General features: G+C 39.2%; 2 protein-coding genes across 3 annotated transcripts; both read left to right on the plus strand.

Annotated features, from left to right (window-relative positions):
* Positions 1-1,127: 1,127 nt before the first annotated feature.
* Positions 1,128-70,105, plus strand: TUT7 (terminal uridylyl transferase 7). 2 transcript variants are annotated; one of them, XM_065878439.1, is made up of 27 exons: positions 1,128-1,170; positions 2,228-2,778; positions 7,062-7,243; positions 7,609-7,725; positions 8,226-8,403; positions 10,140-10,228; positions 12,220-12,271; positions 13,234-13,303; positions 14,051-14,177; positions 16,487-16,606; positions 30,086-30,238; positions 33,125-33,305; positions 34,722-35,821; positions 36,234-36,384; positions 37,505-37,591; positions 38,204-38,304; positions 39,992-40,049; positions 46,582-46,685; positions 47,351-47,440; positions 48,281-48,394; positions 48,561-48,638; positions 49,265-49,442; positions 53,488-53,535; positions 53,622-53,713; positions 55,051-55,166; positions 56,297-56,622; positions 70,038-70,105. In XM_065878439.1, exons 2-27 carry the CDS (start codon positions 2,259-2,261, stop codon positions 70,103-70,105), a joined length of 4,500 nt encoding a protein of 1,499 aa, XP_065734511.1. In that variant the 5' UTR covers positions 1,128-1,170; positions 2,228-2,258. The 2 variants fall into 2 exon arrangements, with proteins under 2 accessions (XP_065734511.1, XP_065734512.1); XM_065878440.1 differs by lacking the exons at positions 1,128-1,170; positions 12,220-12,271; positions 13,234-13,303; ... (3 more) ...; positions 37,505-37,591; positions 38,204-38,304 and having other exon boundaries at positions 2,259-2,778.
* A 5,561-nt stretch (positions 70,106-75,666) lies between these two features.
* On the plus strand, positions 75,667-87,259 carry ISCA1 (iron-sulfur cluster assembly 1). The gene is made up of 4 exons (XM_065879645.1): positions 75,667-75,819; positions 82,632-82,685; positions 85,400-85,505; positions 86,963-87,259. The coding sequence occupies exons 1-4, from the start codon at positions 75,739-75,741 to the stop codon at positions 87,109-87,111; spliced, it is 390 nt and encodes a 129-aa protein (XP_065735717.1). The 5' UTR covers positions 75,667-75,738; the 3' UTR covers positions 87,112-87,259.
* Positions 87,260-120,153: the final 32,894 nt, after the last annotated feature.

The raw sequence follows: 120,153 nt of genomic DNA on the forward strand, positions 1-120,153 counted from the left end.
CCTTTAGTATAGACAGTGGTTAAAAACAGACTCTGCCTCATTAGGGTTTGGATTCCAGCGGTTCCATTTACTTCACAATAAACGCTATTTCGCCCACCATCTTTAAAACGGGGATAATGCTATTCTCCTAGTGGGACTGTTGTGAGGATTAAATGAGTAATTATTTGCAAAGCCCTCAGAACAGTGCCTGGCAACAGCCAGTACTAATGTGTTCATTTTAAGACCATTATCCCCACAGAATCTCATGGCTTTATATTTAAATACCCTTAAAGAGAAATCAAAACTGTTGCATTTTCTCAAAGCTCCCTAATTTTATTAGTTGCTCGAGGCTTTCCAAGCATTTAGAACACTGCAGATAGCAAGGAAGGTAAAGTCAATGGAAAAGAGAGAGAGAAAAAAGGAACCCACTTGTTTGCTAGTTCCATTAAAATATTCTCCGTTTGAAAATTCGAGTATGAATGCCCTCCTTGGTCATCCTTTGCATTTACACATTTTCTGCGAAACCAGATTTTGTTTTTAAGAGAAACAAATCCGTACACAATCCAAGAAAAAAGCACAGCATTTCTTTCTCTGAGCCATACTGTGATCCGGATGAACAGCGGAGGCTTAAAAGCTAGGGTCGGCCATTAAGACCTCACTGAGACGTTCAATCACTCGAATCATCAGAAAAACAGCACGAGCGCCACGAGGCCTCGGACCCACGCTGAACTTGCCCTGGAGTGGAGCATCCAGGGGCAAAGCGAGTCTCCGACCCGACCCGGGCACACGGCTACGCCTCACCGCGGGCTTCGCTTCTCTCGCAGAGAACCAGAGGCTTCCTCCGCACGCCTCCCCGGTGCTTTTAAAGCCCACGAGAGAGAGGAGCCCAGGCGGGGACAGCCCCGAGCGAGCAGCAGCGAAGAGCCTACACTCCGACCCCGACCCAACTCCCGACTACCGACTGCCGGAAAATGCACCCCCGCGGCGGCGGCGGCGGCGGCGGCGGCGGAAACGGGAGCGGCGGGGTGGTGGGAGTTTCCGGCGTGCGCGGCGGAGCGCTCGGACTTGGGCACGGCCGGCTTCTAATAGCGCACAATGAGACAGCGCTGAGCGCCGGAAGTGGGGCTGGAGGAAAACACGGAGAGGGAGCCCGGCCGGGACAGGAAGAGGCGGGGGGCCGCGGCGGAGGTGGTGAGTGCTCACGGGCACCGTTTCCCCCCGTGTCCCTGTCAGACTCGCGTCCGGGGAGGGTCTTGGGTGGGTTCTCCGGTCTGCACAGTCGAGGGTGGGCCCGGCCTAGGACATACGTTGGCTGCATCCTCCGCCGGCCTCCTCTCCCCGGTTGCGAGGTCCAGGGAACCCCCGAGCCGGTGGGGACTGAGCTGTCGGGCTCGAGTCCGCGTCTTCACTTTGTGTCAGACCCTGCGGGGGCTGGAGAAGAAGGGATCTGGGTGGAGGCACTCGGCCCCAGCCCCTTGTCCGGCCGGGGAGACCCCGGAACCCTATCGAGGAGGCAGGTCACTTCCTGCTTCCTGGTCCCCGCGGTGGCTTCTTGGCCAGGACTGCGGAGACGCCTCCTGTTTCTCCGCCTCCGACCCAAAGGGTGGAAAACGAGGCAGATCGGGGGTGGGGCGGTCCCATGGGGATCGAAGAGGGAGAATTGCTGTTCGTGACAAAACCAAACTTGTTTGGGGTGGGAGGATGAGGACTGGGGGGATTAGCTTGAGTTGTCCCTTGGTCAGAATGCCAGCCCCACTGACCAGAGCGGAGCCTTGGTCGGGAGCCCTCCGTAGCCTAAGAGATCGAAGCCTGTCGTTCTGAATAGTCTCAAGCGGAGCCGAGGTGCCGGGGTACGTAGAAGGGACTGAAAAGTGGAGTTGAGAGATGTACTGCGTTTACAAAGTTTCGGTTAGTTTGTAGTAACACTTAAAAGTAATTGCCAGCTTGTTTTTAAAAGACTGGGGAATTCTCTAAAGTATAGGCTTGGGGTGAGGTATTTGGTTTTGGGAGGCTTTGGGGGATTCTGAAGAAAAGAGCTTTTGTTATATCTATATAATATCTATGAAGAATATTATAGAATTAAGCCTCCTAACTTCTAGTATAACGCACTAATTATTGGAACGTGATGGAAATTAGGAAAAGAAGGGTTTCTTACAAGCTTTTGAGCATCTGTGCAATAAATGTGTGGTACTTTGTGAACTTAGTATGATACCTTGTTATAGTTGGTCTCCAAAATGCCTTCTTCCAGGTGAAGAGTAAGAAAATTGAAGTCAAAGATCATGGGAGATGCCACAAAACCTTATTTTGTGAGGCGTGCTAAAGAGCGAGGGACTACAGATGATGAGGATTTCAGAAGGGGTCACCCCCAACAAGATTATTTAATAATGGATGATTATGCTAAAGGCCATGGCAGTAAAATGGAAAAAGGCCTTCCAAAAAAAAAAGGAACACCAGGGAACTATGGGAATACCCCCAGAAAAGGACCATATGCTGTTTCTAGCAATCCATATGCATTTAAGAACCCAATTTACAGTCAACCCGCTTGGATAAATGACAACCACAAAGATCAGAGTAAAAGATGGCTATCTGATGAACTTGCTGGTAATTCAGACAGTTGGAGAGAATTCAAACCTGGACCTAGAATTCCTGTTACAAACCGACCAAGAAGAGACTCTTTTCAAGAAAGTGAAGATGGGTATAGGTGGCAAGATGGAAGAGGGTGCAGAACTGTAAGACGACTATTTCATAAAGACCTGACAAGCCTCGAAACTATGTCAGAAATGGAAGCAGGAAGCCCTGGTAATGTTTCCAACTTGTCAAGTTACAACCCTGACGTCAGCAATGTCTTTTATTTTTCATTCAAATGAGTTTTATTATTTTCTGCAATGCAGTTCCAGTTTTTCATAGTTTCTGCTTATTTAATGTGATTATTTTAAGGATTGTAATCATGTTTTTTGGGCAACTTCAATATGTTGCATTTATTTCCCTTTAAAAGTTTACTTTGCCACAAGGCTTATTTTACTTTAGTAAAACTATATTTCCCATTGGTACTTTTTACAGAAGAGGGTGATGATATCCCCCTGGGGATATATCGTAATTTCTGAGGGGTATGTATGTGTTTTCTAAATTATGTATTTTAATTTTGTACTTGAATAATGAATGTATCTGTAATATAAACAACAGAATATAAAGCTTAAAAAAAAACTTATTCTATGTAAAAACACGATGTAGACTGCATATATCTCCTGCTACAGAGGGATATGTGTCTTTTGTGTGGATCTCAATCTCTAGAGAAGGACAGTGCAAGATTTTTTTTCTCAAAAGTGAACGTGGTAAACAGGTTGAAAAACATTGTTTAGAAAGTCAGAAATTCAGATAAGATAAAAGCTTGTCCTTTTAGTTTCAGTAAAACCAAAAGCCTTCTAAGCACCCTATGTGCTTGATAATAATTGCCCCAGAGTTATTATTTATACCTTTTTCTAAAAGGTGAATAGATTTTGTCCATGTAGCAGGAGAAAAGAAGAATCAACCAGCCTCGTAAATCTTTAAGCTAAAAAGTACTTGAACGAATTGCAGTGCTCTGTCATGGTGTATCAAAGGTAGAATCACAATTTTATTCAATACAAAGCAGGTATCTGTGTCTCTGGAGAGGTTAAATTTATCCAGACTTGTTTATGCAGAGTGGTAGATGAGGAAGTGGAACTGAAATCAAGTACTGTGCTGCTCTGGCCATGAACTCGGCCTGGAATCTGACAGAGGGAACTGAACACGTATTCATAGTTTCTGGCCTTTCGATTCTAAAAGTTTGTGTATATTTAAGTAGTTCTTTATTACAGTGTCCAGGTGAGACATGGACATTCTAATTTAGTTACCAATTGTTGGTCTTTCAGAAAAGAAAAAGTTGATCTTAAGCAGCATTACCAAAAGAAAGATTTATAGGTCAAAAGTTTGCAACCAGATAGATAATAAAAGAGACTGTTTACAGACCAAAAACCTCTTATTCTGTATTCTATATTCTATATTCTTATTCTATATTCTGCCTAGTCTTAAAAGCAAAGCTTAAGTGATTTTGAATAGGACCTGCATTTTTACTATCTTTTTGTTGAAGTCAATTCAAAAGTCCTGTGTTTGCGATATATGAAATTATATGTGTGTGCTTTCAGTTTCCAAATGAAGGACTGTTCAGTTTCTATCCCTTGAAAAATCTTCATGAAGAAAATATTAAGCTTTGGCATAACATTGCTTACTGTAGTGAGAAATTCAGTTTAAAATATAAACTTTACACTGTACTCAGAGGATCCTAAAAAGGATCTCACTAAAGGGACTGAAATTTTCCTTAAATCAAACTTATATCTTAATACGGAAGGAAGATATTAAGTTTGATTCCTTAAATCAAACTTAATATCTTAATATTCCTTAAATCAAACATATCTTAATCATCTTATTAAATGATGCAAGAAGATATAATGAAAATTATCTTAGAGTTGCTTTGTTTTTTAATGCTAACTTTCTATTTTTCAGTTCTACTTTACTGCCCCTACTTCATTCCTCATATATCCTAGATTGCCAATTTAATGTATTTGGGACAATGCCATTAATGATCTTAGCTGGAAAATATCTGCTCAAATGCACTTGTCCTTTGTGAATGGAGTAATGGACCATATGCAAATGAAATATGAGAAACTTGGAGTACTGTATACAGAGAATTCATATTACTACAGAAAGCCTGGGATGAGCCAGGTAGTCGTCCTTTAAGTAATTATGGGAATTTTTTTTAGCAATACCCAGCTTTGCCTTTCTAGATTCCCTTCAATGAGATTTTAACTGTTTTTACCATGCAGGTCTATGAAACTCAGTTCAGAAGTTTGTATTGCCTTGTCAGTTCCTGCCTTTTTTTTTTTTTTTTTTTTTTAACAAACTAAGTGGTAGGGAGTTCTGGTCTATTTTAGATGTGAATGGGTTTGCTACAAGAAGGGATTTTTCTTATACTGTTAGATAGAAAGATGAATTTCAGAATTCCATCCATGCTCTAATCTCTGTTTTAAATCCCTTTATTGGATTTAGTCATGTGTCCCTGGACAAGTTACTTATTTTCTTGGACCAGCATGTTCCCTATCTGTATAATGGGGATAATATTAGCATCCATGACAGGATCACTGTAGGGATTAATCTGAGGCAGTGCACATAAAGTGCTTACATTGCATCTGTCACATGATAAAATACTCAGTATTGGTAGCTGCAGTTATTGTCATCATCAGACAATTTGTGCAGCCATCCACTTCTGTGTATAAAGTAAGGCGTTAACTGTGCTCTTTGGAGGGAAATTAAAGTCACTCTTTCTAGAAAAATGATAGCAAATATAGTAAGAAGCCTTTGTGATCAAGAGAGAGGAGATGAAAAAAGGAATTTGGTTTCATATCAGTTTTTGTTTTGTGAACTAACAATGGACTTCTCTGATGATGTTGCACATGTTAGTGTAAACCTTTAATGAGTGTTTGCCTAAGAAACTTTGCCCTGAAAACTGAAGTCAGATGCAGTTATTTAGAGTTTTTAATGATAAGCAAATTAAATGAGAATAGACACACCTCTAAGTTAAAAGAATTGCTTATCTCAAAGGTTTATGCGGATCAGGAGTACTGTCCTTAAAAGACTGTGATAATTTAATTGGGCATAGGGGGAGTGTTAAAAACCAATAGACCGTTTTTGACTACTTACCTTTTAGTATTCTATTTGTCCCATTTTGATTGCTTTAAAAAAAAAAAAAAGACAACTGTATTTGTCCTAATACTTGTTTAATTTTTCTGATTGCTGCTGTATTTGCAGAATTTCATTATATTCATCTCAGGGTAGCTTGAGTACAGTGCTTGCTGCTTTTCCTTTAGAGCTGTTGGCGATAGCTGTTTTTAAAATTAGAGGTCCTACACGTCCCTTTCCTGACATTTCTTTTCAGTCGACTGATTCATTGTACTTGCTATACAAATAATGAGTTCCACTGAAAACTTGACATGGCAGTTGCCTCAGGCAGAGCACTTCAGTAGGTTTATATTTTCAGAGAGTAAATTTTGGTAAGCCATTTAAAAACTATTCAGTCCACTTATCACAGTTTTCATTGCGGAAATGAATTTCATTCGACTCTTATGTGGTACTAGTAGCTTCATTTTCAGAACTTGATAGAAATTACCAAAGCTATTAAAAACAATTTTTTGTAGATCAGTCCCACAAGCATCTTCAGTTTTACTGAAGTTGAAAAGTTATAAGTTTAAAAAAGGAATAGATGCATTTATTAGTTATAAGGAGTGTAGAACTAGCAGCAGGGTTTATAAACAAATGAATTAGTCTGTACTTGTAGAAAACTTTTATTTCAACTGCTAATTGTTTTTTTCCTTTGAAATATGCTCAGTGTGCAGGCCGTTCAAAGAAGCTAAAATGAAAGTAAAGATAAAATGGGTAATAGTTATCCTCGGTAAATACAGTTTTGGCTTGGACTTCTTGATATTAATGTGGGGGAGGGCCCAATAATATGAATGCTAAATTTACAATTTAGTGATGGATTTTCACTCCAGATAAGAATGTAGTTGATTTCTGAGTTCTTTGGAGATAGAGTGTCCATCTTTGCTCCATTGAGACTGTTCACTTATAAAAAATGAAAACAGATGTGGATAGTTTTCATTAGAATACCAGGTATACTTACAGGTGTACTAGGAAGCGTTAGATACATGTACATTGTATATTATGATATATTAATTACATTAGAATTACAGGTGTACTTCAAAGGATAATTTTTACTATTGCTTGAGTATGCTCAGCTGTATACCAGGAAGAGATGATAAAATCAAATTTTATGGTTGAAGTAGAATTCTTTTAAGTTTTCCAAAAAGGTGGTTTCTGTGGATTGGTGTATCCAAATGTGAGGAGCTTAAGAGTATTTAAGCATTTTATCCATGGGAGAGGTATACCTTTCCTTTTGCTCTGTGTTCAGATGTCATTCAGATATCACACGATTTCATTAATATGTAAGTTCTGCTTTTTACTCAGAGTGGTGTTATTCAGTATTGCCAATAATATTTTCCCACTAACTTAAGAAAACAAGAAGCAGAGGTCCAGACCTAGGAAGCCACGGAGGACTAGAAATGAGGAAAATGAACAGGATGGAGACTTGGAAGGCCCTGTGATTGATGAATCTGTGCTTTCAACTAAGGAGCTACTGGGCTTACAACAGGCTGAGGAGCGATTGAAAAGAGACTGCATTGACAGGCTGAAAAGGGTAACAGCCTTTTGTTAGTTAAAATTTGTTAGTTAAAATCCTTGTTTTGGTTTAATCTATTAGTAATTGGGAACATGTGCTTTGATGAATTATATATCCTACTTTGATATTTAAGCACTACAAGTCAAAAGTGATACTGTTTGATTTAATAGAATTACTTTTTTTTTAAGAATTATTTTTCAAAAATGATTATTAGCATAGTGATAAAGAGTGATAGTACTATATTAACAGTTTTTAAAGTGAATGAGAAATCATCTCCTGGCCAGTTTTTGTTTACCTGTATTTTGTCTCTGTACATCTTTCTCTCTATATCTCTATAAATATGTGCTTATGTGTATGTCTCTATAAATCTATTCAAATTGTAGCGACCGAGAAACTACCCTACAGCAAAGTACACCTGCAAACTCTGTGATGTTTTAATTGAATCCATTGCATTTGCTCATAAGCATATCAAAGAGAAGAGACACAAGAAAAACATTAAGGTAAGTTTACTATAACCCAAACAAATATGTTTACTTGTCAGTTATTACTTGTCATCTTTATGACTTTCCTTAAGATTATGGTATTAGTAATTTTGCTACTTATATTGCTGAATTTATTTTGACCAAAATATTTTATACTGGTCAGATATGTTTGCTGGGCAGTCTTGTGAATTTCCTTAGGACAGTATCAGGATGAATGAAGCCAATGGTAGGACCTAGATATATGTCCTTAGGTCAGTAATAATAAAGTAAATAATTTGCCATTGCTATTTCTAAAGTTCTTTCTTTACACTTTTTCCTTATTCCTGTCTTCCCTCTATTATCACTTTATGTGCATAAAGAAGTGTGTGCGTGTTTGATAAGATGAAGACTAAAACAGCTAAAGTGAGAAGGAGGGCTAAGAAAAATATTCCAGAATACTGTACAGGGTGTTGTCTCTGTGAATGGTAGAAGGTAAAAACTGTGTGAATCATTTTTAATCTCAACATTGATATTAAAAGGAGAAGCAGGAGGAAGAGTTGCTCACCACGTTACCCCCGCCTACACCCTCCCAGATAAATGCGATTGGTATTGCCATTGACAGAGTGGTACAGGAGTGTGGCTTACACAATGAGAACTTGGAACAGAGACTAGAAATTAAACGTATCATGGAAAATGTGTTCCAACACAAGTTACCAGGTATTTTCTAGATTTGTTTTTCTTTTTAGCTACCTAAAAGTACCCCATTCATTTTTCCTACCAGTAGTAATTTTTGCCTAATAGAAATTGATTTGCCATGTCCTGAAGCTCTCAATTTTATTGTATGTTTTTGTTTCTCCTGGCTTACCCTAAGGTAACAAAGACTTTTACATATGTTGTCATTAACCTGTCTTCATTGTGAGTTTCATTGTGTCTGTCCATTTACATGCCCCGTATTATTAGAGCACCATGGGACTCTTGTATATCTGTTTACCTTTCTATTTATTTATTTACTTTCTATCTCTAAGTTCAGTTTCTTTTTTTTTAATTGAAGTATAATTGACTTACAATATATTAGTTTCAGGTGTACAACATAGTGATACAGTATTTTTTATACATTACAAAATGATCATCATACCTTTCTACCTATTTACATTGACACAATATTTTGAGTTAAAATAAAGAAAAGTATCCTGGAGTCATTTTCAGGTTATCTGTGTCCATAAAAGGTTCTATTTAACCGCACTTAAAAGAATTGCACCATCTAAAATGAGCTTTCAAAACTAATTTGTAAGAGATTTTGTGCAGTGTTGAATTGATTTTTCCAAGTTATGTCTGTGGAGCCATGGAAAACTATTTTTTTTCAAAGCTCCACAAGTGATTCTGATCCACAGCCAGCGTTGAAATCACTATTTGAATTTATCGCCATACCACCCATAAAACTGTTTGTTCTACTGAAAGATCATTCATATAGTATATGATTCATATTAATATATATCTGTTAAAAAAAATAAAGGGCAAGATTCTGCTCATCCCCCTGTATAGGTGTCTCATCCTTTATGTTGTAGACAAGCTCCTGAGAAGTCATTTGTAATTTTGATTTTTGCCATAGATTTTCATTGTAAAATTGAATGTGCTTTGTCATGGAAAACCTGTTAAAACCCAAAGAAGTTGTTTGACTTAACAAACCTGGAAAAAAAAAAATACAAAGTCCCCTGGTGAGAAGGGGTAATTTTTTGGCACAACAATAGTAAAACATTGGGGAAAATGCTGTAAAATAAATATAGGTGGTACACATACACACGTCTTTCTCTGAACTGTGAATCTCTTGCTGCCTAACATTTTAAGTTATATCAGTGATACTATAATTATTTTCTAAACTTTTCCTAAAGGGATTATATTATGTTAAATTAAGCTTTTTTTTCATAATACAATGAGTATTCATATTGAAAAGTAACTTTATGCTGATTTTTGTGATTATTGTTTTACTGAAACATGATCTTTATAGTAAATTATACCTATGTACGCTTTCAAAAAGGTGAAGTGTTTGTATTAACTCTTCAGTATATACATACTATTAGGTTTACAAACGTATGACAAAGTTAGGCATCCCTTTTCGACTTCCACATTTAAAAAATCATTTCAAATAGTATTTTCTGCACAAAACATGAAATAGTAAAGTAAGTTTTAACATGTTTTACAACTGATACGAAAAGAGTGGCTATTAAACTAAACTGCAGTCAATACAGTCTTCCCTTTTAAATAAAATAAAATGAAGACAAGAGCAAAGAGTCACCCATTCTTGTCCTTTGCTTATGCCAGACTTGAACACTGTTTTTCTTTTGTGTGTAGTTCTAATTGATGGTTACATTTCTGAAATAGCAGTGTCTTGTAATAACTTTTGAGAAATTTTAGTTTATTTATGACTTGTATTTATTCAATTTTTTTGGTTTTAGATTGTTCTCTGAGATTATATGGGTCATCCTGTAGCAGATTGGGTTTCAAAAATTCGGATATAAACATTGACATTCAATTTCCAGCCATTGTAAGTACAAAGTGAAATGTTAGAATTTTCACAGAGTGGTACAGAAATTCATTTTTTCCCCAAATGTGAGCTATATATGGATATATTTTAGATACTTGAAGACAGTTTAAGTGTGATGTTTTTTTCCTAAAACTGCATTGTTTTTAAAAGTATAATTTTTTTTCCTAAAATTGCCATTTTTATGTTCTTCTGCATGCCTTCAATTTTAGAACATTTCCTTTTATTCTACAGATCTTTCATACTTTCTTCAGACACTGGTCTTCTAACCATGTGAATCTGATCGGGTAATTTAGGTCTGTTAACTTGAAAGGATTAAATTATCTTGATAAGTCAACTTTCCAATGGCAGGAAAGGGTTTCAGATTTCAAATTGTGTATCTATATAAACATTTATGACCTGCAAGCTTAATTTGTTCCTGAGTTTCCTTACATACACCCACCTTGTAAAAATAATTATGCTTTTGAAGAACTACACCTAGCCTAGATTTCTGGTTTAAACATGGTTCAAAAAGATGTTGATAAGTCAGAACTTTAAAACTGGAAGGCAGGGCTTCCCTGGTGGCGCAGTGGTTGAGAGTCCGCCTGCCGATGCAGGGGACACGGGTTCGTGCCCCGGTCCGGGAAGATCCCACATGCCGCGGAGCGGCTGGGCCCGTGAGCCATGGCCGCTGAGCCTGCGTGTCCGGAGCCTGTGCTCCGCAACGGGAGAGGCCACAACAGTAAGAGGCCCGTGTACCATAAAAAAAAAAAAAAAAAAAAAAAAACTGGAAGGCACTTTGGTAGATTATCCATTTACTTACTGGTGGTTCCTGCAGGCCAGTTTGCAAATGGTTTATGCCCATTTACTTGTGTTGCTACTTAAAAATAAAAATGATTCCTAGTCTCCTCCCCCAGATGTTCTGTTTCACAACTTCTCATTCCTTGCCATCGCTGACTGCTATAGCTACCTGGTCAGCTGACCAATAGATTTTACTGTTCTTTTAACCTTAAATTCTGCTTAATAATTTACCAGCATAGCAGTTATTTTGATTTCATGTCATTCATTCATTTAGCAAATATTCAGTGAGTTTGAGTATATGTCAAGCACCATACTAGGTTCTAGAGGACAAAACAGATACCATTCCTCCCTCCTGGAATTCATACTAGGGAAGGAGATAAGTAAATACATATGTATAATTAATTATAATGAGAGCTATGCAGGGAAACAAGGTTCTGTGAGAGAAAATAAAAGAGTGTAGATATAGCTGTCCTGAAGGCCCCTTTGAAGGGATTACATTTAAACTGAACTCTAAAAGATGAAAATGGGTGGGGACAGTGAAAGGGTAAAAGAGTGTTTCAGCCTGAGGGCACATCATTTGCAAACAGTGAGTTTGGCCTATTCAAGGCATGCTAAAGGGAAAATTGTAAGGGCTGTGGTGAAGGCACCTTGAGAAAGAATAGTTTAAGATTAGGATAGAGGAGTAGTCTGGGGCCCAACGTACAGGAAGCCAGAATTTCATTTTGACCTAAGGGCATTAAGAAGCCAGACTGAGAGTTTTAAGGAGGGTCACAACTAGATCTAATGTATGATTTTAAGTGGTTTTGGTTCCTGTGTGGAGCAAAGATTAATAGAGAAAGGCAAGACTAAAGTGGAGACCCGGGTAAGCAATCTGTTGAAGTAGTCTCACAGAGTGAGAAGTAATATTGTTAACAGTTTGACAACCTCTAGCCACAACTTTGAGATTTGCTGAGAGGCTAATTACCTCGGGAATTAGTGAATCAGGAGTTAACTGCATAGTAGGTCTCTTTTTGCCCACACTCATCCTCTTTTTGCTCATCTCTCTGTGTCTGACTGATGTGTGCACACAGCACAATGATTAATTCCTTTACTCTGGTAGCAAGGTGCTTTCTAATTTGGAAAAGAATTTGGGTAATTTCAAACGACTGTGTATTATCTCAGTGAAGCAAAAGTACTTATGGATTATTTGATATATTCACTGATTTATTTCCTAGATGTCTCAGCCAGATGTTCTCTTACTTGTCCAAGAATGTTTAAAGAACAGTGGTAAGGCCAAATTCTTTCCACATTTTGCTCTTAAATTTTTCTTTTGTCTATAATTTGAATATCTTATTTCTCAAACTTTGAAAATAAGAAGTCATGTTTTTTGATTTACTTATATGGGTAATATCCAAACAAAAAACTAAAGGAAATGCCCATAAATTATTAGCAAGTTAATTAGAGTCTTGTTAGTTGTCCTACTATGCAGAATAATTATTTTGTAAGTAAAGCTTTTAGCTTGGTGATAATGTCATAATTTAGAAAGATTATATTAGCCCTAGGCTGAGAGTAAAAAGAATTAAAATATGTAAAATTTACTCTTGAGGGTAAAAAACTAAAGGGTAATCTTTTTAATTCTATGGTTTAAATTAGTACTTTACAAATAATAAATAGTGTGGCCCAGCCCAGATGAATGAATCAACAAATCATTGTTCCCAGTTAGGTTTATCAGTAGTCCAGAGTAATGTCCAACTGGGGCTTGACGGCTTATGTGCTTTCCGTAGGCCTCATTCAATTGTCTCATCCCTTGAATTAGTCTTTCCCATCCTTTTTGTTTTGATTGAATGAAACATTTAAACATTTCTTCTTACTTCAGTCAGTATGTATTTTGACCCCATGTATTTTAGTAGCTTTTGCAGCAATTTTTTTTAATGTCCTATTCATATTTCTAATTGTTACCCACGTAACATTTAAATGTTCTAATTCAATAATGTAGTCATTTCTAATCAGACATTAGTTTTTCAAAATAAGGATTTTAAATTAATGTGATTACTTGATTCTTGAATATAATACTTTTTTCCTTTTCAAGTCACTTTTATTTCATAATCATCTCTTGAGAACCTTATTTTGTAATGGTCTTTCAAAAGGTCAAACAGATAATTCACAACTGGTACTTGTACTTTATCTAGTTGTGCTTTTAAACAAAGGCTTAGTTAACTAACCTATCTGATATTCTTTTCTTTTTCCAGACTCTTTTATTGATGTTGACGCAGATTTCCACGCTAGGGTGCCAGTGGTGGTGTGCAGAGAAAAGCAAAGGTCTCTGCTTCTTTAAGCTGTTATATTAAGTACCAAAAGCACTTGTACTTTACTCCATCTTAATGTCCAGTTTCTAGAATTATAAGCTCCTATGTGGTTAATTTCACAAGCTTCCTGTTAGCATTCTCCGTCTACTGTTGGTGTTTAACACAAGAGGAAAAAGTGTTTTATTTTTAAAAGAGTAAAATTACTTAAAAAGACAAAATATAGGTAGGAAGCATTTTGACCCATTTCAGTAAAAAACACCTCTGTCAAATAGTTACTTGCTCTAATCACCTTTATTTGCCATCCTTTTTAGAAGCATTTTAAACAGTGCTGAGTAACAGTTCACCCGGCTCTCTCTCCGTCTGGAAGCATTACCATTACCACTGTAAATGGGTAGTTTGTAGGCTGTAATGATTTGCCATTAGGCAGATTCCTCCAGCTAGGGAAAACACTCTTGCCCTTATAAAGATGAATTCATACTCCCATTTGAAAGATTTTACAGTATTCTCCTTACTTGCATTTTCCCCCCAAAATAATTTTAATATATGAAAACATGAAGTTTTAGTTCTTGAAAAATAAAGTTTACTTAGAAGACAGCTGCCCTATCTTTTTTAATACAGTATTGAGATGACCCATAAAGGTTTAGTGAGTTAGAAGTATTTACTATCAGTGTAAATTAGTTGGTGGTGGTGTAAAAGACACCTGATACCTGTATAATACTTTCTCTTTTTCCTTCCCATTCTCACCCTCTACCCCCACCAGTGGTCTTCTTTGTAAAGTGAGTGCAGGAAATGAAAATGCTTGTCTGACAACAAATCATTTAACTGCCCTTGGAAAACTAGAATCAAAGCTGGTTCCTTTGGTGATTGCATTTAGGTACTGGGCAAAGGTAGGTTTGAGTTCTTTAAATGAATGCACATTCTGTGTGTGCATAAGCAGTATGCTTTGATTTTTACATGGTTCATTTAATCTTAAATGTTTGGATGCATATTTATAGACATCAAGGGAGTTGGCATCTGAGTATTAGAACAGAAATTTTAACGTGTACAGAAAGGAAAACTCAATTTCTATTTCACTATGACGTATTGCTCAAAAGATCAAAATGCTTTATGATGCTTATTAAAAATTAGATTTGTGGGGGCTTCCCTGGTGGCACAGTGGTTGAGAGTCTGCCTGCAGATGCAGGGGACACGGGTTTGTGCCCCGGTCTTGGAAGATCCCACATGCCGCGGAGCGGCTGGGCCCGTGAGCCATGGCCGCTGGGCCTGCGCATCCAGAGCCTGTGCTCCACAACGGGAGAGGCCACAACAGTGAGAGGCCCGCATACCGCAAAAAAAAAAAAAAAAAAAAAAAAATTAGATTTGTAAGTCAAATCCCAGAGTTATGGCCCAAATGTTTACATTTTTTTTCTTTTCTTTGTAGTTCTGATCCCTCACCAAACAAAAGTAAAATTTTGATGCTTTAAAAAAATACCTCGAAAGCTATTTCCATATATTTGTTAGTGGAAGCAACCAGCTGGCATTTCAGTGATGTGTCCTAAATCTAACATTACTCTCATCAGCTGGAGGCAAATTCAAAAACACATAGTTTGAATAACAGCAGAAGAGAATTCTGTCAGTCCCTCTCCCGTTTCCCCCTTTCTAGTGGTAGAATGGCATAGCTATTACCCTCAGAAAAATGCAACTCTCCCAGAATCATGTTTTTTTGTACAAGTCTATCTCAAACCATAATTCTTTCCATGTTAATTGTGTAGCAGGGATTTTTATGGATTTCTCAGCTGACATCCTTGGAAGCAAGTTCACTTTATTTCATGAACTTACAAGGTTGTCTGTGCTTGAACAGCTTCACTAGCTAAAACCCCCCATCCCTTAGTCTCAGTTTGGGGCTGGATCTTGTTCACGTTGTCCTGCTCAATTAAGAGAGACAAAATTACGCTGCTTAAAGATTCTTGATGTAGGTTGTCAGGAAAACCTGATAAAAACGTGTGTGGATTAAGGCGCATTACGGCCATCAGTGAAAAGTCAGTTTAGAGTGCAGGACTCCCACAAGTGGGTTAAGAAGTCATTTTCTGCAGATCAAGAAAATATACTCATCACAATATTCCTACCTTTGTACCATATGAATCAAATACACTGTAAATGAACCAGGCCTTTGCTGAGGAAAAGACAATGTCTAAAAGCATTTATAAATAAAGCTGCAGCTTCATAAGATGAATCTCATCAATAGTATGTGACCCACCAACTGTTTACTTTTTAACTAGTTTCCAGAAGTGATTCTCAGGCACAGGAAAGTTTGAAATGAAGCTTCTCATACCATTTCCAATGATATACCCAGAGACTCCCAATAATGAAAGCCACTATCTGATCTTGCTTTACATTTCTACAGTGTTTTAAATATGGTATCCTATTGAAATGCTCAAATAATCATGAGAGCATCTAACACTTCCCCAAAATGTAAGGTCTTATCATGATTATAAAATTGAGATTCTGTGTAGAGAAAAGCCAAAGCTTTACCGATTAGGACATGGCAGTAACAATACGTAGTTCCTGTTGCTTGGGTCCAGGACCCAACAGGGACAGAGGATGTCCCACTCTTAACTGGGTGAATTGATAATCACAATGTGCTGTCTTTTGAAAGCAGCCTCCTACTTCATCACTAAGTAGGCCATGCTTTCTAAGTTTTTATTTCTGCTAGCGCTAATGAGTTTGCCTACATTCTCCCCTAATCACCTTTCTGACCAAAGCATGCATTTTCAAGGTCGTAGCTAAGGGTGAGGGGACCATTAAACTGAGCAAAGCCAATTGGCTTACAGTTGGAATTGAACCATCATTTTGACTCCATTAACAAGTTTTTGAACCAAGTGAATGGAGTTACCATGGATATCAAAAAAATAAAACTAAATATTATTTTTAGGGCCCTTCACAAATGAGTTTAGTTAAAATGAAAAATTTGAAATTGAAACTCACTCAAAACCACAATCTGTGGTTACCCCAAAAGTACAAGGAAGTATTTTGTCACTGTGGAGTTTTATTTGGAGGGGTAAATCGTGACACACGGAAATGAAGTAACGGGTTTTAGACCAAATTACATAAATGACAAGTTTACAAAAGAATGTACTTTTTGACAAGTACAAAAGAATGCTTATCCTCTTTTTGACAAGTACAAAAGAATGCTTATCCTCTTTTCTCTCATTTGTAGCTTTGCAGTATAGATCGCCCTGAAGAAGGAGGTTTGCCACCTTATGTGTTTGCCCTGATGGCCATTTTCTTTCTTCAACAGAGGAAAGAACCCCTTCTGCCTGTTTATCTAGGATCATGGGTATAAAACTTTTTTGCTTATGTATCTGATACTGATTTTATTACAGGGCCACAATCCCTTGTGTATAATTTCAGAGTGTGAAAACCTAACCAGAACTGACATGAATGTATTTATCCTACTATTGTGAATATTCATACCTTTCACTGCTGAAATATTAATGTATTTGACTCAGGATGCTGCCCTGTACTCTGCTTAGGGACACTGTTACTTTTCTAAACTGAAAAAACTCTTGACTTACGGAACACATGATCTTGAGGTTTTCAGACAAGAGAATGTGAATATATTATCATTTGGTACACACTTTCTTTGGGTACAGTTTTATAATTTGATACTTGAATTTATATATCACCTCCAGACAGACTGTAGGAAGCTTTTGGTTCGCTATCACTTACTTTCTATTACTAGTCTTTTGATTCTCTTTATGCCCCGTTCCCTGTGAAACAAAAGAAAATATAAGTGCTGAAATTGCTACCTATAGCACAAGATGCAGAACTTAGCAGTCAGTCACCTCTTGAATAATATTTTGCTATAATCTTTAAGATGAATTAGACTTCAGTGATGTGACTGTTCTTTCTTTCTGGATAAATTAAAGTTGAGCTGGTTTATTCAAATAGTAAGATTTAAGAAGAAGCCACCTCAAAGTCAAAATGAGGTTATTCTCATTCTCTTGGAAACCTCACTGTTAATCCCTAGGTGTTTATCTTGATAAAAATCTTACGTGTACACTTACTTTATAAAAAGGGTCACTGGGTGAGAGCTTACTTTGGTACATCAGTATTTTAACTAGTCTTCTTACCATATGCAGGATTCTTGTCATTTAAGGAGGAGATGTTCTAGAGCAGTAGCCCTTAATTATGGGTCTATAAAAAAATAAGATTTTAAGGAATTTTTTCTTTATACTTAATAAGTTGAGAATTAAGCAGGGACCTTTGTCTGCCAGGCCCTGAGAATAAAGACTAAAGCAGAATAAGTCCTATATAAACTCTGTCTTGGCATTAGCGATTGCAGTCTGCTGTGCTGTGACCCAGTTGCCTAAAGGGAGCTCTCTTTGTGCTTGTGGTACTGAAATGAAAAAATTCAGGGTATCCTTGCTAGTCTGCTCTCCTGGTAGAAAAAAGGGTGAGAGAACAAAGTCAACCCTTAGTTGATAAATAACCCTTTTCATCAGACCCAAATAGGATTCTGTGAAAGTCTTTGAAGTTTTCTTTTCACTTTGATCCAAGAGAAACAGGAGTTTAAGATGGAACCAAACCAGTTGGACTCCTATGCCAAACAAAAAGCCTTAGAAGAGGTTGATGCATTGCCATGCTCACTAATGTCTTAGTGAAATCTGCCTTTTCTTGTGTCCTCATCATCTCTAAAGTAGGCATCTGTCACTGATGTGAGGATGCAGTAAAAAAAAAAAACAAGTGCTTCTATTCTGCTGCTGGGATTCTCCTCAGGATTTGCTTAAGAGAAGCATGAATACCCTTTCCTGTGGCCGGTGTATTATTTCCTCGGGAGTAGTACTGGAAGTCCTCTAAGGTGACACAGAATTTGGTTTTGATTATACCATTTATTTATTTAAGATTTTTTTTCTTCTCTTATTTATTTATTTTTTAACATCTTTATTGGAGTATAATTACTTTACAATGGTGTGTTAGTTTCTGCTTTATAACAAAGTGAATCAGTTATACATATACATATGTTCCCATATCTCTTCCCTCTTGCGTCTCCCTGCCTCCCACCCTCTCTATCCCACTCCTCCAGGCGGTCACAAAGCACCGAGCTGATATCCCTGTGCTATGCAGCTGCTTCCCACTAGCTATCTACCTTACGTTTGGTAGTGTATATATATCCATGCCTCTCTCTCGCTTTGTCACAGCTCACCCTTCCCCCTCCCCATATCCTCAAGTCCGTTGTCCAGTAGGTCTGTGTCTTTATTCCTGTCTTACCTCTAGGTTCTTCATGACATTTTTTTTTTTTAATTCCATATATATGTGTCAGCATACAGTATTTGTCTTTCTCTTTCTGACTTACTTCACTCTGTATGACAGACTCTGGGTCTATCCACCTCATTACAAATAGCTCAATTTCGTTTCTTTTTATGGCTGAGTAATATTCCATTGTATATATGTGCCACATCTTCTTTATACATTCATCCGATGATGGGGACTTAGGTTGTCTCCATCTCCGGGCTATTGTAAATAGAGCTGCAGTGAACATTTTGGTACGTGACTCTTTTTGAATTATGGTTTTCTCAGGGTATATGCCCAGTAGTGGGATTGCTGGGTCATATGGTAGTTCTATTTGTAGTTTTTTAAGGAACCTCCATACTGTTCTCCATAGTGGCTGTACCAATTCACATTCCCACCAGCAGTGCAGGAGTGTTCCCTTTTCTCCACACCCTCTCCAGCATTTATTGTTTCCAGATTTTTTGATGATGGCCATTCTGACTGGTGTGAGATGATATCTCATTATAGTTTTGATTTGCATTTCTCTAATTTTTAATGATGTTGAGCATTCTTTCATGTGTTTGTTGGCAGTCTGTATATCTTGTTTGGAGAAGTGTCTATTTAGGTCTTCTGCCCATTTTTGGATTGGGTTGTTTGTGTTTTTGTTATTGAGCTGCATGAGCTGCTTGTAAATTTTGGAAATTAATCCTTTGTCAGTTGCTTCATTTGCAAATATTTTCTCCCATTCTGAGGGTTGTCTTTTGGTCTTGTTTATGGTTTCCTTTGCTGTGCAAAAGCTTTGAAGTTTCATTAGGTCCCATTTGTTTATTTTTGTTTTTATTTCCATTACTCTAGGAGGTGGGTCAAAAAGGATCTTGCTGTGATTTATGTCATAGAGTGTTCTGCATATGTTTTCCTCTAAGAGTTTGATAGTTTCTGGCCTTGCATTTAGGTCTTTAATCCATTTTGAGCTTATTTTTGTGCATGGTGTTAGGGAGTGATCTAATCTCATACTTTTACATGTACCTGTACAGTCTTCCCAGCACCACTTATTGAAGAGGCTGTCCTTTCTCCACTGTACATTCCTGCCTCCTTTATCAAAGATAAGGTGACCATATGTGCGTGGGTTTATCTCTGGGCTTTCTATCTTGTTCCATTGATATATCTTTCTGTTTTTGTGCCAGTACCATACTGTCTTGATTACTGTAGCTTTGTAGTGTAGTCTGAAGTCAGGGAGCCTGATTCCTCCAGCTCCGTTTTTCGTTCTCAAGATTACTTTGGCTATTTGGGGTCTTTTGTGTTTCCATACAAATTGTGAAATTTTTTGTTCTAGTTCTGTGAAAAATGCCAGTGGTAGTTTGATAGGGATTGCATTGAATCTGTAGATTGCTTTGGGTAGTAGAGTCATGTTCACAGTGTTGATTCTTCCCATCCAAGAACATGGTATATCTCTCCATCTATTTATATCATCATTAATTTCTTTCATCAGTGTCTTATAATTTTCTGCATACAAGTCTTTTGTCTCCTTAGGTAGGTTTATTCCTAGATATTTTATTCTTTTTGTTGCAGTGGTAAATGGGAGTGTTTTCTTGATTTCACTTTCAGATTTTTCATCATTAGTGTATAGGAATGCAAGAGATTTCTGTGCATTAATTTTGTATCCTGCAACTTTACCAAATTCATTGATTAACTCTAGTAGTTTTCTGGTAGCATCTTTAGGATTCTCTATGTATAGTATCATGTCATCTGCAAACAGTGACAGCTTTACTTCTTTTCCGATTTGGATTCCTTTTATTTCCTTTTCTTCTCTGAATGCTGTGGCAAAAACTTCCAAAACTGTATTGAATAAGAGTGGTGAGAGTAGGCAGCCATGTCTTGTTCCTGATCTTAGTGGAAATGATTTCTGTCTTTCACCATTGAGGATGATGTTGGCTGTTGGTTTGTCATATATGGCCTTTATTATGTTGAGGAAAGTTCCCTCTGTGCCTACTTTCTGCAGGGTTTTTATCACAAATGGGTGTTGAATTTTGTCAAAAGCTTTCTCTGCATCTATTGAGATGATCATATGGTTTTTCTCCTTCAGTTTGTTAATATGGTTTATCACATTGATTGATTTGCGTATATTGAAGAATCCTTGCATTCCTGGAATAAGCCCCACTTGATCATGGTGTATGATCCTTTTAATGTGCTGTTGGATTCTGTTTGCTAGTATTTTGTTGAAGATTTTTGCATCTATGTTCATCAGTGATATTGGCCTGTAGTTTTCTTTCTTTGTGACATCTTTTTCTGGTTTTGGTATCAAGGTGATGGTGGCCTCGTACAATGAATTTGGGAGTGTTCCTCCTTCTGCTATATTTTGCAATGGTTTGAGAAGGATAGGTGTTAGGTCTTCTCTAAATGTTTGATAGAATTCGCCTGTGAAGCCATCTGGTCCTGGGCTTTTGTTTGTTGGAAGATTTTTAATCACAGTTTCAATTTCAGTGCTTGTGATTGGTCTGTTCATATTTTCTGTTTCTTCCTGATTCAGTCTTGGCAGGTTGTGCATTTCTAAGAATTTGTCCATTTCTTCCAGGTTGTCCATTTTATTGGCATAGAGTTGCTTGTAGTAATCTCTCATGATCTTTTGTATTTCTGCAGTGTCAGTTATTCTCCTTTTTCATTTCTAATTCTATTGATTTGAGTCTTCTCCCTTTTTTTCTTGATGAGTCTGGCTAATGGTTTATCTACTTTATCTTCTCAAAGAATCAGCTTTTAATTTTATTCATCTTTGCTATTATTTCCTTCATTTCTTTTTCATTTATTTCTGATCTGATTTTTATGATTTCTTTCCTTCTGCTAACTTTGGGGTTTTTTTGTTCTTCTTTCTCTAATTGCTTCAGGTGCAAGGTTAGGTTGTTTATTTCAGATGGTTCCTCTTTCTTAAGGTGGGCTTGTATTGCTATAAACTTCCCTCTTAGAACTGCTTTTGCTGCCTCCCATAGATTTTGGGTCATCTTGTCTCCATTGTCATTTATTTCTACGTATTCTTTTATTTCCTCTTTGATTTCTTCAGTGATCACTTCGTTATTAAGTAGTGTATTGTTTAGCCTCCATGTGTTTGTATTTTTTACGGATCTTTTCCTGTAATTGATATCTGTCTCATGGCGTTGTGGTCGGAAAAGATACTTGATACAATTTCAATTTTCTTAAATTTACCAAGGCTTGATTTGTGACCCAAGATATGATCTATCCTGGAGAATGTTCCATGAGCACTTGAGAAAAACGTATTCTGTTGTTTTTGGACGGAGTGTCCTATAAATATCAATTAAGTCCATCTTGTTTAATGTATCATTTAAAGCTTGTGTTTCCTTATTTATTTTCATTTTGGATGATCTGTCCATTGGTGAAAGTGGGGTGTTGAAGTCCCCTACTATGAATGTGTTACTGTCGATTTCCCCTTTTATGGCTGTTAGTATTTGCCTTATGTATTGAGGTGCTCCTATGTTGGGTGCATAAATATTTACAATTGTTATATCTTCTTTTTGGATTGATCCCTTGATCACTATGTAGTGTCCTTCTTTGTCTCTTCTAATAGTCTTTATTTTAAAGTCTATTTTGTCTGATATGAGAATTGCTACTTCAGCTTTCTTTTGTTTTCCGTTTGCATGGAATATCTTTTTCCATCCCATTACTTTCAGTCTGTATGTGTCTCTAGGTCTGAAGTGGGTCTCTTGTAGACAGCATATATATGGGTCTTGCTTTTGTATCCATTCAGCCAATCTGTGTCTTTTGGTGGGAGCATTTAGTCCATTTACATTTAAGGTAATTATCAATATGTATGTTCCTGTTCCCATTTTCTAAATTGTTTTGGGTTCACTATTGTAGGTCTTTTTCTTCTCTTGTTTTTCTTGCCTAGAGAAGTTCCTGTAGCGGTTGTTGTAGAGCTGTTTTGGTGGTGCTGAACTCTCAGCTTTTGCTTGTCTGTAAAGGTTTTCATTTCTCCATCATATATGAATGAGATCCTTGCTGGGTAGAGTAATCTTGGTTGCAGGTTTTTCTCCTTCATCACTTTCAGTATGTCCTGCCACTCCCTTCTGGCTTGCAGAGTTTCTGCTGAGAGATCAGCTGTTAACCTTATGGGGATTCCCTTGTGTGTTATTTGTTGTTTTTCCCTTGCTGCTTTTAATATGCTTTCTTTGTATTTAATTTCTGACATTTTGTTTAATATATGTCTTGGCGTATTTCTCCTTGGATTTATCCTTTATGGGATTCTCTGTCCTTCTTGGACTTGATTAACTATTTCCTTTCCCATATTAGGGACGTTTTCAACTATAATCTCTTCAAATATTTTCTCAGTCCCTTTCTTTTTCTCTTCTTCTTCTGGAACCCCTATAATTCGAATGTTGGTGTGTTTAATGTTGTCCCAGAGGTCTCTGAGACTGTCCTCAGTTGTTTTCATTCTTTTTTCTTTATTCTGCTCTGCAGTAGTTATTTCCATTATTTTATCTTCCAGGTCATTTATCCGTTCTTCTGCCTCAGTTATTCTGCTATTGATCCCATCTAGAGTATTTTTCATTTCATTTATTGTGTTGTTCATCATTGTTTGTTTTATCTTTAGTTCTTCTAGGTCCTTGTTAAATGTTTCTTGTATTTTGTCTATTCTATTTCCAAGATTTTGGATCATCTTTACTATCATTATTCTGAATTCTTTTTCAGGTAGACTGCCTATTTCTTCTTCATTTGTTAGGTCTGGTGCGTTTTTATCTTGCTCCTTCATCTGCTGTGTGTTTTTCTGTCTTCTCATTTTGCTTATCTTACTGTTTGGGGTCTCCTTTTTGCAGGCTGCAGGTTAGTAGTTCCCATTGTTTTTGGTGTCTGTCCCCAGTGGCTAAGGTTGGTTCAGTGGGTTGTGTAGGCTTCCTGGTGGAGGGGCTGGATCTTGTCTTTCTGGTGGGCAGGTCCACATCCGGTGGTGTGTTTTGGGGTGTCTGTGGACTTATTATGATTTTAGGCAGCCTCTCTGCTAATGGGTGGTGTTGTGTTCCTGTCTTGCTAGTTGTTTGGCATAGGATGTCTAGCACTGTAGCTTGCTGGTCGTTGAGTGAAGCTGGGTGCTGATGTTGAGATGGAGATATCTGGGAGATTTTCACCTTTTGATATTATGTGGAGCTGGGAGGTCTCTTGTGGACCAGTGTCCTGAAGTTGGCTCTCCCACCTCAGAGGCACAGCACTGACTCCTGGCTACAGCACCAAGAGCCTTTCATCCACACGGCTCAGAATAAAAGGGAGAAAAAGTAAAGAGAAAGAATTAGTAGAAGTAGGAAGAAAGAAAGAGAGAAAGAAAGGAAGGAAGGAAGAAAGAAGAAAAGGAAAGAAGGAAAGAAAGAAAGGAGGGAGGGACGGTGGGAGGAAGGAAAAAAGAAAGAAGGTAAAATAAAGTAAAATATAATAAAGTTATTAAATTAAAAAATAATTATTAAGAAAAAAAATTTTTAAACAACAAAAATAAACGGATGGATAGAACCCTAGGACAAATGGTGGAAGCAAAGCTATACAGACAAAATCTCACACAGAAGCATACACATACACACTCACAAAAAGAGGAAAAGGGGAAAAAATCATAAATCTTGCTCTCCAAGTCCACCTCCTCAATTTGGGATGATTCGTTGTCTATTCATGCATTCCACAGATGCAGGGTACATCAAGTTGATTGTGGAGCTTTAATCCGCTGCTTCTGAGGCTGGTGGGAGAGATTTCCCTTTCTCTTCTTTGTTCTCACAGCTCCCAGGGGCTCAGCTTTGGATATGGCCCCGCCTCTGTGTGTAGGTCGCCGGAGGGCGTCTGGTCTTGGCTCAGACAGGACGGGGTTAAAGGAGCCGCTGATTCGGGGGATCTGGCTCACTGGGTCCAGGGGGAGGGAGGGGCACGGAGTGCGAGGCGAGCCTGTGGCAGCAGAGGCCAGCATGACGTTGCACCAGCCTGAGGTACGCCGTGCGTTCTCCCGGGGAAGTTGTCCCTGGATCCAGGGAACCTGGCAGTGGCGGGCTGCACAGGCTCCCCGGAAGGGCGGTGTGGATAGTGACCTGTGCTCGCACACAGGCCCCTTGGTGGCGGCAGCAACAGCCTTAGCGTCTCCCACCAGTCTCTGGGGTCCGTGCTTTTAGCCATGGCTCGCGCCCGTCTCGGGTCCGCGCTTTTAGTCACGGCTCGCGCCCGTCTCTGGGGTCTGCGCTTTTAGCCGCGGCTCGCGCCCGTCTCTGGGGTTCGCGCCTTTAGCCGCGGCTCGTGCCCGTCTCTGGAGCTCCTTTAAGCAGCGCTCTTAATCCCATCTCTTCGCGCGCCAGGAAACAAAGACGGAAGAAAAAGTTTCTTGCCTCTTCGCAGCTCTAGACCTTTTCCCGGACTCCCTCCCGGCAAGCCGTAGTGCACTAACCCCTTCAGGCTGTGTTCCCGCAGCCAACCCCAGTCATCTCCCTGCGCTCAGACCGAAGCCCGAGCCTCCGCCCGCAGCCCCGCCTGCCCCGGAGGGTGAGCAGACAAGCTTTTCGGGCTGGTGAGTGGCGGTCGGCCCTGATCCTCTGTGCGGGAATCTCTCCGCTTTGCCCTCCACACTCCTGTTGCTGTGCTCTCCTCCGCGGCTCCGAAGCTTTCCCCCTCCGCCACCCGCAGTCTCCGCCCGTGAAGGGGTTTCCTAGTGTGTGGAAACGTTTCCTCCTTCACAGCTCCCTCCCACTGGTGCAGGTCCCGTCCCTATCCTTTTGTCTCTGTTTTTTCTTTTTTCTTTTGCCCTACCCAGTTACGTGGGGGGTTTCTTGCCTGCCTTTTGGGAGGTCTGAGGTCTTCTGCCAGTGTTCAGTAAGTGTTCTGTAGTTGTTGTTCCACGTGTAGATGTATTTCTGGTGTATCTGTGCGGAGGCAGGTGATCTCCGCGTCTTACTCTTCTGCCATCTTCCCCTCCCGCCTATTCAAGATTTAATAACGAAAACAAGTATGTGGTGGCCAAATACTAGATTGAATTCTGTGTGTCAAATACGGCAGACTCTGCTGCCTGAACCAAAGTGATCTGTAGCTTTCAGCATTTTAAACTAGTCAAGTATCAGTGTGCTGGCTTCTGCTAGGGTCTTTTGGTCAAAAATGTGAAGCAAGTGAGAGAAAAGAAATTCAGTGCCTTGTTCATGCCAGATATTTTATATCACTCTTTCTGCAGAAATCTATTGAGAACCTCAAAATTATGTGCATGAAAGTATCTAAACTGTTAACTCCTTCAAAATTTTTAAAGCACTCTGTGTTAGTCATTGTACTAGGCCCTGAAGGTAATACACAAATGAATAAGACTAAATTCTCTGTCAAGAAGTTTAGAGTATTGTATCTCTGTGCTCAGATCTGTGTTTTTGAAAATCTTTCAGCCATTCTCTCCCAACCTACTCAGATTTCTTCCATGTTGGAGATTATCTCTGTGACCTTTTACTCCCAATTAAAATTCCCATTTATTATCATTAGATATTGATATGTGAGTTGTGAATGATGAATAGGCTTAACCCTGTGTTCTTAGCATCTTTTATCCCCTACAACAATATTTTACTAGTCTCCTAGTGGGTATTATTTGGAATCTTCCTTATTTTAGATTTTGTAAACGTAACCCTTAGGAAATAGTTATTTACACTTTAAGAATGCCAGATAATATAGTAGAAAGAAGAGTAGTGTTAAAGTTTGCCAGCCCTGAGATTCACCCAGGATTTGCCACTTAAATCCTTGTGACCTTGAACAAGTTATTTAATCTCTGAGCCTTGGTGAAAGACTCATCTGCAAATTTTTGAAATGAGATCAGGAATGTAGAGTTCCTGGAACTCTACAGGTAGGAGAACAGATGTAGTCCTTTCCCCCTTCAATAGAAAGGCAAGTTCCACTTACGGTATGTAGGTGTGAACTCCTAAAACTAGTGATCCTTCTGGAAATAACAGCATAAATTCTCAACAAAATACATAAAACAACAACGTGAAGGCTCTGGAGACTGAACAAATGCAAACAGACTTTGGAGAGAAGTCAAAACCTGTAGCAAGTGACCAACACAGAGTGAGTTTCTGTTTTTCAGTGGCTTTACCCCTGAAGGCAACCCTGGTAGAAAAACCAGTACTCTTTCTGGCCGGAACTAAGGCCACCAGATAATAAGGGGAAGAAAAACCAGAAAGGGAAGATATAGAGAAGTGGAACCTTTAATTCTGTGTGGGAACTCAGTACATCACTGACTGACTTCTGAACCAGTCCAGTGTGCCATATAAGGAGATTGGAAGTCAATACTCTATCCTCGCAAAAAGAAAAAAACTGAACATGCTGAAAATCAACAGCTCTTTTTAGAGCCATTAGAGAATTGAGGTCATGAGGAAAACCACTGCCCCCAAAATTGGAGAGACAGGCAAATATATGAGTTGTCAGAGTATAAGCCCAGAATCCTGCCCATGGAACGGCCACCAGGGTAGGAAAACATGGACTCTGATTCTGGAGGCTCAGTTTGGATAAGGTTGAAAGTGAAAAACAATAAGGGGGCCAGTCTTAGGGGGCTGATTTCATGAGTTTTATCTGCAAACATGCCCACCAGGTTCTCAGGGTAAAGATCTAAGAAAAATCCCCTTTGAGGGAAAAGCTAGCCATTTTGAAATTGCCTGGAGCATTCTGCTGTTAGAAACAAAAACCTGCCCTCAAGGGAAACTGTTTTACCAGAGCCTGACCACCTTGAGTTTTATCAGGGCCTAACTGACCTGGGTAAAGGAAAAATACCAACTCCAACCCTCTGTAGTTTCCTGTCTCACCTCAGGTGGGCAGGACTGAGAAGCACTTTCTGAAGGTCACAGCCCAGGACCACAGTCTCACTAAAAGACTGAGATCTGAACATAGGACTATAGAATGCTTCCCCTCCCCTCACACCTTACTACAGCATCATTAGCCCTCCCGTGTAATAATGGGATTACAACAGACAGACCTCATATAAGAAGAAATCTCTTGGGAAACCCAAAAGCAATACAGGAGACAAAAACAAGGATACCAGCATAAGTTATAGCCCCTTGACATGTACAGCTACAACAAACAGGACATAGCCTGACTCGTAGCCAGGTAAAAGAAAACCTCACACCCCAGGCCTATACTTTACCCAGCTTTCCACAAAAAAATAACAAGGTATACTAAAAGGCAAATAACATAGTATGAAGAAACAGAGCAAACATTGGAATTAGCAGACCAGGAGTTTAAAAAACAAGAATATGCTAAGGGCTCTAAAGGAAAAAAATGGTCAACATGCAAAAACAAATAGGTAATATAAGCTGAGAGATGAAAACTCGAGGAAAGAATCAAACAGAAATACTAAAAATCAAAACTAACAAAAATGAAGAATGCCTTTGATGGGTTCATCAGGAAACTGGACAAAGCTGTGGAAAAAATCAGTGAGCTTTATTCAATGGAAACTTCTCAAACTGAAAAGCAAAAAGGAACAAAAGAATGAAAAAGAAATGGAACAGGATAGCTAAGAACTGTAGGACAATTACTAAGGGTTGTAATGTATGTATAATGGGAATACCTGGAAAAGAAGAAAGAGAAACAGAAGAAACAGTTGAAGTAATAATGACTGAGAATTTTTAAAATAAATGACAGACTTATAAACCATACATGTGAAGCAGACTGAAAACAGTTAAGAGCCAAGGCTTACTAAACTGAGCTGAGGTCGGAGCTGCTGTCTACCAGAGAGGTGACAATCTGCATTTTGTCTAAGCAGTTAATTACCTATAAAACAAAAGTAACTACACGTATTGGAGTAACATAAAGAATCCAGAATTTTCACAATACATTATAGTATCACAATATCCAGAATGCAATCCAAAAATACTCAACAATACAAAGAGCCAAGAAAATGGGACACACTCAAGGGAAAAGAAATCAACAGATGCCAAGCCCAAGATAAGATACCAAAGACTTTAAAAGCAGTTATTATAACTGCTCCATGAGACAAAGGAAATACACTTGCAATAATTTGAAGAGATAGAGAATATCAGCCAGAGAATTAGGAAGTGTAAAGAGAAGCAAATGGAAATTATAGAAGTGAAAGATACATTATTTTAAATTAAAAAAATTTACTGGATGGGCATCATAGCAGAGTGGAGGTGACATAGGAAAGAGTCAATAGATATGAAAATAGATAAGTAGAAACTAATCTAAAGAAGAAAAAAGTTTAAAAATAAATAAATAAACATCAGGGACTTGTGGAACAATTTCAGAAAAATCTAACCTATGGGTAGTTTGAGCCCCAGAAGGAGAGGAGCAAGAGAAGGGGATAGAAAAAAATAAAGTTTCACAAATTTGATAAAAAGACAAACTTACAGTCTCAATAAGCCAAGTAAACCTCAAGTAAGATAAATTCAAAGAGAAGCATGCTTAGCACATCATAGTCAGGCTGCTGTAAACCAAAACTAAAGAGCAAAACTCAAAAGCAGCCAGAGAAACACCTTACATAAGGTGAGAAAGGTAAATAAGTACATATCAAGTGGTGGTCATTCTCTGAGGAAAAATAAACCAGGGTAGGAAGGACAGAGTGAAAGAGGAGGAGTTATTTAGAGTCAAAGATATTTGAGCAGAGCCTGAATGTGTTCCTCACTGCATGGGTTAGCTGATTTAGGGAGAAGAGCCTTCCAAGCAGAGGGAATAGCAGATGTCAGCTCCAAGCCAGGAGGACAGATCGAGAAAATGGGTCAGAGAAGTAGCAAAGGACCAGATTACCTAGGCCCTAGAAAAGACTGAATTTCATCCTGAGTAAGAAAGAAACTGTCATGAGCAGGGGAGTGACATGATGTCTTCTGTTTTAGGATTGCTCTGTCTGCTAAACCAAAGAAGTAGTCCATTTGATGTGGAAATACATTGGGGAACTGGGGCTACCACAGACACACCCCACCCCACAATTCACTATGTACATTAACCTGTCTAAAAGGCTGTGATACATCCCTTTGTACCTACAGTAAAGAAACCTGTTCACATTTGTTCCACATTTCTTAGACCTTTTGAGCCTAGACTTCTTTAGCATCTTAACAATGTCAAAAGAAACACTTTATATTTTTTAAACACTTACTATATGCCATACCCTGTATCTGAATGCTTTGTGTCCATTATTTTATTCCATAACTATCCCATGAAGGAGATTCTGGTGTTATCCCTTTTTACAGGAGCCTGAAACCTAAAGAAAATGAGGACCTTACTGAAGGTCTCACAGCTAGTACATGAAGGAGTGAGATTTGGGCCCAGGTGGTTTTATTCCAGAACCGTGACCTTAGGCCTAGGCCATGTTGCCTTCTCTTAGACTATTTACTAAAGAATTATTTCCAAAAATCACCAATTCTTTTGCAAATCAAAACCTTGATTTTTCCTTTAAATTTACAGATGTCTCAAAGATACTCCTTTTATTAAAAAATACCTTTTATATTTTCAGTGAGCTAAAGTATGTTAGTTTTCATTTCTTCCAGGATTAATATGCTCTGGTTGATATAAAATCCTTTCTGCCTTATAATAGTATGTGTCTAATTTTTCCCAGATTGAAGGATTCTCATTAAACAAACTAGGGAATTTCAACCTTAAAGAAATTCAGAAAGACTCTGTGGCCTGGGAGTACACTGATAATGCTGCAGGGGACGCAGACTCAGCAAAAGAAGAGGCACCAAAAGAAATGCCCGTTAAAAGGGGACAGGTCTGTTCTCCCTTGTTTCTAGTTTTACTGTCTATTTTTAATTTGTTGTTAATTGTGGAGTTTATGGGTTACTCAGTTCTTCCTCTCTTCTTTCCTCAACTATCTTAACTATCTCGTGGCTGTTTAGTTTCCTAGTCTATTCAGTCCTTTGAATAGACAAGTAATGAGAAAAGGTAAAATTCAAATCATTGAATCCACAGTTACGTGGTTTCTTCTGTGTGCAAGGTGCTATGAAAGAGGCTGAGAATTCAGAGATAAATTCCCATCTGTCCTCTAAGAGCTTAGGTCTTAGATAGTATTATGAGGTTGAAATATATGAAAAGTTAACTAACCTCAAATTACGAAAATAACAGTGGATAAGTCTGTGGTCTAGTGTACTTGTCCGTATCCATACTATTAGGGGTGGGCAGGAGAATTTATGCAAAAGGAAAGAATTGCCATTAGAATTTCAAACAAAAATCTGAACAATGTAATTATACTAGTAATAACAATAGGATTCTGACCCAAATTGGTAAATGGTCCTTGACTCCATGAGCTTCCCCATAACCCTTTGGGGTAAAATGACAGTAATACCCACAAAATACTTCTGAGACCTGGATTCTTATCCTAGCTCTTCGCAAACAGGTCATGTCACTCTTTTAGTCCTTATTTACTCATGCCTAAAATGAGGAGATAATGGTGAATCATACGTTCTCCAGGTGTGTTTTCTGGAATCCTTGAGAGTTGAGGGGAAGAGGGTGGGGGTGGCACTCTACCCCTGCTGCCGCCAGAGCACGCTGCTGGTATCAGTTTTCTATTTGGGGTTCCAGGAGTGGCTAAAAGCACAGGCTGTGGAGCCAGAATATTTGAATTTACAAACACAAATGCAGCTCTCCCACTTCCTAGCTGTGTGTCTTTGGGCAGGTGACTTACTCTTTCCGTGCCCCAGTTTCCTCACCTGTGAATGGGGATGATATTGGTACCCTCTCATAGTCACTGATTTATAGAATGCTTCACTCAGTGCCGAGCATGTGGTGAGCACTTAGTAAATGCTAGTTGCTAGTCTTATTTTATTTGAGAAAGAAAGTGTTCTCTACATTAAAAAAGCAGAAACAGTAACAACAGCAACAACAAAAAGTGTAAGTACCGCTAGTCTAGATATGTCAAAGGCCTCTTAAGTTCCATGTTATGATATTATCAAGTCATTTCAGTGAGATGCTTAAAAATCCTTAGTAATGCTGAATATATGGATAAAGAGGTGAGATCTAATGAAGCTTTCCATTTCTGGGGTTTTCTTTGTGTCCTCGACTATAGTGTGTGGGACCTAGACAACTTCCATTTTTAATCAGTTTTGCTTTGTAAGCCCACCTAATAACTTTATCTTATTTCACAGAACCTTTGTGGTTAAGATTTAGTGAATAAGTATGTGGCATTAATAAAATACCATACTACTTGTTTTGAAGCTTGATATAATAAAGTGTGATTGGAAACAAATTTGTATACCCTAGAAGGAAAAGCTATTGCTGAAAGTCCAATTAAATACTTTATCTTTTCATTTGAATGCTAATTGGAGAGATAAATCATGCTGCCACTTCTGAAATTGAGACCTCGACAGTGTCGAAATTGCATGGTGTGGTGAAAGAACACTGGACTGGGATCAGGAGACATTGTCCTCATTTTGCTCCTGACGAGCATTGTTGAGACCTTTGACAAGTCACTCTTTGGACTTCAGTTCCTTCTCTTGTAGCATATGGGAGTTGAACTAGATTACCTCTTAAGAGCATCTTACAGTTGTGACATTGTTTCAATGGTATATGGATTTCTTGTATTTAAAAAGACTATACCTAAATGAAAAAATACAGAGAGCAACCAGTCTGCCAGATGCTTTCCCTTGTTTTCTGATTTAATCCTCATAACTATCCTGTGTTATAGGTGGTATCATCCCTACTCTGCAGATAATGGTAGCGACCATTTTTTGAACATGTGTGCCAGGCACTGTGCTAAGCTCTTAACAGACACTCTCTCACTCAGTCCTCCCAACAACCCTATGAGGTGGGTACTGTGATCCCCATTGTTCAGATGAGGAAACTGAGGCTTAGACAGCTTATATACCTTCACCAGGATCAGACACAGCCAGTAAATGGCAGAGCTGGATTTGAAAGCTAAGCATGTCCCACTCCAAAGCCAGTTCTCTTAGCCTCTGTGCTATACTGCCAATCCAAGAAAGAAGAAGCTAAGTCACAGAGCAGTTAAGATCTGTGAAGTGGCAAAATTGTATTTGGACCCATTTTTTTCTTTTCTAAGTCCTTTGTACTTTCCACTATATTCCATCACAGTATGTCCCAACTTGTCGTGAGTCTGTGAGTGGAAAACTTAGTATTAATTTCTGATATCAAGAGTTATTTATTTGACTTTAAAATCAGTTGCTACTGGCAGATTCAATGAACTTAATGTAGCTTCTCAGAGCAAGTGAGAGGAGTGTTTTTCCTTTTGCTCTGTGCCTCTAGCTGCAGCCCATTTCTGTGTGTAACTGTGTAAAGGCACCCTCCAGAGGCAGGAACAGGGAGAGCTCAGTGCTGAGAGTAGTAGCAATCAGGGCACAGTTCTCTCCACCTGCCCTTAAGACTTCAAAATAAGGAGTGCTGCCTGGTTACATAAAACTGCCTGTCTATTCCTATGATAATGACTAGATTTTAACATACTTTAATCCTGGGAATTCAGTGAAGGAATGCTGTTTTCCCACAATCAAAATAGAATCTAGAATGTGGTTATCTAGATAGGCTGTCAAATTCATATCTTTGCTAAGGTTTTTCAGATTTTTTTTATTTGATGCTTGAATGATCTCTTATTTTTCAGATTGTACTGACATCTGAAATAACCTGTATATTTTCTCTTTGCTGTTAATAGGTATCATTAATATTTGATTTAAAACACCAGCCTTCAGTACCGGTTGGGCAGCTCTGGGTGGAATTGCTTCGATTCTATGCTTTAGAATTTAATTTGGCTGATTTAGTGATAAGTATCCGTGTCAAAGAATCGGTATCTCGTGAATCAAAGGATTGGCCCAAAAAGCGCATTGCCATTGAAGGTACCTCAAAATGTTTATCTTTAATTTCCCCACCCCACCTTTTTTTTAAGGTGTCAAGTCTAACAGCATGCTTTTTATTTCAGTCTTTTTTCAGCTCCTACATGTAAGGTAGGCCTGACCCCAAAAGTGAACTAGATAGCTAGAATCTTGCATGTGTTACAGTGAGTCATTCCAAGGGAACAAATTGTTCATCCTGGGTTTTTTAAGTGCTGCAATAAAACATCTTAATCACTTAAGCAACTAAAAGAATGGCTGGCTGTGTCCTTATTTTCTTTGTAAATTGCTTTAACAACTTGAAATGCTTAAAAAGTCTTTTCCAAGTGATGTGTAAATCCCACTTTCCTCTTTGCTGTTCTCATTTCTGGATTTTTAGATTCACTCCTTTCATGGATTGTTGTTGATGTTTAGTTTTACAAAGGTTGAGGAAAATACCTTTTCTCATGAAAAATAACATTCTTCATTGGATTCCTCTCCATAGAGAAAAAGGATAGTTATTTTTGGAATATTTGCAATAACATTTAGAACTTATTCATGAAAACACCTTTTCTCTTAAAAAAAAAACACTTAAACTCTTAAATGAGTTAAGGTTCATTTAACTGAAACCATTGTATAAAAGACATACTGATGTGCCCTGTAGATTTCATTAAATGTATGAGATCTCAGCTTTACAAAGTCAGGAGGTGGAAACCCCACTAGAAATCTTAATTCTCCTCCTTCAGATAATTTAAAGAACCTCCTAAATGGAATTTTCTTATTTTTGCTTGATTTTTTTCAAGCCTTGTATTGCATAAGAGGGTTTTTTGCATTTTGCATAAATTCTGTGTGCAGTCACGGGGATCTCACATTTTTAAACCCTCCCCTGCAGTTTCTCTGGCTCAGCTCTTCTGGCCAATTGCCTAACCTGCTGGAGTTCTAGGGGAGGAGAAAAGATTGAGAGAAGTGGTGTCTCCTCCTGGTGCCTCCCTCTCGCCCCTGAATTCAGTCCAGCCAGTTCAGTGATGGGGCTTCCCAGGGCAGAAGAGTGGAGGTAAGCTCTACAAACCGCAGGGCCTTGCTGAGTGGGGAGGCTGAGCACTCAGCAGAGCCTGGCGGGAAGACCTCGCTTCCCGAGGGCACAAGAGCCACACTGATGACATCTTTTTTTTTTTTTTTAACCTCCACAGTCACAGAACAGAATAGGGAAGGGGTACTGGTTCTGAACAGAATGGGTTCTCTTCAGAGAGCAGATGTTTAAGAAAGCATTTCTTTTCGTTTTTAAACTGTATCTTCTTACTCCCCATCCCCAGTTTTTTAAAAAGCATATGATACATGATAAATTTTACTGTTGCTTACTTGTTGTCTTTATCTATAGCAGGCTAATTTTTAAAACATGAAATAGAAGTGTATGAAGTAGCAGATTTTTTTTTTTCATTACAGATCCCTACTCTGTTAAAAGAAATGTGGCAAGGACCCTAAATAATCAACCTGTGTTTGAATATATACTTCATTGTTTAAGGACAACGTATAAATATTTTGCTCTTCCACACAAAATTACAAAATCCAGCCTTCCAAAGCCTCTGAGTACTGATACCTGTACTTCCAAACATTCTAAAGAAGTAGCAAAACGTGATCCAGATGTACAAGCGAAAGATGATAAACTCAAAACCTCAGTTTTGGCTCAAGGTCCTGGTGCTGCCAGTTTAACTGTGAGCACCTGCAAGGTACCATCACTTACTCTTAAAGAGACTGCTGAAAGCTTTGAAAGCCCATCAACAGAGGAAATGGGAAACACACACATCAGTGTCCACCTGGAAAACTCAGACTATATCAAGGCAGAGGTCACTTGCGATGACTCTGAGGATGTTAAAGTACATCATCAAGAAACAGGAAGTAAAGATGAGAAAGAAAAATGTGGAATGGAGGGCAAGCATCCTTTGACTGCTGATGATCAAGCTTTAAGTAGTAGCAAACGTGGAGAGCTTGTCATCTGTGGCAGCCCAGGAAATGACGAGACTCATGGCACTCTGCATTTAAAAGGCTTCGAAAATCCTACAGCTAAAGAGTGTGACGAATTTGCTACTTTAGATGACAAGGCTGATGTTGATGAAGAAAGCATTGAAGGTACAGATGAACTTGGAGATGCTCTAAGCCATTTTACCCCTTCAAGACAGGGCCAGGCATCAGGAATCACTCACTCTGATGAAGAAGAGGAGGAGGAAGAGGAGGAAGAGGAAGAACCCAGGCTCTCCATTTCCCGAAGGGAAGATGAGGATGATGTTGCTAATGAAGATGAGTTAGACAACACCTACACTGGATCAGGGGATGAGGATGCCCTGTCTGAAGAGGATGAGGAATTAGGTGGATCTGCCAAGTATGAAGACTTGAAAGAATGTGGAAAACACCAGGTGGATGGAAATCTACTAATGGAACTTAATAAAATCAGTCTTAAAGAAGAAAATGTATGCGAGGAAAATTCAACTGCGGATCAGTCTGATTTCTTCTATGAATTTAGTAAACTCATCTTCACCAAAGGCAAGGTAATCAGTGCCACTCCTAGACATGGCACTAGGAGACTTGAAAGAGTTTTAATGCATGTACTTTTGATTTTTGTGTACTAAAACAGGGCTCTCCCCTCTTGGTAGTGGTTAACAAGTTGCTCTTTCACTCCAGTGCAACCACTAGGTCCACTTCCCTCCTTAATCTCTTAGGAATTTGCAGAGGAGAAAAGTAATGCTGTTGGTAGTAAAAATAACTGCCTTTTTCTCCTGCGTGTACCAAAAGGGTGTCCCCATCTCAGATACTTTGGAGTGGCCACACCATTATATTTTCATTCCTTTGGAGTGTGAGAAGTAGAATGTGTACTTTGGAAAAAAGATTCAAGACCCCTTTATTTGGTAAATAAAGTTTTATCTTAAATCTTTTATTATTTGCTTTGTCATCTTCCTGCAGTCTCCTACAGTAGTATGCAGTTTATGCAAACGAGAGGGTCATCTGAAGAAGGACTGTCCCGAAGACTTCAAAAGAATCCAGCTGGAACCTTTGCCACCATTAACACCCAAATTTTCAAATATCTTAGATCAAGTTTGCATTCAGTGTTATAGTAAGTTATTAACATTTCTTTTGATTTGTCAAAATATTAAATTGGCATTTTCTCAAGGGTTATCTGAATCACTAACCTGTTAGCTTCATTATAGGGGCTAAGTCTGTTCCATTCTCCATTGTATCCACAGTGTTCTGTGTATCCTGTTCCATTTGGGACATGCAATAAGAAATTGTTAAAGAAAGACACGGAGGGAGAATTTTTAAGTCTTAAGACTGGAGTACTATCATTTCCTAACTGGTCTTCCTTGAAATGTTTTTCTAGGTGCCTGCCATTAATCGTATTTCGTCACAAGGAGTATTCCATAGGTCAAGTAGGGAATAACTCTATATCCTGCCCCCTCCCGTAGAGGTTTTTAGGGCATATTAGCATAATAAAGCCTTCTGAGAAATGCTATGGTAAAAAACTTATTTAACTCTTTAGTCTTATGTAACTCTTTTCCAAAATTTGAGCGTAGAGTACTTTTTAATTAATGCTAATTAATAACCTTTATAACAGCCCTTTAAGGAACACCAGCTTGGGGAAGTGTTGGTATACTGAGCTATAAAGCTCTACAAGGAAAAACATTCGATGGAGAGGCATGGCAGCTGCTTAGAGTGAAAGAATGTGATCCATCACATTGCTGTACCTTGAGATGTCTGTCTGTGCCAGAAGACACTTATTCTGAATCAGGGATTTCTTTTTTAAACCTCTTCAGAGAGTATAAGTGATGAAAGAAAACTATTGGTTCTCTTTAGAAAAAATACATACATATGCACATGCTCACAAACTATTGCGTTCACCCTGGCGGGGGCGGGGGGGGGGGGGGGGTGTGGGGGGGGCGGTGCGGGAGTTTGTGTAGTTCCCTGAAGGCTGCCTTCATAGGGCTCTGTGTCTGTGAAACCCAGGAGCAGAACCCTTGTTCAGACTGCTTTACATCTCAGGAGCAGTTCTTGGTGATAGACTCTTTCAAAAGGCATCTTTATTTTACATTGCTTAATGCTGTCTACTGAGAAGACACACAAAATTTAGAGTTTTGTTTATTTTTTTTTTTAAGCCAGTTAGGTTTTATTAAAAAATATAGTTTTTCAGAGAATGTGAACAATCTTTGTTTCTGAATATATCTGTTTATTTTAAACAGAGGATTTTTCTCCAACTATTTTAGAAGATCAAGCACGTGAACATATTCGGCAAAACCTAGAAAGTTTCATAAGACAAGAGTTTCCAGGTAAATAATTTTTTACCTTTAAGAAAAGAACGATAGTGTGACTTTCCTTCAGAATGAGTACATGTGTTACAACAACATTAATTTTGAGACTAAGAAAGCAGTCTTACAGTGATGGTGGGGACAGGGCTTCAGTTGTTCTGTGATATACCTAGGGTGGCTTTTGGTCTTCCCAATCCTAGTTTGCCAATAGGAAAGACAGACGCAGTGTAGTATTTTGCTTAGCAGATACCACAAGTGAACTTCATTTAGTATTAGGTTTAGAGTCAAAGTTCAGACCTGTAAAAAGTGAATTTATTTAGAAAGTAGTAAGCTTACATTATTAAATGTTCTGAGATGATCCACATTTTCCTTGAAATGTCCTTGCATTTAAGAAGAAAGTGGCATTTGATAATCTTGCATGTCTTCTATATAACTTGTATTTATTTATTTATAGTAAATTTTGAGAGAAAATAATTTATAATAAATGACTAGTTAATAAAAGAACATAATTATAATGAGATTGTTATAGGACAGTTAACAACTGGGTATTTTTGATTCATGAGAGCGTTGTTTCGATCAGAAAATTAAATGTACTCAGGTAATTAGGTATGACTTTTCATATATCCCTAACAGGAACTAAACTGAGCTTGTTTGGCTCCTCCAAAAATGGATTTGGGTTCAAACAGAGTGACCTTGACGTCTGTATGACAATTAATGGACTTGAAACTGCTGAGGTACAGTGACCACGTAAAACTTCCATTTGCTGTGGGGTGTGATTTGACAATCTTGACTGACAATAGCATGGTATTTTCCAGATTTATCAGGGTGTATCATACGGAGTATGCCATTTGGCACAATCTGTCTGGTCGGATAACTTAGAAGTTGAGAAGTGAATGTGAGGAGTAGAAAGGCTTCTGCTTGCAACTTGTAGTGCAAACTAGATTTGAAAGCAACATCTGGGAATTCTAGAAAGCTAAACCAGTCTCTCCCGTGTCCCAGTGGCGTAGCCGCTAGGCTGACTCAGGTACATAAATATACCAACGTGAGGTTTTCTGAGAAGTTTTTTAGGAGGCAGGCAATGTGATGCAGTGATGGGAGAGTGCTAAACTGAATTTAAGACAGACTTGGTTCATCAGTCCTTAAACATGTGGTCTTTGGTTGATAACCTCTAATATGGAAGTGAGATCCTCTTGCCTCAGGAGATGGTTGTGCTCATCAGCTTGGATCATGTATGTCAGGAGTCAGCGAACTATGGCTCGCTGCTTGTGTTGTAAATATCAGTTTTTATTGGCATACAGCCACACCCCTTCATTTATGTATTGTCTACATCTGCTTTCACTCTGTAACTTCGCGGTTGAGTCCTTGCAACAGGCCATATGGTCCACAAAGCAGAAAAGGTCTGCCAGCCCTCATGGATATGAAGGCATTTATAAAATGTAAAATACTTCTGAAAAGGTGTAAAGTCTGAGAAGTACTGAATTTTTTATTTATAACAGTCCAAATGCTGTATATCCAAAGGAGTGATGGCTGCTATTGCTCAGGATCTTTTTATGCTTTTTTTGAGTTTCAAGTTTTTATCCTTTGAGGATGTATCTGGCTTGGGAAAATAGTCAAAATTTATCTAGCATGACTATGGTGAATAGGTGGCTAAGCAAGATTGGGTCCAATATCTGGAATGACCTGATTATATCGGGTGGCCAAAAAGTTCGTTCGGGTTTTCCTGTAATGTGGAAAAACCCAAACGAACTTTTTGGCCAACCCAATACATCATCAAGATTGAATTTTTACATGATTAATAAACTAGTCTTGAGGGCATTTTTAAATTAAATTCCAAATATATTCTGGGAAGTATATAGCCATCAGAAGGACTTAATGTTTCAGCCCAAATGTTTTTAAATATTTGAAATATTATTCATATTTCCTGTATGACTTTCTTTTTGTGCATTATATTTTTTACTAGTTCTGTGGAGAAATAATCTGAGCTTAATTACTCTCCACAGCATTTCATCAGCTCTTAATTAAAGTATAATGAAGGTCTACCCAGAATGAATAAGACAGGCCACAGAAGCTCCCTCTTATTAATTCTGTCACATAGAGAGTACTTCTGAGTGACATAATTACATAGCGGGGAAAAATGGTTCAGAGACCTCGCTGGTTCAGAGACTTTTCTGGAGACACTGATTTCAGCCTTCCTTGTGCCTCCAAGAGCAAGCAACCCAATGAGGGTTTCCACATCCTTAGGATATTCCTATGAATGAGGATTAACGCTCACCTAAAAGGGAAAAATGTATGTAGAATAATTTGAAGTTAATTTTGTTATTTCTGGAGAAATGGAAACTATAACAAGGTTAGGAACCTGTCTTCCATTTCTGATTCAGTAGTTTGTGCCTTTTTTGTTTGTTTGTGCCATTTTTCCTGCAGGGGTTGGACTGTGTAAGAACTATTGAAGAATTGGCAAGAGTCCTCAAAAAACATTCAGGTACCTCTGTAATCTTTTTCTAAAAAATATTTTTGTCTTTTTTTATTAGTGTTTTGCATACTTAGAATTTATGAATGCCAACGAAACAGTGTAGTGGCTCATATAACATTTGTGGTATTGGTGTCTTTAAAAAAATCTTATGTGATTAGGTACGAAAAACTGAGGAATTGGTTATAATATGTGTGTGCATGTTTTTGCCTCAGTCAGTTTTATTTCAAGACAGAGTATATACCACGCAAGAAATTTTGGGAATCGCTTTGCCTTATCAGCATTGTGTAAATCAAAGTGTAGGGGCTGCTCGCAGTGATGTGAAGTATAGTGGGACGCACCATGGACTAGGGTGATGGATTGTACTTACAGCTGTTTAGCTGTGTGTGACCCTGAACAAGTATTTACAGCTGTAAAATGTACAGATTCTGTAAATTGTGCACAGAGCTGAAATGCCATTAGCATATTCTCCTGCCTCTCTTTGTCAGAGGCAGCTATGGATGCTGTTAACAGTGAGAGTCTTCTTTTAAACTGTGGTTCATCCAACTTCTGTGCTAAGAGTTGAAAATGAAAGTGAGCAAGATATTGTCGTTGCCTTTGTGGAACTTAAAATCAGTGCATCATCCATGAAAAGCTTTCTTATATCTTAGTCAAGAGTAGACCTAGGGTTTCCCTGGTGGCGCAGTGGTTGAGAGTCCGTCTGCCGATGCAGGGGACACGGGTTCGTGCCCCGGTCTGGGAAGATCCCACATGCCGCGGAGCGGCTGGGCCCGTGAGCCATGGCTGCTGAGCCTGCGCGTCCGGAGCCTGTGCTCAGCAACGGGAGAGGCCACAACAGTGAGAGGCCCGCGTACCGCAAAAAAAAAAAAAAACAGTAGACCTAAATTCACAGCGTGGGCATGCACACATACATACATACGTACACATAAATATGCACCTGGAATGCCCCTTTTTGTTGCATTCTTTTTAAATAAATTTATTTATATTTTATTTATTTATTTTTGGCTGCGTTGGTTCTTCGTAGCTGCACGCAGGGGCTACTCTTTGTTGCGGTGCATGTGCTTCTCATTGTGGTGGCTTCTCGTTGCAGAACACGGGCTGTAGGTGCGTGGGCTTCAGTAGTTGTGGCGCGCGGGCTCAGTAGTTGCGGTGCATGGGCTTAGCTGCTCCGCGGCATTTGGGGTCTTCCCAGACCAGGGCTTGAACCCGTGTACCCTGCATTGGCAGGCAGATACTTAACCACTGTGCCACCAGGGAAGTCCCTGTTGCATTTTTTATTTCCAGGAGTTTAAAGAGGATACTGTGTTATTTAAGTAACAGGGGAAAAAAACTTAATTTTGATTTACTCCTAATGAAAACCTAGCGCATCAGTATTTTTTTAATATGTTTTGATATGATTTTTTTGGTCATTGAAATAAGCATTTTGGGAATTTTACCTCTAAAGATCATATGCTTTTTTATTTTTATTTTTGAAGATTATGCAAAGAAATTAAATTGCTAAGCTTCCGTGACTATTAGTTATTTAGTACTGAGCTAGGTTTTGACTTTTGATTTTGAAATAATTTCAAAGTTAAAGGAAAGCAGCAAAAATTATATAAAGAACTCTGTCTATCCTTCATTCAGATCCACCAGTTGTGAACATTTTACCACATTTGATTGATCATTCTATCTCTTGCTTGCTCACAATTTTTTCTGTACCATATGAGATTACGCTGCAAACATCACGTCCCTTTCCCCTAAATACCTGTGTATATTTCCTAAGAATGAACCATGTTAAAAATAGGTCATTTTTAGACTAGAAATGACTTTTACATACAGATTACAATGTAATGCAGATTGCATGGAACAGAAATGGAATAATAGCTACAGGACTATGCTTGAGAAAGCAGTCTCCCCTTGTATTTTATTGGGTGCCTGTTATGTGCTCAGCACTGTGTTGGGCACTTAGGGATGGTAGAAAAATAAGTCTGTATAGGTCTTTGACAGCTTTCAGATCTCAAAGGTAGGATAATCTCACAGGCTATGTAACAATGTGTGGTAGTATTTATTTATTAAAATGAGTTGTATTAACTTCTGAAGAGAGAGAGATTCTGGGAAGAGTTGGGTAGGGGAGGTTCATGGAAGAGATGGGCTTTTTCTGATCTCAGGTGATGATGAACATGATTTGAAGAGGATAGGAAGAGAAGTCATTTCTAAGATGCATGGATGTGAGTGCGAGAATCACTGTAATATATTTTTTAGGACAGTGAGAAGATTGGTACATTTTGAGAGGAATTTCAAGTGCGAACTATTAGGAGATAAGGTAAAGTCTGTAGATATTTGGAAGCCACTGAACTTTCTTCAGAGGGGAGAAACCCCATAAAAGCAAAACTTAAACTTTTTTAGGGAGCTGATATACTCTTAGGGAAGATATAATCTAAATGACGGGGCAGAAGGACCTTAACCAGATGCCAGTGATCCTAAAAGGAAAAGAATATGAGAGATTCCAAAGGGAAATTTCCTAGAATTGGAACCTACAAGTAGGAAATAAGGGTTCAGGCTGATGTCTGGGTATTTGAGAAATGAGAATGTTTGCAGAGAACACCAGTGTGCCATGAAGCTATAATCTCCGAGAGTTAACAGTACAGCAAGCAGTTAGAAATATGGAGTTGTCAGTTAGGATTGAAGAACAAAATGAAACAGTTTTGTTTTGAAATGCTTGAAAGAAGAAAGAGAGACAGAAGCCAAGAATAAAACAGAATTACATGGGATCATTTGAGAGAAGTTGAGGACCAGGCTTTAATTCTTGAGTGTAGAAATTAGGGAAGGACACTGAAAAAAGAGCTATTGGAATGGTAAAATAGGCACCAGCATGATGTGCTATGAATAAATCCTAGAGAACAGGCTTAGAAGTGGTTAGCAGGGTCAAATTCTAGAATGGGAAGGAGATTGAGAAAAAGGATATCTAATTTAGAGCCAGTATAGCAAAGTAATTAATGGGGCTTCTAGAATCAGACTCTCTAGTTTTAAATCTTGGGTCCCTGCTTTCTGGCTGTGTGATCCCCAAAAGTCACTCAACTTCATTATGAGCACTCAGTTTCTCATCTATAAAGGAGGAACAACAGAAATAGCATTTAAGATTAAGCAAGGCAATACATTAAACTACAGGGCCTGACATAACGCAAAGTGTTCAGTAAGTACGAGCTTCCTTGCCTCTCCTCCCTATCAGTGTGTTAGACTTCTACCTCCCACACAGACCTTTTTTGCTGAAATTTCTTTCATCTGTGTACTTTTTTTCTAAATTCCAGACTGCTAGGTTTCTGCCCTCTAGCCATCACCACTTAACTCTCTCAGAAGGAGTTCAAACCCCAACGTCTCAGGATGAGCTCATCTTTCTCTTTACTGCCTCCCTTCTGCTACAGCCACCACTACCGGCTCGTCCTTCTGAATCCTCTTTCTTTTTTTAAACATCTTTATTGGGATATAATTGCTTTACAATGGTGTGTTAGTTTCTGCTTTTTTTTTTTTTTTTTTTTTTTTTTTTTAAACATCTTTATTGGGGTATAATTGCTTTACAATGGTGTGTTAGTTTCTGCTTTACAACAAAGTGAATCAGCTATACATATACATATGTTCCCATATGTCTTCCCTCTTGCGTCTCCCTCCCTCCCACTCTCCCCATCCCACCCCTCCAGGCTGTCACAAAGCCCCGAGCTAATATCCCTGTGCCTTGCGGCTGCTTCCCCCTAGCTATCTACCTTACTACGTTTGTTAGTGTGTATATGTCCATGACTCTCTCCCGCCCTGTCAAAACTCACCCTTCCCCCTCCCCATATCCTCAAGTCCGTTCTCCAGTAGGTCTGCGTCTTTATTCCTGTCTTACCCCTAGGTTCTTCATGACATTTTTTTTTCTTAAATTCCATATATATGTGTTAGCATACGGTATTTGTCTTTTTCTTTCTGACTTACTTCACTCTGTATGACAGACTCTAGGTCTATCCATCTCATTACAAATAGCTCAATTTCATTTCTTTCTAAGGCTGAGTAATATTCCATTGTGTATATGTGCCACATCTTCTTTATCCATTCATCCGATGATGGGCGCTTAGGTTGTTTCCATCTCTGGGCTATTGTAAATAGAGCTGCAATGAACATTTTGGTACATGACTCTTTTTGAATTTTGGTTTTCTCAGGGTATATGCCCAGTAGTGGGATTGCTGGGTCATATGGTAATTCTATTTGTAGTTTTTTAAGGAACCTCCATACTGTTCTCCATAGTGGCTGAACCAATTCACATTCCCACCAGCAGTGCAAGAGTGTCCCCTTTTCTCCACACCCTCTCCAGCATTTATTGTTTCTAGATTTTTTGATGATGGCCATTCTGACTGGTGTGAGATGATATCTCATTGTAGTTTTGATTTGCATTTCTCTAATGATTAATGATGTTGAGCATTCTTTCATGTGTTTGTTGGCATTCTGTATCTCTTCTTTGGAGAAATGTCTGTTTAGGTCTTCTGCCCATTTTTGGATGGGGTTGTTTGTTTTTTTGTTATTGAGCTGCATGAGCTGCTTGTAAATTTTGGAGATTAATCCTTTGTCAGTTGCTTCATTTGCAAATGTTTTCTCCCATTCTGAGGGTTGTCTTTTGGTCTTGATTATGGTTTCCTTTGCTGTGCAAAAGCTTTGAAGTTTCATTAGGTCCCATTTGTTTATTTTTGTTTTTATTTCCATTACTCTAGGAGGTGGGTCAGAAAGGATCTTGCTGTGATTTATGTCATAGAGTGTTCTTCCTATGTTTTCCTCTAAGAGTTTGATAGTTTCTGACCTTACATTTAGGTCTTTAATCCATTTTGAGCTTATTTTTGTGTATGGTGTTAGGGAGTGATCTAATCTCATACTTTTACATGTACCTGTCCAGTTTTCCCAGCACCATTTATTGAAGAGGCTGTCCTTTCTCCACTGTACATTCCTGCCTCCTTTATCAAAGATAAGGTGTCCATATGTGCGTGGGTTTATCTCTGGGCTTTCTATCCTGTTCCACTGATCTATCTTTCTGTTTTTGTGCCAGTACCATACTGTCTTGATTACTGTAGCTTTGTAGTATAGTCTGAAGTCAGGGAGCCTGATTCCTCCAGCTCCTTTTTTCGTTCTCAAGTGAATCCTCTTTCTTGCTTATTGACATTGGCTTCCTTGGAATCACCAAAATGAATGAGGTGATAATTAGCCTGTCCTAGACTAGGTTCAGTAGATTCAGTCATACCTAGATTTGAATCCCAGCTCCACAGTTCACCAACTGCACATTCCTAAGCACGTTCATTTCTCGGGGTCTCTGTTTCCTCATCTTTTGGGTAAGGGTGAATGGTCTTAGGAGGTAATGTTTGTAAAGGAATCTAGGTACTCAGGAAATGGTCTTACTGTTACAGCCCTCCTTCTTCCTTATCACCCCTACTTCTACTTCCCCAACCCATCCAGTTATGGATGCTCTCACACATGTCTTACTGCTTCTCTGCCAGGTCAGTTTTTTTTTGTTTTTTTTTTGTTTTTTTGGGTTTTTTTGCAGTACGCGGGCCTCTCACTGTTGTGGCCTCTCCCGTTGCGGAGCACAGGCTCCGGACATGCAGGCTCAGCGGCCATGGCTCACGGGCCCAGCCGCTCCGCGGCATGTGGGATCTTCCCGGACCGGGGCACGAACCCGTGTCCCCTACATAGGCAGGCGGACTCTCAACCACTGCACCACCAGGGAAGCCCTGGGTCAGTTTTTATAATGGTCACTTAGTCTCTCTTCTGGGTGCCTCCAGTCTATCCATTGCCAGGGACCTTGTCTAAATAGATGTGGTCAGTGATTCTCCCCAACTTACACCAGTGCATTGGCATTTCTTTGCCTCTAAGGATGTATATGTCCCCTATTTGGACTCCTCCCAGTTTTTACCACATCTCCTATTACTCATTATTTCTTTCCCTCAAGTCCACTCTGTAGCCTGAACGATTCCATGGAAGTTCCCTGAACATGCCGTTCTGCTTCAGGCATCTACCCTTCCCCTGTGCAGTTTTCCTTGCCTGGTAAATCCCGTCAGCCTTCTCTTTTTTTGCCTGTTCTTTTTCAAAGCCTAGCTCAAGCAATTTACTTCTCTGTTGAAGTTGATTCCTTCCTTTTACTGATATAGCTTCTAGCTCCAGGATGAGTAATTTTTGTTTTGAGGATCCTGATGATCACCCCTATGGGCTTTTCTCCATATTATATGTGTAGTCATATGGAGAGAATAGGTAGGGCCCACATAGTCCAGATTCTGTAGTAGTTTCCTCTTTTGTGGTGTTTATCAGACTGACAGCCCTATACACATGTACATGATCCATTGAGTTCCTGAAGAGCAGTGGCTGCCTTATTCATTCTTGTACTTCAGATATTGATGTGTTTAACAAATGTAAACTTTGTCAGAAGAGTCTTCCCAGATGTTTGTTAATAACAGAGAATTCTTTGACTAGTCTTAGTGACTCACATTAACATAAGAGCAACTTATATACCCTGCTGCTATATTTAATGACACTATCTTATTTCCCAACCTAGGGCTGAGAAACATCTTGCCTATTACAACAGCAAAGGTGCCAATTGTAAAATTCTTCCATTTGAGAAGTGGTCTGGAAGTGGACATCAGTTTGTATAACACATTGGTAAGATTTTCTTTAGACTTTTTCTTTATGGAGATGAAGGGGAGCAAGTATCTCTTAATTTACACAATCTTTCAGTAAAATTAAGCCATTCATTTCATCCAGTTCATTCTTTCAGTAGTTATTTATGAGTGCTTGCTAAGTGCCTGGCAGTGTTCTGAGGCTGGGGATATAACATAGAATTGAGTTAATATTAGTATTCATTTAAAATGAGGTCAGAGTGGCAAGTGCTTTTTGTTTGGCTTGAACTTTGTTTTAATTTTGGAGCGTGTATGTGTGTGTGTGTGTGTTTGTGTGTGTGTGTGTCTTTGGTCTCATACCTGGTTTATTTCAGGGCTCTATGGGACCTCTCTGGCCCCTAAGGACATTTAATTTGAATAATGGGCAGGGAGTGGGGGGTGCAGGTCTTACATTGACTTAAATGGAACTGATTATTTTAATAGCCTATATTTTCTAGGAATGTTTAGACTAAGGAGGCCTGAGATCAGATGTCACTTATAATTCTTATCTAGTAAGTTAATGAAGTTTGTCTTCAGGGGAAAAATATTAGTTTCAGCCTAAATGTCTTCATCCTAAAATGAATTACTGTGTAAACCTTTTCAGAATATTCCATCTTAAAACTTTTTCTTCTAACTGGTAGACTTATAGTGTAATTTCCCTTTTAACAGGCCCTTCATAACACAAGGCTCTTATCTGCTTATTCAGCCATTGATCCCAGAGTGAAATATTTGTGCTATACCATGAAAGTATTTACAAAGGTGAGTTATGCTTCCTCTTGTGATTCATCAGGAAATTTCATTACATCTTCAACCTTGTTGAAAACATAAGTCCATAACAGAAACAGACTCAGTGATATAGAAAACAAACTAGTCGTTACCAGTGGGAAGAGGAAGTGGAGCGATAGGGGTATATGTATTATGGGATTAAGAGACACAAAGTACTATGTATAAAGTAAATAAGCAACAAGGATATATTGTACAGCACAGAGATTATGGCCATTATTTTGCAAAAACTTTTTTTGGCCTCACTGCACGTCTTGTGGGATTTTAGTTCCCTGACCAGGGATTGAACCTGGGCCCTCGTCAATGAGAGTGCAGAGTCCTGACCACTGGACCTCCAAGGAATTCCCTACTTTGTTATAACTTTAAACGGACTATAGTCTATAAAAATATTGTATCACTATGTTGTACACCTAGAACTAATATAATATTGTAAATCAACTATACTTCAATTAGAAAAAGAAAAGTGTGTATTTTTAAAGAACCATAGCCATGTCAAATGCTTCTTTTAACTATTTGAGAAGCCCTACTCAGCAAGCTAAAATTTTGTTGCTTAAATTTTACGTGGTAACCTAATATTGCCTCTGGCTGATAGTTCCACAGCTTTGTTGGGATTTGTTTTGCTTTGATTTTTATTTATTTTTTTATTCTTTTGGTTGGTCTTATTTGGTTTTGTTGGCATATTTTAGCATTTGAACATGTAATTTTTATATTAGTGCCCTGTAGAAGCACCTTACTCTTAGTGACAATAGAATAGATGCAAGTGTAGCAGAAGACATTGGTGGTCTTTCCTTTGTTCCTCCTTTTCCTTCCCCCCAGATGTGCGATATTGGCGATGCTTCTAGAGGCAGCTTATCGTCATATGCATACACGCTTATGGTGCTATATTTTCTCCAGCAGAGGAACCCACCAGTCATTCCTGTCCTTCAAGAGGTATTAGTAAAAGAAATTGTATTTCTCATCTGTAGAGCTGGGTGATCTTTGAGCCCTCTTCCTTCTCTAAAATTCTGTAGTTAAAATTTTTACTATTTTCCTACAAGTTTTTGTATCAATGCATTAAGTTTGTAATCCATACTAATAGTTTAAAAATTAATTTCAGATATACAAAGGTGAAAAGAAACCTGAAATATTTGTTGATGGCTGGAATATTTATTTTTTTGATCAAATAGATGAACTGGTACGTATTTTAATAGTAAAGAATTTTTACATCCTTGACTGAAAGTTACCTATCCTATGCTGTAGTGTAGATGGTCAACAACTATATTATCACTTGTAATATTTATTTATATTATGATAGTAAAAAAAAAAAAATAGCACATACAGATGATTCCTTTGAAGTTGAAAACATTTTTTTTAAGCCAGGTGAGTTTCTAGGGACTATATCCAGGATTTCTTTAATGCCCAATAATTCCAAATGGTCAAGTAACTTTATTCCAAATGAACAAATATTTGCTCTGTGGTTTCCTACAGAGAGTTTGGGAAGACTCTCAGTTACAGAGGTATAATAACCAAGTGTCACCAAGGCTCTTAAAATTTATTTCCAGATTCTTCCACAAACATGCATTCTGAGGTTTGGCATTTAAAACCCTGAGCTCTTTCTGTCTCCAAGTCATAGGGTAGAGATTAATAAACTCATGTAAATGATATTTTAAAATATAAAAGAAAAGTTACATAATTATATTTTTATGTATTTAAACTCTAGTTAATTAAAATAAACCCAGATTTACTCCCTAAGATACAAATGACTATTGATATTAACACTTTACTATAGAGCATGATATCTCTTGTTCCTTCTATTTCTAGCCCACCTATTGGCCAGAATATGGAAAAAATACAGAATCTGTTGGGCAGCTATGGTTGGGACTTCTTCGTTTCTACACAGAGGAATTTGATTTTAAAGAACATGTTATTAGCATCAGGAGAAAAAGTCTGCTTACAACTTTTAAGAAACAGTGGACATCAAAATACATTGTTATTGAAGGTACAAATAAAATCAAACTTAAAACTGAATAGAATATAGAGATTGAACTGTGAGGGTGTTCTTCATCCTTGCAGAGCTCTTCCAGAGCAGCCATGAGCCACTGATCGGGGTGCGCCTTGCAGCCATCCCATTACTGTCCACATCAGGCAGACTTGTCTGTTTCCAACTTAAAGATTTATTTTTAAATGGCTGATGCCCTCCCATGGGGTCTCTCACAAATCCAAAAGTCTTTGTTCACCATGACAAGCCCTTTACCTGTGTTTAACAGGTACTGGAGAATAAGGTTGCTATAGAGGTAAGCCAGCTTCAAAATTGTGGGACTTTTAAAACTTTCCTAAGTGAGGGTTTGAAGAGTACCACCGAAAATCAGTTTTCAAGGTCCTTATTTGCTGTTTATTGATGGAGAAGTTTACCTATAAGTAGTTAGATATAAAATTTGCCATTTATTTCGCCTGTGCTGAAGCCTTCCTTGAATGCTAAGATCCATGGGCCATTGTGTTTGTATTGATATTTGATTGTTTATTTCCACTTTGGGAGATTTTTGTTTCTCTCTTTGTAGATTTTTTATTACTATATATATATTTATATATTCACCAAATTATTTTCAGTGGTTGCTCAGTACTGGTTTTTTTTTTATTGTTGTGTACTTGTTTTACAATATTATATTAGCTTCCTGTGTATAAAATAGTGATTTGATATTTTTATAGATTATTCTCCATTTAAAGTTATTATAAAATATTGGCTATATTCCCTGTGCTGTACAGTATATTCTTGTTGCTTATCTATTTGATATATAGTAGTTTGTGTCTCTTAATCCCATACCCCTATCTCGCCCCTCCCCATTTCCCTTTCCCTACTGGTAACCACTAGTTTGTTCTCTATATCTGTGAGTCTGTTTCTGTTTCGTTACATTCATTTGTTTGTTTTATTTTTTAGATTCCACATATGATAAATGTGGAATTCCACACATTCCACAAATGATAAATTTGTGGGATTTTTAATTTTAAAGACAAAATGGAGTTTAAATGTTTAAAAATGAATTGAGAAATGGCTTAAATATTTTGTTGATTTTGGTCTTTTTAAATTTATTTTTAATATAATCATATCACCTAAATAATGTATTACTTTAGGTTATGCTTTTATCATTACTTCTGCTTATTGACAGTATTAAAATACTGTGAACATTTGTAAAATTAAATTCAGATGACAATGAGTTATAGATAAAATTTTAACTTTTTGGTATCTGATATGTCAAAAACATAGAACTTTGTCTTAAACCTTTCCCCTATCACAGTGGGTTCTTATGGTCTGCCAATTATTAATATTTTTTTCTTAATTTTTTGAAGCCTCATTATCTTTTGCTTTTAACTTTACATTATTTACAAACGAGCCATTAGTAATAGGCTATATTAGAAGGAAGACTTTTAACTAGTTATTCTAGAACTGAGAAATTTCAGTGATGGTAGTTTGTAGTGTCTGTACGATAGCTAATATCGTAGTATCTCTGCTACACCAAGCAAACAACCAAAAATACTTCCACATAGCACACATAAAAATCACCAGAAGAGGGCTTCCCTGGTGGCGCAGTGGTTGGGAGTCTGCCTGCCAATGCAGGGGACACGAGTTCATACCCGGGCCTGGGAGGATCCCATGTGCCGCGGAGCGGCTGGGCCCATGAGCCATGGCTGCTGAGCCTGCACATCCTGCGTGTCCGGAGCCTGTGCTCCGCGACGGGGGAGGCCGCAGCGGTAAGAGGCCCGCGTACCGCAAAAAAAAAAAAAATCACCAGAAGAAAGCATGACCAAACCTACTAGAAAGGTAGCCTTCTCTTAGCAGTTATTAGTATAGGGTTATACTGAGTAAAGGGTCCTATACGCCAGTAAACTCTTAGTGAGTCTAAATCCCAAATGGTATACCCCAGTTATTATACATTAGAAGCATAACAGACAACTAGAAGGAATGCCTCTTTTTACTTCGTTACTCTTTTTTTTTCTTTTTTTTTTGCGGTACGCGGGCCTCTCACTGTTGTGGCCTCTCCTGTTGCGGAGTACAGGCTCCAGACGCGCAGGCTCAGCGGCCATGGCTCACGGGCCCAGCCGCTCTGCGGCATGTGGGATCTTCCCCGACCGGGGCACAAACCTGTATCCCCTGCATTGGCAAGCGGACTCTCAACCACTGCGCCACCAGGGAAGGCCCCTTTACTCCTTCTGTATGTACCATATACATCCTCTATTTTCTTAATGAGATGATCCCCAAAAAAGGTTTTGGGTTTATTTTTTCCTTTGCTTTCTTGAATATGTTTTTAGACATTTATTGGAAATAATTAAATATCTATACATAATGTTTAAATTGTGAATTATTCTGTGTATTTTTATTTTAAATCCAATATAAAATAGTATTTTGACTTAGAAATAGTGCTTTACCTGAATTTATTTCATGAACCAGTTTATTCAGATCTCACATACATCTTTGACATCAGCATTTTTTTCATTATTTCTACCACTTTTTGGATCATCTAACAAATAATATTTCAGATACATCATGTTTATATACCTATCTAAGACATTTGAGATGCAGACATTTCAGATCATATGGGAGGGACTTCCCTGGTGGCGCAGTGGTTAAGAATCCACCTGCCAGGGCTTCCCTGGTGGCGCAGTGGTTGAGAGTCCGCCTGCCGATGCAGAGGACAAGGGTTCGTGCCCCGGTTCAGGAAGATCCCACATGCCGCGGAGCGGCTGCGCCCGTGAGCCATGGCCGCTGAGCCTGCGCGTCCGGAGCCTGTTGCTCCGCAACGGGAGAGGCCACAACAGCGGGAGGCCCGCGTACCGCAAAAAAAAAAAAAAAGAATCCACCTGCCAATGCAGGGGACACGGTTTTGAGCCCTGGTCAGGGAAGAGCCCACATGCCGCGGAGCAACTAAGCCCGTGCGCCACAGCTACTGAAGCCCACACACTTAGAGCCCGTGCTCCACAACAAAGAGAAGCCACCGCAAAGAGAAGCCCGTGCACTGAAATGAAGAGTAGCCTCCGCTCGCCACAACTAGAGAAAGTCTGCGCACAGCAACGAAGACCCAACGCAGCCAATAAATAAATGAATGAATAAATAAAATTCTAACACAAGCCATTTGATTAAAAAAAAAAGATCATACAGGAGTCTTTTTTTTGGCTGCATTGGGTCTTCGTTGCGCATGCAGGCTTTAATTGTGGCGAGCGGGGGCTACCCTTTGTTGAGGTGTACGGGCTTTTCACTGCAGTGGCTTCTCTTATTGCGGAGCATAGGCTATAGGCACGTGGGCTTCAGTAGTTGTGGCTCGCGGGCTATAGAGCACAGGCTTAGTAGTTGTGGTGCACGGGCTTAGTTGCTCCTCAGCATGTGGGATCTTCCCGGACCAGGGATCGAACCCGTGTCCCCTGCATTGGCAGGCAGATTCCTAACCACTGCACCACCAGGGAAGTCCCAGGAGTCTTTATATAAAGCTTTTACTGGAAATGGAGATCCAGATAGCCATTGGTATGCTACTGGGACAGATGTGTGTGTCTGTGTATGTTTTCATTTATCTTCTGTTTTATGAGCTTCATGATAAATTATTTTCTAAAATGATGTTTTAAAGGCTGTTGATTAGCAGGAGCATTCAGTACTAAAATGTTTTAAATATATTTGTGACTTCTATATGCCTCTAAAACTAGCATGATTAGGTAATATCAGACTAATATGTCTTCTCCAAACAGTATTTTGTTGTTCAAAATGAAGCACCTTCTCATAATATGAAGGACTCTTTAAGGATTCAAATATAAAGCAATACCCTCTTTTCTGATGGATACTTTTGGGGGAAAACTTGCCTTATATTTAGGAATATATATATATATATTACTTAGTTGTATTATAGACTTAAAACTCATTAAAAAGGCAGTCATTTAATACTTTTATTAATGATAAAGTATGTAACACTTTCTTCTTGTTATATAGACCTCACTTAATGTATGAATACTGGTATTTCCTATTTGATTATCTTTTTATGTTTTCATTAATTTTCTTTACTTAGATCCATTTGATTTGAATCATAATCTTGGAGCTGGATTATCAAGGAAAAGTAAGTTATTACTTCGTTTATAAATATTAATGCCATCTCTTTTCCTTTTAATCCCTCCAATTGAGCCTTTACTCTTTTCTTCTTAGTGACAAATTTTATAATGAAAGCATTTATAAATGGGCGAAGAGTATTTGGTATTCCAGTCAAAGGATTTCCAAAGGACTACCCTTCAAAAATGGTAAGTTTTGGAAATACAAAAAACCAATTCTAAAAGCCATTTAAGCACCTAATTTGTATACATTACTTCAATAGTAATCTAAATACTCTGGAAGTTTGGTGAGTCTAGCCAAGATAAAAACCTTTTAATAAACATCCCTGTTTTGAAGCCATTTATCAGGAGAACAGGAAGAGATAGCCGGAAGTGGAGTTTGGGTGGGAAAATTAATAATTTTGTTGCTGCTGCTTTTCCTCGGTAACACACATTGGTGGCACTGCTGTTCCACCAAGCATTCAGCTCCATACCAGCCTCTGCAAACCCAGTTTGCACATATCTAAGGACATCCCCCACCCCCTCATATGACATCTAGATTTTTCCAGTCTGCTTGCAAAGAGTAATAAATCCCTTAATGGGACAAGAGAGAGTCAGTGCTGCCTGTGCTAAAGATCTGTCTGTTCTCATATAACCTAATAATCAGGTTTTTATGGAACCACACTCATTAAAAATAAAACAAAACTGCATTATAAAAACTCATTTCAGTGAGAGAAAACGGGAAGGGGTTAGGAACTAGAGAGTTTTATGTTAAAAACAAAGAGTTTCTTTTCCTGCATTAATTTTCTTAATAAAGACTTTTTAAATGAACCTTAAGTTATCGGGTGTATAAGCATGTTCGGCATATGATTACATCTCTGCATCTAGTGTTTGCTAGATACTGCTGTGGTGGTCTTCTACACCAGTGCTTTTGAAACTTGTTCAAACAAATCACCTGGGGATTTCGTTAAAATGCAGGTTCTGATTCAGGAGGTCTGGAGTGGGGCCCAAGACTGTATGTCCTACAAGCTCCCAGGTGATGCCACTTCTGCTGGTACCCACCTTAATTTTGGTGGCAAAGAGGCTAGAGTCCAGACCATTGTCTTTCCTTTCCTCTGATATTTTCCTTCAGAAGCCACAACAAAGCAACAGCACATAGCTTCTTTCTTTTTAGGTTTTAGCCTTTTCATTTTATGAGAAAATGAAGTCTTTGTACCTGGCCTCAGCTTCCCCCAAGTCCTAGGAAGCTGACTCACAGGGATGTGTAATGCTTTTGTTCAGAAGTGTGGAAGGGAACAAGCTACCTTTATGGTTAAACCGTGTTCTGCATGATGAATAGTAATAAACAAAAATGAATTTAGGTAAGCCTATCCTGAATTAGACCTCTTAATGGTTTTAGATTTTGGAATTAAGCAATATAATAATAACTATTAAAATTAATATATCGATGTTGGTATGTCAGTGAGATTCCTGATTGATATTGGTTAGTTTTTGTGTTTGGATCTCATATTAATAGTTCAGATTTTTACGTATTTATATTCTGCTAGGAGTACTTTTTTGATCCAGATGTGCTAACTGAAGGCGAGCTGGCCCCAAATGATAGATGTTGCCGAATTTGTGGGAAAATTGGACACTTCATGAAAGACTGTCCTATGAGGAGAAGGTAAGCAGATATTCAAAAGGGGTAGTTTTGTTTTTGTTTTCTTGCTGTACCAGTTTTTAAATGAGGTTCTCTTGTAACAGAAAATAAACTTGTATTAAATCCAGCAGTTCTCAGATAAATTGGAGCTTTTTTTTACCATGAAAATGAAGTGATTTAAAACATGGCTTTAAGTGCAGATGACTAGGATTAACTAGGGTGTACAGGAGACAGTCTTCCAGGCCCGGTCACCTTTCCTAATTTGGGGCACAGCCCTAATCATCACTTGATCATTTGGTTATCACACTCTCCAACAGGGATATAAGAACAAAAGAGGAAACTGAAATTCTTCCCTTTTACAGCAGTGAGGAGTTCAGAATCATTTCAGTCAATGAAAAGTAAAACGGGGTTTTTTTTTTTTAGGATCTCAATTACACTTTTGTGTACAATAACTGGGGTGTACTTAATAATTGCTATGGTGACCTACTCAGTTTGGGCCCCATGCTTTCTTATGATAATGATTGCAGGAGGGCAGAGCAGGACGTAGGTTAGGTTGCTTGCTTGGGACACATTCTTGTCTTGGGGTGGTGGTGGTATTTTTAACTGGACGATAATATTCTCATTTAAAAACTTGCCACTTAAAATAAGTCACCATCTGGAATTCAAGGCTCTTATTTAGCACTTTATTTTTATTCAGATAATAGTCACTGATCATGTAGGTCAAGGAAGAAATAATTTTGACAGTTTAAGAACATAAATCTCCTTATAACCATTGTTTCCTTGTGAACCTAAAGTTTCATGTCTCAAGTTTCCAGTGCTGGTAAAGAATGCTCATGGGCCAGAAAGGTTTAAGAAATCACTTCAAGGATAATTTGAGTTTCATTGCATCAGTATCAGAGTAGGTATTAAATTAAGGAGTTCCACTAGTTGCAAAAACTGGTTTTAAAGCACTAGAGTACTTGTGAAAATGAAAAAAACTACACCCTTAAGCCCTGAGGTTGCTTCTTAATAGAGAAGATGAACTTAAATTGTTAAATTCTTGTTTTTCCCTCTGATGCCTCCTATATCTGGTTGTCTCCTAAACCTGAAGTGGTCTTAGGAATTTATTTCGGTTTTTGTTCAGATTTTTCCTACTAATATTATATCTTCTACAGAGTGAGGCGACGGCGAGATCAGGAAGATACACTGAACCAAAGATACCCCGAGAACAAAGAGAAAAGAAGCAAAGAAGACAAAGAAATTCAAAACAAGTATACAGAGAGGGAGGTATCAACAAAAGAAGATAAGCCCATGCAGTGCACACTTCAGAAAGCCAAGCCAGTGAGAGCAGCTGTTGACCTGGGGAGAGAGAAAATTCTCAGGCCACCAGTGGAAAAATGGAAGAGACAAGACGACAAAGACTTAAGAGAAAAACGTTGTTTTATTTGTGGAAGAGAAGGGCATATTAAAAAGGAGTGCCCACAGTTTAAAGGCTCTTCAGGTATGCACACCCATCACACCTTGATGTTTGCACTCACATCTCAAGGGAAATCTCTTTTTTAGAGTTCTTAACTATTTTATTTATATTTATTTCTTTAACAGATCTATTTACTGGAAAAGATTTTATTTTTAAGAAGGTGAACCCACCTCTCCTTCCTTTACTTCTGATCCTCTATATGTCTTGAACACTTATTGCTGGTTTTTTGAGAGGCTTATCAGTCATTTGGTTGACTTTTCTGATAAGATTATCAGTGAATCGAAGACCTGGTAATCCCCAGTACCTAAAAAATGTAACCTAAGTGACCAGAAAACAAGCTGCCACTTGAGCTTTGCTACTCAGTGTGTGCACTTTTGAAATGGAAGCACTGCCGGGCCATGGGGGAGTGATCTCAGGACACCATACAGTGCGTGCAGGAGCCGCTTGTATTGTTGTTTAAATACATGTGCGCACAGGCCTAGAAAGGGGACTAGAAGTAGAAGGGTTACACAGTTAATGGTGCCTCTACCTGCAGCGGATTGTCTTTGCATTTCATCATTTTAATAATTTTCTGCAGTGAGCATGATTATTCTTATGATGAGGAAAAATATATTGATACTATCAGTCCATAGTTGAAAATCATCCACAGATCTTGCCCCTTTGAGTTGTCAGATCTTAATCCACTTTTTCTATTAAATGAGTGAAGTGTCCGTTATGGGCATCTTTTTAACAGACTGTTAAGAGTAAGGGTTCTTTGTGTGTGGCGGGGGGATAAGTTATGGTTTACAAAGCAGTTTATACACTCTCACTTTCTTTTCTCAGAACAAACCTGTGAAAGTGGATGAAATTTGATTAGCATGGAAATGAAACCCTGAGAAATAATGTTTTTGATTAAAGTGGTAACCCTGTTCTTGTCCTCGATTGTAAATGATGTTTATGTACAGCATAAAAAAATGTCAGCACTGACAATTTCCTTAAAATACTCACTCTAGTCCTTGTTGTTCCTGGAACACTAATACCTCTTCCATTCTATGATATCATATCAGCAATATAGTATCTCTTTTTCTTAAGGTAGAAACTTTTTAGATCAGCTATCCTTATTTTTTTTTTAATGAGCTTTATATGAAAAGAAGTATATTTTTAAATTGTTTTCATTATTGATTTTAAAATAGGACTTAAATGTTTATGAAAGTTACAGCTTCAGCTTGTCCTACTTCTAAGGAATTCAAATTCAAACTTTTTTGCCCTAACGAGGGATGTATACCAGAATAAAATGATCTTCTTTTATAATTATAAGAGGTAAAATGTTTAAAAGAAATTAAAAGCAATAGCTAACATTCATTGAGCACTTATGATGGGTAGTTTCATCTCATTTTCACCACAGCCCCATTAAATGTGGTATTATTGATATCTCCAGTTTACAGATGAGGAAACTATAAACGGTATAGATAAGATGTAATATAGTCTCACCAAAATTCCTTTTGTAGGCTACCCTTCAGAAAACTCAGCTTTTGTGTTTACTCAGAGCAGGAGCATTGCGTTCCTCTTTGGTACAAGAGTGGTGACGGAATGCCCCTGTCCTCCCGCAGCTTGGATGGATCTCTTCTTTCTAGCTAGTAGCAGGTTTTAAGTTGCCTACTAGTGAATCTCTCAAAATAGTTAGAGCAGGGAATTCCCTGTCCGTCCAGTGGTTAGGACTCGGGGCACTTTCACTGCTGTGGGCCAGTCTGTGGTCAGGGAACTAAGATCTGACCAAAAAATTTTTTTAAAAAAAGTAGTTAGAGTGGTGATTCTGGCTGCCTAGGGGGCAGTAGCAAATCAGAGAGAGTTGGGATATCCTGGGGCAGGGATGGGGTATTATCAAAGCTACGGAAAGCACTAGAATCTTGGTTTCTTCAGACTGCAGTGTTTTCACATTAAATCCAGTAGTCATAATATAAAAGTAAAATAAAAAGGGGAGGAGTGGGGCTAGAGTATGGTGAATTTCCTCCAAGAGCAATTAAAAATAATCAGCTTCTTTCTGTCTAAAAATTATGTTGCTCCCTCTCATTTCTTCCAATATGTTATTATTTTGTCCACACAGTATACTGAGTAGAGTTTCTGTCATATCAACAGAAAATCATTCTGTGAAAGTTTGAAACAGGGCTACTACTTTGGATTTAAAGTAGGAACAAAAAGTGCTGATTTCTTTCTCAGGTCTGTCTAAATCTGATTGTGTATTTGGATCCCCTTCTTCACCTAGCCCTTTGAGACCAACTGGCACATTTGTTCAGGTAAACCTAGCTCAGGCCTGAGCAGGAAACCCTCCCATCCTCTGTCTCTCCTGCAAACACGTACTGAGTGCTAGCAGCTCTGTGCCAGGTGCTCGGAGGTGCTGGGCTGTCCCAGGCCCTGTCTCCATCCTCGTGGCTCCTCTGCTCTGCCCGAGGCACAGGTTGCGATGAGCTTGCTGTGCACCAGCTCACCGGGTGTGCTTTAAGGGGTCCTGCAGATGTGTCTTGCTTGTTGATTAACTTGCAAAGTTCTGCCACCCACATGCCTAATTTCAGCTCTCCTTGGATTTAGTTACAGTTTTCAGGCTGTTTCGGATGCTGTTCCTTTCGACTTTGTAAACCAGTCTATTTCGTTTTTTAGGCAGTGCTTTTACATGAAGACCAAAAGAAACAAAAAACATCTATATTTTTGAGTCCCCAGTCAGGTATGTGGGTTTGAAAAAAAAAAAAAAATGTGTGTTATTTTATTTACTGCATAGTGTACCACATGCCTTTTGAGGCACTTCCTTTGAATAAGTGGTTTTAACAGGGATTGGACATCAGAATCACTTGGGGAACTTTTAAAAATACAGCTACCCTGCCCCCACCTTCATTTCTTTTTTTTTTTCCTTTTTGCGGTACACAGGCCTTGCACTGTTGTGGCCTCTCCCGTTGCGGAGCACAGGCTCCGGACGCGCAGGCTCAGCGGCCATGGCTCACAGGCCCAGCCGCTCCGCGGCATGTGGGATCTTCCGGGACCGGGGCACGAACCCGTGTCCCCTGCATCGGCAGGCGGACTCTCAACCACTGCGCCACCAGGGAAGCCCAACCTTCATTTCTTAAATCAGATGCTTCAGGGGCTAGGCTTAGGCCTGTGTATTTTTTAAATGTTCTAGGTGATTCTTATACCATCCTTGAGTAGGAACCATAGTCTAGTTATTTGTTCCTCTTCTATACTTTTTGTTTCTGCTTTGAAATTGCCACTGTCTTATCAGCAGTGTATTCTCCTCATGGAGATTATTTACCATGCACCAAAGTAAGGAAAGAAAGTAATCATTGACCTGAACACTCTCTCTCTCAGCTGCGTCATTTATTCATTCCTTCAACAAATATTTATTAAGCCACACCTCCCACCCACCCGCCCCCTCTAAGTTCAGGGTGTGGGCCTAAACACTGAAGATACAGCAGTGAATCAGCAAAGCCCCTTCTCTCATTTACTCTGCATTCTTGTCAGAAGAGAGACAAATATTTCATGTGGGACAGATGCTAAGAAATATAAAGCAGGAAAAGGGAAAGAGAATGTTGGGAGGGAAGAGGCCTCTCTGATAGAGTAACATTTAATCAGAGAATCAAGTGAAAGAAAGAGGCAAGCCAAGAGGAAATTGGAGTTAGACTCTTACAACAGAGCTGAGAACAGTTTTGTCCTGGGTGGGTGACACTAAGTGGGATGAGGGTGAGGAGGGTTGGTTGGAGGGGAGGTCAAGGGTATACAAGTGTGGGTCATGCAGCTCCTTCAGCAATGGTAGGGATGGGATTTTTATCTCTACATGAGATGGGCAACTGTTGGAGGGTTTTGAGCAAAGGAGTGGTATTATCTGAATTGTTTTAAAAGGTTCATTATGCCGTGAGGAGGCAAGGGTGAAAATTCAAACCAACAGGGAGGCTCCTGCTATAGTTCAGGGGAGAGTGGAGGACGGCTTAGATGTAGGTAGAAGGGGTGGAGGAAGTGAGGACTGCTAATGTTCTGGAGACTTTAAAGGTAGCGCCAACATGATCTGTTGATGGGTTAGATGATAAAGCATGACAGAAAATCATGAGATTTTGAGAATCAGAGCAGACACTGTGATTTTTGCTCTGAGCAGCTAGAAGAATGGAGTTTGAATTTCCTGTGCCGGGGAACCGTCAGGGAGAACAGATTATGGGGAGAAATAGAGTTCGGTTTTAGACGTGTAAGTTTTAAGAGACCTGCTAGATACTGGGTAGGGATGTTGAGTAGCCAAGTAGATATAGGAGCCTGGCATTTAGAGCAAAATCCAAGCTGCAGATACAAATTTGAGCATGCTCAGTGTATAATAGATGGTAGTTAAGTCCTGGGTCTGACTGCGATCACTTAGAAAAGAGAAAAAGCATGTAGAGGCTCAGGCAAACTAAACCAAGGAGACACAGGAAAAATGGTTCATGGGGAAGGAGAAGCAGCAAGTTGGGTCCCGGAGTCCAAATGGAGAAAGTGCCTCAAAGGGGGAGAATTGACTTTGTGCAGATTGCTGCTCATAGGTCTGTGCACCGAAGACTGAGAATTCAGCATTTTATTTGGCAACACAGAAGTCACTCACTGTGACTTTGAAAAGAGCCATTTCTTTGGAGTGGAGGGCAGAAAAACCTGATTGTAGAGAGTTGTGGTGAGAAGTGCTAGAAGAACTGTAGGCTGCTTACCTTCAGCTGTGGGTTAGTGCCAGGTGGGGTTAGTGCCCCATCCCCACCCAGGCCCCAGGCCTAAGGAAAGATGCTAAAAGGGAGGGGGAAATGGGAGGCTGTGAAGGCCTTCTCTTTCTCTTTCTTTCTCTCTCTCTAATCTTCAATAAAGTAGAGTTAAAGGAGGAACATCCTATAAGCAAATAGAGCATGTGTACTCTTTTTAACTTGATTGTATAGTTGATGAGAAAAGTTAAGTTTTTGAAATTTTAAAACTTCATTGATATAACCTGACATTTTTATATACGATGTAAAACAAGCCACATATTTTATGCTCAGCTTTTACATATTGTGTCTTATTGCTAATGTGCAAAGAATGTTTGCTTTTCGATTGGAGAGGTGCCTGTGTTAGTTTACAGCGTGTGAAGAGGCTAATCTGTATCTACCATCAGGTGTCGGTTTCTGAGAGATAGCGCTCTCAGAGCCTCAGCAGCCTCCGGAGTCCCACCGTAGAGAGAACTCTTCCCAGCTTTCACCAAACCAGGCTGAAATAAGCCAGGGCACAGTGATCTCACCCTGGGAAAGCTGAGAGCTCCAGGCAAAGAGTATTTGGTTGTTTCTACTTTGAATGTTAACAAGAGAAAAATTAATTGAATTATTAAATTATTTAAGTACTTCCGTTTCTGTCAGTACCACGATGAATTATCTCCAGTATATAAAATGATCTACATAGAAGTAGGCATTTGTTTTTATGATATGCTAATTTTACAGTTGGGTTTTTTTTTTTAATGATTGGAAAAAACATTTGAAATGGCATCAAATCTCTTTACAATCAAAATTTAAAAGGCCTGAGTATTGAGGTTGGTATGCAGAGTGAGGTAGAACAACTCAAAGAGAAACAGAAATCTTCAGAGAATTGCCACCCTTACCCAAAAGGGGAATATGGTGTCCATGAAAGGTAAAGACATAGGAGACTGTAAGAACAGGCGAGAGCAGCTCTTTCCTGGGAAGGTCTTGTAATTGCTGTCAGTGGAATGCATGGACTTAAAAATAAGAAAAGTTCTTCTGGGAAAACCCTCAAAATGAAATCGTGTGAAAAGAGAATGGGGCCTATCGTGAGAGGATTTGATTGACAATAGCAGCAGCCATGAAAGATGGATGAGATTGACAGGCTGCCTCTGAAAGCTACTTCAACAGATGAAAGTGTTTGGGAAACAGACTCCACTGCAGTTTGTGGGATTGTTTCCCGTAGATCCTCTGAGAGTTTGAGGATCACAAGGTTACCAGATGTAAGCAAGGCAAAAGAGCGTTGTTTTTACAAGCTTCAGCCTTGAACAGGCATTTCCAGAACATTTTACATAAGAAAATACTGATCCTTGCTTAGTTGAGATATTTGTTTTGCCAAGGATAAGGTGTTTCTGAATATCGGCTTTGCCATCAGGTCGCATGGTGTGATTTCTAGCTTTGTGATCTTATCCTCCGCTTCCTTCAGTTTCCTCATCTGTTACAAGGGGATAATAGCACTACTATCACTTGCCTGGTACGGCTGTTGAGAAACCCTCATAAAAGCACTTAGAACAGTAGCTGCATGCAGCGAGGGCGGAGGTTGGCAGGGGGTGCTGATGGGGTTGATATTCCCGCAGGGCATCTGTCGGCATTGCTTCTGCTAAAGGCTTTACACATCTTGAGAGTAAAACTTTATAATTGTATAATTTTTTAAGTGGGGGAGAAATACAGATATTAGACATATGCCTAGAAATGGCATTACCAATTGACAGTAAGTTAGGATTTCAATAAATTGTCTTCTGAGTAGAAGACTTAGATATTTATAAATCTTTTGAATAACTGTAAAACTTAACTTTATTTTTTTCCTGTAGTAAGTTTATTACAATAAATAGGCTTACTTTATACCAGAAAAGAAAAGAAAACATAGGTGGTTAAAATTTATCCTTTCCAATAAATTAAACTTCAAGTTTAATTTATTGACAACTGTTAATACTGTCAAATTTACCCATGGTAAATTTATATAAGTTATCTATGTTGTTATAGATGTGAAATATGTCTCAACTGTAAGTAATATTAAGTTTCCAAAAAGCTCTTCCTTTTCACAGGCTTATTTATCTGTGATGCACGGGTAGTTTCCTAACAAGAGCCTGCTGGTGTGGACAGCCTCTGCTCTCACACATCAGTTATACTGACCTTAGAAGAAATTAGCTGCTCTGAGCTCCAGATGTCACATTTATAAAATTGGCAGTAGCACCATCTGTGTCATCGGGTGCTGAGAAGATTAAAGCACCCATTCAGTAGTAAGCACTCAACCAAGTTCTCTTTTCCTCTCCAGATACCACCCTCCATTCCTTTCCACTAAGCTACGTATAGTTCTTAACTCTCAAATGTGATAGTAGTAGATAGAAAATTCCATGAATTTCCTTGATCTTCATTGTTTCCTCCCTCCCGCACATACACACAGCCAACACAGTGCCTTAGATATTCAGTAAGTTTGGAAGAATAATCAAGAATACGAGTGTTAAAATCAGACTTACTTGAGTTTGAAATCCAGCTCAGTCATTTACTAGCTGCATTACCTCTGTCGAGTTATCGAACCTCTCAGTGCCTCAGTTTCCTTGTCGATAAATTGGGGCTGATATCTCACAGGGCAATTGTAAGGATTAATTTCATACATGTAAACCCCTTAACACAGCATCTGGCACACATCACTCAATAAATTATTACTACTCTTATTACTGTGGTTAACAGAAAGTCTCCAACCATGCTGTAATTCTCTCTAACTTCTAGGACAAATATATAATGGAAATTTTTAACAAAACAGGAGTATGTGGAGATTGGAGAACCACAGTCATAAACTGTTCAGTATGAGAATCTCAGAAAACTAACATTTTTCTATTTCTTAATCCTCTACCGTTTTTGCAAAGAAAATTACTTTTCAAAAGAAACTACCTCTGTCTCTTCGTTTATTCCATTTTAATCCCAGGATTTGAAATCTTAAAAATTGGAGATACTATAAGAGATTGGTGGATATCTTTTCTCCTTCGTGATGATGTATACTTTTTTCCTTAACCAGAATGTTAAAGCCTACTTATTAAAAACAAAAACACAGTTCTCTTTATGATAGTAAATTTAAAATAATAGAAGCACTTTTTAAAAACCATATGGGGAGATCTTAGTATCAGTGAATATAGATCATTCTTTTTCATACCCTTCTTGATATTCCAGTATATGAATATACATTATTTATTTAACCATTCCTTATTAATGAGCTAGCTCTTTTCAAACATTTGTTATGTCAGTGTCTTCAAAACTTTTTTGCTCGCATACTCTCCCCCAAAATGTTGAACCACCAATATATCTCCTTGTATGTGTTTAAGTTTATATCTCCATTTTTTATCATAATTGCAAAACATGTAATTTTTGGAGGTTTTTTGTAAATATTGGCATTTTAAAAACAAAACTTTTAAATCAGCCTTAAATGTATCAAATGAAATATAAATATTATTGCAGAAATTTTACATCTTTCTTTTTTCTGCCTTGAATTCTTTTGTTTCACTTCCATGGAATTTTATCTTAAGATGGTACCTTTTTATCATATATATTTCAAGCATTTTATTGACCAGCCTATCATACTTATCTGCAACAGAAGTGTTTATATAGATTGAATTTTTTTATATAAATTGAATTTTTAAGCTTTTTATTAAATCTCAAAGTGTAAACATTTCTTCTAAATTATTTTTATAGTTATAAGAATAATGTAATTAGCCAAAACAAATGTTACAAATTTTGATTAAAAATTGCTTTTTATGTTTACTTACTGAAAACGACTGTCCTTTATTTAGATGGGATTTTTTTCCCCATGCATTCATTCATCTTTGGATCAGTACTACTTACTGCAGGACTGAAACAGTGAATCATTTCTATTCCTAATCTTTCTGCTTTTATACTTGGTAAACATTGAGAAAACTCATTAGTCTTTATGATAGCAAATTAAAAGTAATAAGAAATACCTTTAGGAGTCTGGGAAGGGAAGATGTATTACAACAGTGCCACTCAGTTATTTTCATTCCTTTTTAATCAACTGACCAAAAATCACATAATAATGCATCATCAGAAATTATTTTGATGGTCATCAGCTATCAGTGTAATTTTATGAAAGCTAAAAATTTGGGTTTTTATTAGAGGCATTCACATTTTATCACAGATACCAGCATTCTGTGTGCCTCCCTGCCTCCCAAAGCTTTTTTTTTTCACCCTGGGGCAACGTACCACATTAAGAGGTGGATGGTTAGAAGGTATGCCTCTCTGTCTTGTGAAAGGGGAAAGAAAAAGTGGTGTGATTCCTGAGAACCAGCCCAAAGCCTGGGCCACAAAGGCACTCTCAGAAAGAACTCAGAAATTGAAGCACTGTGGTCAGCTCTCTGATTGCCCAATACGTTAAGCACTTGTCCTGTTAAGCTATTCAGGAATACAAGTACCCAAGGTTGAAGACCACTGTTTAAGCATTATAATGTATATTTGCATGTTTGTCTAGTTATTTCCTCAGGATAAATACCCATTTAGGAGGATAATAGGTTTAAAAGCATGCATGTTTCGACAGAGATACAATTAATGCCATGTTGTGATTGTTGACAATCTCAGAGTCATTCACAAACTTTCCATACCCTCACTTCATTAGGGTAGTCTTTTTTTGCCAGTCTGCTTGAAGTTCTACTATTACCATTAAACACTAACATTTCCCACGTTTTCATTTGTATTTCTTCATGTTATATCTTTGTATTTTCGTTGAGGATTCATTTTTGTCTTTAGTTCTTTCTACTTAGAAATTCATTCATGCTTTGTCAAATGTGTTACAGTAGCCTTCGCCACCACCACCAGTTTATTATTCTTTCAGCCTCATTTATGATTTATTTTGCCATATATAACGTTTGTTTGTTTTAGTAGTTTGATCTAGCCGGCTTTAGGGTAGTTTCAAGTCATGCTTACACTATTTTAAGAATTTCATGTTCTTCCCCCAGATTACATAAAAATTCATATTTTATTTCTAGCAGTTTTATCTTTTTTTCTGGCTGCACCATGCGGTATGTGGGTTCTTAGTTCCCAACAGGGATCGAATATGTGCCCCCTGCACTGGAAGTGTGGAGACTTAACCACTGGACTGCCAGGGAAGTCCCATAGTTTTATCTTTTTACATGTGAATTTTTTATATGAAGTTTCTTCAGGTATGATGAGATTTTATATATATATATATATATATATATATATATATATATATATATGGGACTACATGTTTAAGTGATGCAGTAATAAGACTATAAGTACTATTCTTAGAAAGGAATGGTTTCTTAACATTTTGGGGAAAAATTTTTTTAAAGGTACAAATAATATAACAACTACCCATCTACTAGAGAATTGGCATTATTTTTTCACATTTTCTTTTCAATCATTTGTTAATAAAAGGTTAAGATGGTGACTACCCCAGGCCCATTCTGTCTGTCATGTCCCCCCTCCATCCCAGAGGATCTATTATTATGACTTCAGGTACCGGTTCTTTTTAAGCCCTTACTTATGTATCCTTTAATGTACGTATCCTTGGTGAATATTTAAATTTAAATGACATATCACACTGTATAATAAGAATGTTCTACAACCTGCTTTTTATATCTTTAACGAAATTACTTTGAAATTTATATATGTTGTTGTATATAGATTTAGCCTCTTTCTTTACAGTATTGCATCATACAAATACAGAATATTTTATGTAGCCATTACCTAGTACGTGAACATTTAGATTACCTCTGATTTTTTCCTATTATAAACAGTGTTGTAGTGATCACTCTTGTGTGAGTCTTCTTGAGCATGTTTTAGAGATTCTATAGGGCTTGAGTACCTAGAAGTCAAATTGTTGGGTCATAGCGCATTTTCATATGTGCATATGTGCCTTTTCAGTTCAGTTAGATACTGTCGTATACCCTCTTATTGGTTGAAACAATTATCACTCCCATCAGCAGTTTTTATTCTTACAAATCTGATGAGTGAAAAATACTTTGGTGTTGTTCTAATGGGTATTTTTTTGACTCTGGTGATGCTAAGCACCTTTTTCTATGTTTACTGGCCAGTTGGAGTTCCTCTTCTATAAATGGTCTGTTCAGATCATTTGCCCATTTTCCTGTTGGATTATCATTTCCTTAATAATTTACAAGAGTTCTTCATTCTGAATACTGAGCATTTATTATTATATATATACTTATTATATAAGTACTTATATATATAATAATATAATATTATATATTAATATTATATATAATATATATTATATTATATAATATATATTAATATAATATACAATGTTATATATATTAATATATATTATATTAATAATAATATATATTATTTATGTGAATAAATATGTGAATTTATAAATGTGATAAATTTATAAATGTGATAAAATGTGAATGCCTCTAATAAAAACCCAAATTTTTAGCTTTCATAAATAATATTATATAATATAATATATATAATATTATATAATATAATATATTAATATATTAATATTACATTAATATCTATATATTATATATAATTATATATAGATACTTATTATATATATATTATTATATATATACTTCCTTAATATCTTCCTCCAGTATGTCTTGTCTTTCACCTTGTATCTATTGCCACTTCAGTTTTTAATTTTGAGATAATCAGATGATTGGTTTTCCCTGATTAGTTTTCATGGACATGTGATTCATGATTTTAGGGTTATCTTTCAGAAATTCTTCCCTAGCCTGAGGTTATAAAGGTATACATCTGTATTTTTTTCTATTAGCTTTAAAACCTTATTTTTCCTATTTAGATCTTTAATCCATCCAAAGTGTGTGTAGAATATGAGGTGTAGTGATCTAAATTTTTGTCCTTCAAGTGAAAAGCCTGTCCTCAATACTTTATGCAGTTCAGAATATCAAAGATGTGTATTTTTGACCAGTAGACACTCCGTGGTATAAATATGGTATTTATACACAAGCAGAGTACTTTGAATCTTCCTGACATAGCACTCATTTTTCACTGTGAGTTGACTATCTAGATGTCCTGCTTCGAAAAGTTTGCTTTTGGGGGGCATAAGTTTATAGTTGCATACTTAATATTTTGGCTTTGGACATTTTAGAAAGTATAGTTTAAGCAAAATGAAAATAAAAGCCATTTATACTTGTCCCGTTCTAGAGCATTAACTATTGTTTAGGTTTTGGAGGTAAAATCTTCCCAGCTTTTTACATCAGTGTAATGATAATAGTTAGCATTTATTGAGTACTTTCTATGTGCCAGTTTCAGTTGCTTTACATGTATTAATTAATTTAATCGTCACAGTAACTCCAAGGGGGTAGGTGTTATTGCCCTTATTTTACAGATAAGGAAAATGAGGCACCAAATATCTGATTGGTAGGGTTTTTCCTTTTTCCTTTTTTAATTTTTAGTTTTAATGGAAATATTATTCATGTGGTTTTATAAACTGCTTTTTTCATGTTATTAATTATCCTCTGCATACCTAATAATCCTATTTTGTTCACGATATACTTAGTCATATCACAAGTTCTGGACATTTGAGTTGTTTGCATACTTAAATTATTGTAAGGTTTGTATGAATATTCCTTTACCAAAATTTCTACCTACTTCCCTGTCCTTCTGCTCTTCCTTCAAACAATTTGGTGGTTAGGAATTGGTATCTTGTTTGCATTTCTTTGATTACCCATTGATATTGAGTATTTTTTTGTGCTGTTTTTTTCTCTTTCATATATTGCTTTTTCTTTCACCAGCTATCTATTGGTGTTCATCTTTTCTCTATTGATTTGTAACTTCTTTAGTACTAAGCATAGAAAGCCTTTTTCATAAATAAAATATAATGTGATGTACTTAGGAAACTCTTTCCCCACCCCAAGATTGTATAAATATTCACTACTTCTTATACTTTGACTCTCTTATATTTAATTCTATAATTCATTTGGAATTAGGTGGGGAGGAAAAGTATGATGTGAGGAAGGAAACTTATCTAACCCTTTTCTTCCAAAATTACTTATTTGACACAATACCAGTTATTGAACAATCCATACTTTCCCCCATTGATTTGAAATGTATATAATCAATGTGTATAACCTTTGTTATATACTACTTTCTTACAAGTAATCACTTAAGAATTTCTCAGTTTTCTTGCTTCGTTGATCTATTTGTTTAGACTCCAGAACAGAACTTATTAACTGTTCTGTGGTATGCATTTAATTAGCAGTCTTTATTTCTGTCCTTCACCTGTAAATATAATAAATTTCCTTTTTTTCTTTTAAATCAATGACTTACGGCTACAATATCACCATTCACAGCTTCGTGTCTTCAGAGTAATGATGCAAGATATATATTTCTGACCAAAGTATTCTTTGCAATCTATTCTGTTTGGTTGCAGATGCAGAGCAGAGCCTTTAAAAGTTCACCTGGCCTTCTGTACCAATATGTAAATAGTGAGCATGCAAATGTATTAAAATGATGTCACTCTAGCAACTCGTCTGCATTTAGAAAGAATGTGACGAGGCTTATGTTTAATAGATAATGTTCTATATATACCTTTTTACAATATATCTAGCCAAATTACTTGATTCAAAACAAGGGACCAGTATGAAAAGTTTCTGTGAATAATTAACAATAAGAAGTAATTGTATGGCGTTTACGATAAAGTGAGGCTTGTTTCATTTATGTTGGGTTTTGTTTTTTCCCCTCCTCTAGGTAGCCTTTCCAGTAAATATATGACTCAGGGAAAAGCCTCAGCGAAGAGGACCCAGCAGGAATCATGAGGGAAGGAAAATGCCGCACTCTAAATGGCCACTCAGGCGTTCCTATTCACTTTGAAAATTAGGTTCATTTCACAGGACACAGCAGCATAGATCAGGCTTCAACTTAACATTTAAGGGAGATGTCCGATTTTTTTTTTTTAACTTAATGAAATTGTTAATGAGGAAAAAAATTTTTTATATAGTCTTACCTACTACAAATCCCTGTAGATTTAAGGATTTTAATAGAAAGCCATGATGTATGTATTGAAGACAGGTTTAAAAAAAAATGTAATTATGGGCCAGTATTCAGGAATACAATTTCATGCTTTTTAATTCTTTCAAAGCACACTAAAATTAGTGTGCTGATGAACTCCAAGTAAATTAATCCTTTTTTTCCCTTATAAATCCTTTTTGTTTGTTTGTTTTGAAGAGGGGAAATTATATTTATTGTTGTTGACTGAATCCTTGTGTGAAAGCGTGTCAAATATGTGTGAACTGCCACTACTGTATTTACGATTTACAAACCTTACTTTATTGATATTTGTAGAAGAAGTGATAACGTGAACATGAGTACCTATTTATGTGAGCCTTCCGTGGATGAGCAGTGCCACTGAGGGGCTTTTAGTTTTCTTCCCTCTCTAATTTTAAGTAAGTTGACATATAACTACTATGGTCATAAAAATGAAGTAAGGAAAACAAGAGTCCTGTTTGCTGCTAAAAACATTTTCAAAGGAAAAATGACAAAAGTAATTTTTACTTTTTATGATATTCAGAAATTAGGGTGGAGGACTTTTAAAATCCCTGATTATTAAAGAGGCTATCTCTGCCAGTCATGAGTTTGATTGGTCTGACTGGAGCCCTCCTGGAACTGTTTCTCTAATTCACAAGCCCTTCAGAAGTAGTACATGGTCTAAACTATGCCTCGGTTTATTTATCATTTTCAAATAAAATCACATTTTCAACCTGTAACTTTATCCATATTACTTTCCACTGAGAGTCCTACATTTCCTGAGGAAACTAGGTCAAGGATTAAGGGCGGTACAGATCTGCTCCTCTTTATCCCATGTTCCCTTTACATGTGCTCATTCGATCTGGTGTTTATTGACACCCGACGCCTGCCAAGTCGTGAGAGTGTGCCAGTAAGAGGCACAGATTTATGGGGGGTGAATGCATAGGAAGGGCTGCAGCAGGTGCTTGCTGGGCAAACGTTCCCAGATAGAAGAGGGCTCAGAAAGTAGCATACCTTGTGTGCCCTTCTTTTAAACAAATTACTTGGAGACATTTTCCAGCTAAAAAAGAACCATATCAAAATTAACTTTAGAGGGGAGTTCCCTTTGGCTTAGTGGTTAGGATTCGGGGCTTTCACTGCTGTAGCCCAGGTTCAGTCCCTAGCCAGGGAACTGAGATACTGCAAGCCACGCGGGGCAGCCAAAAAAAGAAAAAAAAAATTAACTTTAGAGTAGGGAAGTTGTGGTAGAAAGAATTAGGCATTATTCCTTACTCAGTTTTGAATGAACTGAAACTCATGAATTAACAAGTGAATTAAGCACCCTGGGCTAAAACTGCTCTACCTGACTTTCCTCTGCTGCTCCTCTTTTCTTCTCTTGCCTTCGCACATGAAAGTCGACTGGACACGTAATTCTTGTCACTTTCTTTGGAAAGACAGTTGATGGCATTCTGTTTTCTTCTGGCATTGTAACGAGATTGGGGCCAACCTGATTTTTGTTCCCTTATAGGTTTTATTTTTCTGCTTGGATGCTTCTGTGTTTATTTCTCCCTGTAACTTTTGTATCAGTGACATTTGTCTGAAACAAAAGTGAATCCAATGTCTCTCCCCACCTAAGGTTTGTTTTTTTTTTAATTTGAGAGAATATCTATATTCATAATTTTAGTTCTCAAAAATACTTTTGTCTATTCTCAAATGCCTCTCCCTATCATCTCTTTCCTTTCCGGTTAGGAAAGCTTGTCAAGTTTAACCTCCACGTGACTGGCTTGATTTTTAGTGTCATTCTGCTGTTTGCTCTTTCTAACATGAGGTTTGTTATTGCACCTGTAACTTTCTTGAACTTACCTAACCCACCACCTTCCTTTTCCTCTCATTCTTTTAGTTTGTTCTTATTATCTTCCTTTTCATAGAAACCATATTTTCATATATCCTTTGAAGAATGTTGAAAGTTTCCTACATTTTATTCTGATTTCTAAAGTAGATTCTGCCTAATGTATTTGATAGCTTTTTGATTTTCAGTTCGTCACACTGAATCAGTGGGACAGTGACTAGTATTTGCCAGCAGACCTGGATAATGTATTGCCCTTGGTTCTCTTCACTCCCTGTACTTGGATGCTGGTCACAGCCCCTTCTCAGCACCCCAGCTGGGGGACAGGAACATCTGCTCCATGCTGAGTCCAGTTTCCAGGGTGTGGCTATCTTGCAGATGCAGCTGGTCTGTCTCTTACAAGCTGCAAAAATGCCCCACCACCAGGGTTCTCCCTTCCTCTTTCTCTCAAGAACAAAAATATGAAATCCATTTTTTATACCCCCAATCTACACTTTTTAATCTCTTGCTCAGTGTGTACAGTAGCAGGAATGTGCACACTTAGAGATGTTATTAAATGTTCTCAGATAACTTCAGTTTATTCAAATATATGTGTATATATATATATATATATATATTACCCTAGTGGAAAAAATCCTGGGTAGATAAGTCAGTAGGGTTCAGTATTATGGCAAAAAAAAATGTTGAAAGGAAACAGAATTTAACAAACCTCCCTAAAATTGCAAAGATGTGCTCGGTACTTCTTTATCTTTGAAAGCAGGCTTGTTTGGACAGCAGCAGTCAAGAATTTAGCACACTTTGCACTGAGTGGAATTCTAGGCTTGATTAGGTTCTGGCTCTGCCATTATTCCAGGTGAGAGTGTGGCAAATCCCTCTGACCTTTTAGCAGTTCATTTTCCTTGCCTGTAAAATGGAAACCATACCTGCCCTTCCACAGTAGTGAGGCTCAAGTGCGGTCTTACTAAGAAAACACTTTTTTAAATGTCTAGAACCCTGAAATGAAATCCTGAAGTGCAGTGTTGAACATTTTCCTATTGTAAGTTTTTAACCTATTAGTGGAAATCTAGAAGTGGTTACAGCTTGGGACCACTTCAACAGTCTCCACACCCGACTAACTTCAACACCACACAACAGCTGCTGCTCTGAGATAAAGGAGCACACATTTTTTATATAGTCATGAAGACACTTTCTTCTAACATGCCAGTTTCTTTCAGGGATCTGCACCATTTTCAAGTAACATTAGGTATGCCTGATCCACTGACAATGGCTGAGCACATACATGCAAAACAGCCAACGTTAAAAACTGAGTAGTGTGTATTAAATAGAGGAAAGAAAGCTATTAGTCATACACAGGATCCTCAATCAGAAAATTTAGGACTGGATTTTTTAAATAGTGTCTAAGGCACTATACTAAAGGGCTTGAGTTTAAGCATCATTTATAAAATAGCCATGCCAACGCTCCTCTGTGTGGCTCAAAGTAGTGAGGCTCCAATGAGATAATGTGCTCAAGGGTTCTTCTGAAACCTGAACAGTGCTACGCAACTGTGTAACATTTTTTCAATAATTGATAAAAATACATGGCATCTTTTTTTTACATTTTTGTTAATAAACTTTATTTTTTAGAGCAGGGTTTAGGTTCACAGCAAAATTGAGCAGAAAGTAGAGAGTTCCCTTATGGCCCCTGCAGCACACCAACCTCCACCACTGTCCACATCCTGTACCGGAGTGGGACATTTGTTACAATCCATGAACCTACATGGGCACATCATTGTCACCTGGAGTCCATTGTTTACATTAAGATTCATTCGTGGTGTAGCACATTCTGTGGCTTTGGACAAATGTATAATGACATTGTATCATATGAAGTATTTTCAAAATTCATGGCATCTTTGAATATCTATTACCAATTAGCACCGTTTATGGAGTGCTGCTGTGTGCTGTGCAGTCTTCCAAGAGCTTTCCATTTAATCTTCATATCTTTAGGAGACAAGGCATGAGAAGGAACGTGATCACCCACCTAGTCACAGATCACCACCTTGTCAAATCACCCACCTAGTTAAAGATGAAACCAAGAGACGATTCCATACTACCTCGCCTAATCCCACAGTTTCTTCTGTGCACAGCGGGGCTTGGAAAACAACTATTCTCTTACTGTCAATGCGATCGCGTCTCAGTAGCAGAGAGAAAATTACTTAACTAATTCTGAACTATCCAATCCTGTAGGCTCTAGAGAATGATAGATAAACTGGGTTCTAATAAACACTTCACACTCCGCCCGTGGTGGTGCGCGTGGCGGGGAGCAAGGGGAAGCCCTCGCCCAGCCCAGCCCAGCATTTTAAAATAAAAATAAAAAACACTTCACTGATTAGTTCTTTCCACGTCAAAACACTGAGCAAGAATCCATCCTCCCCAGCAAGACTCCACACAACCTCCTCCTTCCTTAGAAATGCCGCCTTTCTTTTTTTTTTTTTTTTTTGGTACGCGGGCCTCTCACTGTTGTGGCCTCTCCCGTTGCGGAGCACAGGCTCCGGACGCGCAGGCTCAGCGGCCATGGCTCACGGGCCCAGCCGCTCCACAGCATGTGGGATCTTCCCAGACCGGGGCACGAACCCGTGTCCCCTGCATCGGCAGGCGGACTCTCAACCACTGCGCCACCAGGGAAGCCCGAAATGCCGCCTTTCTTGATGTTCTCCTCCCATCTGCTGCCCCTACTGCACTTCTCTCCTACCAGGATCTCCAATTCTTCCTTGGACCTTCCGTTTACCAGGCTTCCTGTGTATGCCTTGGGTATAGTGCTGGCTGCACAATGCCTGGGGCTCAGGAATGTTTGCCGAATTAAAGGACAGAAGTCCCTGAGCAGCCACAAGATCTGACAAGCAACAGGTATTCCATCAAGCTATCGACTGGTACTTGCTATAAAAGTATTCCCCGAGCTGCCCAGTCACATCTTACAGTAAAGCTGGATTCCAACCTAAAGCAAACATTGTGTTAGTACCATATTTCAACATCCCAAGCAGCTTGGGGAAAGGCGGGGGAGAGAAGGAGGATGTTTATTGAGAATCTGCGGTAATTCTACGCTCTTAAGAACTGCGAAGCTGGACCAAAAAGGAAGACGGAAACGTATGTAGCTGTCCGCGCCTCGAATCCATTCCGCACTTGTGAACCGCACCTCCCCGGCCGGTAGACTCCTCTGAGCTCTTAAGCGGCGGGGCAGCACCTTGCCCAGAAGGCAGGGCATGGAACGGCGCGCCTCCGGAGTCCACAAGTCCGAGTTCATTCCATGTGCCCCAGTCCGGCTTGAGTCAGCGCGCGTGGATCTGCCGCAGAGCTACGACCTTGCCCTCGACCCCTGTGTCCCGCGTCACATGACCACGGCCCGGGCGCCAAGCCACGCTCTCCGCCTGTCACTCATACGGCCCGCCCCACGCCCGTCACTCATACGGCCCGCCCAATGGCGACGGCGTGGGCGGGCCCACGAGGGGCAGGGCCTAGGGCGCCGTGCGCCGGAGCTTGTGGCGTCAATGCGCCCGCAGTGTCCATGGAGAGAGGCTGAGGTGGCCGAGTTCCGGCCCGAGGTATCGGGGCGCCGGGAGGGCGAGGATGTCGGCTTCGTTAGTCCGGGCCACTGTCCGGGCTGTGAGCAAGAGGAAGCTGCAGCCCACCCGGGCCGCCCTCACCCTGGTGAGTGGCTGGGGCGCGCGACCGGGCCCGTTATATTGGTTCACCTTCGCCCCCGCGAAGGGGGACACGGTGGCAGGGCACAGCACGGCCGGGCGGCGGGACCCCTGACCCGCTCCGCAGCCGCCGCATCGTCCCCACGCCCGACTCGCCTCTGCTGTGGAGATAAACAAGCGCGGGTGGGGCTGCTCCTCGGGAGCCGGGCGCCCGGGAACTACGTTTCCCAGCAGGCCGCGCGCCGCCGCGTGCGGAGGGGGGAGGGGCGGCGCGAGCGCGGACCCTTGGGGGTCAGGCGCGGCTTTTCCGGAGCTTGGGGTTTCGGAGGGTCTTGCTGCGGCAGCAGTGCTTGAGGTCGCGGGTTACTTAGAGGTCGAAGTGCCAGGTGCCGGGCGCAGCTGGGTGAATGAACCAGGGTTCCTACCCTCGTGGCGCTTGGGGAGAGCCGAGCCTAGCCGAGCCTAGCCGAGCCTGGCCGCAGGACCACAGTGTGATGATGCGGGAGCGCCGGTGAGAGCGCGGAGACAACAAAGCCCACCCCCTTGCAGAGATCAAGGCTGCAGTGCACAAAGGGTTACTTCCTGGTGTCTGGGGTTGAAGAGGCTTTGAAACGCACTCTGTGCCTCCAGGGGCCCTAGGCTGTGGTGGCTCTAACAAAGGACAAAGAAGGATAAATTTCCACCCTGAGTGAGTTTACAGCGTTCTCTGGGTGAAAGGTCAAACACACTCAAAGGAAACTTGCTGCAGGTACTTACAGAACTTACTGTGCATGCTGGATCCCCGACGTACTGCACAGTTTTGTTTTGTGTTTTAAATTCACATAAAAGTAACCACTTGTAAGCGTTCGATTCGGTGGCATTTAGTACATTCACAGTATTGTGCAACTGTCACTTCTATGTAGCTCCAAAACACCTGGCCCCAAAAGAAAACCCCCCTGTCCATTAAGCAGTCACTATTTGCAGTTTTGAAAGATTAATTTCATAGGAAATCTTATGATCAGTTCAGCATTCTTCTCACACACACCCCACTCTTGGTAAAGAAGCCTTTGTGCAAACATTCAATTCCTGAAGACTGGGGAAAACAGATTAAATTGAATCATGGATTCCGTTCAATTTAATGCCATAAGAAGCCCTGTTGCCGGAAAGTTCGTTTCAGCAAAACAGGAGAAAGTCATGATGAGGTGGAAGAATATATTTTTATAATGGGTCACTGTTTTAGGTGCATAAGGAGGTTATCCTGTTTTTATGTGATACTGTATTCTACATTCCTTTTTTCTGTACCATCAAGCCCATTTTCCTGTCTGAAAGATACACCGTCAAATCTTAGAATTCTCCAAGATTTGAAATCATAAGAACTAGAAAGTACTACTCATACTTTGCGTCTCCTTTCAATCTCAGTAAAAATTATTCAGAAATCAAAAGAATTCTACCACTGGTACTGATAGAGCCAGGAAGAGTCAGAAAGTGTGGAGACACTTTTTTGCCTTTTCTTTCTCCACCATTTGGCATGGGTCATACCCTTTCTCTCCATTCCTACTTAGTCATCAGACATTTGAGACTACGTTTCCCACCCTCTTGGGACACAGTCATGGGCCAGGCCTTTGGCACCTCTAGAAATTACTAGGAACAATAACCCAGCCCACTTTCTCAGACCTGCTCTCAATCCATGCTTGCTCCTTTATGCTTCATTACCTGTCCCGGCTTACCAGGCCAATTCTGCTACCAGCACTGCTTTGTCATGTCAGTTCTCAGTTCACAAGGGCTCTGTGTTGCCTTTGATCAACATTTCCAATTAGCATGCAGGAGTTCATTGTCTGAATTTATCCTCCTTAACTGTCTAGCGGACTTTAGTCCCTTTCCCTGTGATCTTAGCTGGTGCCAACGCACATCCCTGTTTCTTTCCACCAAAGGTCTGTGGTAGCAGGCTTGCAGTTATTTTAATCCTGGCATGTGTTCCTAGTCTTAACACACTGGCATGCATGTATCTGTGCTTAATTTACAAGTGTTTTTGCAAACGTTTAACACCATGTTCATTTAAGTGCAAAAGCAGTGAAATCATCAAAGGACTAATGAGTGAAGACAGATGAGAGCAAATGGAATGAGATAGTTCAATGAAACGGGTAAGAAGAGATGATGAATGTTAGCTAAGTATATAAATTTTGACATCAGGAATTCAACATGTTGCAACCTTTGACAAGTGCTGTACCTGTGCAGTCTAGTCAGTGAGAGGTTAGGAAAAGGTGTTGATGAAATAAAAGCATGATTCCATGTTTTCAGAGCCAAATTACCTGTGTTAACTGATGTTAATCCAGGAGAGGATTGGTAGTTTGCTGGAGAGAAAGACTTCAAAGACTGGTCACAGGCACTTTTATGCAACCAGGGGTGGGTCCTTGATAGAATAAGGTTTCAACCCACCACATCAAAGTCAGTACCCTTCATCCAAGGAGGATGACATCCCCCTTCCCTACTTCCCTGCAGACCCAGGAATTGCGAATGGAATTGTATGTACAGGAGCCAGAGTAAAATATGACTGAAGAACTTGAAGATTTAACACTACACTGCAGGCAGAGGCCTTTATTTCCATTGTTGTACAAAGCAGAATCATTGCAGCCCTAATTAGGGTTAGGGATATACCCACAACTGTCCTAAAGCTCAACCAAAGATGTGAAGATTAATGGTACATAGCCAGCATCATTCTTGATGCACAAGAGAGAAGTTAATTCATTACATACAGTGGGTACCTTAGGGCTTAATTTCTAGCAGGAAACAATATGATGTTAAATACATGGGGGCTCAAGGAGAGAAGCCCCAGAAGTCCTTTGGAACAGTGACCAAGCTGTAAGATTGGTATATGGAGGCAATATAAGGGGCATTACACAGGAAACAATTGGAAGTAGCCTGAATGTCTAACAGTGAAAGGCCAGTTAAATAAGTAAGAGTAAATCCTGTTGGCGAGATATGTAGTCATTGCAAGTAATGATTTTTTTTTAAAGGTTTTGGAGTCATAACTCTTAATTCTTTGACTTACTAGCCCTGGGCAAATTATTTAATCTTTAATACCTAAATCACAGAACTGAAAGAATGAAAAGATGATGCATATTAAGCACCTAGAAAGTACTCAAGAAACAGTGAATATATATGTATGTTAGTTACTATGTATCAAATGAGTAGCATGTTAAACTTTCAAAAGTAGGCTACAAAATTGTGAATATATACTATGATTACCTGCATGTACAGGAATAGGCAAAGACAAAAGGGAAACAGCATCATAATGCCATAGCTGTTAAAGAATGACTCAAACAAAATATACTGAAATTTATTCATTGGCTGCCCTTTATCTACCACCTTTTAAACCTTAAAATGCCAGATTTACAATGAAACAAAACTAGGTTGTAGTTGTTGGCTCATGTTTAGTATACATAATCGTGGAGTTAACTTCGGGTTTTAATCTTGTTTCCTTAAACAGCAAAAAATGAAAATTGCCTGGGGAATGACTAAGGAAATGCAGTATTGAGGATGGAAAGTTTCTGCTACAAGGAATAGAAATGCTATGGCATTGGATAAAGTAAAAGTATGTTGCTATGAAGTAGTCAAAAGATTCGTTTATCTGCAGTGCCTTCTCCCATAATTTCAACCACAAAAACAGACTAGGAGTCTTTTTTTTTTTAAGGCCAAAATATCTCACTCAAAAATACTCTTTCACTTGAAAGAATGTCTTGTTCTGTGATACACATATGAGAGCAATAATATTTCATTGAGTTTCAAGAGCCTCTTGAATTTTATTTCACTGGCCAAATCTCAGGTGAATTAGACTCATTGATTATACATAACTTTCTTGGGTGGGTATGGGTAACTTAGTTGTTTGGGGGAGTATGTTGAAATTGGAGGGCCGCTAGGCTTGCAGCATGTTGTTTTGTTGAAGTTTTTATACTATTTCCCAGAATGATCTTAAGTCCCAAACGTTCCCCTGTTTAGTCATTCTGACTTGTTCTGAAATTCAGATCCATTGCTTGGAAAGTTCTAATAACCATATCTTTACCCTGAAGTGGACTCTCAGCAGGGTTATACAATATCAGTAACACTCCTCCCAGTGGGGTATATTGGATTATTGCCTGACACTAGGAAATTAAGACATGTTTTGGTTCCTGTAAAGACATGTTTTGGTTCCCAGGCACACAGGTAATTTTTCTCTTAAGCCCCTTTCAGTATGAAATGTTGAACATCAACCACTTTGTGGTAAGTGGACCACTCTCCATGAATTGCTTTTGTTTGCTGTTTAAGTGTTTTCTACTAAGAGTTGAGAAAAGAAGGAAATATATTGCTTTTGTAAAAACCAAATTAGATAATTTAGAAAGTCACATGAGACTCGGGAGTTCCCTGGTGGTCCAGTGGATAGGATTCGGCGCTTTCACTGCCATGGCCCAGGTTCAGTCCCTGGTCAGGATGAAAAGAAACACGTGGGGCAGCATGGTATGTGTGCCCTGAGCTTACACGTCCCATCTGCTGGCAATAAACCAAGGCTCCGCATCAGGTTGGACTTCCAGTGAGTATTTTCCCACGGCTGTGCCTTTTTTTTTTAATTTACTGGAAATCTTTTGATTGTAATTTGACAGTAATTAGATTAATTTCTTCAGGACTCACATGGGAAATATCACCATGAAAATTAGGAAAGCTAGTTTTTACTGGCAATCATTTAGAAGTGTAACTAAGCATTTTTAAAAAATTTTTTCCATTAATATCTCTCTAACTGTTTGAGGTTAACATACTGTGATCTTAAAAAATAAATAAATAAAAATAATTCTCTGCAGAATTTCCTCCTTCCCCCCACCCCCCCATCCTATTCCCTGTCGTTGATCTGCTTGGTTCCTGTTCTGATAGAACTGTGGGAAACGGCCTTTATAAACCACCCACTGGTAGTGATTTATTTAACTTTTTTTTTTTAAGTGACACACAATAAGAAATACATACACACCGTATGTTAATAACTGAATCAAAGTTTCACTGTTTAGTTTATCAAGTGCAGTGCACTGTTCTGTGATTTTTGTTTTTGTTTTTTGGCTGTGTTGGGTCTTCGTTGCTGCGCACGGACTTTCTTTGGTTGCAGCGAGCGGGGGCTACTCTTCATTGCGGTGCGCAGGCTTGTCATTGTGGTGGCTTCTCGTTGCGGGGCACAGGCTCTAGGCGTGCGGGCTTCATTAGTTGTGGCACCCGGGCTTCAGTAGTTGTGGCACGCAGGCTTCAGTAGTTGCGGTACATGGGCTTAGTTGCTCCGTTGCATGTGAGATCTTCCCAGACCAGGGATCGAACCCATGTCCCCTGTGTTGGCAGGTGGATTCTTAACCACTGCGCCATCAGGGAAGTCCCTGTTTTTGTTTTTGTTTTTTTAATGATAGTCTCAACCTTTTACATTGGTTTCATGACTTTTCTAAATTTGTCCAGACTCTGCTTCAGAATCTTCATCTGGCCAAGCCCCAACCAGACAGGGTGAAAGAGCACACTCAGGCCATCCATCAAGTCTGTACCCCCAGCACAGGCTTGAGTTCTGGCTACGATTACTACCTAGTTGTAGGTCATAATGTCCACTCTGAGATTTCACAAACCAGGAAAATGCCTGTATAGAAAACTGGAGGACCGGCTCAGCATTGCCAGCTAGAGGAGCTAGTGAAACAAAACGTAGGAAGGACATGATCTCTTCATGATAATATATTCTCATTGCTATAATAATAGCTGGCTTATGTTGAGCTCTCTGTTCCTGGCGCTATTCTAAATGCTTTTCATGAATTCGTTCGTTTAATCCTCACAAGAATCCTGAGGAGGAGGGACTTTTATCCCTGTTTAAGCCAAGTAATGGGCTGGGACACAGCTAGGAAGTGGGCCAGGAATGCCCTGGGACAGGCTTTCTCCCTAACAGCCTCCTCAGGAAATTGGGGTTTGTAATGCTGATCTACGCATGAAGTACATTGAGACGTTTTCTTATTTTTGAGGACAACTGGGCTTGGTTAAACGTTTCTTCTGAAAACTCTTCCATGTTCTTGTTTCTATTATTGACTAGCTTAGTTCTGAGCATCATCTAGATGCTCAGATGCTGATGTAATAATCTCTGTGGATAGGGACTTCCCTGGAGGCCCAGTGGTCAAGACTTCGTGCTTCCAATGCAAGGGGCGCAGGTTCGATCCCTGGTTGGGGAACTAAGATCCCACGTGCCGCGCGGCCGAAATCAATCAGTTAATCATCTCTGTGAACATTTGGTGGGACTGGCACGAGAGGCACACTGGGTTATTTGATGCTGGTAACACTTTTTCCTCTAGGTGTGCGTTTTGATGGATCTGAAATAGATTTGGGGTAAACAGGATGAGCAATAGAGTTAATAATGATCAATAGGAAAAATGCCTGAAGGTTGGCTTTCCCAATGTGGTACTTGATATCATTCATTGACTGTCGAGTGCCTTCTGTGTGTCAGGCAATGTGCTTGTTGCTGGGCGTAAAGTAGGAATTCGAAACAGATGCTGACTAGAAAAATTATATTTGTGATGTGAGTAGATAGTACCACAGAGATTATGAGAGGGAGCTGACCTTGACTGGGGGGTGGGGCAGGGGATGAAGAGGATGTTGCTAGTAGATATTTTTTAAATGCTTTTAATTGAGTAGAGTTCATATGCTTGTGTATGCAATCCACAAGGTACTCTGGTGAGAATGGAACATAAATTCACCACATGAATTTGCTAAAGATAGACTTGAGTTGTCTTAAATACTAGGAAATATAAGGCTGAAGAAGGCAAAGTTTGTAACTAACAACTTAATAACCTTCCCTTTTTTCAGACACCTTCAGCAGTAAACAAGATAAAACAGCTTCTTAAAGATAAGCCTGAACATGTAAGTAAAACCAATCAGACAAATATTCAGTAAAAAATTGAAGTTGTATTTTCACAATGAATTTATCTTGTGATAAACAGTGTGCTTTCATTAATTAGGGGTTTTTATTTAAAAAGTAAAAAATGCTCATGATTTTTAAATGCAAGTAACACAACAGGGTATTATGAAAAGGAAGTCACTCTCTCGCCCCACATTCTTTATTCATTCTCCCTTCCAGGAGGCTGCCTCTTCGTGTCCTTGCACAGATCATCTGTGCATTTTATTACCTAGACCAAGGTTTCTCAGCCTCAGCACTGTTGATGTTTTGGACTGGATAGTCCTTGTTGGGAGTGGATTGCAGGATGTTTAGCAGAATCTCTGGCCTGTGCCAGAGTTGTTACAACCAACACTAATTCCCTGAGGGGAACCACTGGCCTAGACTTTGCTTGTTACATTTGCGTGTGTGTCTCTTTTCCTATTTAGGTGAGAACATACCACACACACTGTGGTTGCACTTTGCTTTGCCCCTAATAGTATAGCTTGAAGATGTTTCCATATCCTTACATAAAGATCCTTATTCTCTTTGTGGCTGCATATACTAGTGTATTCCGTTGAACAAGTTTATCTAGCCAGGCTCTCATATTAAAGGTCTTTTGGGTTGTTCTCATTCAGTGCTTCCACAAACATTATTCAACAAATATTTAGCATCTGTAGTGTGTCAGGCCCATTGTTCTGGACCTGTAGGCATAGCTTATTTCATCTACATAAGCTGTATTCTTAGATGTAGAATCGTTGGGCAAGGGGTGTGCGTACCATCTTAATCTTAGCACATTCTTCACTGCCTAAGAGATACTGTAAATGACTTCCAAGACTATTAATATTCAATAATTAGACTACAGAGTAGTTTCTAAGTTCCATTGTACAACCTGTATTAACAGTGTAACAGGAGTTCGATCATCTTCCCCCTAAGAATTATTAAATCTAAGTATATCAGTGTTCCAACTCAATTCCAACTAAATTTGGGTAGACTAATGACTAGAGTGTAAACTGACCAGTTGACACAATTCCACTTTTGTAGAGTTGAGGGATGTTTGTTCGTTTTGACATGAAAAGGGTTGAGCAAACACTTCTTCAGGTGGTCATTTGTGGCATAAGCAATCCCTTTTCCAAACTCCAGTTACCTAAAGCTGTATTTTCACATACTCTTTAAGTGTCTCTCTATTCCTAATAGTTGGACTTCCTGCTTGTTTGAGTCTTCCCTATTTGCAAAGATAAAAACTAAGTTAAACAAGTATTTATGACGTGTGCTCCAGAATTTCAGCCAGGCACTTTATTATTTATCATGTTGAATATGTGAACTTCCCTCACACATTCTCTAAGCTGTCACTGTGAAGGTGAATAAAGCTATAGTTCTGTCTCCTTGTTTGAAGACAGAAGAGAATACTCTGAATGCTTCAACTCATCAAAACCACCAAACATCTTAACATCTAACTCATGCTCTTCATCAGGTGTCTTCCCACTTTATGTTTGCTTTCCTGGAGCTAGCACATGTTACTGCTGTTCAGGGAATCAGGATCTGCTTGCTAAAATGATACTTATGATAATGCTGTATACGCACACGAAAAAGCAGATAGGACTCAAGAATAGATAGAAATTGGGTAGATATTGTTAGAAAACTACATTGAGGTAGACATTGGTATTTTAAAAGTGCTGTCTGGTCACTTTTTAAACTTCTTAATGTCTGTGTTGACTGCAGTCTTTTGCTTTCTGGTACTTGAGAAAGTTTACAGAATTAAGGCCCCATGTCACGTAGAGGCAATGTGATTGCCAGGTGATCACCTGTGAACCTTGGTGAACCTAACCATAGGGAAATATCCTGGGAACATCTCACATGGTGAGGTGGAGCAAAAACATTTTTGAGAAAGTCCAGTTTTCTTAGGTAGTCATCTCTGCCATCGGATATTTTTTTTCCTTTTTTTTTTTTTTTTTTTTTTAGAAAAAGGTGATTATTCAGTTTTGGAATTAAAACTCTTCCCTTAAAAATGTTATTCCCAGAAGAAATGGTTAATAGTAATGGTTAAGTAATAAACATGCTTTAGGTGTAGTGGAATATTATGTAGGCATTAGTTGCAAATGATAATTACAAAAGCTAATTGCATGGGAACATGATGTCTTAAGTGGGAAAAAAACAAAGCAGAGAATAAATTTTTTATTTCTGCTCTAATAAAAACTATGTTTAGGGAATTCCCTGGCAGTCCAGTGGTTAGGACTCTGAACTTTCATGGCCAGGGGCATGGGTTCAATCCCTGGTTAGGGAACTAAGATCCCACAAGCCGCGTGGCACGGCCATAAAGAAAAAACCCATGTTTAGATTATATATGAGACAAAGACTGAAAGAAAATAGGAAAAAACACACAAGCTCATTTTTAGGGTACTGGTGACTGTAGTTTTAGGGTGCAGTGTTCCCTCTGTATTTCTTTCTTCGTATATAATTGGTTTTTATTCTTTTTGGATCCCTGCCAATGTTGTAATGATATTTGTACAGTAGTTAAATTTTTTAAATGCTAGTTTCCCATTCTGCTTATACTTCCTAAAGGGACTATTTATAGCCAGAAATCTAATATTTATCTTTTAGCTTTTGAAGAAATGAATATTATCAAGTAGGGCTTTTATTACTATAACTGTTTAATCTGTACTACATTACAACTAAGTTTATTTTTACAATGCCTTTTCAGGTTGGTGTGAAAGTTGGTGTCCGAACCAGGGGTTGTAATGGCCTTTCCTACACTCTGGAATATACAAAGACAAAAGGAGACTCTGATGAGGAAGTTGTTCAAGATGGTGAGTTTTACGCAGACTTTTTCTGGACGCTTTCTGCTCCCTAAAATGCTTAGCCTTGTGTAGCATGGAGAGTAATGATGATAATAGTAAGAAGGGTGTATATAGTGCTCACTGTAAGGGAGGCATGGTTCGACGGGCTCTTATATAGTAACTAATTTATACACAGCAACTAAATGAGAATGGTACTGTATCGTCCCCATTTTGCAGATGAAGAAACTGAGGCACTGAGAGATTAAATATGTTTGCCTAAGGTCACACAGCCAGTACGTGGCCTTATGAACATTTGAACCCAATCAAGTTCACTCCAGAGGCTGTGCTCTTAGTAACTAAGTGATAGATTATTGGATAAACTTGTTTACTTGTTTCAGTTATGAAAGGTTATCGTTGTGTGCAGAAAGATTTTAAGATGATAAAACTTGAGAATGAACCAGCCACTTTGGTGTGAAGCATCTGTGTCAAATAAGTAATGTCATTTCCTGCTTTAGAAGAGTCTATTTCCAAATTTCAGTAAAAATTGCAGTGCTTTAATTATAGTTTGCCCCTCCCCCCCCAGTCCCTGCCCCTACCCAATAATCTGATAAAATCTATTTAAAACAAAATAAATACTGCCACAACCTCAGGGGAGTTTCAGCGTGCATGGGTTCTGCAGCACTGGCTTTGTGTGCGCCATTAGCCAGTTTTCATGGGTTCTTGATGTGTATTCTTTTTATTGCACTTAAGTTACTGATCAATAAAGACATTTGTTAATATATTATTTTTAAAATCAGTATGTAAAAGTATCTTAAACCTGAAAGTTTTCATCTTAAAGAAGAGATCTAATAAAGATAGTTCATATTTAAGTAATGATGCAGTTTTTTATAAGGAAGAAAGCTTTCTTAATCCATTAGTATTTACGAAGGTTCCCACCTCTACCAACTAGTTAGGTAGAGATAACTAGGGAGTTATGTTATTATCAGTTTTCTGGTCCATAAGCAGAAAAACAGAACTGCTTGTACTGATTCATGATTTAGTCTTATTAAACTAGCCCATTATATCATAGTCCTTTGTGTTTCTCTAGGCTTGGCAGTGTGTTGTGTGTACAAATGTCATTTCAGGATTTTCGTTAATCTCATTGACTCCATCTTTACAGAACTCTTACTGAGAATATACACATTTTCTTCATGTAGCAAATTGAAGTATAGCGAAGAAAGGCAAATTCTAGTTTTACACAGAATTGTCATGGAATTTGCTGTACACAACTGTCTAGCCTAATACAATTGTTTTTGACATGGATTATTTTGTAGGAAAGGGGACAGAAAACTGAGCACTGCATCCCTTAAAGGAAATAATGAGACAGATTCAAAAGCCTCTTGTTTGACGTTTGTTAGTGGTTACTATTTGAAGTTCAGTTGTGCTTTGAATCAGCAGGTTCCATGGGATGGCAGGCTTTATATGACTCATGTTTTCTTCTCCCCCAGGAGTCAGAGTGTTCATCGAGAAGAAAGCACAGCTAACACTTTTAGGAACAGAAATGGACTATGTTGAAGACAAATTATCCAGTGAGTTTGTGTTCAATAACCCAAACATCAAAGGAACATGTGGCTGTGGAGAAAGCTTTAATATTTGACTCCTCAGGACTGCTCGGGCTGTAGGCCCCAGGAGAGCTGTGGAAGCTCTACGGCTTATTGAAGAAGTCATAGGACTGTCGCATGCTTAAGGTTTGTAACATATGGCTGCCTTACAAGGAAAATAAAGTGATGCATTTGAAAATGAAGCCAGTGTGTTAGATTCCAGAAGAATTGATACTTGTGTCCTTTATAGGGGACAGAAAATGAGAATCTGTTGCTCTCTTTGTGTCATTTTTCTGATCTGTAAAGAAAAAAAGTTTTACGCTGCAAGTAAATTCTCCTTCCTGCATCCTTTCTGTTAGAGCTAGTTTCATGGAAGTTGCCTTCCTGGGGGAATTTCAGAAAACATATTCTTAATAGGTGTAGATTGGTGGATCTTTTGAAAGGATTGAACGTACATCTCCCAACAAGATGGATTTTAAAATTCAGAGACAGGAAGTCTTGACTCCTGGTGTGGTGTGGTGGTGCATTGTTTTTCTACCTAAACTGGGCACAGCGTTTCTACATTTTTATCTAAAACTTCATTGTCTGATACCTCATTTGCTTACCCTGCAGCATCCCCAGCCATTAAAGTATTGTACAGAGATTTCCTTAACTGTAGTGCAGAATAGTTCTGAGTGATGGGATCAAAAGGTAAATACTTCACCCGCCTGTTTTTAAGTCCATTTCTTTTGCCCACCCTAAGCGTCTGCTCGGATGTGGGATCTCAAGCGGACTTAGATCCTTTTAATCAGAAGGTCTCTTAAAAGCCATCTAAAAAAAAAAAAAAAAAAGCCATCTAGCCCATCCCCTCAGTTCTATACCCTGGGAAGCTGAAGGGCTTTTGTCCCCCCTCACACTGCAGGCTGGGTAGGGGCACAGCCGGGACCACCCACATCTCCCCATCTTGTAGGTGACACGCCAGCCCTGTGCTCCGAGGCAGTCAGTGAAGGTAAACGGGTGGTCTGGCTTCTTTATCTGGTGAACATTTGGATGAGATTTCTCTGTAGTTTGGAGAGTGTATTTAGTTTTATTTTATTTGGGGTGAGAAGAATCTTATTTTAAATCCCATTTATGTGAATTACCATCTTGTTTCACCAGGACTGTGGAACAGTCGTTTATACTAGCAGGGAAGAAGACATTGTAGCCACCCAGAACTGTTCTTTTGGAAGGTAGTAGTAATTGTGAAGCAGAACATGGGGATCTTTTCTTATAATTCCCAATACGGTGTGTACACTCTGGGTCCTAAGTCCAATTGCTAAAATTTTTAAGCCTAATATTTTAACCTGACATTTTTTTTTTTTTTGCGGTACGCGGGCCTCTCACTGCTGTGGCCTCTCCTGTTGCGGAGCACAGGCTCCGGACACGCAGGGTCAGCGGCCATGGCTCACGGGCTCAGCCGCTCCACGGCATGTGGGATCTTTCCGGACCGGGACACGAACCAGTGTCCCCTGCATTGGCAGGCGGACTCTCAACCACTGCGCCACCAGGGACGCCCTTTAACCTGACATTTTATCACCAACTTTTCTTTAACAGTGTTCCTTTTGTCATTTAGTTACTGATTTTCCTGGGTTTGACGTATTAAGTGTTCTGTGAGGTGACATATTTGCTTTTTTTGAAAGCCAATTCTTATGAATTGCAGTAGCTGAGTTCCTTTATGTTTGTCATATTTACTAAAATACCAGGCACAAAATGCACCAAAACCTAGAGTAGTAGCTTTATGTAAATGCTCATGAATTTGTATTAATATAACTGTCAACCCACTTATAATTTGTGCAATACTGTATATATGTAGATTGAGTTGCCAATAAAAAGAAAATGTAGCCTCTTTGTGATCATAAAATTGCCTTTTCTTTTAAGAGAGCAGGGTTTGTGAATAGCAGCCATTGTTGCTACTAATAAGTAATGTTCTATTTTCCTAACCAGTCTCCCTGCTGCCAGGATTTTCCCCACCCGATTCTGTTGCATCCACTCTTTTAGTTGTTGGGGTCCCCTTGCAGCCCACTGACAGACCATTTCAGATTGCTCTGGGCTCCAGAGTCCTCATTCCCTTTCTCCTTCTGTATCGCCTTTCTCCCTTTTTCACTATAAGGGTCATTCACCTCATCCAAGCTGCTCCTACAGCGTCCCACGCAAATTTCATCCTTACTTTCTCACATGTTGTTATTCCCGGTAGGGAATGCTTTTTCCAGCTCTGTCGTCTGAGCTTTATGTTCATCTGCCTGCGGTAGTTACCTTCAGGCATATTTCTGAGCACCTGCTCTCTGCCATCCCTTAGGCTTCACAGATAACTAGAGACCGTCTCTGAAAGATCTTAGCGTTGACAGATGAGACAGACACCAATGAAAAGAATAGGGTAAGTGTTGCTAATAGCATTTATTCCATACTTGCTACATGCCAGGAACTGTTCTAATTAACAGTCTTCACTACAACCCAGTGAAGTAGGTCTGATGACTGTCGTTTTCGTAGATGAGAAACAAATATGGCATGGACAAAATAGTTGACCTAAGGCAAAGTGATAAGTGGCCAAGTCAGGATGACACCCCACACCATCTGGCTCCAGCCCTGTGCCCCTCGCGGTTAGGCTGCACTGCACGTCACGATAAGAGCCGAGACTGCAGGTGCCCTTCTAAAAAGGTGTCTAGGAGGGCTTCGCTGGTGGCGCAGTGGTTGAGAGTCCGCCTGCCGATGCAGGGAACACGGGTTCGTGCCCCGGTCAGGGAAGATCCCACATGCCGCGGAGCGGCTGGGCCCGTGAGCCATGGCTGCTGAGCCTGCGCGTCTGGAGCCTGTGCTCTGCAACGGGAGAGGCCACAACAGTGAGAGGCCCGCGTACCGCAAAAAAACAAAAAAAAACCAGCGTGCTTGATTTTGGCATACATCCAGTCAATCCTTATTATTTGAAGATTCCCTACTTGTGAGTCTGCCTGCTTGTTAAAATTGATTTGTAACTTCTAAATTATGTGTTGATCCGTTGGTGAAAATGTGGTGATCAAAGGCTCCCAGGAACCCAACCCTGTATTTCCTCTAGGAGCAATGGTTCAGTATTCTAGAATTCATTGTTGGTGGTTACTTTGTAGAACATAACTACTGGGAATAATAAGAATCAGCTGAACAGTGCATCCACTGAAATGAATTTTATATGATGTGTGCATATACACAAATGCATGGAAAAATATGAAAGAATATGCACAGGCATAAAAAAAGTTATACAAACAGGTAATGAATAGAATTATGGTATCTTAAATTTTCTTATTTTTGCCAACCTGCATTTTCTAGTTTTTTTCATAATAACTGTGTATTACGTGAATTGTAATTATTAAAATGGATTTGGTGCATCTTCAAACAAAATGAATTCATCATATTCAGGTATTTTCATTGTATAATAAAGATGAAAGAATACGGGAATAAGAAGGGGTTTTTTTTGGTTTTGGCAGTTTTTCTTTTTTAAAGTCAGAATAGTACTTTCAAAGGTAATAGGCTGTTTCCAACCTTTAATCCACTTCGTTGTTGCTTCCCTTTACGTTCACCCCGGATCTTCATTGTACAAGCATACCTGGAGGTTTATCATTAACCACTTAAAGTTGATTAAAACTGAACCTATGATTAAAAACCAAACCCACATTCTTAACAGGTGAGTGGATAAACAAACTCTGGTAGTTGCAGATAATAATGCCATGAAAAGACCTGGAAGACACATAAATGCATATTACTAAGTTTTAAGCCTACCTGAAAAGGCTACATCCTGTATGATTCCAACTTGATGACGTTCTGGAAAAGACAAAACTATAGAGACGGTAAAAAGATCCGTGGTGGCCAGGGGCTTGGGGGGAGGGAAGGATGAATAAACAGAGCACGGAGGATTTTTAGGGCGGTGAAACTACTCTGAATGATACTATAATTGTGGATACGTGTCGTTACATGTTTGTCAAAACTCAAGGAATATAGAACAGGGATGAACTCTAATGAAACTGTGGACTTTAGCTGATAATACCGTATCAACACTGTCACATCAATTACAACAAAGGTACCACATTAACACAAGATGTTAATGATAGGGAACTGGGAGTGGGGAGGGTTATAGGAACTCTCTGTAGTTTACACTCAATTTTCCTATAAATCTAAAACTCCTACAAAACCAAACAAAAAAAACAGTCTATTAAGACCAGAACAAAACAACTCATTCAGTTTCTTTTGGAAATTGTAAAGAAATGTGTTGCCCTGTACAGGACAAAAAGCCTTGGCTACTAAGTTTGACAGTTAAGGGCTTCCCTGTTGGCGCAGTGGTTGAGAATCCCGCCTGCCAGTGCAGGGGACACGGGTTCGATCCCTGGTCCAGGAAGATCCCACATGCCACGGAGCAACTAAGCCTGTGCCACAACTACTGAGCCTGCAGTCTAGAGCCCGTGAGCCACAACTACTAAAGCCTTCGTGCCACAACTACTGAAGCCCATGCATGCCTAGAGCCCGTGCTCCACCACAAGAGAAGCCACCACAGTGAGACGCCCACACACAGCAACGAAGAGTAGCCCCTGCTTGCCACAACTAAAGAAAGCCCGAGCCAAGCAACGAAGACCCAATGCAGCCAAAAATAAATAAATAAATTTATTTATATAAAAAAGTTTGCCAGTTAAGGACAACAATATAAACTTCACCATATTGTTTCTCTATCTCTGTGGCCAATTCCTTTTCCAGATTGAATACTGGCAGTGACAACTTTGTTTATTCCACATTTATGAGATTTTAAAAAATATTTTTTGTTTTTTTAAATTTTTTTGTGGTACGTGGGCCTCTCACTGTTGTGCCCTCTCCCGTTGCGGAGCACAGGCTCCGGCCGCGCAGGCTCAGCAGCCATGGCTCACGGGCCTAGCCGCTCTGCAGCATGTGGGATCTTCCCTGACCGGGGCACAAACCCGTATTCCCTGCATCGGCAGGCGGACTCTCAACCACTGTGCCACCAGGGAAGCCCTATTTTGTGTTTTTATTTTATTCTTAAAATCAATGTGATTTTCTTTGCCTCAAGTAGCACTACCATGTCATTTTTTTCTAAACTAAGATCTCATTGTGCTTTTTTTTTTGAATTTTATTTTATTTTTTATACAGCAGGTTTTTATTAGTTATCTGTTTTATACATACTAGTGTATAATGTCAATCCCAATCTCCCGGTTCATCCCACCCCCACCCCCATTTCCACCCTTGGTGTCCATACGTTTGTTCTCTACATCTGTGTCTCTATTTCTGCCTTGCAAACCAGTTCATCTGTACCATTTTTCTAGATCCCACATATATGCATTAATATATGATACTTGTTTTACTCTTTCTGACTTACTTCTCTCTGTATGACAGTCTCTAGGTCCATCCACATCTTTACAAATGACCCAATTTCGTTCCTTTTTATGGCTGAGTAATATTCCATTGTATATATGTACCACATCTTCTCCATCCATTTGTCTGTCGATGGGCATTAAGGTTGCTTCCATGACCTGCTACTGTAAATAATGCTGCAATGAACATTGGGGTGCATGTGTCTTTTTTTGGTTTTTTTAACATCTTTATTGGAGTATAATTGCTTTACATTGTTGCGTTAGTCTCTGCTGTATAACAAAGTGAATCAGTTATATGTATAAACATATCCCCATATCCCCTCCTTCTTGCATCTCCCTCCCACCCTCCCTATCCCACCCATCTATGTGGTCAAAAAGCACCAAGCTGGGCTCCCTGTGCTTTGCAGTTGCTTCCCACTAGCTCTCTGTTTTACATTTGGTAGTGTATGTATGTCAATGCCACTCTCTCACTTCATCCCAGCTTACCCTTCCCCCTCCCCATGTCCTCAAGTCCATTCCCTACATCTGCATCTTTATTCCTGTCCTGACCCTCGTTTCTTTAGAACCACTTTTTCTTTTTTTAGATTCCATATATATGTTAGCATACAGTATTTGTTTTGCTCTTTCTGACGTACTTCACTCTATGACAGACTCTATGTGCATCCACCTCACTACAGATAACTCAATTTCGTTTCTTTTTATGGCTGAGTAATATTCCATTGTATATATGTGCCACATCTTCTTTATCCATTCATCTGTCGATGGACGCTTAGGTTGCTTCCATGTCCTGGCTATTGTAAATAGTGCTGCAGTGAACATTGTGGTACATGTCTCTTTTTGAATTATGGTTTTCTCAGGGTATATGCACAGTAGTGGGATTACTGGGGCATATGGTAGTTCTATTTTTAGTTTTTTTAAGGAACCTCCATACTGTTCTCCATAGTGGCTGTATCAATTTACCTTCCCACCAACAGTGCAGGAGGGTTCCCTTTTCTCCAACCCTCTCCAGCATTTGTTCTTTGGAGATTTTCTGATGATGCCCATTCTAACCAGTGTGAGGTGATACCTCATTGTAGTTTTGACTTGCATTTCTCTAATAATTATTGATGTTTAGCAGCTTTTCATGTGCCTCTTGGCCATCTGTATGTCTTTTTTGGAGAAATGTCTCTTTAAGTCTTCTGCCCATTTTTTGATTGGGTTGTTTCTTTTTTTTAATATTGAGCTGCATGAGCTGTTTATATGTTTTGGAGATTAATCCTTTGTCTGTTGATTCGTTTGCAAATATTTTCTCCCATTCTGAGGGTTGTCTTTTCGTCTTGTTTACAGTTTCCTTTGCTGTGGAAAAGCTTTTGAGTTTAATTAGGTCCCATTTGTTTATTTTTGTTTTTATTTCCATTACTCTAGGAGGTGGATCAGAAAAGATCTTGCTGTGATTTATGTCAAAGAGAGTTCTTCCTATGTTTTCCTCTAAGAGTTTTATAGTGTCCGGTCTTACCTTTAGGTCTTTAATCCATTTTGAGTTTATTTTTGTTTATGGTGCCAAGGAGTGTTCTAATTTCATCTTTTACATGTAGCTGTCCAGTTTTCCCAGCACCCCTTATTGAAGAGACTGTTTTCTCTCCATTGTATATCCTTGCCTCCTTTGTCAGAGATTAGTTGACCATAGGTGCATGGGTTTATCTCTGGGTTTTCTATACTGTTCCATTGATCTATATTTCTGTTTTTGTGCCAGTACCATATTGTCTTGATTACTGTAGCTTTGTAGTATAGTCTGAAGTCAGGGAGTCTGTCCTCCAGCTCCTTTTTTTTCCCCCTCAAGATTGCTTTGGCTATTCATGGTCTTTTGTGTTTCTATACAAATTTTAAGATTTTTTGGTCTAGTTCTGTAAAAGATGCCATTGGTAATTTGATAGGGATTGCATTGAATCTGTAGATTGCTTTGGGTAGTATAGTCATTTTCACAATATTGATTCTTCCAATGCAAGAACATTCTATCTCTCCATCTGTTTGTGTCATCTTTGATTTCTTTCATCAGTGTCTTATAGATTTCTGAGTACAGGTCTTTTACCTGTGTAGGTAGGTTTATTCCTAGGTATTTTATTCTCTTTGTTGTGGTGGTGAATGGGATTGTTTCCTTAATTTCTCCTTCAGATCTTTCATTGTTAGTGTATACGAATGCAAGAGATTTCTGCTCATTAATTTTGTATCCGGCAACTTTACCAAATTCACTGATTAGTTCTAGTAGTTTTCTGGTGGCATCTTTAGGATTCTCTATGTATAGTATCATGTCATCTGCAAACAGTGACAGTTTTACTTCTTCTTTTCCAATTTGTATTCCTTTTATTTCTTTTAATTCTCTGATTGCCGTGGCTAGGACTTCCAAAACTATGTTGGATAATAGTGGAGAGTTGACATCCTTTTCTGGTTCCTGATCTTAGAGGAAATACTTTCAGTTTTTCACCATTGAGAATGATGTTTGCTGTGGGTTTGTCGTATATGGCCTTTATTATATTGAGGTAGCTTCCCTCTGTGCCCACTTTCTAGAGATTTTTTATCATAACTCGGTGTTGAATTTTGTCAAAAGATTTTTCTGCATCTATTGAGATGGTCATATGGTTTTTATTCTTTAATTTGTTAATATGGCGTATCACATTGATTGATTTGCATATATTGAATAATCCTTGCATCCCAGGGATTAATCCCACTTGATTATGGTGTATGATCCTTTAATGTGTTGTTGGATTCTGTTTGCTAGTATTTTGTTGAGGATATTTGCATCTATATTGATCAATGATACTGGTCTGTAGTTTTCTTTTTTTGTAGTATCTTTGGCTGGTTTTGGTATCAGGGTGATTTTGGCCACATAGAATGAGTTTGGGAGTGTTCCCTCCTCTGAAATTTTTTGGAAGAGTTTGAGAAGGATAGATGTTAGCTCTTCTCTAAATGTTTGACGGAATTCACCTGTGAAGCCATCTGATTCTGGGCTTTTATTTGTTGGAAGATTTTTAATCACAATTTCAATTTCAAAACTTGTGTTTGGTCTGTTCATATATTCTATTTCTTCCTGGTTCAGTCTTGGAAGGTTATACCTTTCTAAGAATTTGTCCATTTCTTCCAGGTTGTCCATTTTGTTGGCATAGAGTTGCTTGTAGTAGTCTCTTAGGATACTTTGTATTTCTGTGGTGTCTGTTGTAACTTCTCCTTTTTCATTTCTAATTTTAATGATTTGAGTTCTCTCCCTCGTTTTCTTGATGAGTCTGGCTAATTGTTTATCAATTCTGTTTATCTTCTCAAAGAACCAGCTTTTAGTTTTATTGATATTTGCTATGGTTTTCTTTGTTTGCTATGTTTGCTTTGTTTCTATTTCATTTATTTCTGCTCTGATCTTTATGATTTCTTTCCTTCTACTAACTTTGGGTTCTTCCTTCTCTAGTTCCTTTAGGTGTAAGGTTAGATTGTTTTTTTGAGATTTTTCTTGTTTCTTGAGGTAGGCTTGTGTTGCTATAAACTTCCCTCTTAGAACTGCTTTTGCTGCATCCCATAGGTTTTGGATTGTCATGTTTTCATTGTAGTTTGTCTCTAGGTGTTTTTTGATTTCCTCTTTGATTTCTTCAGTGATCTCTTGGTTATTTAGTAATGTATTGTTTAGCCTCCATATGTTTGTGTTTTTTACATTTTTTCCCTGTAATTTGTTTCTAATCTCATAGCGTTGTGGTGGGAAAAGATGTTTGATATGATTTCAATTTCTTAAATTTACCAAGGCTTGATTTGTGACCCAGGATGTGATCTATCCTGGAGAATGTTCCATGTGCACTTGAGAAGAAAGTATAATCTGCTGTTTTGGGGATGGAATGTCCTATAAATATCAATTAAATGTATACAGTCTATTGTGTCGTTTAAAGCTTGTGTTTCTTTATGAATTTTATGTCTGGATGATCTGTCCATTGGTGTATGTGAGGGGTTAAAGACCCTCACTTTTATTGTGTTATTGTCAGTTTCCTCTTTTATATCTGTGAGCATTTGCCTTATGTATTGAGGTGATCCTATGTTGGGTGCATATATATTTAGAATTGTTATATCTTCTTGGATTGATCCCTTGATCATTATGTACTGTCCTTCCTTGTCTATTGTTACATTCTTTATTTTAAAGTCTATTTTATCTGATATGAGTGTTGTTACTCCAGCTTTCTTTTGATTTCCATTTGCATGGAATATCTTTTTCCTTCCCCTCACTTTCAGTCTGTATGTTTCCCTAGGTCTGTAGTGGGTCTCTTGTAGACAGCATCTATATGGGTCTTGCTTTTGTATCTGTTCAGTGAGCCCGTGTCTTTTGGTTGGAGCATTCAGTCCATTCACATTTAAGATAATTATCAATATATATGTTCCTGTTACCATTTTCTTAATTGTTATGGGTTTGTTTTCGTTGCTCTTTTTCTTCTTTTGTGTTTCCCACTTAGAGAAGTTCCTTTAGCATTTGTTGTAGAGCTGGTTTTGTGGTGCTGAATTCTCTTAGCTTTTGCTTGTCTGTAAGGCTTATTATTTCTCCACCAAATCTAAATGAGATATTTGCCAGGTAGAGTAGTCTTGGTTGTAGGTTCTTCCCTTTCATCACTTTAAATATATAGTGCCACTCCCTTCTGGCTTGTAGAGTTTCTGCTGAGAAATCAGCTGTTAACCTTATGGGAATTTCCTTGTATGTTATTGGTTGTTTTTCCCTTGTTGCTTTTAATAATTTTTCTTTGTCTTTAATTTTTGTCAGTTTGATTACTATGTGTCAGTGTGTTTCTCCTTGAGTTTATCCTGCCTGGGCCTCTCTGCATTTCCTGGACTTGGGTGGCTCTTTACTTTCCCATGTTAGGGAAGTTTTTGACTATAACCTCTTCAAATATTTGCTCGGGTCTTTTCTCTCTCTCCTCCTTCTGGGACCCCTATAATGTGAATGTCGGTGCATGTAATGTTGTCCCAGAGCTCTCTTAAGCTGTCTTCATTTCTTTTCATTCTATTTTCTTTATTCTGTTCTGCGGCAGTGAATTCCACCATTCTGTCTTCCAGGTCACTTACCCATTCTTCTACCTCAGTTATTCTGCTATTGAGCTCTTCCAGTGTATTTTTCATTTCAGTTATTGTATTGTTCATCTCTGTTTGTTTGTTCTTTAATTCTTCTAGGTGTTTGTTCTTTAACTCTTCTAGGACTTTGTTAAACACTTCTTGCGTCTTCTAGATCTTTGCCTCCATTCTTTTTCCAAGGTCCTATATCATCTTCACTATTATTATTCTGAATTCTTTTTCTGGGAGGTTGCCTATCTCCACTTCATTTATTTGTTTTTCTGGGGTTTTATCTTGCTCCTTCATCTGGTACATAACCCTCTGCCTTTTCATTTTTGTCTGTCTTTCTGCGAATGTGGTTTTCGTTCCACAAGCTGCAGGATTGTAGCTCTTCTTGCTTCTCTCATTGTGGTTACTCTTTTCTCAGTCGCCTAAAAGGCATTTTTAACTTTTCATTCAGTTATGATTTACAGATATTTATAATATTATAAATATGATGGGATTTAAAAAAAAACTTTTTCATCAATAAACATTGTAACAATAATGCAAATCAAAAACAGGAAAAAAACCCTCAGACTTTCAGGGTGAACCCTGTCCATTTTCATTTTTCCCTCATATAAAGGCACTATATATTGAAATCATTGGATAAATACAATATTGTATTTTCTTTACAATAATGTATATGTATTTTTCATATTTTTATATAATTTGACAATTAAAATTTTAAAGGAAACATATTTCAAGTTAAAATAACACAATTATTATTAAACATGGTTTGTTTTTAATTTTTTATATTGTAAGTAAAATGTATAGAAAGGTGTTCATGCATATAACTTTTTTTTTTTTTTTTTTTGCCGTACGCGGGCCTCTCACTGTTGTGGCCTCTCCCATTGCGGAGCACAGGCTCCAGACACGCAGACTCAGCGGCCATGGTTCACAGGCCCAGCCGCTCTGCGGTATGTGGGATCCTCCCAGACTGGGGCACAAACCTGCATCCCCTATATTGGCAGGCAGACTCTCAACCACTGCGCCAGCAGGGAAGCCCCATGCATATAACTTTTTATTTTTTAAAAAAGATACTACTTTAGAATAAATTTTCAAGAAATAGATCACTGAGTTTTTAATTTTTTGACACTGCAGGTCAGAAATTAATTTATACCCAGACAGTGTGTTATCTTGAGGCACATTTTTCTTTAATACAGTTTGGACTTTATGCATCTCATTAGTTAAAATTACAGAGTGCCTCATATCAAAATAATACTGAGATATATCAGTGATTCAAGTGTAAAAACTAAAACCCATAAAGGAATAGAAGTAAACATTAAGACTATGTTTACAGTCTTGGAGAGAAGACCTATTTAAGCCTGCAGCAAATAAATAAGTAAAACAATTGACAGATTTGATTAAGTGAAAATTAAAATCCTTTGCAGAGCTAAGGAAAAAAATGCAAGTTGAAAAACTATGTTTGCAACACATGACAGCCTAATTTCCTTAGTATAAAGAGTGCTCATAAATCAATAAACAAGGACAAACAGCCCCATAGGAAAATGGGCAAAGGACCAGAAAAAGTAAGAATAAAAGTGACCAAGGGGCTTCCCTGGTGGCGCAGTGGTTGAGAGTCCGCCCGCCGATGCAGGGGACACGGGTTCGTGCCCTGGTCTGGGAAGATCCCACATGCCGCGGAGCGGCTGGGCCCGTGAGCCATGGCTGCTGAGCCTGCGCGTCCGGAGCCTGTGGTCCGCAACGGGAGAGGCCACAACAGTGAGAGGCCTGCGTACCGCAAAAAAAAAAAAAAAAAAAAAAAAAGTGACCAAAAAATATATATGAAGTTACTCAATTTCTTTCATCACTGAAGAAATGCAAATTAAATCAATGAGATTATTTGTATTTATCTGATTGACAGAGATAAGGTTCGGTCATGCTCAGGGTTCCTATGTAAAATGGCACTGTTTCTTAGAATACACATTCTCTGACAAATATCATAGCTTGAATTCCCCAGAAAGCAGAGGCAAAGGCTTACATGCTGCCAATTAATCCCAGGAAGCAGGAGAGGAGCTCAATGAACAGGGAAGGAGGGAGACCAGGAAGGAGAGTGAATTAAAGAAATTAGGTGAAAACTGTAACATATTTTTAAACTTTTTTCACATATCATATAGTTGGTAGTGTTTCTATTTTGAAAGTTTTCTCTGTGGGTAAAACAAATAGGCAATTTTGTGGTATTCCAAATTCCACATCTTCAGTGTTCTCAAGAACCAGGATTCTCAGGGTCAAAGAGTAGGGATAGGGCTTCCCTGGTGGTGCAGTGGTTGAGAGTCCACCTGCCGATGCAGGGGACACGAGTTCGTGTCCCGGTCCGGGAGGATCCCACATGCCGCCAAGCGGCTGGGCCCGTGAGCCATGGCCGCTGAGCCTGCGCGTCCGGAGCCTGTGCTCCACAACGGGATAGGCCACAGCAGTAAGAGGCCCGCCTACCGCAAAAAAAATTATAATAATAGAAAGAGAAGGGATAGAGATGTAAAATAAGAGAGATTAAGTAAAACTCTGTAGCCCTACATTTGAATTGGAAACATCACTTTGAGACTATGATATACTTTTTATAAAACAAAATAAACCACTTTTTTCCATGTCTTTCTGCTGAAAAAGCTTTGAAAAAAATGACAACCCCAGTAGCAGTGAGGACCTCCAGCACCTTGGTTACTCTCCAAATCATCTTCCATTGAAAGGAACCAGGGCTCCTTGGAAAAATCACTGATACCAAGTCTGAGACAGGAAATGTACGAGATGAGCCTGAACATCATATCATATTAGGAAGCAAGGAAGTTATCAAAGCTACAGGAGTCATATCTGAAAGACCAGAAGCCAACTTGAAAGGTTCCCATTAACCAAAAATAGCTTAATTTAACCTCCATACCCCGCCTCGCAGCCCTCAGTACAGGATCCCCTCTAGTCATGAACCATGAAAACTGAATCCTGTCTCAATAGAAACCTCCCATCTCCTGTGCTGAATATGTGGAATGCCAAGTTTGAATCTTCTTTAGGCTATACCTGGGGGAAGGGGGCACTAACCAAAAAGGCTTCAGATTGACCCAGATCTATTTGATTTTTCTATTCCCCACCTCCTCAACCTCACCCCATCCGCTCTCACTCACCCTTAACACACGCAGCCATCTACTCAGTCCTTCCCTCATCAAAAAGGCCTTCCCTTTTCTTGCCAGGTGAGGATGGCTTTACATGATATTCTTTCCATATCATCTCAATGGCTAAAGTGATCTGAGTCAACCAGGTCTTGGCTCTTGCCATTTCAAGAGAGGGCTTTTGAAATTCGTAAAGACCTTTATCTCTCAGTCAAGCCTTTCAAACAACCATTGATTCAATGCTCAGGAAGTCAGAGGGAAACCCAAAACTTAAGTGTCAGAGAAGAACAAAGTGTTTATGTCTTCAAACCTGTTATCCTTCAGCTACTGGGCCTGTCAGTCAATCTCAGCATCACTAAAAGTGGAACACACAGACATTATGTGTTCCTGAGGGGATGCAATTATGATTTGCACAGCACAGCACCAACTGTGAACTAGTCATACCTTAAACACTGAACCTGAATCTAATCAAGTTTTAAATATAGCTTTCAATGCAGAGGAAATACGAAGGTGCGATAAAAGTTAAATAACACCCTGAAAAAACAGATAAGTCATAGAACGTTCTGTGGGACAAAAGCATGTATAAAGAAGGGGAGGGGGTATATGCTGCAGATTCAGAAACTAGAGAAACAGAACAATGAAGTGAAACATGTGGACCTTGCTTGGGTCCTGACTCAAACATTATAAAAATACATTTTTAATGCAATCCCTGATTTTTTATGCAATTAGGAAAATTTGAATATAGACTAGGTATTACCCGATATCAAGGAATTACCACTTATTTTGTTAGACGTGCTTTTTAATAGAAAAATGTTCTAATGTTTTAAAGATGCATATTGAAATACGTTGGGGTAAAAGAACATGATATTATAGATTTATTTTAAAGTAGTTTATACTTTACTTTTTCAAAATATTTATTTATTTATTTAGCTACACCGGTCTGAGTTGCAGCACACTGGCTCTTTAGTTGCGGCATGTAGGATCTAGTTCCCTGATCAGGAACCGAACCGGGGGCCCCTGCATTGGGAGAGTGGAGTCTTAGCCACTGGACCACCAGGGAAGTCCCTATTAAAGTAGTTTAAAAAAAAAAAAAAGAAGAATTCAATCTAAATGTACCAACCTGAGAAAATGTCTATAATACATTTTCTCAGGTTGGTACATGCAAAATGCAAGTTGAAGATAAAAATATATAACATAATTATATTTCATCAATATAAAATTTTGTAGTTAGATGATAGATATAGAAATTTGACCCTATACATGTGGATAAAATAGGAATAAAATGCACAGAATTTAAATAACAGTTACCTTGGGGGAAAAGTGTTGCTTGGAAAGAAAGAGGACTTTGAAATATAACTTTTAATAATTGTTTACAGTTGTACTGTAATTGATGAATATTTACTTTTTGGTCTTTAATTATTTGTCAAATAAAGAAAACCTTAAAACCACAAACTTAAAATTTAAACCTATTCTACCTATTACATGTATAGAAAAATGAAGAGAGAACATCTGGAAGGACAAGAGTTAATGGTGATTTCCTCTGAGAACAGGCATTTGGAGGAGCTGGCAAGACAACTAGAAATTTCATCCTGCAGACTTCAGTACTGATTGAACGTTTTATAACAAGCATGAGGTAAATTCACCATTGAAAGAAAAAGGAATAAAAGTTAATACACAAACTCAAAGCCTAGAAAAAACAATTAAATCAAACATCTTTTTATATACAACCTATCAACTTCTTGAGGATGCATAGTTCATCAAATATCTGCTCTTAATAAAAGAGAGAAGAAACAGTAAAATGTTACCAACTGGTTAAAAACAAACACCAAGTTGTTGCGATCAGCTTTGGGTTTAAAATCCTGGATTCAAATCCCAGAGTTGTCACTACGACTATATGACATTGGCCAAATTACAACATCTCTCTTAGCCACATGACAACTATGAAAGGGGTTAAATAACAGGAGAAGCCCAAACCCAAATCCTTGTTCGGCCATTTACCATCTGTTGTGTCCTTGGTTGAGTGACAATTTCCCTGTGCCTCGGTTTTCTCATCCGCAAAATGGAGGTAACAACCTCCTAGGATTGTGGTGAAGATTAAAGGAGTTACATACAAAACATTTAGAACAATGCCAACCCCAAATAAACCCTTCAGTAAGTGGGGTTATTATCACCTCCTATGCAGGAACTACAAAAACTTAAATGAGATTCTGCACATTGAGCACTTTGCACAGTACCTTGGTAGCTGTTATTATACTCATCAATCCAGGATTAAGTGTATTTTTTTATTGTGGTTAAAAAATATATATACATAAAATGTGCCATCTTAACCATTTTTAACTGTACAATTCAGTAGTGTTAAGTATATTCACACTGTTGTAAAATAGATCGCCGAACTTTTTCATCCTGCATAACTTTGTACCCATTAAACAACACCTCCCTTTTACCCCTTCTCCCCAGCCCCACCATTATACTTTCTTTTTCTATGAATTTGACTACTTTAGGTACCCCAAACTAGTGGAACCATACAGTATTTGTCTTTTTGTGACTCACTTATTTCACTTAGCATAATGTCCTAAAAGTTCATCTGTGCTGTAGCATGTGCAAGGATTTCTTCCTTTTTGAGGCTGAATAATATCCCATTGCTTGTATATACCACATTTTGTCTATTTGTCCATCCGCTGTTGGACACTTGGGTTGCTTCCATCTCTTGGCTATCATGAATAGTGCTGCTATGAATATGGGTATGCAAATATCTCTTCAGCACTCTGCTTTCAGTTCTTTTGGATATATACCCAGAAGTAGGATTGCTGGATCATATGGTAGTGCTATTTTTAATTCTGTGAGGAACTTCCATACTACTTTCCCTAGCAGCTGTACCATTTTACCTTCCCACCAACAGTGTGCAAGAGTTCCAATTTTATCACAGCCTCTGTAACACCTGTTATTTTCTGTTTTGTTTTCTTTTAATAGTAGCCATCCTACTATCAAGTATCAGGTGACATCTCAGTGGTTTTGATTTGCATTTCTCTTATGATTAGTGAGGTTGAGCATATTTTCATGCATTTGTTAGCCATTTGTATTTCTTCTTCGGACATATGTCTATTCAAGTCCTATTTCTCTTAAAAAAGAAAGAGAAGAAACACTAAAATGTTACCAACTTGTTAAAAACAAACACCAGTATGGTTATGATCAGGTTTGTGTTCTCTCTCTCCCTCTTTTACTGTGTCCCCCCATGGCAGACAGAGAGAGAGTTCTTTGGCATCCCTTCTTATAAGGAAAGGACACTAATCCTATCAAATCAGGGCCCCACCCTTAGGTTCTCATTTAACTTTAATTCATAAAGCCCCCATCTCCAAATACAAGCACACTGGGGGTTAGAGCTTCATGAAGTTGGAGGGGGACTCAACTCAGCCCATACCACTGAGTAAGTGCATACAGGTTCCATAAATCTGCTGTGGCTTGTCACCCTTGCCATGAGCTTCTTCAAGCTACGGCCATCTCACGATGCCTATATCACTGTAATCATCACCCTCACCTTCATCCTTATCATCAACAAATTGTAGTTTTCTTTCCAGGGAGTTTCTCTCAGGCCCCCTTGATGGAGCTTTATCAAGACAAATGTCTAGCATATCAAGGAAACAAAGTCTTGTGGACTTTTACAATAACCAAGAAGAGGCAGATCCACTAAGGCCTAAACTGAAATTCTTCAGTAACCTGAGTCCTCAGCTAGAGCAAAATCTTCTACTGGAAAGCTGCTCTCCTCTTTGAGCAGGGGGCTGAATGCTGAAGGTCATAAAAAATTCAACAGGTGCAAGTACTGCTCATGAACTCTAATAATTTATTTTGCATTCATGGTGCATTTAGGTTTATAGGACATTGTCAATAAATTATTGCAATGTGCATTTATGTTTATGATTTATAAATATGGTAAATACTATGATGATTATTGAAAGGCATACTGACAAATCTTACTGATTACCAATGTTTAAATATGTCAGTTTTGTTTGAAGGGTAAAAACTGTCCGTACTTTTTAATTCTCAAGGCTCTTATCTCTAAAGTGGACACATTTTTTTTTTTAGTTTTTTTATTATTCACTTTATTTTCCAATTTGGGTCACATATAATGATTTTTTTCTTTTTTTTTAACATCTTTATTGGAGTATAATTGCTTTACAATGGTGTGTTAGTTTCTGCTTTATGACAAAGTGAATCAGCTATACATATACTTATATCCCCATATCTCCTCCCTCTTGTGTCTCCCTCCCACCCTCCCTACCCCTCTAGGTGGTCACAAAGCACGGAGCTGATTTCCCTGGGCTATGCGGCTGCTTCCTACTAGTTGGCTATTTTACATTTGGTAGTGTATATATGTCCATGCCACTCTCTCACTTCGTCCCAGCTTACCCTTCCCCCTCCCTGTGTCCTCAAGTCCATTCTCTATGTCTGGGTCTTTATTCCTGTCCTGCCCCTAGGACACATATCTAGAGGTATCAAGTAAAACAAGATTCCAAATATGGAGGAAATGGTCCCCGTTCTTGTGACAGCTACTTAATAAAGTAATAAAACAAAGGTAAAAGCTAGACAACATGTAAAGCTGGCCACCAAGCAAGTAAGTCACAAACTGAACACAGCACTTTCCTCCAGGCTAGATCTTACAGACATACACACCATCGGTTTCAAAATCATTTTAGAAGAGACTCAGAAAACCGCCCTGCCTCATCCATAGGTTCCTTAACTTCAAGGGTCCCGACTCTAGTGGGGAGCTGACCCAGATCATGCCTATTTCATGGTCCTGCAAACACTCAAGGGACCCAATTAAAAGCCACAGGCATGATGGCAGCCAGGCCAGGAGACCCAGTGGCCATTCAGATATCTCAACGGAGTCAAGTTAACATTGATTGTTATGGAGACAGCCAGTTTTCTTCATGAATGAACAGCTGTTCCGTCACTCTGTCCAAAGGAACACTGCCAAAGTCTGGGGGCCCAGCTGGCTCCCAACAAAGGCACACACTGCCAGAGACGGGGCTCAGCGGGAGAAGTGACCCAGCCTTCTTTGACAGGTCAATTGAGCTCTGCTGTAGAAAATGCTTCACACAGTCCTGTTTTCTCTCCCCCTCACCCGCAGGGCAAACATGGCTTGATTGTTAAAATGACCATGAATAACTGTGGCTGGCTTTTTTCCCTGTTGGTGGCTGCACATACTGATTTTTCCACTACTTTCAAAATCCTTTCTAAAGGGTGTTGGGAGGAAGTTCTAGAAGACAAACGAACCCCCAAACAGAGGGGTGTTATCACCGACCTCAGAGCAGCCTTTCAAGTATGCAGACTCTGTCCTTAAGACACCACCTTCTCACTAATGGAAAGGATGCTAATTCTTGCTGAGTCCCTCTTGCTTGCTCTACAAAGTTGAAGCTGGTTGGATCTAAACTTTGTGCTGTGTTCTCTCTTTGTATCTGCTCTTTGTAGAACATTACCTGTGGTGGAGGATATAACTATGGAGACTGGAGTCCCTGCCCTCAGTAAACTCACGGTCGCTTGGACCCACAAGTGCACAAGAAGATGGGGTGGAATAGAAAAGTGGCACTGAGCTGATACCCAGCTTGCCAAAGTCAAGCCTGTGTCCTCACAAACTCCAGAGCTAAGCAAAGGGAGGATGAATCACATAAATACATGGCTTTAAAGCACTGAGGCCAGGACTGTGCACCCATTCAAAAGAACAAGGCAGAGCCATATGTGCTGACAGGGAGCAAGCCCAGAACACACTGGACACTGACAAAAGTAAGAGTGGAATAGTGTGTATGATGTGTTCCCATTCGTGCCGAAAGCAGGGAACGGGGAGGAAGAGGATATAAATATGCAGAGAATAAACACAGAAACATTCCCAAGAAACTGGTAACAGAGATTTCCTTTAGGGACAAAAACTGCATGACTAGGAGTTGGAGAGGGGGGTGAGTGGGATGGGACATACTTTTCACTATTTTTGAATTTGTTATAGTATGAATGTACTATCTTTCAGTATCTTTTGAATTTAACTTAAAATAATTTCTAAGACACCTACGAGTAGCGTTCTTCATTTGCGGTATAGAGAAGCAAGTGTCTGTGTGTGTGTCTGTTTATTCAATGCAATCTCAATCCAAATCTCAGCATGCTTTTTTTCTGATTCTAAACTGATTCTAGAATTCAAATGGAAGTGCAAAGATCCTGGAAGAGCCAAAACAAGTCTGGAAAAGAACAGAGTTGAAGAACTAACAGTACATGATTTCAAGAAATATTATATAGCTACACTATTTAAAACACCCTGGTATTGGCGTAATGGTAGACAAAATGATCAGTGGTATAGAGTAGAGTGTGCATGCATAAAAAGCTCTAGAAGGATATACAAAAAACTAATGGCATTTACTATCCTCTTGCAGGCTGGGAGTTGGTTGGATGAAGAGCAGGAGGGGGAGCTTTATACATATTTAATGTGTGAATCATGTGAATGTATTACCTATTCAAAAAATGAAATTCAAAAGCACTTATGCCGCTTCTTTTTTTTTTTTTTTTTTTGCGGTACGCGGGGCCTCTCACTGTTGTGGCCTCTCCCGTTGCGGAGCATAGGCTCCGGACGCACAGGCTCAGCGGCCATGGCTCACGGGCCCAGGCGCTCCGCGGCATGTGGGATCTTCCCGGACCGGGGCACGAACCCGTGTCCCCTGCATTGGCAGGGGGACTCTCAACCACTGCGCCACCAGGGAAGCCCTATGCCGCTTCTTATGCTAAATTTCGAGAGCAAATTATCAGGAAGTATTGCAAATCTTCCATTTTGGTAAGAACAAAAGTCAAATTGTCCATCAGATCAATTTAAGCCAAGGTTTGGATCCTGGGGCTATTGTTGTTTACAAAGACACTAAGTTATTTCTGAGAACATTAGGAAATGTTGTGTCTGAGCAAGGTATTTTTTAACCCTGTGCCGTGGTCACATCTGGTCCCAAAGCAAAGAAACTCTTTATCAAGAAAGAAGGTGAATTTCTGGTTCCCTCCTCCATCTGAGATCTCAACCAACAAGACTTTTTCCTTTTCCTTCCTTTTCTTTTTTTAATTGAAATATAGCTAATTTACAATGCTGTGTTTTCTTTTTTAAGGCAGTTTTATCGAAGTATGATTGGCAGACAATAAACTGTACACATTTAAAGTGTATAATTTGATGTTTGACGTATGTATTGAAAATTGCGAAATCTCTCAACACGAAGACTCCATCCAATCCCCAACACTAAGAGACTTGACCAAACTCTAACTTGGCTCCTAGTAGCCTAACGCTGTGTCCCTGGGTTGACCCAGCCCCCCTAAGTTCCTGCCTGGGAAAACCCAGGCTGCCGAAAGAATTTACTGTTTGTTCCAGCCAAGGCCTGATAAGCCCCCACCTCCCTTTTCTGAGAGCATTTATGTTAGAAAACTTGCAGTTGTAAGTCCTTTGTCCTGTCTCTTTGAGAAGTATATGTATCTTCTACAACCCAGGAATGTGTTTCTCAAACGGAGCCTTTCCTTTGAAATGTGATCATCAAGAAGGATAAGGCCCCTGTCATGCAGTCTTTGTGGGAGGGTAGGAACCAACTTCAATAAGCACTAGTTAGCAGACACAGGTGGCAGAATCATACCTCTCTCTTTTTTTTTGAGAGATTTGAATATTAAAAATTCTAATTTTTCATAAAGATGCATTATAATTGCAAGGAGCTTACAAGAATTATCTTCCCATTAAACATCTCCTAGAAAATACATATTCCACTAAAGCAAAGATTACTAGCTACCCTCCAAAATATGCGTTACCACATTAATAATGCAGAATTTTATTTTAGGAAGAAGCGCATGAGGGAGAGACTTCATTTCCCATTCCCTTCTTTTGTTTTGCCCACAAACCGTCTGCTTGTAGCAAATACACCCATAATTATCATTAATATAATTGTCTCAGCTTTTAGCATGCTCCTTAATAAACACGTGAGGATGAGGAAATGCTAAGAAAGGCAAACCTTTGCCTGGAATGGGCATTACCTCCAATCACATCTCTTAATGTCCTCTAGGACTTCTCCTTAGTTCACTCTGGCGTTTACTTTTTAATTTAATTTAATTTAATTTAATTTTCACCTCAATGTTTAAAAGACCCTCCCGACCCTCCCCATCCATTCCTCAACCCCAGGCAACCACCGATGTGCTTTCTGTCCATATAAATTGCATGTCTGAGACTCCCTCCCCCAGTTTTATTGAGATAGAGTTGACCCCCATCACAGTATAAATTTAAGGTTGTTGAAGAAAATTCAATTGACTATGAAGTTAAGAGGAAAAAAAGGGAATTTTATTAGCACCAAACTGAGAATTATAACCGCGGAAGCAGATTCTCAGAAAGCTCTGAGAACTCTTCCTCCTGTTGGAAGTCGAATACGCTTTTTGAGACAAAGGGTCATACATCAAAATGACATACTGATATGTTACATAAAGTTCACCAAGGGTACATAGTCCAGGTAAGCACGTACAAAGCAAGCGGCAAGTCACCATGACCCCCCACAGAGCTGCGAAAGAACGCTATTCTTTAAGTTATATTACTAGCATCAGAAGAAAGAAAAAAAAAAGATCTTTACAGTTGAGCAGGCTGTCCCATCTCTGAGGAGCCCTGGTTAATGTGTAATGCAGGTGCACACTGCACATCAGGGAGGGAGGAGGCCCAAGCAGACACACAAGGAGAATTTTATATTTAATTTTTTCTTGTCCAGTCTTAAAATATAAATTTTATTTCATCAAGGTGCACAGCATAATGGTTTCGTTTACGTATATTGTGAAATGATCACCACAATAAGTTTAGTTAACATCCATCATTTCACACAGATACAACAAAAAGAGAAATCAAAAAGGAAAAACGTGTTTTCCTTGTGACGAGACCTCTTAGGATTCACTTTCTTAACAACTTTGCTACATATCGCACAGCAGTGGTAACTGCAGTCATCATGCTGTACATTACAGCCCTGGTAATTATTTATCTTGTAACTGAAAGTTTGTACCTTTTGATCACCTTTCAACAATTCCAATTCTAAAAAATGTAGACTTCTAAAATATATATGGAATCATACAAATATTTATTCTCTTTTTGTCTGGTTTCTTCACTCAGAAAAATTACTTTGAGAGCCATCCATGTTGTTGTGTGTGTCGATAGTTCATTCCTTTTTATTGCCGAGGACTACTCTATTCTGTAGCTATATTACATTCTTATCCATTTACCCACGGATGGGGGTAGTTTCCTGTTTGGGGCTCTTGCAAATAAAGTGGCTATGAACATTTGTGTACAAGTCTTTGCATGGATGAATATTTCCTTTTCTTTTGTTTAAATATCTGGTAGTGGAATGGCTAGATCATATGGTAGATATATGTTTAACTTTTGAAGAAATGGCCAAATTCTTGGTTCTAGTGGGGTTTTTTGTTTATTTTTTCAAATTCCATCTGATATTCTGATGGAATGTTCTGATAGATGCACTTGTGTGCACATAAAGACAGTTTTACTTGTTCTTTTCCAATCTGGATGTCTTTTATTTATTTTTCTTGTCCAACTGTACCCCTAGTACAATGTTAAATAAAAGTGGTGAGAGAAAACATCCCTGTCCTATTCCCGGTCTTAGGGGGAAAATATTCAGTCTTTCACCATTAAGTATGACGTCAGACAGGTTTTTTGCAGGTGCGCTCTATCTGATTGAAGAAGTTCCCTTTTACTATTAGTTTGCTGTGAGTTTTTATAAGAAATGAATGTTGAATTTTGTCAAACACTTTTTCTCCATCTATTAAGAAGATCATATGATTTGTTTGTTCTTGTTTTTTTAGCTAATATAGTGAATTATAATAACTGATTTTCAAATGTTAAAATGACTCTGCATTCCTGGATAAACCCCACTTGGTCATGTTGTATTATTCTTTTAATATATTGTTGGATTCAACTTGTTAAAATGTTAGAATTTTTGCGCCCATATTCACGAAGGATATTGGTCTGCAGTTTTTTTTTTCTTGTGTTACCTTTGACTGGTGTCAGGATCAGGGTGATGCTGGCCTTATATTGTAGAATGAGTTAGACAGTATTGCTTATTCTTCCTCTTCAATTTTGAAGGAAGAGTTTGTGTAGAATTTTTATTATTTTTTCCTTAAATCCTTTTTAAAATTCACCAGTAAGGCCACTGGGCCTTGTGTCTTAGGCCATTCAGGCTGCCATAACAAAATAACAGACTGGGTGGCTTATAAACAACAGAAATTTCTCTCTCACAGTTCTGGCGTCTGGAAGTCCGAGATTAAGGTGCCCTCATGGTCAAGTTCTGGTGAGAACCCTCGTCCTAGTGCAGAGAGCTGACTTCTCATTTTATCCTCACACGGTGGAAGGAGCAAGGGAGCTTTCTCCGGCCACTTTTAAAAGGGCACTAATCCCATCCACGAGGGCTCCATGCTCATGAGCTAATAACCCCAAAGGCCCCCACCTCTTAATATCATCACCTCGGGGGCTAGGTTTCAACATATAAATTTTGGAGGGACACAAAGATTCAGACTGTAGCAGCTTGGAGTTTTCTTTATGAGATGGTTTTTAATTACAAATTCAATTTCTTCAATAAATATAGGGTTACTCTGGTTATGTATGCTTTTCTTCAGTGAGCTAGGGTTTATGTCTAGTGTTTATATCTCTCAGGAATTTGCCTATTTCATCTAAGTTGTTGAATTTATTGGCATTAAATTGTTTATGTTATTCCCTTGTTATCTTTTTAACATCTGTAGCTGTCGCCCATCTCATTCCTGATATTAGTAATATGTGTCTTTTCTTCTTTACTTGATCAGTCTGTCTAGAAGTTTATCAATGTTATCAATCTTCTCAAAAACCAGATTTTCATTAATTTTGTCTATTGTTTTCTACATCACTGATTTCCACTTTGATATTTATTTCCTTTCTTCTGCTTCATTTGGATGGAAGAAAGAGAAAAGAAAGTATACATCCCCTCCTTTTGAGGCTATGTCCCAGAAACTATTATACATACATCACTTCCCCTTACATCCCACTGGCTGTAAGTAACTTAGCCACATGGGCAGGCTTTGCTTCCAGGGAAGCTGGGAAAATGGAAAGTATATTCAGGGTGGTCACATGTCCCACTGAAACTCAAGGTTGCTACTGCTGAAAAGAAGAGAACAGATAATGGGGGACAAGGATTAGTCTCTGCCATCTGTAAAACTAAGTACAGAGCAAATTCTCAAAAGAATCTATTGTTGTGGGGTTAAAGAGATGATTCCAACTGGATAAATGGAATATAGCTGGGAATTCCAGGGAACACAAACCCTTATTTCCCAGAGTTAGGTGTGAAAAGAACATTTGTCCCTTTTTACTTCGAACTATTTGGACCTGTAACACAGTACTTCTCAAGCTTTAATATGCAGATTAATCACCCGGGCATCTTGTTAAAAATGCAGTTTCTGATTCAGTAGGTCTGGGATACACCCCAAGACTCTGCATTCCTAACAGCTCCTAAGTGAGGCCAGTACTGCTGGTCTGAGCATCATATCTTGAGTAGCAGAGTATAGAACCTGTAATGGGTTGAATTGTATCCCCCGAAAAGATATGTTCACATCCTAACCTAACCTCCAGTACTTGCGACTGTGACCTTATTCGGAAATAGGGTCTTGGCAGATATAACTAAGATGTAAATTAAGATGAGGTCATACTGGATTAGGGTGGGCCCTAGATCCAACCACTGGTGTCCTTGTAAGAGGAGAGGATACACAGAGATCCACACAGGGAAGAAAGCCATGTGAAGAGAGGAAGCAGAGACCAGACGTGGTGTAGCTATAAGCCAAGGAATACCAAGGATTGCCAGTAGCTACCGGAAGCTAGAAGAGGCAAGGAAGCATCCTCCTTTATGCTCGCATCCTTCAGAGCAAGCATGGCCCCGCCTGTGACTTGAATTCTGACTTCTAGCCTCCAGAACTGTGAGAAAACATGTTTCTGGTTTTTTATGCCACCCAGTTTGTGGTAATTTGTAACGGCAGCCCCAGCACACTAATACACACCCCTTGATTTGGTGGGGGGGGGGGGCGGGGCTGGAAGAGTCTCTCAGAATCATACATTGTCAAAATTGTGTCATACTTCATCTCCTTCACTCCCAAGGCAACATTTCTCAAAGCATAGAGTAATGACTTAGGATCTTCTCTTAAAATCCACCTTTATGGGCACCACTCTAGCCATGGAATCAATATTCCTAAAGATTGGGCCCAACATTAGCTTTTGAAACAGGCACCCCAGGTGACAGGCTCTGTAGCTGTTTCCTTAAGGTCCTGCAATGTACACAGCTTCATTATGTGATGTGGATTCAAGGCCAAGTTGCCGACAGCTGCCTCTCCATTTAAGGTCCACCCTGAAATCTCACTGTGAAGACCTCAGTCCTTCAGCTAAATGGGTAAAGGATTAAAAAGCAAATGCCTCATTGTTACCGACCTGGGTTCTTGGACTCTTTAATCGGTAGAAATTGATAAGAGGCTGGACAAGAATTCAGGCAGGTTTTGTGGTTACACAGGTAAATCCATTTGTCAACCCAGCAAGTGTCTGTGCATTTCACTGTATCTAAATATTCCATACAAGAAAATACCAAAAAATTTCATTTCTACCTCATGAAAACACCACTTTTGGTGTGTTTTGTGTCCCCTCAAAATTCATGTTGAAGCTGTAACCCCTAGCATTTCAGAATGTGACTGTATTAAGAGATAGTCTTTAAAGAGGTAATTAAGGTCACTAGGGTGAGCCCTAATCCAATATGACTGATGCCCTTATGAGAAGAGGAGATTGGAACACAGGTACAGAGGGGAGACCATGTGAGGACACAGGGAGAAGACAGCCATTTATAAGCCAATGAGAGAAGCTTCAAGGGAAACCAACCCTGCTGACATCTTGAGCTCAGACTTCTAGCCTCCAAAACTATGAGAAGGAAATTTCTGTTGTTTAAGCCACCTCATCTATAGTACTTTGTTATGGCAGCCCTCGCAAACTAATACAAATGTATATTAATACGTAATTTATACCAAGATGAAGCCTGATTAAGTAACATTTTAATTACAAGAGTACAACCTACCATTTTTTTATCATTATTTTTTAAGACTTATTTTAAAGAGCAGTTTTAGGTTCACAGTAAAATTGAGAGGAAGGTAGCGTTTCCCATATACTTCCCCCTACCTCCACCCCATGCGTTAACATCCCCATCAGTGTGATACATCTGGTACAACAGATGCACCTACACTGATATATCATGCCAGAAGTCCATAGTTTACCTTGGGATTCACTCTTGGTGTTATACATTCCATGGGTTTTTTAAAAATGTATAATGTCATGTATCCATCATTACAGAGTCCCTAAAATTCCTCTGTGCTTCACCTATTCATCCTACCCCCATCCCAACCCCAGGCAACCACTGATTTTTTCCTGTCTCCATAGCTGCCTTTTCCAGAATGTCATACAGTTAGAATCATACAGTACGTAACCTTTTACAGACTGGCTTCTTTCACTTAGTGATTGGCATTTAAGGTTCCTCCATGTCTTTTTCATGGCTTGACAGCTCAGTGCTTTTTAGCGCTGAATAATATTCCATTGTCTTGGATGGACCAATGTTTATCTATCCATTCACTACTGATTCCCTTGGCTGCTGCCGAGTTTTAGCAATTGTGAACAAATTTTCTATAAACATCCATGTGCGAGTTTTTGTGTGGTCATAAGTTTTAAACTGCTTTCAGTAAATACCAAGGAGCATGATGGCTGGATCCTATGGGAAGAAGGTCTGTTAAGTTTTGTAAGAAGCCGCCACATTGTCCTCCAGAGAGGTTGTTACATTTTGTGTTCCCTCCAGCAATGAATGAGAGTTCCTGTTGCTCCACTTCCTTGTGAGCATTTGGTGTTGTCAGTGTTCTAAGTGATTTTTTTCCTTATCACTAGTCCTGGAATCTTAGGCAATTCACAAACCCATTTTCAGCAACCCTCTCTCCATTCTCTCCTCATTCTTCTTTGCCACACGTGCCCCTTTCTAGCTGCTCCATCCATATGTGAATGGTGCTCTATTCTGATAGGGGAAGAGGAAAAGATCTTTTTTTTAATTTAATTTAATTTAATTTTTTTCTTGCTGTGTTGGGTCTCCATTTCTGTGCGAGGGCTTTCTCTAGTTGCGACGAGCGGGGGCCGGCCACTCTTCATCGCGGTGCGCGGGCCTCTCACTATCGCGGCCTCCCTTGTTGCGGAGCACAGGCTCCAGACGCGCAGGCTCAGTAGTTGTGGCTCACGGGCCTAGTTGCTCCACGGCATGTGGGATCCTCCCAGACCAGGGCTCGAACCCGTGTGCCCTGCATTAGCAGGCAGATTCTCAGCCACTGTGCCACCAGGGAAGCCCGGAAAAGATCTTTTTAAATTGTCTTTTTAAAATTTTAAAATCAAATGTCTTACTGTCTTGATATATGTATTTTTCATCTCTGGAGGGTTTGCTTAAAAATACACATATGTAGGTAAACACACAAGGAGATGCAGTACAAACGGTGCAAAATCAGAAGTCTGGAACAGTGAGGCCTTTCAGGGAGATAGTTGGGGTAGGACAAGCTACTTCTGAGCCTCCCAAAATGTGCCCCTTCTCCTGCCCCTTCTCCTCCCCTGGGGTAAGCTGGCCGCGCTGTTGTATTTCTTCCATCAATAATTCAAACTTTCACGTCTCTCTACTCTGACTCCTTTCAAATGTCAAACTGTAGCCCTGATTGATCCTCTCTTTTATGCAGGTTGCTCTTCCCGGCCAGCTTGAAAAGCTTTCACGGCTCATTACCATAGCAATAGGAGCACAGTGCTGAAATCAGCACCAACGAAGGGCAGGGGGGTACCTGCTCCCACACACAGCCGTTTCAGGCCTGCTAAAGGGGCAACTCTGCATTTCCTAGCTCACAGACATTAAAAATAGGGAGAGATTATCTCTTGGGCAAACTACTACACACCTCCAGACCTCTTTCATCTCCTGTATATATCTGATAGAGTTTTTCTTTAACCCAGTGCTGAGGAAAACCTCAAGATGGTTCTGTTTAATCTCACCCAATATAGGGGTGACCCAATATATAGGCCAGGGGACCTTCTGTTCCACAATGCACCATCCCTCTAAGGGCTTAGAGTCACCCTACAACTCACGAGGCTTGCATCCTGGGCTACGGAATGGGGGGGAAGTGAGTTACTTGGGACTGAACACAATTTGGTGACTGACACAGGTACAGCATGGGGGCTTCTGGCTGTGGAGGAAGGGGGCATCACCAGTCTCTGAGAAGGTAGACTGAGGTGAGGCAGTTCTGTGGCTCACTCAGATGGAGAGCAGGTGGGCCGCAGGCTGGAGAAGCCCCCATGAGGCCTCCTGGATGTCAAGAGGAGGCTGATGGCCTCTAGAAGTGAGATCCACCCTTCAGATTCTGTACCCCCATCCAGACTTCATCAGTCTCACTCCTGGGTCCAATCCCCTCCCCCGAGTCCAGGGACTCCCTTCCAGATTCAGGTACAGAAGGCTTTTACTGCTTTCATGTCTTCCAAATCTCTTTCTACATGCATGTATCCCTCCATTTCTCCCTGGCGCCTGGGCTTGGAAAATTCAAACACCAATGATTGAAACTTTTTTTTCTTTCTGGTTTTCCTGTGCTATTCAGAGCCTCAGGCAATGAACAGAGTGCCTAGTTCAGGAGTCTATGGACCCCTTCTTAAAATAAAAATGTTAAATGCATAAAAATAAAAGAAAAAGAAACCAATCATGTTGAAATACAGTTGTCAATATATTAAAAAACAGATTGTGATATAGTAATATACATGCTTGTTTAATATATCAATAAGATTAAGTACCTTGATTTCAGTGTTGATATGCATAAATGTTATTTAGAGATATTTGATACAAATATGGTATGTTATGAAAATATCTGTGTTTTCTATTGGTTACAAAGTCACGGGTACTGTGAATACAGTGAGGTCTATTGCTCCATTAAAATGGAAGGTATGCTGAGTCTCAGTTAGAGGTTATTTCAAGAACTGTGAAGGGCTGAGGTTTTGCCCTCCTTCAAAGGGTACAAATTAGCATATCATGGTGTCACAGATGCTCATAGAAGACAGGAGATTTCTGAGGCAGAGACAAAGGACAGTTGATTAATCACAGCCAGAGCAGTAGGCAAAGGCGTCAACATTCATGCCAGTCCTCTGAGCCCCATTTCCCACAAGGTAATGTGAAGAGTACTATTTATGTTAACATGGAATGAACTCGTTTTTAAATAAAGTAATAAATATTTTTTTAATTTCTAAAATATTGATAGTGGAACTCACATGATCAAAAACTCTTTGGGGTCACAAATAATCTTTTAAAAATAAGTTATCGCTTTATTTTTTTTTAATTTTCATTTTATTTTTTGGGTGCACCACGCAGCTTGTAGGATCTCAGTTCCCCAACCAGGGATTGAACCTGCATCCTTGGCAGTGAAAGTGCCGAGTCCTGTCTACTGGACCACCAGGGAATTCCCCATCAATAATTTTTAAGTGTGTCTACTTAAAATTTTGTGGTCCTGAGCCTGAATAACCAAAACAATCTTGAGAAAGAAGAAAAAGGCTGAGGTATCATGCTACCTGATTTCAAACTATACTACAAAGCTATAGTAATTAAAATAGTATGGTACTGGCACAAAAACAGACATGTAGGTCAATGGAACAGAATAAAGACCCCCCAAAATGAACCCACACTGACATGGTCAGTTAATCTATGACAAAGAGGCAAGATTATACAATTGGGAAATGATACTGTCTTTAATAAATGGTGCTGGGAAAACTGGACAGCTACATGTAAAAGAATCAAACTGGACTACCTTCTCACACAGTGTACAAAAATAAAGTCAAGATGGATTAAAGACTTGAATGTAAGACAAACAAAACAAAAATAAAACGGGACTACATCAAACTAAAATACTTTTGCACAGCAAAGGAAACTATTAACAAAACGAAAAGGCTGGCTACTGAATGGGAGAAGATATTTGCAAATGTTATATCTGATAAGGGGTTAATATCCAAAAGATATAAGAACTCATATAACTCAACATCAAAAAAAAAAAAACCTGATTAAAAAATAGGCAGAGGATTTGAATAGACGTTTTCCCAAATGGCCAAAAGGCACATGAAAAGATGCTCAACCTTATTCATCATCAGGGAAATGCAAATCAAAACCACAATGAGATATCACCTCATACCTGTCAGAATGGCTACCATCAAAATGACCACAAATAACAAGTGTTGGCAAAGATGTGGAGAAAAGAGAATGCTCGTGCACTGTTGCTAGGAATGTAAATTAGTGCAGCCACTATGGAGAACAAAATGATCCAGCAATTCTACTTCTGGATTATTTTCCAAAGAAAACAAAACACTGGTTCAAAAAGATATATGTACCCCTATGTTCATTTCAGTATTATTCACAGTAGCCAAGATATGAGAGCAATAAGTGCCTATCAATAGATGAATGGATAAAGAAGGTATGGTATAAATATACACAGTGGACAATATAATTTAGATTTTTGGATTCTTGTCTTTCTCTATTTCCAGTCACAGTTCCTTGGCACACATAACACATTTTCCTCCTTTTCTTTGGCTCCCAGCTTCCTTACTTTTTTATTCACATCACGTGGTTTCTTCTGACTGTACCATGTGAAGAACTAGTTGGCCGCCAGCCCCAGCTGTGGTCCACCAAGGCTGACAGTGGAAGAAGATGCCCTTGATGATGAAGAGCAGCTGCATCGCTTTCTAAGCAACATCCTCTCTCTCCGCAATCTCCACCCCCATCCCCACCCCACCCGCCCCGCTGGGCCCTGATTTACTGTGTTCTTGATGTCTCTCCTGATTGATTGACACTCACTGGCCTCAGGAATGAGCTGGAAAAACCAGTCAATACTAAAGTGTCAGTGTTCTGCGGGCTGTTCTGATTATCTATTGCCACTTAAACAACCACCCCCAAACGCAGTGGCTTAAGACAATAATCATTCTGTGACCCTCCCGAAAGCCCTGGTGCTGACTGGACGCAGCTGGGCACTTCTTGCTCAGGGTCCCTCCTGCAGCCACAGTCACATGGAAAACCCAAAGGCTGTCTTAGTCCATTCAGGCTGCTGTAACAAAATACCACAGACTGGGTGGCTTACAGACAACAGAAATTTATTCCTTATGGTGCTGGAGGTCAGAGGACCAGGTGAGAGCCCTCTTCCAGGTTGCAGACTGCCGACCTCTCACTGTGTCCTCACATGGTGAAAGGAGAAGGGAGCTTTCTGGGGTCTCTTTGTAAAAGCGCTAGTCCCTCCCAAAGGTCCCATCTCCTTATACCATCACCTTGGGGGTTAAATATCTGGCGGTGGGACACGTTCAGGTCACAGCAGTGGGTGACTCTGGAATTCGAGGGGGCATCATCTGGAGGCTTCTTCACTCACATGTCTGGCAGTTGGTAGCTGTTGGCTAAGACCACAGCTGGGGCTGGAGGCCAAACACCCACATGTGGCCTCCACGTGGCCTGGGCTCCCTCACAGCGTGGTGGCTGGGTCCCAGTGGCGAACATCCCAGAGCAAGCCAGAGGGCAGCTGTGCTGCCTTGTATGACATCAGTTACGTTGTGCTCTATTTGTTGGAGCAGTCATAAATCCCCACCCAGATTTATGGGGAGGAGACACAGCCCCAGTCTCAATGGGAGGAGTGTCAAAGAATTCTGGGGCCAAGGCAAGTCAGTACTTTTCTTCTTTCCCTACTTAGTCAAGGCTGGACCAGCTTTAATAACATACTAGGGCTTCACTTTATTGATGTAGGTAATCTGCCTTGCTAGGAATGGCAGAAATTGCTAGCTGTTGCTAAACATTGCTTCTTTCTTCTGTGTGCCCACAGCTGGGCACACAGCTACCCAGAATAGGAGCCTCTATTTCCCAGCTACCTTGCAGCTAGGAATGGACATGAGACAAAGTTCTGGCCAAAGAATGTAAACGGAAATGTCATATGCAACTTCTGAGAGGTGTCCTCAAAGGGAGAGAACAAGCTCTCATTTCTCCTTTTCTCCTTCATCTGGGTGGAATGTGAAAGTGACAGCTTCCGTTTAAACAGCCATCCTGGACCATGCAGATGAAGGCCACACCTCGGAACAGTGGAGCTGGAATTCCTGCTGCCTCTGCAGACCTGCTACTTCAGCCAAGACTGTCTACTTGGAGACTCATCTGTGAGGGAATGGAACTTTATGGGCTTAAGCCACTATTATTTGGGTTTCTTGTCACTGGCAGCTGAACCCAATCCTAAAATGATAAACAAAGCAAAGCTCCCTTTCTGTGCTTAAAGTCCATGTCCCATAGGGTGGAACCCTATAGGGAATAAAGATCTTTTCCAGGTCCTTCCATAGGGTGACTATCCTTGTACTGCTCACTGGATCATTAGGCTCTCTGTTGAGACCAGAGAATCTAATGGCATTGGAGTAGGAGCACTTTTTGCTGTGTAAGATACCCAATTAAGGTCAATAGCAAACCTCTCCCCA

Source organism: Phocoena phocoena, chromosome 6, assembly GCF_963924675.1.
Source record: "Phocoena phocoena chromosome 6, mPhoPho1.1, whole genome shotgun sequence".
Classification (NCBI taxonomy): domain Eukaryota; kingdom Metazoa; phylum Chordata; class Mammalia; order Artiodactyla; family Phocoenidae; genus Phocoena; species Phocoena phocoena.

Excerpts from the sequence above, each read along its gene's own strand:
- TUT7 (XM_065878439.1), top strand. The coding sequence starts at position 2,259 with ATGGGAGATGCCACAAAACCTTATTTTGTGAGGCGTGCTAAAGAGCGA. Across the intron at positions 48,639-49,264 it reads TTGATCAAATAGATGAACTG|CCCACCTATTGGCCAGAATA; the intron begins GTACGTATTTTA and ends TTCTATTTCTAG. Across the intron at positions 55,167-56,296 it reads GACTGTCCTATGAGGAGAAG|AGTGAGGCGACGGCGAGATC; the intron begins GTAAGCAGATAT and ends TATCTTCTACAG.
- ISCA1 (XM_065879645.1), top strand. The coding sequence starts at position 75,739 with ATGTCGGCTTCGTTAGTCCGGGCCACTGTCCGGGCTGTGAGCAAGAGG. Across the intron at positions 75,820-82,631 it reads CCCGGGCCGCCCTCACCCTG|ACACCTTCAGCAGTAAACAA; the intron begins GTGAGTGGCTGG and ends CCCTTTTTTCAG. Across the intron at positions 82,686-85,399 it reads TTAAAGATAAGCCTGAACAT|GTTGGTGTGAAAGTTGGTGT; the intron begins GTAAGTAAAACC and ends ATGCCTTTTCAG.